The following is a 106,094-nucleotide window of genomic DNA, read 5'->3' on the forward strand; positions in this document are numbered from 1 at the left end:
TCTTCTTTCCGTTCCCCATAATTTTCGTGCGTGTGTGTGATTTTGGATTTTATCATTATCTAAAAGTACACAATTTCCCCTTTTCGTCGAATCGCTAAACCTTTTCCATCACTTCTCCGCACACGCTCGTCATATGTTTCGTTGTTTGTGTTCTAATCTCATGTTTTAATGTTTTCTTTCTCATTTTCCATCATGCATTATGCTATTTTCTCTTTTGTTTATTTGTTTTGGATTTTTTTCCGTTTCCTGTTTTTCGTATGTCCGCTGGCATGGAACCGCAAATGGTGGCGCTTTTGTTTACTTACCTGTTCAGTTATTACTTATGTTAAAAAGCCTCAAACCGTACCCACCGAGGACCCGTCGCCCCCCTCACCTACAACACTACCACCATCAGCATCAACCGCAGGAACAGCAGCATCACCAGCAAGTGCCGCTGGAACCGACGCAACGAACGCTGGTCCGACCGGCACGGTCCCTCATACCCGTACGCCGAGCGTCGGAGGTCCAGCGGCACCAGCGGGGCTCGATGGTGGAAATGGAAGTGTACCGGAAGCTGGTACGATCGTAGGAGGAAGTGTTGGTCAAGGAGGAGGTGGAGGAGGAGGAGGAGCAGGAGAAGGAGGAGGTATGAACACACTCGCGCAGTGAACGAATTCCGATCGCGTTCGTTCGTACTGTTTTTCTTTTAACTGCTACTTCCGCTGGGGTTGGCTGCGCAACTGGACCGCATTTTCCCTAGTTTTCCCCCGTTTCTTTTCAGGGAAAACATCCGTACACGTGGGTGAAACCATTTCCTCGCGTGCACAGCAGCAACCAAACACATCCGTTTGTAATAATATGTGCGTTTTTATTGTTCTCTTTTCAAAATCAAAACAACCTTCCCTCGAATGTCGACAGTTACTGGAGAATCATCGACTGCTGGCGGATCCCAGATCGAACCAGGAGAATATGAAAACCTTCCGTTCCATGGATTGCAAACGCCGCCAAAGAAGGTACGTTTAAAAGTGATCTAATTTGTTGTTATTGTAGGACTATTTGTCTACTTGCTTGTTTATTTTTTAAATATGCCATTCGGAATACTTTCAAAGAGTTGAATTATTTAATTGAAGTTTGAGTTCAGAGTTGTGCAGCTTACTTTGACTTCTTGCTTAAGAGTAACTTTAAGACTTTCAATATGAGCGTCATGAGTTTAAAACAAAACAAAACTTGACCTCAAACTTAAATCATAATTGAACTCATAGAAAAATGTCTTTAGTAGATGAGTATCAAGAAAGATGACCGAATTTCGGTTCCATTTCGAGTAGAAACCTTTGGAGCTAGATTTTCAAAAAAGTCAAAGAAATTCTAGACATACGCTCGCGCAGTTCATTTGAAGGTTAATTAGTTTGTAAACAAATGCTTGCTACCATTTCCCTTTCGTTTTGATGTGCTGCCATTCGCTAACCTAACCTATAATTAATCGTTTGTTTGTGTTTGCGTATTTGTGTGTGTGCTCGTTTGTGTCTGCGTGACCCATTCCATGCTGCAGGCCATGCTGTGCAAAACTAACCTCGGTCCCTCGCTGAAGCATCATAACAAAACGCTCACGCCGTCCTGCTTCCCGACGCATCCGTACAACTACATCAACTACCAGAAGGACAGCCAGAAGGGGTCGGGTCTGCAGGCACCACTCCACCCAGCCCTCCAGCACCCACCCGGCCTGCACCCACCGTCGGCCGGGGACGATTCGAGCAAGAGCGCCGAGCGGAAGCTAGCGGCATCGCTGGTGGACAACAGCGACGACACGCTGTCCTCGCACAGCTTCACCATCGGCAACACGGGTAGTGGCCGCTCGATGAAGCAGCGTGCGTCGGCCGACAAGAACCACCTGATCGACCTGGACACGGTGACGCCGCTGTATGAGAACCTAACCGATTCGATCCAGATCCACGAGGCAACGCCGGAGACGGTACACTCGGCCACGATTGGACCGGGTGGTTTGCTCCCCGGGAAGCCACTGATTCTCGAGGGCCCACACCAAGAGCGGTACCGTATCAGCTTGAAAAAGCCGGGCAGAAAAAGCCATAGTGGTAACGCTAGTCGCTCGAACAGCGCTGTCTCGAACAGCTACTACGACTGCATTAAGCCGATACCGGCACCGCGCCATCGGAAGTACGCCTCGACTAACTCGCTCGTCTCGAAAGCGATGAGCAGTGGCAGTAGCAGTGGCAGCGGTAGTGGCAACGGGGCGCTGTCACATCACCATCAGCAACATGGCGCTCTACAGCCGTACGGTAGCGGTCGGCTGGATCCGATCTATATGAACCTTCCGCTGGGAAAAGGGCTCGAATCGTCCTCGCTTAGACTTCAACATTCGGACTCGGACGGGGGTGGGGGCTCGGTGGGACATGCGAGACGCATTGAAGAGGTGAGTGGCGTGTCTATTCCTTTGATAACAGCTATACTAACAAACGAAACGCCAAATTCTCCTTGTATCATGTCTTTGGAGTTCAGACTTCGGAGTTCTGGAGGAGGCTATAAGAAAAGAATTGGGATAAGCTAAGGCTATTGTGAAATCATGGCTCATGGAGCTATTTGACGCTTTTTAAATCTATTCCACTCATTTTTATTTTAAATTTAGTGATAAGAGCTAACTCTACGTTTAATAATATTAGGATAAGCTCAAAAAGTTTGTCAGTTCCTATGTAGCATTCCCGCCACCTGCTGCTCCTGTTGGGGCTTCAAAATTGTTGGAACAGATCCTGCGTTTGTCGATTTTTTTACGATTTGTAGTAACTGAGAGGCATTAGGAGGAGAGGCGGGGATGGTAATATTAAGGTTTTTTAGCACTTTTTAGGATGAAATCTGATAAAGTTAAGCATTTCCGGAAGGCACTGCGTGCTATCGCTATTCTCCATACGTCCCAAGTCTTCATGAAAAGAGTAGGCATTTGGTATTTGGCATTCCCTTCTTAGGGACAATGGGAATTCAGGGTCTCCAACACCTTTGATGTTTTTTGTAGCATGTAGTAATTCCCAGCCTTTTTACCAATCTTTGCCAACTAGTTGCAAAAAAACTTTTCTCAAGTTTTCACTGGAGCTTCGAGAAATTTTTTTGAGCGATTGCCTCGACTGGTTCTTCGGTACACCAATGTCCAACTGTTTAAAGGATATCTGAACTATCTAGTTGAAGCCATTTTGCCTTCTGATAGTCGCTTCGATTTTTTGCACTATGGCTTAAAAGTGAATTCTTAACCTTTCTTCAAAAGTGACACAATGCTAAAAAAAATTCACATAAGCCGGGTTTAGTGGCCACGAAGCGTTGTTTGTTCCGCGTAAAAAACTGGAAGTTCGAACAAATAAAAAGGTATAAGATAAGAAAAGAACAAATAGGATTGAAAGAGATAGTGTTTTTCTTTAATACATGAAAAATCGGTTAAAATGTGTTCGTTAAAGTTACCTCCGGATATTGATTAATTCAATTTGGGATCGAGCAGACATATGAGTTGGTATATCAGAGAATAATTGAACATTTACCAAAGCGCGTGATGCAAAGAATGGAGAATTGTTTTCGTTTGCTTGAATGAACCACTAAATAAACTAACACACGTGTCTATGTCTAACCCTCACCAACGCTTCCGCTTCAAATAACAATGCAGTACCCGACAATGCCGCACGACAACCACTATCTGGAGATAACACAGCACCAGACCCGGATAGTCATCCCACGGGAGCTGTTTCCGGTGGACAGCCGCGAGCAGCAGGCCAAGCTGAGCCAGCTACTGCGCAAGAGCGTCGCCCCGCCCGTCCCCCCGCACCCCAACCATCACCCGTCGTCCTCGTCATCCTCGTCCATCAACAGCGGCACCACCAGCAACAACACCAGCAGCGGCAGCCGGCGTCACATCAAGCTGCCTTTACAGAAACATCATAGCTTTAATTTCCAGTCGTCGCAGACGGTCGAGGCGACGGTGCGCGATCTCAAGATCAAATCGCACTCGATCAGCTCGAAAACGTTACGCGACTACCGAGGCAACCACAGCAACAGCAACCCGCACCGTAGTTCCCACCATCACGCGTCCCACGGCACGAGCGGCATGCTTCAGGAGCACGACGACAGCGAGAACGAGTACTACCAAGACCAAGAACAGCAGCAGCAACAACAGCATCAACATCAGCAGGAGCCACAGCAGCGCCACCATCGGGCGGCGGCACACTTTCCGTACGACACTAGCACCGTAGCCTTTAAACCCATAACTCCCGTGCCAACGAGTACTACAGCAATAATAACTACTACTAACAGAAAGTCGGTTAATATGTGTAATAATAATGACAAATTTGCAATCAAATAAAAAACACAACAAACCATCACCATCTTCTGACTTCAAAAATTGCCCTTTCCGCTTCTGACTTTGTGTGTTTTGCGTTACTTTTTATTGTACTAAGATTTACTAGTTTACTACTTACGACTAAAGTTACTAACAAACTTACCATCATTAACCGAAACTAAACTAAATAACTAAAATAATACATCGAAAAGGTAAGTTACAACTAAGCTGAGAACAATACAGTGCTTGTCACAAAAATTGACCCGATTTTCGGTAAGATGATTTTTTTTTTAATTTTTCTTATGCATTTTTGTCTGTAGCTCGATTTTACGATTTTCGTTTATTCGCTCGTTAAATACCTCATCTGCAAAAACCATTGGCGTACTAACACGGGACACCAATTAATGCAAAGGCTTCCATGAGACAGCCCAAACACTACACATCCACCTACCCCCACCCACCACAAACATGCTTCCCACGATAGCTCTCTCGTTATCGACATTGCAGAATAAAAATTGTAATTTTTTCCCCAAACGCGATTTGATTGTACAAAATCTCCGCAACACCGCAACAAACAATCAACAGCCATTTTGAAAATAAAATATCAAAACCTTCTTCTGGAACAAATTACTAAAACCTTGTCGCATCTGTCCTCTCTTTCCGTTTTAGGCGAACGATACGATCACAGCCAAAAGCAATACATACATTTTTTGAAACCCGTACGGTAGCGCACTGACGCGATGCCGAAAATTACCTAAACGTTCTTTTTTTCTAATTTATTAAGCTAGCTAATTGAAACCAAAGATGTGTTAAGGCCAAGGCTAAAAGTGAAGGAGAAAACAAAGTCAGGCCTGTTAGGGCTTTTTTATGTTTTTGTGGCTGGCTGGCGCACAGCGCCGAAGGAAACGAAAATCCGAACGCGAGTTCTGCATTCGACCACACCGTTGTTTCATTTTTGTTGTGCACTGTACCGTGCTGCGTTAGTGAGGGATAAGGTTGACAATTTTTATTTTGCAATACGTGAAGCAGATAGAAGAAAATATTACAATAAAATAAGACGAAAAGATTTATGTGTTTCCTTGTTTGTTTTTAATAATTTGTGGCTAAATCGGGAGGTGCACCGGAGTGTTGGCAAAGGTAGGTATGTTTTCTATTCGCTGTTGGCCACTGTGTATTTGTGAGTAGAATATGTAACTGAAAATACCTACCTGGTGTCACTCATATGCTGCCTGAACTAACCGAATGCTAAGTGTTGTTGGAGAAGGGAATATCGGTAGGAAAATTTCCGTGCAGGGGTGGGGTGGTGAAAATTGGTACAGAAATTAAGAAGCAAAAACCAACAAACCTTTACCGTCCACAGGATGGGATCGCCTATCCGGAAGACGTGATATATGCCGACCTGGAGGAGAACAACTACGGACCGATCAACTATAAGGCTGCCTCGATCTACAACATGATGAAGTTTAAGCGAAACAACGAGTAACGACAACGATCAGCGCGTGTGCGCACTCACACAAACGCCTTTGGCCTACCATTTCTACCAAAGTCTACCAACTGCCTTTTGCTACTTGCTACTGCTGCCTGCCTGTAATCAAAAAAGTGTATCTATTTTACATTTAAGTTGTAAACTGGTTTTCATTTTTGTCTGTTCCACACAATCAATAAACATGTTGAGCACTTTCTTATCTGTATCTGTTTTGCTGTTTAATGTATCCTTTTTTCTTTTTGATGATTTAGCCTTTGTTAAATATTCTGTTTGGTTTTATGTTTTTATTTTGGTTTTCCTTGCATCTAAATTTCGTGCAAGAATAATCTATTTTGCATCATCCATATAGTTTTTGTTTTTCGAACTTTTATTTCAAAAACAAGTCTATAGGGATGGCCTGGACCTGCTCCTACCTATGTTTATGTTGTCGGGATATTACAATGGAGTTCCCCTAGTACTCCACCTGATGTAAACCATATGGCCAATGAACGTGTTTTGCTTCTGCCTTCGCTCGATGATAATTCAATTTACCCTAATGACTTCTAATGCACTGCACGCGGACACACACACCACTTTTGGCCACTCTCGCCAAGCTCTTATACCCTCTGAATGGGATGGAGGTGGCACTTGTTCAATTATTTTCCCACTTTCCGCACGGGTGTTTCCGCGGCTAAGGGGAACGGAGAACAGATACGATCAATCTCGACCACCCTCGGGTTCCGGGGGTTGGGAAAGAAGTGTCCCGTTATTCCCCCGGGAGAAAGTCCTGACTCCAGAGCCGACAAATAGTGCCGCCGGGAGAAAAAGGACGCACGGGGGAAAAAGTAAGGCACATCGAGAAGCAACATTACCACAATTGCAGATTTGTTGTGCTTAAGTGTCGTTGGCACGAGCAAATCCGAGGAGGGTAGTCATGAAAATGGTACAGTGTTGATAACCAGCCCACTTGTTTGATTATCTCGATGTGTCCATTAGTCGTGTTAGGTAGAAGAATCTGTTTTGAAGGTAACAAGATTATTAAACTTGAAGCAACCGCACTTACGGTAAATTAGCTTCAACTCGAATTATGGTTAAAGCTAGAATGATTTTTAATTAATAATGTTACATGCAAATCTTATTTATGGATTAATAACCGCAGTTTCGATTGTATTTAGTTTTTAGTGTTTTAAACATTTGTTTCTATAGCAAAGACTTTACCTAGCTTTCATTGTTAAACGCTTAACTTTCCTTCTTTATTTTGTCAATTATTTGATATTTATTGCATTTACCTATCTGTTTCGTTGATTTGTTGCTTTGATACATTGGAACGTCTTTACTTCGAAATAATTAATTCATAATTTTTTCTAGAATGCACTCCTTAAGCCTTAAGTTATCGTGGTTTTGAGATGTTTCAATACTTCTAGATACTTGTTATAATTTTCCATTCGTTTTATCTATCAGTTATTTGGATTCCATAATTTTTTATACTTTAACACTTACAGTTACACTTCTTACAGTTTCAGTTCACTAACTTTATAATTAAATAGATAATGATTTATTTTATTGCCTTCTCGTATTATTTGTAGGTTTGTTTTGAACTTGTTCTCCTTTTCGTAGATCGCTACTAAAATTCTTCTCGTAGATTGTTTGTGTTTTATACTGAAGCCACTTTGCCAGGAAATCGAATTCTCTGCTGCAAAACGGCACAAAAATTGACTAATGTTTGCTGAAGCCCTTGGTTTTCCCGACTTTTCCGCAGAGCGCGAAACCGACGTGAAACATCCAATTGCTAGCGGGTGTTTGAGCCGGACCGGGCGCCGCTGCGTCCTTTTTATACCGCTTTTCCTTGAGTGAACCCCTGGCGCACCGAAGTGACATTTGCGTTTTCCCGGGCCCGGCCTTCCCATTTTCTCGACACGGCTCGGTGGCAACATTTTTATCAACGCATTCCCTCCTGGGAGTTGGCTGGGAAAAGAGCATTTTCTTATTATGCACCATATGTCCATGTTTCTTCCGTTGGCCGTGCTCGTCCAACCCCGGGGAGGAGCCGGAAAGTGTAATGGCACTTTGTGCTTGCCTGGCGTGGCGGTGTTCAAGCCAGTTCCGTCCGAGATCGGGAAATCATTGAACTGCTTGAAAATATTCCACTTGACAGTAGCGTGGACCAGGGAAAATGCTTGGGAGTGAAGGGAAGCGCAGTTTGTGATCGAACGCCACCAAATTCGGCTCAATAATGGATGGTCAATTTATTAACCCCTTGCTTATTTTTATGTTCGGTATGGGAGGAGGTTTTAGGACAAGAGAGGGCAGCTTAGAAACGCTTTGATTTTTATTGGAAGCAATCGTAAATCTTAGATGATCAACCGTATCGAATAGCTGTCCAGTGAAGGATATTTAGTTAGTTTCAAATTCAGTACATTTTGTACATGTGTGCTTAAAAGGCTTTGGTCGTAGGAGATGAGAAATATATTTTGTATTTGATTTAAACTTATTCCTATGACAAGAAGTAAACAACATAGAATGAAATGAAAATGTTTTAAAATATTTAAAAAAAATAAATCTCAATGACACCAGCAAAGCTCTTCAAAAACTGTGACAAATTGAGTCACCGAGTCGAATGTAAGACTACGATGTTGTCGAATTAGCAGCTTCAGCCATGATAATAAATGTGTCCTATCATGCCGAAATAATTGGAATGGAATTGTACCCGTATTAACAATGGGAACTGGTTTGTAACAACCCCAAGCAGAGCAAAATATTTTCCGGAAGTCAGAGTATTACAAAAAAGAAAGAAATATAAATCCCTCATTCTTTGAGCACTCAATCCGGCTCGGCTCGAGGTCATGGATAATGTTTTGATCCCCGGGACAGAAACGTCAAACAGAGCCGGCCCTCTCGATGTGCGGGATGTCCCGAATCCCGAAGTGCTAAGTCCATTAATCTTCGACGACGCAGCGACTCCTGGAGTCCCGGGGTTTCCGCCACCACTCACGCGGGCCAACACCGGCACGCGGACTTCCTATGGTAAAGTTAATGCAGAATTATTCACGGCCCACACACACACACACGCACGCACGCCATGCCGGAAAACGCAACGCGGCATAACGTCGGACAAGGGAAATGTTTTGCCCGGCACGTGCCGGTACGGCGGCCTTCTCGCTGTTCGAAGGCTTTCCGGGTGCACATGAGGTTGAGGTTATGGTGTCAAAGATCGTTCGGAAGGCGATCCGGATCCGGGGTGGAGATGGGAAGAGTATTGATGGGGTCATGGTTTCCGGTTTGGCGCGGTGCAAATGTTAACCGACCACATCCGACCGATGCTGCATGACGTTAGAGGTTCTTTCTTGTATAAACCCTTAAGCATCCGATGATATGAAGTAAAATTAGTTTAATAAAATAATAAGCTACATTAGAGTACATGAAATTCAAAACAATTCAATGAAAAAATTACAATAACAATCCACAATTTCAAAGGAAACCAAAATACAATGGTACATTCAAGGGTTAACCAGGAAAGCCGAATGCCGCAACCATCCTCTGTTGACGTTTTATTTTTTTTGTAATGCTCGCCCGCATAGCCCTTATGCTTCCCTCGTGTATGCTGCAGCATCCGGCAGCATTAACTCCGCCCACTTTGCTGGCAGGCATCTTTCTTTTCCTTTCTCTCGCTTCTGTTTTGATTCACGATAGTATTTTCTTGCTTCGCCTTTGGTTCGCTTCGTTGCGCATCATTGGTATCCCTTCCAGTACTTCGTAAGTGGATCGTATGGCAAGATTTTACGTTTATTGGCTCAATAGGCGTAATGAGAAGATTATATTTATTTTAAATTGTGCTTAAGGAGAATTTTGAAGTTCATTTGCCAAATTTTGTAACAAGCAAGTCGGTTGCAAACTTAACTTTCTTTGCCTTAACTTCTCTTTGTTTCTTTTTGTCTGAGTTTGGGTTTAGTTCTTAAGTCCCGGTTTTTATGTTCTAATTTTAAGTTTTGATTAGCCCTTAGGTGGCAGACAAAATAAATTAAATAAATTAAAATAAAATTAAAATAAATTTTTCAAAATCTAGAAAAACACTGAACATTTAAAACTCCAAAATGCTAAATTACATTCAAAATTATAAGTAAACAACGTAAGAATTGTGTTTATGTTTAATCAACTTTAGATTGAGTATAACACATTTTATTGAGTAACGTTGATTTAATGGTGCTCCTAATGAGGAATTGTTATCTTATCTGTAACAATTATCCAATTAATGTCGCTCGACCATCGTAACTGTATTATCTTTAGAATTTGTGGTATTTATTAACAGTGTTTAACGCTAATTTATGCCACGCTCTACACTCCCGCGATATCGCACAACCGAGCCAACAAAAAGGAACGTGACAATCCCGTAAAACAACCTCCGATCTTGTGTATAGGTGTGCTGCGAGACGTTGTAATTGGATACACATTCATCTCCACGATGCTGACACAGGCCGGGTGCCGGCTTTGAATCTCCGAATCTTTGCCAGTTTCGGTCGGGGACCGGTTGAGTTCGGCGTCTCGATTAGTAAAAGTTGAGGCAGTTCAGGTTGGCGCGGTGACCTTGTCCGACTCGAGATCCGAGCACGTTCCGAGAGTGATTCCAATTCTCCTTCCCTCGCTCAGCAGTTGTCGGTTTATCTATTTGTCGCCCCGGTGTGTTTGGAGTCCGCGCGCAAACCTGTTCCAGTAGAATGTGTTGTATAATAAAATCAAAGTGTAGAAGCCTGAGGACTGCAGCAGCGCGGACCTCTGGTTAGTCTTGATTAAGCTCTACCTTCGGTCGGAAGGTGCTGGTTGAAGTGAAGTTCCAAACGTCAAAGTGCGTTTCCGGTAGGTGCTGGCCGAGATGCAGGAAGATGGCAGTGCAGATGCGGCGGCCCTGGAGGCGATCGAGAAGTTGGGTCCGCGGGAGAAGTGGCGCATCGTGAAGAACATCGCCGTGCTGGGGTTCGCCTTTATGATCCACTTTACCGCGTTCCACGGCACGTCCAATCTGCAGAGTTCGCTCCACAACGATGGTTCGCTGGGAGCGTACACACTGGCCTCGATCTACGGCTCCCTGATCGTCTCCAATCTGTTCCTGCCGGTGTTGGTAATAAGGTGATTGATCCGACTCAAAAGTCTTCCGGCCAAAATCTCGCCAAAATCTTGAACTAATTGTCATCCCAACTTTTGAGATCCCCAGACTCCTCGGCTGCAAGTGGACCATCGTGGTTTCGTTCGTCGCCTACATGCCGTACATCGCGGCCCAGTTCTACCCCTCGTTCGCCACCCTCATCCCGAGCGGGTTGGCCGTCGGGTTCGGCGGGGGGCCGCTGTGGTGCGCCAAGTGTACCTACCTTTCGATCATCGCGGAAGCGTTCAGCATCGCCACCAGGCGCAAGGTTAAGACGGACTACCTGATCGTAAAGTTCTTCAGCCTGTTTTTCGTGTTCTACCAGCTCGCGCAGGTGCTCGGCAATCTCATCTCGTTCACCGGTCAGTTCTCCGCGTGTCATTGATTACTTCGGCGTGATTGCGATATGTTAATCTCAACCGTGGTTTCCGTTTGTTTTTTGTGGCTATTTTTATGTCGCCTTCCCATGACTGCAGTCCTCTCGTACGGAGAGTCCGGTGAGTCAGGCAATGAAACGCAGGCTGCAACAGCGACGGTGAACGTGTCGACGACATGCGGTGCAAACTATCTCGCTCCGATCCATCAGGAGGGACAGGGTGCAGGGATCGACCTTAAGCGCCCGGAGCCGGAGCAGTTGAACATTCTAACGGGGATCTTTTTGGGGTGCATGGTGGCGGCCAGCGCGTCCGTGGCGGTTGGAGTTGATTCACTGAAGCGGTATGTATTAGTGTGGTGCCATATGCATCTTTAAACGAGATTCATTCATATAAGTCTTTCATCTAAGATTCATTTTGATTTCTTGTAATTAAGTAATCATATTTATTCTAAATACTTCGGGGTGACTGGTTGCTCAACAACTAACTATAGTATTCGAGGTGTGCTTCTTTTATTTGCATCTATCTAGACTATTTCGATGTCAAGATTGATTCATGAATCTTTTGGGACTCGAATCTTGTGGCATTCATGAATTTTTCGAAACCTTAACGGAAAAAGGGGTTTTCCAATTCTTTGGGCTTCACTTTTCCGTTCTTTTAACATTAATAAATCTCCAAAACGAATCAAAGAGACATTCGAATTCATGAGGTTTTCAATCCCCAACAGTAGGAGTGACCTCGTACATTTAAATTGAATGTTTTAAATAAGTTTTCAACTAAGTTTTTAAGATGTATTTTTAATTTATTTATTTCTATATCCTCAAACAAGTAGACTAAACAAAAACTTAAGAATACCTAGGAGGATTTATTTCTAGTTTTAATTATAACTGATGACAACAATTATCGTTGGTTGGACCTAAAAAATGTTTCCCATATCGTCGTTAGCAATGAATATTCGACTTCATATTTTTTATTTCATTCTATAATAGTGTTCTACTCTGCATTAACCGCTGCTGACTGATTTAGTTTTCGTTCAACCATTTAATTTGATGCTCTGTAGAGCTGGTTGCAGTTTTCATTCAAGCAACATTGATTTATATTAATTTCTTGATAAAACTTTTATTTTTTTCACAGCTGTTTTTCTATATTTCTAACAACTTTTCTATATTTCCTGCTTGAAAGTGAATAGATCTTTTTTTTAATATGTTCCACTCATTTTCCAGGTATCGTATGATTCGCGCTGGCTCGGCCAATCAGGTTTCGGGACTTAGAATGCTGGCCATCACCTTGCGCCAGCTCGGAAACAAATATCAGCTACTTCTGCTGCCCATAACGGCCTTTATTGGTGTTGAGCAAGCGTTTATCGCTGTTGACTTCACAAAGGTGAGCTTAAACATTTACAGAAAAAAATTCTCAAAATTGATCTACCACCATTTTATATTTGGTGTGTTCTTTCCCAGTCATTCGTTGCCTGCGGACTCGGTATCAGCTACATCGGGTACGCGATGATCAGTTTCGGGCTGGCAAACACCGTCGCGGCCGCCTTCACGCCTTATATCACCAAACATCTCGGCCGAAAGGTGCTCATCCCGCTGACGGCGCTTTTCCACACTGCCCTTATCGTGTTCATGTTGCTCTGGAAGCCAACGGATGAGTATTACAAGTACTCCATCATCGTAGCCTGCTGGGGTTTAGCTGACGGCGTTTGGCTCATTCAGATCAATTGTAAGTAATTTGTGGCTACATCAGACGAAAAGATTGAGTTTTAGCGAGGAAAATTTCGTAACTTTACGAAAAACGCTCACGAAAGAGATTAGAACCGTTTTTCCCATTTAAATTCAAGTTTTTGTGTTGACGGTTAGCACTCGCGCGCCATCTATATGTGAAAACGATCACGTACGCAGCCAAAACGGGTTTCAGAAAAAACCTTGTTAATCGATGTTTCTTTTCATTTAATTCGCGGTTTTTGTCTTTGTCGGTTTGTTCTTGCAACAATTCCAGCCCTAAGTGGAATCCTTTTTCCGGGCAACGAGGAGGCGGCGTTCAGCAACTTTCGTCTGTGGGAAGCATCCGGGTCGGTGCTAATGTACGCAACCAGCCCATTCCTGTCCACCTTCCAGAAGCTGCTGTTTGTGCTCGCGATCATGATTGTCGGCACGATCGGGTAAGCAAATGCTCCAAAGGATGGTATTGGGTTTTCTTTCGCTTTAGATTTTTACCTTTCATGTTTTTATTTTAGATACGGACTTATCGAGTTGATGGAATACCGGATAAAACGTGCCGAGATTGGAAAACGGTTCGAGCCCGTCAGTCAGGAACTGAATGAAAATTAATTCAAAGGACTTCTCCGTTGAATTGAATTGATAAAAAAGTGATTTTACTATGTCGTGTAATCTAAATTGAAATAGGTTATTGTTAAATGAAAAAGAAAGCTCTTTTTCATAAACTGCGGAGGCAAAAAGTTACAAAATTGTTTCGGTATTAAATTTATATTTAGGGATTCATAGCTTAATATAGATAACACACTGTGACCGATTTACAAAATACTGCATTGCAAAATTTATTTTTCATAATTGTTTGTTTTACTCCTGCTCTCGTGCAGGTTCATACAGCTTAAGTTATAACGCCTCCGACTTGATATGACGACTCCAGTGACTGCCTCTCCTCGTTGTCTTTATTGACATCTTGGCGACAAATGATGCTTCTCCTTTTCCTATTTCCGTCACGTATACGGGATTGAGTAATTTTTTCACATTTGACAATTCTTTCTTTTGTCCTAATATTCGTGTCTTCAACTATCACCTCAATGTTCCTATGGATTTCGGTAGTTTTATTCTCTCCTTTCTGTGTCCTATAATTTTGCGTCATTTCCTTTATATTGCACGTGCGTATGTGTTCAATCATATTCTGTTTTGTTTTCGTGTTTTCTTTTGTCGTATTGTTTGCTCCATTCGTATACAAGATTTATTTCGCATGAGGAATTTTAAGTATTATGAATGTTTCAATCCAGAAAATAACCAGAAAATAACACAAAAGTTAAGAATCCCCCTGCTCTACAGAAACAAAAGACACGCATAGTAATTTTCGTTCATTCTATTTTCTCTTCTTGATTAATTTGGACTGTTTTGTTTTATACACAATTATTACACTCATGGCTATGGATAAATATCTTTTGCACAGGTTTAGTTTACTTTATGTTACAACTGTTGTTTATCCTTCTCTTCAACTGTCTTATTAGCTGTGTATGTAGTTTTTGCAAAATTTTACTTTTCATTAGTTCAATTTTTGTTTGTTTCTCGGTCAATTCGGGTGTGGTTTATCGATTCCTCTTCCCGTTTTGCTGCACAATATCATGGGCGATTGTTTGAGTGATTTTGTGTGTGTGTCTGTGCGTCGGAGGAAAGTGTTTCGTGAGAGTTGGCGTGTGTGTCTTATTATAAAGATTAGGAACTTTGGTTTCACGACTTTCACACAGGCTGTGAAGCAATCGTTTGAATGAATGAAACATTTAACACCGAATCGTTTTGGAAATACTGTTTTCGTGCTAGGAAGGACGTTACACACAAAGAAGAGAAAACAAAGTGTTCTGACGAATGATTTCAAAACGAGAAAATAAGAGCTTCTTTTAGGTTTGTAATGTACGTTGTGAGAGGCAGAAAAATAGAAACCAAGGTTTGGTAATAACAGTTTTACTTTATTTTTGTCACCCTTAAAGATGGCTGCTAGAGTGAAACACAAATGGGTTTTCTCATATTTAACAGGAAAGGACACGAAAGAAAATAAAAATCAATCGGATCGTCTCGTAACTGCGCGAAAATGTCGCTCTTTTTATCGTATTACACCTTACTAAATCGTTCCTATGTCCTACATAAGTGTACATAATATTCAATATCGGAATGGCACCTTATTTTATATGGCTACGGTTCGCGATTAAAGTTTCTTTCCTCTCCGCAGTGCTCCGTCAAACGTTTGGAGGCTTCTCGTCCCACTTCATTCTCTTCGTCGTTCCTTTTGACACATTTGTTTGCCTCTTGCCTCTTCCGGTCGACGTCATCTTTAAGTATTTTCCATTTTGAAGCTCTTGGACATCATCCGGACGGTGTTCTTGAGTGCCTGGCGCTTGTTGCAGAACCAGATGCGTATCACTTCCCGCTCGTACCCGAGCTGGTGTGCGAGGCCGGTGATTTCGGTGCCTGTTTCGAGGGAAAATAAAAACGATTAATTCACCGGAGAACAAGCGATATGCAACAGGTAGAGTTCACCTACCGGAAGGATGGGTGTTCCGCTCAAAGTGTCCGTTGAGCAGCTCGAGTGCTTGCGGCGTGAAGGAGGTCCTTCGTTTTCGCTTCTTCGACGGCTCGACGCCGATAAAGTCTGGCACGTGGTTTTGGCCCGATTTGTACCTGGATGAATGACTGAACGGGATTAAGAGCGGGAAGAGAGCGACCGGTGAGTGTTGTGAAAGCGTGTCGAACGAAAACGGATTTTGATAAAAACAAAGAGTAAGAAAATCGTGCACTTCAACCAACATCAAGTGTAAGCAAGAACTAGAACTGGAACAATCCATAGTCCCCACTCTATCCTACCGGGTGCCTTACCTTTCCTCAGCCTCCTTCATCCAGCGCTCGAGCACTGGTTTGATTTTTTGTGCACTTTTGGGAGTAATGTCTAACTTTTCAAACCTTCGGATCGGACGGTAACAGGGTGATGTTTTGATAGTGGTGGTGATGGTTGTGGTACCGGTGACGGCATTAAGAGGAGAAGAAACGGATAAAAAGAAACGAACCGAATCAGTCAAAAACGAGTAACGAAATGGGAAAAATCAGCAGAAAAAACCAAAAACGGAAAATAATGAACAGCAGGTGAACGAACACACCGCCAGCGTTAGCCAAAAAGTAAAGTAAGGTTTTCTAAGAGTACACCGCTACGGTTGCCTTGCCATCGAATAGAAAAAAGTACTCTAGTAATGTTTTGCCAGGACATTGTAGGAATTTATGTTTTTTTCAAATTGTCTCATAGATGAAAACAAAGTACGGACAAATACATGAAGAACAAACCAATGCAAACTGATGATGGGAACGATAAACGGAAAAGAAAACCAACTTGCAATGACCTGGCCAATTGGGAAAGGGAAAGAATTTATAACAAAGTAATACAAAACATTTGAAACAAACAAGCACAAAAAAGGCAATAAAAAAGGAAAATAAAAAATATTACAATATAAAAACTTAATGTAAAACTATTAATGGAGTCTATGAAGACTGAAGAGAAACGAACTTAGCTTACCTGTGACGAGAAAAAGTGATCAATAATCAAAACTAAAAATTCATTAGCAAACAACTGCATAGCTCTATTTTTATGACATACAACGTAGGGAAGTTTTGATTGCAATTAATGATAAATTGAATGAAATCTGCATCGGACCCTCGAGCGATACAATATTCGAACCGAGAATGGTGACTAAATGTAGTCCATGACTTCAGAGCCATTACCATTATGAGTATTTTGGTTTCTTGTACATTCAATTGACCGACGGTTACGTTCCCATGCTCACACATTTACGAAATCACTATCAACCTTCTTACCGTTGAACGGTACCATTTTTCGTGCAAACAAATATTAAAAATTAGGCCGACAAGAGTAAACAACTAGATTAAACTACGGAGAGTGCAACTACTATGGTATAACAAACAGAAAACAAATAGGTTGAGCAAAACCAAATAACTATAATGTCAAACCGAACAGAAACTAGCAGAAAGATATCAATTCATACATACATTTGTTGCTGCTGCGATGAAAGTTGCGCTGCACAATACATCTGAGCGGCTAGGGCGCTGGTTGTTGTGCGCAGTGGGTGTGTGTATTGTTTGTTTTTTCAATGCATTTGTGTGTGTGTGTTTTGGTAATGGTATATCCACGTGACGACGGAAGCGGTAGCGTTGTGGGCACAATTAGAAATCGGGAAGAGCAACAACACGAGAGTTTTGGCAACCAACCGAAAAAAGGAAACAAGAAAGAAAGAAGAACATAGAAAATAATACATAAGTTAACGTAAGTAGAAAAATATTGCGTTTTTTTTTTGTTATGTTCATATTATCATCACGTTGCCAAACAAGTAGAATTTTCTTTTTGAAATATTGGGCTTAGATGAGGTTCCAACAGGTAACCGATGGAAGCGCAATGTCCTGGCAACGTTTCGTCCTCTCTCAGAAGTTTGTTGAATTAGTTTAGGAATGTTGATACACATTCTTTGTGTTGCTTATTTATGTAGATTTTTGTTATTTTTTCTTCGACCAGCGATAGAATAAACTATTTTAAATTTTAAGGTCAAAGCTTTTATTTTACTATTCTCTTTTGGTGAATTCATATTTGAAATCGATTTGACTTGAACTTCTTTTGAAAGAACTTTAATTTTAGCTGATTGAAGTTGATATTGGTATCTCTTTTCAAAGCTTCGTATTTTTAGATGGGTCTAACAATTTTTCTATGTCATTTGTGTTCGGTAATATAAGTTCGGTCAAATTACCTGCATATGGCGCTTTGACTGTACGCCGGCCCCTCGGTGACGGAGAGCGCCTGACCGACCTGTGTCTGCGTGAGGCCGAGCGAGAGACGCCGCAGCTTGAACGCCTTCGCGAACTCCTTGATGTCGTCCAGATCGATACCGTCCACCACGTTGCAATTAGTTTGATTGATTGTTAATTCATCTGCTCGCGATGACGTCGGTCGGCCAGCGTGGGGAGGAAAATGGAAAGAAAGAGAGGAAGAGATAGAGGCATGAAGGAGGGAAATTAAAGCGACTGCGACCGCGGAGAAGCCGGGCACGAATGGGTTTTATTATTGAACTCGCGGTTATTGGCAATGAAGAGAAATTGTGTTCAAGTAAGTATGTCCGATACCCTTCGCCGCGAGATTGTTCTGGTTCTCGCCTCTCTGGGGGGGTCGTGGTGCGTCAGGGAGGGGGAGGCAAAATGTTCTACAATCATGTATAATGCTGCGCGCCGTTCTGTCGCTGTCAAGACGGTGGCAGGGCGTACCACGAAAGTACCACGGAACGCGACTAATAAAGCACATTAAGGGAAATGTTTAGCGTAAATTAAGCGTTAATAAAGAATGTCAAATTAATTGACTCGAGAATTGTCGGCCGGCGCGGGGCCACATTATGGGGGAATTGAAGACATACACGAACGCACATACATCTTCTGTGGTCGGTTCCCCAAACCCTTCTGCTTGAGAAAAAAGACATGGTGCGACACAAATTCGAGCGGAACGCGATTCGACCGTCACCAGCATTAAATATGCTGGTAATGGGCAGAAGGGAAACAAAACCCCGATCGCAATGTGGTGATCGAGATTGATGATCGAAAAAAAAAAAAATTACAGCACGCACACACGCGCCCGCTTGCTTAACGCAAAACGAGGAAGAAGTCATTGATTGATGGAGTTCTAATAAATGCTTATTAACGAACTTAACTGCACAATCGAATGCCGAAGACAGTTGGAACGATACTTTTCTCTTCCGTTCCAGTAAGCACAAAATCTAGTTAGGGTATTTTGTTCTTTATAAAAATGTTTGCTACGTTTAATATTTTAGGGAAAATTTTTAAGAACTCTATGTTTTGAAGAAAAGAATAGGATTTTTTTGTAATATATTGGCATGAAGTTTTGGAGGAAACTGACTTTGTTTTTGTAGACATATTCATCTTATATCACATTTAGTCCATAAAACAGTTTTAGGCACAAAGCCTTAATTTTAAGACCTTAAACTAGCTTATTATGGTTTATTCCATACGAGTCAAGCCCACTCAAAGTTTATCTATTCGTGCTAGTAACTATTGAAGGATAAGGTCTATTTTTGATAACTGTGGTTTGCTAAACATTTAACTTCACCATTCTTAATGTTTTCGTTTGAAACGATTCTGATTCTTGGATGGTTCTCAACACCATAGCAATAGTTTAAACACCTGTTTCATTAATGGGTTTTAATCTACATATGATTTAAGCAAAATAGAAAATTGTGTTAGCGAAATAATGCAATCAATTCTGTTTCTTTTGGTGATTCCTGTTTATCAAGTTTAAGATAAATTATTGAACCTTTTGCAAAGTGGGACGACTCATATCGTTTCATGGGGTTTATCTTAAGTATGAACATTTCAACTGCTTTCATTATAGACGATGGGGTTGAAAGAAAAGGGTATGCATTGAACATAGTGCTAAAATCAGAAGAACTAAACCTTTGGCTTACTTGGATGCTCTTCCAGAAACTCCTGGTTGGAGGCGCCATCGTCGTCGTCGTCATCGTCGTCGCTGTTGTGCTGGGACAGACGACCGCCGACGGCGGAACCGGCCGGACTCAGCTTCGGCGGTGGCGTACTGCTGGACGTGGCCGAATGGAGCGGTCGCTTCTGAAGCTGCTGGAGCTGAGACGCGCTGCCGCCGGCGGACGAGGGCTTCTCGAGCTCCAACTCGTCGGCTGAGGCGCGATGCTGGTGTTGGTGCTCTATCAGCTCCAGGTCGCAGGATGCTGGCCGGCCGCTCGAGCTTGACCCGGACGGGCCGGACGAGGAGTGGTGGTGCAGGGGCGAGGCAGGCGCATGGTGGTGATGATGGTGGTGGTGGTGGTGGTGCAGGGCCGACGATTGCTGCTGGTGGTGGTGCAGATCCTTGGACAGCTGGATCCCCGAGCCGGACGAGCCCGCCGGCGATGGTTTCGACTTGGACGCGATCAGTTCACCTCCACCGCTCGGAAAACTTGACCCGAGTCTGCGAAGGGAGAGGAAAACCCGAATTCAGTATGGATTTTAACGTTTTGCCGCGTAGTCAAGTTGTTCGAATTAAGGGATGTAAAACTCAAAAACATAAGAAGGATATGTGGAAAACCCCCTCTGCCGGTTCACTCTTTTTAAAAAGAGGTTGAGATTGATATCTTTTCTAACTTAATGCAATTTCAAGGTTTGACATTTGTTTACATTTTGTTTGCGATACAATGTTAATTTTAATTTAACGTACTGAAATTTCTGAATGTTTAGTTATTACACCTGTACATAGATCACACACTTTCTAAAAACTGCATGATATGGAACGAAATGTAACGTATTGCATACAACTCCTTTGATTCCCAAACAAAGCCTTCATGTTCAATGACATGATCATTTTGAACATCATCTAAACATTATCGAAACAGATCCTCATCCTGGAAATGATTGGTAAGATTATGTTTTCTTAGTAGATTATGTTTTCTTTTGCCTTGATTCAGTCTAACCTTTCCGTTTGAAGTGTTTATTCAATTGAAAAAGTTTGTATTGTTACTCATGCAAATTATGTTTCTCATTGCAGTCAAAATTAATCACAGGATTTGATAATTGGAGTGCGATTTCAAATGTATTGCGAGACCATGAAGGATCAAAAGATCGATGGTAGTTATTTGTACTTTACATAACATATCCTCTATTTACAAAAATACAAGTTTGAATACGTTAAAAGCAGAAAAGAATGAAATCATCGGAGAAAACTATTTAAAAAATTGTTTCCAATATAAAAATATTGTGTGAGCTGGGTTTAGGTTTTGGAGACCGTATCGAGCAGCAAGATACGGATAGTGAGGTAGAAGGTTTTACTTGTTTAGATTTCTGAGATGAAAGTTCGAAAGTTTCAAAGTTATATATAAACAACAAACAAATAGTGGATAAGGAAAAGTGAATAATATCATATTGTTTATGTATTCATAGAAATAATTGAAAATCGAATTTGAAGAGAAATCTGATCGGAAATTATAAAACAAATCAAAGCGGATTCAAACTATAGCACTATCTTAAATTCTTCCAATAATATTTCCCATGTAGATCAATTAACAATCGTTGTAAACATTTTATCCAAAAAACAACCGAATCCTTCTTAATTTTTTATACTTGATTATAAATATAAGAAGCTATACAACTATACCGTCAGATATTACTACGACTCACCGATTGATTGCACTATCTGATGGTGATCGCGGGCTGGCGGCACCGAGGGCGCCCGAGACGTTCACCTGCAGGTGCCCATTGCTTGTGAGGCCGATGCCGGACGAGGTGCAGGTGCTTGTAGCCGGTGGCGAGAGCGTCCGCTTTAGAGTTGGGAGTGACTTCTCGTACGAGGACGACGAGCAGGAGGTATAGCTGGCGGGTCGGCTAAGCGTCGCCGAGACGGGTGGTGACGAGGTGGCCAACGAGATCCGCTTCGGGGACTCACCAGCGGCCATCTTGACTCGGGAGTGCGCGTCGGGCGTTAGGCGGCCAGCGACGGCAGCGGGAATGTGCGAAAGGGAACCAGAACTGGAGCTGGGAGGTTGGTGCGACTGCCGGTGAGGGTCGTGCATCCGGACATCGGCACATCCAGCGCTGGACGTGGTAGAGGACGCTCCGGAGCCGGCCTTAAACTTGCCATCCGCGTGTTGGTGGTGATGGTGATGGTGGTTGGCGTAGTGGAGCCCTTTGGGGGAGTGTTGTTGTTGCTGGGATTGTTGCAACGCATGTCCCACGGGACCGCCGGCAGCTCCGAGCAGTTGCGTAGAGAGTAGGCCAGGTCCCGGAGTTCCTGCGGCGTCCCGAGGAGTGGCAAACAGTCCCCCACTGGCGGCTGCGGCTGCGGCTGCGGCAGCTGCTTGAGCGGCCTGAGAACTCAGCGAGTCACTTAGGTTGTTGTTGAAGTTCAGCGATTGCAGCAAGGTTTCACTGCTCATGCTGGATATCACCTGCTGTCCTACCGGGATTGTGAGGATCGTCTGGGTTGCAATTCCTGTTCGGGAAGACCCGGAAGTTGTCAGCTGTAATGAGTCCTAGACCCTATTTCCCTGTAGTGTAACGTACCTTGAGAAGTTGGTATAAGAAGTTGGGCCCCCTGTATCCCTTGCATTATCTGACCCGATGCCAGCAATAGCTGGGGCATCTGAGGGGTCGCGGCCACCAGTGGAGCTGCCGGTCCTAAACCGAGCATCTGCGGATTGTGGCTCTGACTCGAGAGGCTCAAATTGAGTGGCGAGTTCCCGAGCAGCGGTGACGTCGGTAGTCCCAGACTCGGCGCCAACACACTCGCTCCCGTCAGCTGCGCTAAACTCTGCAGCTTCTGCAGGTTCAACATGTCTTGCACTGGAAGAAGGAATAGGCAACCCAACGGATTGGCGCAGTGTTAGTCCTACCGGGGAACCTTCCGAGGGTTTGTCGGCTTGTTGTTTTCGATATGTACTCACTAGTTCCATTGAGATGCACTTGGGCCGCGGCGACGGCTGCAGCCGCGGCAGCCGCCGTCGTCGATGTGGCACTTGGCCCGGTCGGCATCGAAAGCGGTGACATCTTCCCGTGCGAGTTCCGCTGGTGAAGTGCCGCCGACGACTGCTTGCCTCCGCTGCTGCTGCTTGGGCGCCCGTCTAGCTCGGTTGGGGCCGGATTCAGGAAGGGACTGTTCGACCGGCTACAGTTCTCGCTTCGACGTCTATTCTGCAAAGGTAAAAAAAAGTGTGTCAGGAATTAGAAGATGTCCGCTGGGAGGAATTGACTTTACTTGAAAACATTTTTGATCCCAGTAGAACGTTATTTGGAACATGAAAAGCAGCAGTATTCAGAGACAGCTTTATTAGTAGGTCTCGATCATATGTTGAAACATATATTCAACATAATTGTTAAACAGATTACCGACCCACGTTGGAAAAGAAACGAAGGTTAAATATCATTGAAAAGAAATCCAAACATTTGTTCTTGTGCGAATTAGAAAACATGAATACGAAATCGTTCCTTTATGCTACAAAAAGTGTCCTCCACTATATGGCTGCCATATTCTAAACATGTTGCCAGTTAAATATGCACGTATGCACATAAATATGTTTTTTTCAGTCAGCTATTTCCTTTCTTTGCTCATCTTCATTTTTTAGCCTATCGTACAATTGCACATAATGTATCCTAATAACTGCCGACGGGGAAATGCCGTGCCTCCCGGGCACTTGACCATTTGCTCACTTCGCACTCTCGTTCTCTTTCGCGGGACTCGTCCTGAAACATCCCAAGTGGTATGATTTCCGTTCCGGATGGAAGGCGTGACTTCATATTTTTCGTCTCTCGCCGGCGCGTAGCGACTTCGTCGGTCCCGGGGACGAACCCCAGGGAAGCGGAAGACGAAAAGCGCACAGTAAAAAAAAAGGAAGGCGAATAATTCGCGCTCACTGCATAGATGATAATGTTTTTCCAAGCGCAAAACAATATGCGAATGCGCACAAGTTCAGTCAAAAGTAGCAAATCGCCGAGGCCTTGGGATGGATGTATGTAATATAAAATATTACTTCAAAATTAATGACGATCAGTAGATATTAAGATACCGATTAAATTTCATGTAAGAAAAACATAAAAGAATGTTAGAATGACAATTAATTTAAAATAAAAAAAATTAAAAAAAAAACTAATAAGGAAAAATGATAAAAATATGTTGCAAATCAGTGCAAATTTAAAGGATATTTGTGAAGTAAAAATGATTGGGTGTTTTCACATTACCCTAAATATCATAAAATTGATGCTGATCAAAGTACGTTAAAGCTATAAAAAGGTAAAGAAGAATCTTGTGTGTTGATTAATAGTTGCAATAAAAACTTGTAACTCAATCAAAAAATTTTTTTTTAAACTTTTGGTAACTGTTGCAATCAGTAAAAACCGGCATTCTAACAAAGTATGTTAATAAAAAATTGAAACTCTAATGTAAAAAAGTATTTAGAATGTGAAAAATGCGTGTTTTATTTTTGTAAGGCTTTGCTGCATAAGAAAGGGTGAAAGAATTTTATTCCATATCGTCGTCTGTAATCAAATCATTTTTTAAATAAAGATTTGACACCTGTTGCATTATCATTTCCATGTAGAGAAAAATATGATTGCTTCTCTATTCGATTGTGTAAATGCTACACAATTTTTATATTGATCAAAACTAAACAGTAGAAAGGTCATAAGTTTAGTTGAGCGATAGAATAACCATCTAACCAACATATTTACAATTGACACCCTTTTTGAACAGAAAAAAATTGCTGAAACACGATCTTCACAAACCCAAAATTGATAAATATTACACATTTGGGGTAAACGAAAGAAAACAAAAAAATTGGCAAATAAAATCAAATAAAACTCCCAACCATATTTTCGGTTATAAACCACACACGCATTGAAACAGGGCGCGAGAGTTTGCCCCTGAGGGCAACAACCTTCCGCATCCAGTCAAATTCTACCATCATACGTCAAACTGGTCAAACACTTATCGGTTCGCTTGCAGGTTCCATCGAGGGACGGAAAATTTGGGAAAAACGCCCGACGCCCGGTTCGAAGCGATAATATTATTGACACTTTCCTCACTCGCTGTCATTTCCACTGGAAGGGAGAAAAAAAACTACACCACAAACATCCTCCGGAGTCGTGATGGCGATTGGGGGGTGATTTTTAACATTCGGTAGCCCAACCTCGAAGGGCCAAAAATTTTGTTTCACACATAGACAACGGCACACACACACACTCTCACACATCCCCCGTTCGAATGGTCGTCTACATGTGATGGTCCAATCTATTTTAATTATTTCACCAAATTAATGAACGAACTGGACCTGGACCGTGAGCACTGGAGAGGAGATTCCCCATCGTCCAGCATTATTAAGTCTCTTTCCGTCCCCCTTTCCTCGGTACCCTCTCCGCAAAAAAAACCCTCCGATCTGGGTGCCCATCTTCGTTCGCCTCGAGCTCGGTGAGGTGGAAAATGGATCCTCACGCTTCCTTTCCGATGCCCGATTTCTGTATGCCTGATTCCTCATTTCAAGTAGTCGATTTTTTCCCCATTTGCCACAAGCGCCGTAATCAACGTAACCCAATGAGCGGGAAGGATTGCTTTGGGGGGAGCAGGTGAGCAGCTGTAAGGACGAGAAGCCACGCCGAGAAGGCCGGCACCCGATGGCTTTCCGTGCTGGTGTTGGTGATCTCATCAAAGCGAAAAGGGAGGAAAAAATGGGGGAAAAACCAAACCAGATCGTCCCCTTCCGATGCTGGTGGTGTGGAGATGCATCGTACGGATTGCAAAACATCGATAAGGATGTCGATGGACCGGGAAGAAAGGGGTGCGATTATGGGAGACGTGTCTACTTCGTGTGTGAGTGTTTGTATAATATATTTTCGAACCAACGGCGCCTGAAGAGAAATATGATTATCGTTGGGCGAGAAATTCAAATACCAGCATCGAGGAGGGTGGCGTGGATTTTTTCCAGGCGTCCTGGGTTTTTTTTTCAAACCCTCCATCCCCGACTTCGGAGTCATGATTATGTCCAATGCGATCTCGAGTCGGGTTTGTGCTTCGCCTACGAACTCCATCGTCCATATAGGACGGACGACTAACCCGACCGGTATTGATGAACGATGAGGGGACGCGATTTTTCACTCCCAACCGGACGCACACACCAGCCTTGGGGTGCATATGCGTTAAGGGTGGGCGGAAAAGGTGTGCCGCGGGGAGAAAAAAGTCAAAACAGAAAGTCGCCAGGACGAGCATTGAAAAGACGAGCGCCATAAAAGATATGACCGGTGGCTTGGGGAGCCGCTTTTTTTTATTTTTAAACTCACTTGTAAAACAAAGCGGGAAAGGATTGAGGGACGATGATCAATCCCTCCCTCACCCCTTACTTCTTTCTACCCACCACCACCCTCTCTATGCACCCAACCATCGCACATTATAATCGCCATAATGATATAAGGCGTGGGTGTTTTAAATTCAGTTACCATCCTCGTCCGACCTCGCTGGACGTGTGTAGATGTTTCTATTTCTTTTTCCTTTTCTTTTTTCGCCCCTTCTCTGTCCTTTTCACTCCTTGGATTAATTCTGATGGTCGCTCGAAGTGGTCGGGTGTGAGGGTTTGGACCGCGAGATGGTTCGAAGTTGATGTTGATTACGATCAACAATAAAGTCCCGTCCCGTCGTCCACATTCTCCACACACATACACACACTTACTACATAGCGTTCGGCACATGGTGGATCGTTATGTGGATGGGAAGACGTCGCGGAAAGCGCGAAATTACGCGCGCCCATCCGAAAGGGGGTAATTGCGATAGAGCAGGCAAAACCCCGACCAGACCGAGAGTCGAATGCGAAAATTATGCGCAACAAAAGAAGGGAAGCAGCAAGGGACAGGGGGGGAAGGGAAAAAATTACATCGGGCAACGAAAAAATCCAATAGAACGGACAAGTGTATGCAGATGGTAGCGAAGTTGGTAGGACGGTACTGTACACTGGCCTGGGTGGGGTGGGAGTGGGAAACGAACGGGTCGGAAATTAACCCTACGGTGAATGGGGTTGACTAATTCTTAATTGGCACACTGGCTCATTAGAACCAATATTAGTTTAAGCGTTTTGCCTTATTTTTCAATTTATTTTAATAAGTTTCTCGTATCAATTTCGGGAGAGTAAAGTGTTTTTCAAATTATCCTTCCAACTATCTGCTTGTGAAAGTGCAATTTGTTCGAAACAAAATAGTCTGAAATTTTACATGTGTATGTTTTTAATTGTAGGGTACAAGTTTTCTCCTATTACATTTTGTTGACAAAGCTCTTCGAGAAGCCTTCTTCAATGCGAAAAAAGGTATAAGCCAATTTTTAACGTGATCACATAACCCCATTTTTTCGAATTTTTGTTTATAAGTATTTGAAAACTGGAAACTAAACACTAGATCTTTTGCTTTTCGGTGTTTTACTCCCGATCGGAAACAACTTTCATTTAGCAGCAATCAATTTATTGAACATCAAATCAAATCACCAAGAAGAATCACCAATCAAAAATCAAGAGAAAAAGTATAAAAATTGTAAGTTCTTTTCATAAAACTAATTTCATACTTCAAGTATAGTAGCTAGTGTTGTGCCTTATGAATCTTTTGGCGAGATTCATTCATATGAATTTGTCACCTAAGAATCATTCAGATGGATTTATGAATCTTTTGGGATTAGAATCATCAAACGTTAATGAATCTTTCGAAACCTTAATGTATCTTTCATGGATCTTTTACGAATCTCCATGCTTCTTTCATTGGCTATTTTTCGCTCATAAGTTTTCATCTGTTGATGCACCTGTGGAATTCATGAATCTCTAAAACGCAACGAATCATTCAGATACATGAAACTTAATCTGAACTACACCACTCCAGTAGTTTCACATTTGTATAATCAGCTTCTTTAAGAACTTTCCAAAGAAAAAAGTGGGGTCAAGAAATACGGCTTCTAATGATGCGAATTAGGAAGTAATTGTGATTGTTAGAACTAGATAGTTTCCTTTCAGTTAGAGAATATTTTTAAATCCTCTAAAAAATCCTCTATTTGAAAATGAATAAATTTACGAATGTTCTAAATGAAATCTAATTTAAATAGATACGAAAACTGTTTTTCTTTTTACCTACATTTACTGTTTCAAAAAATGTTGAAAATGAATTAAGTAGTTTTTGAAAATAAAATTTAAAATTGTGGTACCAGTTCAAATCTGCGGAAAATTGGATTTGCAAGCGTCTTATTTAAGATAAAATGTATTTTGGGAGGTATGAAATCGAAAGAGAAACATTAAAATCAAATTAAAAACTTTGCCCTCCTTCAATTGGAAGGTAAAACCGGTTGTCGAAAATGAAATGCTTCATTCTGGCCGAATCAATCACACCGAAGGGTTAAGGAGAAAAAACAAAAAAGGCACACCCCACGGTCTATCGGCTGGCCAGCCGGACCTGCTCAGCTCGACGGACGCGAGTTTTCCTTTCTCACACCCCTCAACCCCATCCCCCTTCCCACAACGGGTTCGATGGTTTCGACGGCGACGATGACGACGACGTGGCCAACGCCGGACGACCAGATGTCCATCGCGGATCGCCGGTGTCGTCGTCGCGAAATGATTCCCCGCCTCCCTTCTGCCGCAGTACCCTCTCCCACCCGAAGCGGGGGGAAATTTCTATCGAATGTGTGTTTCCCCAAGAGGGTAGAGGCTAAAAACAAAAAAAAAGAGCGTACCTAACGTTGACAGGACACGTTCGACGAGTTCGAACGAGCCGGGAAGGGGTGTGGCTTGGCATCGGGCGAGTGAATTTGACTTTTTCATTCCAACACCCTCCGCCCTGGGTGCCACCCTCACACCCTTCCCGGCATTCCCTTGATGTTTATAATGTGTGCAATGCTAATGCTTTATTACGTTGCCTATTTTTCTTTTCCCCCGTTTTCGCTCGCCGTGAAATATTTGTCCCCGTCTCTTTCGAGCACCGACACATATTCACCATTTTTTTATAACTACCACACGTACTCATTCTTCTAGTTTCAGGCAGGACTTCGTCACCGCGACGGACCGGACCCCAACCGGGGCTGGACAGTTTAAAAAAGACATATTGGAAGAACGGTGTATTTTGCGCGAACTTTGCCGCGCGCGACAAACGCTTGGCGCAGGGAAAATATGGATGCATGGCACACGTGAAATGCAATAAAGAAAAAATGGCAAACACACACAGAAACACACAGATAATCGTGCATGCAGGCGAATTAAAAGAAGGATAAAAAGGGAAATAATAAAAAATAAACGGTGGGTGCGCCCCGAAAAGTCCGAGGGAGTTTGGGATGCAACTTGTGATGACAAATGTTGGCGTCAGGCACAGGGGTGGAAAGGGGGGGTAAACGGGGTAGATTAAGAGTTAGAGCGGGAGAGTGAGAGGGTGGGTGCTCGATGGGGTACCGGGGGTGAGTTTGCAAATAAAAACTAGAAAGAATAATATCATCAGTCTCTTATGCTTGTCCCCATTCCGCGCATCGATTCCTTCGCCCGTCTCTCTTTCTCTCACTCTCCCTCCCTCCGATTCTCTCTTATGTGGACAATCAACCCTCGTGCCTCATCTCCCGCTCCCTCCCGGGGCACATACTTGGAATGTAAATTCCACCAAACAACGTAGACCGTGCTCGTGGACTCTCGATGGGCTTCCTTTCGCGCAAAGAGTTATGCACGATGGTGTTTTAATTTATCTTGCTTTTCCACCGTTACCATTTTTTTCTTCCCCATTCCCCCCGAGTGTGCAATTTTTCCCCCGAACCGATGGAAAGTGTGGAAAAAATCGGTACACTTGGGCGCGGGATATATGTGTGCATGGATCGTAATTTCATTTTTTTCCTCCGGCCGAGAATGTTGCTTTCCTTTTTGGTTTGGGCTTTTCCCTGCCGTTGGCGCGGGGGTTTGTGCACCTTGCGCAGGAAAATGCGAAACTGGGCCCACGGTTCGCTGATGCCTTCATTCGATTTCCCCCCCCATCCCGCGAAGGATGTTTGGCGCGTGTTTTTCTGTTTCTTTTCCCGCGCCGTCCATATTTCACGCGCCTGGACGAAGGTGCGATTCGGGACAAAATATTGCAACCGTTATCAAATTTCCCCCTCCTAACACGTACTACGTGCGTGTGTGTGTTGTGTCGCACTGGTGTTTAGATGTCCGTTTTTCGCGGTGTGTCCGCGAATATTGATGGCAGCTTAGATGTTGCGCGTGGTGCAGAATGTTCCAACACCAACCGAGGACGATGCGTTCGCGGAAGGGACCACTTTTTCAAATTTCTTTTTGGCTTTGGTTTTGTTGTACTGTGGATGCTCTTTTCCGTGTTTGATTGCATTGGGCTGGGGCGTCCTTTTGGGAGATTTTAAATTTTTTGTTTAGTTTTTCCTAGCTGCGCTTTGCATGAATTAATATTGCCACCGCCAAAATTGCGTCCGTAAAATGTAATAACGTTTGCGTCTGATATCCCGACCGATATTGTTAGAAGAGTTTCAGAAAAGCTCTTTGTTATTTAGTTTTACTACATGTATGCATGGTTGAACGAGGATGAGGTACCACGAAAATATGTTTCTAGTGTATTGTAAAATTTCTATGATATATTGTTATTTTGTGCTGTTATAAAAGGTATTTTAGTAAACATTTCTCAGTAGTAACTTGATTGACGACGCCACCGACTTACTTTAATAATAACCTTTTTCTAGTGATCATTATTAATTTATGATTAAAATTAATGTTTCGTCATTAATTTTATGAAGCCGATATTACAATTTCTCACACAATTAATGCATTGATCTTCTACATTTTCTGCGTTTCACGCTAATTATTGTTATATTAATCATTCTAGAAAATTTTCTGTAAGAATCAAGGTTGCTCCTACGATTGAGTCATGTAGAACAATTTAAGAGATAGACATTGGAATTAATAATAGCCAAAACAAACATTAGTAATGAACGTTGGAATTCTATAACCAAAAAAAAAAAAACAGTTGAATCAGGATGTAAAACACATTTAGATAGATCATCTGCTACCAACCATATAACCATTTTGATTGGAATTTTAAGAAATACTTTTATTTATGTAGTTACATCAACCAGCGATTCTAACCTCACAATTAGTTCATTTTTATAATAAGTTCCTTTAAGGTAAAGAGACATGAAAATCTGTTATGGTTCAACTTTTAGTTCCAGTAATCTTGATTAAGATAGGAAAAAATAGCAAGTAGTCAATAACTTATTGAAAATCAAAGTCAACCATGACTAGTTTCTTTCAAGTATTTCATTAAAGCAATGTAAACCCCTCAAATCGTTTAACCGCAAAGAATATTCTTCTCAAAAGTATCAGTAAAACAGTTCAAAAAGAGCATTCAGTAAAACTTTTACAAAAGTGCAATAATTACGAAATCGAACTGTGAATGTTCTATTGAACAATAGTTGGCTTAGTGCTCATTAATTTAATCCTGGATATTATATTTTAAAATGTTTAAAACATCTATCCACAAATTCAAACGTTAGTTAAATAAAATCTATTATTACATATTTTCACATTACACTTTATGGTATGCCTATCTAAAAAACTAGTCTTACTAAAACTGTTTCACTCTTGTCTCGTCGTTTTGAAAATATCTGTTTTGTCCACTGATAAATAATGTATTGTCTTATTTTCGATCGTTGTCGGTCAATCTAGCTGAGCCAAAATGGAGGCGCCTTCAGGCGATGTCCATGTCGTCAATATCCGTCCCGGTTGGTCATTTCGGAATCCAATTGATTTTTCTACGACAACCAGAAACCACCCGGCGAAAGAAAAAAAATAATAAAACACCCGAACTTTATTAAAATAAGCCATGTGCAATAAGAAAAACTACCTGAAACGATCCTCTCGCTCGGGGATGTTCGTTAAAAGTTGGGAAATATATAAATCTATGGAAAACCGGCCCCAAGTATCACAACCTTCCTCTCGAAAGCGCCCGGTTTGCCATCGGTCGAGAAAGAAAAAACGACCTCCTCGAAGTCGCGCGAAATGAAAATTCGCAAATTTCACATTTCGCTAGGCGCGCCAACCAATTGCGCCTATATAACAACCCGGGCCCCCTCCAGGCACCCTTTCTACCCTTCCTGTACACACACACATATGAGCACTCTTTTGACATTGCGCGTGTTCGACTTAAGTGCAGTTTTCCATCGGGCAAAAAGGAACGAAGGAAGGACGATGGCAAAAAGTGAGTAAATTTGGTCGTAAATAAAAACAGTATCGCTTTTTTCAACCATGCTGCGAGGGAAAAAAATCCCTCCCATCCGTTTTATGCCAGTCTACCGGGGAAGGAACAACAAAACTCGCATCCCTACACGCACCCGAAGCGCAGCGCACACACTAGCGCCCTCTATGTTGTTGGCGTACGCCAGAGGGAAGTCAATAGTTGCAAGGGAAACATCGGGTACGTTCTCAGATGGTTCCGCGTTTCGGTTTCGCGCAAAGAAAAAGGAAAACTAAATCCCATCTCATCGTAGCGAGGGTTTCCCGCTTCGTCCCCTTCTTTTCCTATCCTTTTTCCCGACTTCGGTGATGCATGTCCAACGTCCAATCCGCCCCGTCCTCCTCCCCGCTGTTTCCGTATGTATGCATACGTTTGTGCGTACATGTCCAGCTATGATCGATAAAAAAAGTGTTCCACATTACGTGTTGGTGTGTGTGTTTGTGTGTGGGTCGCAACTGATCGAAAGGCTTTTTTTCCTGCCAAAAGAAAACAAAGCTGCTGCACAAAACGAAGGAAACGGCAACCGAACGAACGTTCCGGAAACGAGCCGGAGAAAATCAACTAAAAACAATCTGAATGCGCAAACTGACCGAACTGACCATACATGGAAAAGGGGAGAGGAGGAGGTTTGAGAAAAAGGAAAAACAAAATACTCAAGCGACTCGCGATATGTCCATCCTCTGGCGTGGACATAATGCAGGCGAGCGGGAAAAAAAACCCCAAACTCCCTCCAAAAGAAGAACGTCGCATCGAAAAACCCCGCGAGTAGAACACCCCCTTGGTGCACACAAGAAGAAAAACAAAATTTCCACCGTTGATATATTTTCATTCCACGCGTTTGTTATGTATTTTCTCGACCCGTTCCCTTCGCTCGCGACCCGGCGCGTTCATCTTGTGGGACATTCAAAATAATAGAAATGAACTGGGAGTGTACCGAAAGGGAAGAAAAAGGAAAAAACATGGAGCTCGCGAAAAACCGGACACGGGACATCCACGGGTTTTGGAAAATTCGCCAACCATTCGCACGGGAGGTCCTTCGCTAGTTTTTGGGTGTCGAGGTGGTTGAGCGTTAGAATTGGTGTGTGAGTGTGTGTGAGTTTTTTTTAATGCTGTTTCAAACCAATAAGAGGATTGCACTGCACCTTCCCCCCGCTTTCGCCGTCCCACCAAACTGTTCCCGTTTTAGGAAATATTTTTTCATCTCTCTCCCTACAATAGAGGGGGGGTCGATAAAAAATGAATCGAGTTCGCGAGACGATGAAAAGATGACCAATGAGTTTGACCGAAGAGTGAGAGAAAAAGCGAGATGGATAAAGAGGGCATACGAAAGCGATAGAGACGAATGAAGTGTGCATATTTTCCTGTCTGGAAATGTACAACCCACCCCACCCCAAACCACCAACTCACTAATGTGACTCTCGTTCGCCTAGCTGTGGTCATTTTCCGGCTCCCGAGGAAGGGCGCTTTTCGCGAAAGCGAATTTCGACGGCTTCATATGTGTTTTGAGTCTCCGTGGTGCCCACCTCCTCCCCCCCACCCTTAATATGTGTGTGTGTGTGTGTGTCGTTTCACATGTACCAAAGTCACCCGGCCAGCCAGTAGATAATTTTCTCCATTTTCCTTTTTTCGATCACCGCGAAATATAAATTAAACCGGAATAGGAGAACGGCATAGAAAGAAAAAAAAAATGTTGACCGGTAGCATGGGTGGGGCTGGTGTGCACCAACGGCACCCAACCCACCCGGTGGAAACATAGAGCACAGCCCAAATGGACCTCGCACCCCCACGAGGGGAATGGGGAGAACAGTTGAAGAAAATAAAGCAAAAGGTTGGTAGCGAAATGAAGGAAAATCGTGCGGATGGTGCGGAGAAGAAAATAAAAGGAGCAAACAAAAATACAACAAAAAGGCAGAAAAAAATGGACGCGAAATCCACTATAACGCAGGACACCCATTCGGACACTACTAACAGCTCCGATTGCTTTTAACTCCTTCCCTTCCTCGCCTTCCACCCGCCTTATTCGCGATTGGATATCCTGCGTGGTGTTAGGGAACCTAAGGGAGAGGATTGACTAGAGCGTCATCATCTAGTGCAGGCAGCGTATGTGTGCATGTATGTGTGTGTTTGCAATATATCGGCCAAAGCGCGAAACACTCTCCTTCTCCAGCCAGCGCTGGTTTTTTACTCCGTTGGTCAATTTTTGTTCCGTTGATTTTCTATGGCTGACAGCTACCTCCCTTTGGCTTTCCACAACCCCTCCCTAGAGGGTGTGCTTTTTTCCCACCCAGCCCTGGGTGGACTGCACCATTTGAGCACACACACACATGCATACGAGGATGTCGCGATCTTTGTTTTAGCCGATTTTTCATCAACCCAAGGGCGGGAGGGGGTTTTAATTTTTCCACCCTGCCCCCGCGCAGCTTCTTGTTTGGTTTGGTTCTTTCGATTCGCAGCAGCAAGCACAAGTGCCCGCTTCGGGGAGGCTTTTCCCAAATTTTCCAAACGCCATGACGACCATGCGTGCATGCACCCGAACCAGTGGCATTAGACTCAATTTTTCGTGCTCAGCACAAGTGTTTTTGTTTTTGGTTTTTTTTTGTACGCGCGTTCGGTATTTTTGTATGTGCGTTCAATTATGTACGTGTGGACGGGCCGCAGGAGCGAATGACCACTAAAAATGGTTTGCCTTGTGCTTGGATTTTTTGTTTGTAGTTATTTCAAACTATCCACCTTCACCCTAGCGGACGCCGCTCGTCGACGCACGGTGGGCTATGTATCTTCTAGGCGGAGGACAAACACACACAAAAAAAAAACAAGTTCGAAAAAATATATTTCTGACTCACAAACCCCTTTACTCGCGGGTTGGCTTCCCGAACATGCCCCGTTTTGTTTTTTCTTTATCTATTTCAAGTAGTGGAAAACGAACCCACGAAAACTCCGCACAATAATGGAAAGCAATTCCGTGGCTGCGCCCGGTTTTCATCGCCGTTGTCGGTAGGGGGGCCGTAAAAGATCCAGCATTTGAGGGGTGCTTGGGAGGAAAGGAAAAGCGATAAAATAAAAATTTAGAAAAGTATGAGGACGAAAAAAAGCAACCTCAAACTGCTCGCAAATGGAATTTCGTCTAGAAATGGACCCGATTTGCGCGGTGCACGGTGTGTGTGTATGGCTACCGAGCGAGCGATATGGGAAAAGCGCATTTATATTTAAATATATTTTCATATCGAAGACCTTACCACACAGCATCGCAAACGTTCTGGACAGCGAATGGCCGAACGATGTACTCTGGTCTCCTCTTGGAAAAAGAGGAAAAACTGCTAACAACGCCACCACGGCTCGGAGTATCGAGTTGCGAGAAATTGAGCTTAGGGAAGGGAGGGCACCATTTTTTTTATTCCCAGATAGCAATACATGCATGGAGAGAGTTGCACACATTTTCCTATTGGCCGCAAGAGTGTTCTGGCAGTGGGAGAAAAAAAACGGCAAGACCAAAATAATTCGAAAAATAACGGACAAACGGCCATTTAGGTGACCAGATTTTTTGTTGCTTTTATCAGTAAATTTTCATTTTCCGATTGCACATATTTTTTCCAACCTGGTACGCGGTGAACCTGGAGGAGATACACTCCAATGCATTGGAATTCTTTCGACCACCAGCTATCGAAATGGACACGCCGGAGAAAATAGAAGCTCGGGAAGGAGGTAAAAAAAAACACTCCCACCAATTGAAGCTAACGCGTTAGTACACTACGGGCACGAGGCAATTGGTATTGGTCAGCAAAAGGGGTGAAGGTTGATAAAAAAGAAAATAGTAAAATATGGACCATCCTGACCGGTGCGGGTATGGCGCTCGTAGCCTAAGTATGATGGGTAGTAGCTTAATTCTTTTTTATTTGACGTTTTTCGTATCCGGCGCGGATTGCTTTTTCGCAACGGCCATCCTTGCTTCATTCTGTTTCCTTTCGATATCGTGCGGGAGGCACACCTGCGTTAGAGGAGAAACATTCCCCCCTTTTTACTGGCCCGGGGAACACTGTGTTGTAATTGCAGTGTTTGTGTGTAATTTTATATTTTTACCTCCTTTTTTCACCACTTCGTTTGCCCATAGTGCGGAGAAATAAATACAGTTTGATTTAGCTGCAAAAATAAGGCCCACGGGGGCACGTTTCCATGATCGTTCCGTTCGCGTTCGGTTGTTGTTTTGGCTGCAGAAAGGGAGCGAGAAAAAGGGAGTTTTTCCCGACAAAAAGCACAACATTTACATTCGCGAATGTGTTTTTCGCGGATTTCGCGGAGTAGATCGTGCTGCGTCATACGAGTGGACACTGGGGTGTTTTTTTTTACTCGTCTTTGTAGAGTCGTTTGCCACCCACACCCCACCAGAAGACTGAGGCCTTTTCCTCGGCGCGTCCTTCCGGGAATGTTTCCTTTCGAAGGGTGGATTTTATAGCTTTTTTTTATTTTGTAATGCTCGTTCTACATACTCTGGCGTTGTGTGCACCGACCCAGCCCGTGTAGGAATGTCATTTTGCGTACACCGGGTGACGGTTGGTCACCTCTCAACCGAACGCCAACGGAAAACCCGTGCCGCATCCTATTGCGGAGCGATTTTTTTTCGGATGACAACGAATGCTGCTTCGATTAATCTTCGTGGGGATGGGGAGGGGGCCCAAAAATCCCTCTCCACCAAGTGAAATATACATTTGCGCGTTAGTTTTTCCCGTTTTTTTCCAACAACCCGGGCCCAGTGCAAAGTCCAATAAGTGCTACATCGTTCGCGATACGTTATTCATTTTGTTTGCCGCTGCCTTTGTGCCGTTTCCCTCCCGTTTTGGTTTAGTTTGTGATGGGTTTTGTTGTTTTGTTTCTTTCGAGCTGCCCCTGCATTGTAAATAGCGATTTTGGGTGTTTTTTTAAATTTCTCATCGCGAACTCCCATCGATGAGCTTGCATCGGTCAACGGAGAACCGAAGGAACACAGGGCCTCTTCCTCTTCCTCTCGAAAAAAGAAGTAATCGCGAAATAAAACAACGGATGGAGGGAAAACCCAACGAGCAGGGGACTTGGCTCGCGAAAATAGATGGCACCCGAAATGGAGTTTTCTGCACACGTTTTGGATTTAATTTTAATTACTAGCCATCGCGAATTGTACTTTTTCTTCTATTATTGGCTCTGTGTGTGGGTGAAATACCCCTTCATTGCAAGCCTTGGCGTTCTTTTTATCCCCGCCACGGCCTTTTCCGATGGCACTTTCGGTGAATAGATAGTCGAGAGTATAATTCTTTCCCGGAAGGGTGAGCTAAAAACCCAGCATCCAATGGAGAAAAACAAAAAGAAAATATTGCCAAATTTTCCACCCTCGGGAGCCAGGGTGGATTTTTGTGAAATTTTTATTCGCCGTATTGGCCCGCGGTTCCGTTCCGGTGGAGTCGAATTTTTACGCGAGACGTGAAACGCAGCCGTTTGGACAATGGAACGAGTTTAGCGAAACGAACACAACCGGACGCTTCATTGTGCAGCATTTATGAGCGTTTAGATAACGATCGATGTCCCTTTTTTTTCGCGTTCGGTTTGGTTTTTAATTTCCATTCTGCTTTTATCCCGGTTTGAATCATATAACTTATCGTGAATTGTGTATTTTATCCCTTCGAGAGAGGATAGCGAACAGGATCGAACAAAAAAAAATACATAAAGCTGCTGCAAGATGGAACAAATATGGAAAAGGACTATTTGCCGTAGAATTGAACGCTAATAAGAGGATAGAAAGTGAAAAAAAACTAGAACAACTCTGACAATCCATAGCGAATTATTTGGACAGGAAAAAATAACTTCATTTGAGTGCGATAAAAGATTTATACGGAAAGAGCGGTGTGAGTCCATCGGCACCGTTGTTCGGCTTTCAATATTTGCAATCGATGATTTATGTTGCTCCGAAAAGCTGGTAAAAGCATTGAGTTACGAATAAATAGCCAGTTTTAGATCAGTTTCACACCAGGGAACGAAATTGAAACGAAACAGAAAAGTCATGTAGCCATACCACACTTATTGGACTGATCACGAAGTGGCTCAAATAGAAAAGGAATACATCAATTAAAAACCTAATAACTGCGGATCTATAAACATCGATTTGAGTGCAAAAAGGTTTTAGAAGTTTTTCAAGTTTGTTTCAAATAAAACCAATACGTCACAAATTACAGGCACGTATAAAAATTAAACGCAAAATTGTTTGAAAAAATATAAAAATAGTTTTAAAGCATACAAAAATAATAATGTTTATTGTTCTTGGAGTTTTACAATGTATCAAAACCACAATTACTTTGTTTATTCGCTAGTTTTCGGCGTGAGACAAACCCAGATGCGTTAGAGACAAAGTTAGATGAGTTACAGACAGAATGAGATGAGTCAGAGGCAACACTCGATGAACTATTTCAATACCAGATGCTTTAGAGACAACAGTTGATGAGTTATTTTAAAAAAAAAAGCGTTAGAGACAAAATCAAATCAAAAAAGAAAAACAAAAACACTGTAAATTATCTTTCCTAACAAAGTTTGATCGCAATACAGGAAAAATATATTTTATATCGTCTTCAAAACAAACAGGAATATTTTAATATGTAACTGTGTTTAACAAAGTTTTACTTTGTGAAACTATTATTTTCCACACTCGAGCCGTATATGTAATCAACATCTATAAATTGGAATCCATTCTTGCGCAACTGTGCTAGGAAAACCGCAAAACATACCGACACACGAGGGAGGAAAATAAATACCCAAACAAATAGTTAACAAGTAGCGCTTTTCCCCGGTGCGGTCGTGGAAAAACCGCAGAAAAATATGTACGAAATTAATATTCCCATCCTTCGTCGGCGGCAAGCGGGAAAACAAGAAAATCCCAGCCCGCGCCACATTCCCGAAAGCACACGTACGGGAAGAGGAGACGCGAAAGTTAAGTAAGCAATTCATTAGTGACCACCTACTTCCGCAGCATTCGGGTCAACGACGGCCAGTGAAACTCGTTCGAGTGGTAGGATTTCACCTCCTCCAAATCGCAGTGGGGAGTTTCGTTGTTTTTTTTTGTGTAAATCATGTGCTTTTGCGAAAGAATAACGAACATGCGAACCCGTCGTAGCAAGTGCTTTGGTAAGAAAAAATGGGCAAAGGATACCCACACTCGATCCGTACACATACGCACAAAGCATCACACGTGGACTTACTTGATCCATGGGAGAAAAACGGGAGAGAGAGAGTGAGCGAGAAGGAAAGAGAGAACAATCCGAAGGAAAAAGTCGGGGAAAAAATCACCAACCCGAATGCCGGGGAAAACTTTATCCATCGCAACGTCGGGACGCCGTGCGTTTCTGGGAGCGGGAAAGGCTGAATTTTCCTCCCCTTTCCGTGGTGGTGGAAAACTAAATATGAAGCCGCGCTTGGGATGACAAATCATATCGAAGGATCTCGCCCGGAGAAGCCGTCACCGTTTGGCGGGTAAGCGACTCCGGTGGAAAGCAGCAACAGTGTGTTTGTCTTGCTTTTTTTTGTAGTAGTAGTCCACAAAAATCTACATCGTACGGCGCATGCATACATAGAAACCGCGTGCACTTTTCCTTCGGACCCCCGTCGGAATTCGCGACTGGTTTTCTCTTTCGCTCGCGCGAGCTTTTGACATGTGTGTGCTTGCGGGGAGGCTGGGGGGAGGTTTGTTTGTTTTTCTTTTTCCTTGTTCCCGGCTGCCGTTTTAATTTTTCTCCTCCATCTCGGGGCGCTTGAGGACGTTTTTCTTTTGCCCATCCAGCACGCCGTTATGTGCGGCGGTTGGAACATGTGCTCGCGATTTTTTTCATCTCAAACATGCGCGCTCGGGCGAGCGAGCGAGCGAGAAAGTGAGAGAGAGCGAGAAAGAGAGAGGGAGGGAAAAAAATAAGACAAACGTTGGGTAAATAAAGCGCAATCCCGCGAGGATGCCGTCGCATACATGGAAAAGCTGACTGACGGTGGTGGGCGCGAAATCGGAAAAGCGAACCACGAAAATGCAAACTGAAACTGACGAATCCAAGCGCCACACGGACCACGCGCGACCGAGAGAAAAAAAGGGAGCAAGCAACCGAGCGAAACGCGAGTTCGCTGATAAAAAAGACTTCAACGCACGGCTAAGCGAGGAAACCGCATTTTTTCGGGAATTGGATTTTTTTTACGCGATGCGCTCTGGAGGAGGTAGACTTAGGCCGGGGTTGTTGTTTTGTGCCGCTTAGTTATAATTGCACCTGTATGGATGCGCATTTTTCCTCCACGGTCGGTGTTGGATGGTATAAGAGGAAGTTTGCGAAACGTTGCAAAGCTTTTTTCTTGTTCATCCTATGATTCACTAGATCCCTGCCTCCCGAAGGTTGGGTTTGAATTTTAATTTAAAAGTTTATAAAACTCCACTGCAGGAATTCTGCACTGAATGAAGTGGCTGTGAGACGGAAAGTGTTCATAAATAACAAATCAACTGCTTAATTAAGCAACGTACAGGAAGTTTTGTTAACACTATTTTCCTGCATCGGAAAATTCCTCTAGAAACTCAAATAGCGGCTCTTATTCAACTATGAACTACATGCATATGTACCTAATCTAGGCATGTTATATTTGTTACATGAAAATGAGAATAGGCTGGAGAAATTGCTTTCGCCATTTTCTCGTGAAACGAAAAACCATCTTCTTAAAGACTTTAAGGAAAAGTAAAAATAAAAAATTTGGACTACTGATGCCCGGAGCTGTTTTGTCAAATTTACTGGTTTTGATAATTTGTTTCTTATGCAACATTGACAATTGATAAAGTATCGTCTAAAACATGTTTTATTCTCGATTTTCCGAGTTCCAGATCTTTCAGCTCGTATAGTTTGAATATTGCAATTCAAACATGTTTTCATGTTCATGTTTAAAGAGAGAGTTTATGTTAAAAAATTCCAAGTCAATAAAAAGTTTGAAGAAAGCTTCTTGGAACAATGTAACTCAGCACTTTTCATAAACTTCCTTGTCTTGCGTTGATTTGAGCGATGATTTTGGTGCGTTGAACATTTTGCACTAAGAAAATTATTTCTCATGTTTGTTTGTTGTTTCTCACTGGAAAGGTTATTATCTTAAGTATCAGAAAATAACCAGGGAGCAGAAAACGTGATGATGTCGAAATAAAAGAGCAATTCATCAGCCACAGTCATTTTATTTCACCCAGGAGCAAGAGTAAAGGAGCTTGTTTAGCTGGTCAATGTGTTGGAAAGATCAGTACACAGGGTTTTTATATGGATATACCAAACTTAAACTTGTTAAGTGAAAGCTTAAGTTTAAAGAAAATCGTTAATCCTGACTAGGATTTAGTTTAGTTCGTCAAGGCATCGTTAAACTTCGATATCGATTCGATAAACACCGATAGGATATTTTTGAACATCATCGGTGCATTATTAGATTAAAGATCGGTTTGTTTTGCTTTTTCATGGATGCAGATCTCATAAAAAACAAAACATAACGGCCATTGGTCTGACAATTTTCTAATGACGTTTAAAGATACTCCACCGATACTCGATCGATATTATGGATTTTTTTCCCGAAGTTAAATACCCTCATACATTTAACGGCACTTTAAAGAGGTTTAACGAGTTGTTTTCAACGTTCAAAGATGCGCTTGACACGTATGGGCTTGCAATATTCATAAAAAAACTAATATCTACGTATTAAGCTTAAAATATACTTTATTTTTCATCCTGTGCTAGATAAAAGAACGGTGGCTGACTGAAGCATCTCTTAGGTCAACATTGGTACGTTTTGTAATATTTGGATAAATTCTTCTACTTCTCTTAGTGATCTTTCCATTGCTGTCGAATTTATCCGAATATATATTCACGCAAACAAGAGAAAAAAATTACTTCAAAAATGCGTCACGTACTCGGTAATTAATTTTTGAAAACAAAAACTGCATTAACAAATATTGATCTACGAAAGTGACAAAATGAAACATAAATGATTTTTTTAAATTCATAAGTAGTAACGAACTATTTTTAATGATTTTGATCGCAATATAACCAATGCCAAATTAGGAATATTAGATTTTGGTAAAGTTTAGTTGAAAGCACAGAAAAACTGTTCATTAGTTTAATATGCAAAATAAACATTGTAATGAATAAATTTACACCTTTCCTAATCAATCAAAAGCCTGTACGAAAAAGCAAACACGTTTTCACACTTTCTACCGACGCATCGGATGAAAAAAGAAACTATCCGGAATCCCAAAAATATATTTCTACCCGAAAAGCTAGTCCCCAATATCTCCGACCAAACATTCCGGGGGCAAAGAGTTGGCAGCATCTCAACACGATATCGTGGCAGTCCGGTGGCCGCTCATCGAATTGCAGATTCGACAAAGCTTCCAGCAGCCATCACTTCCCGTGTCTACACACACGCACACACAGAAACATACCACCGGTCTTCCTCCGAGAGCTTGGAGACGCGCGCTCCGAACTTCGAAAGTGTATAGTTTTAGACGTTGATATTCGTACTGATTAGTATTGATTTTATATGAGCTGCTTTATTTATATGCACACCAGGTACCGGGTCCTGGTCCACCTGGAACCATTCCTTCCCGCCGCCACCCCCCCGTTTCGCATCCTTCGAGCGTCAGGGAAGGAGGTAAAAGGCCGGATACGGACCTAAGGCCGGCCGTGCATTGTACTTATATATTATAATTTCAAATAACGATGGCGAGAGAAGAACGCCAACAAACTTATTCCAAGTGGCGCAAGAAAAAGAGAGACATTGAGAAAACCAAACCGAAGAGAGAGAGAGAGAGAAAGACGGAGCGCACCAAATGAAATTGGAATATTGAGGAAAAAGGTTAAGTTAATGCATGTGTTTCCCGGGGAAGTTGTTTCGGCCGGGAAGAGCCTTTTCGGAAGCATCTCGATAACCGAGCCGAGCCGAGTCGAACACACCGTCGTGCAAGGGATAAGAAGGCACACACCATCCCCGAAGGCCCGGTGCAACAACTTCCTTGCTGGAAAATGCAGAATTATGTGCGCTCTAATTGTACACGTACGGACACGTTTGGCGCTGGGTTGAGGCTCATTTCCACCCGGCTTTTCCTTTCTTGCACTGTCGATTTATTTTTTTTTTTTGCTCATTTCATTGCTCAATTCGGAGGGGGGAGGAGGAGGAGGTGCCAAGGTGCCTACCGCAGGCGAAGGTGAGGCCTCTCCCGGAAGCCTCCTGCTGGACCTTTCGGAATGAGAGAGTGTCGGTCGTTGTTTATTCATCATTGTTTGTGCAGCCCGAGCGGGCGCTTTTCCGGTGGGAAAGGTGGAATGGATTTTCTAATTCTTACAGTTTGCCACCCAGCTAGCATCGTACCACTCCCCACTCCGCTCAATCCCCGAGCCACAGTCGTCATTGCAAATTATGTACATTTATAATTGCACCCATATCTGCAACACAATGCTAATATCAACTTGATTGCATCTGTGTCCGTGCACAACTTTGTTCGCCTTGCGAAAGCACCTTGTGTTCGTGTGTTCGTGTGTGTGTGTATATCGATGTGTTCTTTAGTAGACCTTTTCCCCCCTCACCGCGGGACGCGGCTGGGCGAAAGGACATCGATGGATAATAATGTGCAAGTGCGATCCGTCTTTTCGGCAAACGGCAAACGCAACGGGGTCGGGGTTGCAATGCGCAATACTTAATTACGGTACGGCGACCGCCTAAGAAAAGTGCATTTTATAATCGGAATAATAATGAAGTGGTTGTGGCCCACCGTTTTTCCGCTTGGGGAGGGGAGGCACGTTCAATGGATTTTCAGTTCTGTGCCATTGCTCATTTGCATATCTTTTATTGGTAAGATATTGGATTGCATTTTAAATTGATAAATATCTCCAATTTGGTAGTTTTTGTCTGTCAACCAAAAAAGAATCGAAAGGTTCAAAAACTATTGCTTCCTTATGTGATCGGCTGAAGAGTACTCAGCATTATCGTAATGGCCATCATTACGAATTTATTATTGCTTGTTTTTTAGTATCGAACCCTTTGCCAATTTTTGTGTTTTCAGCTAAGGTATTTTAATTACTTTGTTTGAATCTGTTTTACAAGTATGTGCAAAACAATAATTACATCATAATAATTACACAAGGGCTTAGACAACCGAGGTTTGTTATTCTATACAATATGCATTGAAAAATTGAAAAGAGGACAGTCAAGCATAGCTAAATATTCACAAAATTCAAGCATAGCTAAATATTCACAAAAATTCAAAATAAATACAGAAATTCACTAAAATACATTTAAAAGTGCGAAGACATGCGTTTTGATTAAGCTATAAGATTTTATTTTGCAATACAATAAAAACTATAAAAAACTAATATAAACATGTAAAAATTGTATGTAAAAACCGTTACATAGTTATTGTGACTAACTTTTCAAAAGGTCGTAAGATTTGAAACTCAAGAATCCTAATGAAAAGCATGACGTAATTGGTTTGAGCTGCTACTATAATGAGTTAGTTTGTGTAAAAAGTTAGAAATGTGTAGTATAAAATTGTCTTTTCATTTGACATTCATCAGCCTTCATTTCCATTTTTATATTAGGATACATTTGTTCAAATCATACAATTTTATACTCAATACGATTGAAAATATATTTTACTACCAGAAATTCACTGAAAAGCAATTGAAAGTGCGAGGATATGCATTTTTGGTCAGAGCCATGAGATTTTGTTTTGTAATACAGCAAAAAATATCCAGAACTTCAATAAGCGTGTAAAAACTGCCTGTAAAAACCGTTACAAAGCTATAGTGATTTTTCAAAAGACCGAAAGAATTGAATCTCGTAATTTGTTTGAGCTGCTGCTTTAATGAGTTGATCTATGTATAAATGTAATATAAAATTAAAGTTGAAATGTGTAATATAAAATTGAAAGTATATTACTACTTCAGCCTCTCTCTAAAATCAGCCTATTATCAATCGAATGTTAGGATACATTTGTTAAAATCATACAATTTTTATGGTCAAGAACTCTAATCCCATTCTGAAGAATGATGCAATTGGTTGGACCTGCTGAAAAATTAGATTGTTAGTAGAAAGTAAGAATTCATATTTCATTTGACATTCATCCGTTTAATCTACCTTATTTCGCACTGAAACGAGTCGAAAAACACTCCCACATATCCAGTCGATCATGAACATTCTAATTTAAAATAGTTTCATTAACTTCCTCCCCGCTCCCGCCGTGCCTGCATTACTCGCCCGCAGCCCGCCGAGATGTGCCGAGATTCAAAAATCAAAATAATGAATCTCTCCTACTCACGTATCATATAAAAACGAGAGGACCTCTTACGGGTCGGCGCCGCATTCGGACTTTCGGCCGAAAGTCAAGGCACTCTTCCGGCACTGTAGCATCATTGATATTGCGTGTGAGTTTGTGGGCATTTGTGTGTGTGTGTGTGTGTGTGTGTGTGTGCAGTTGTTTTCCTCTGACCTCCCCGACCAACCTCGCTTCGAAGACGCAAAATGCATCTCGGCTCGCTTCGAAGGGAAAAGGAGTTTTATGCTAATTTCCAACAATACATCCTACACTTTCGATGCAGCTGCGGGACGGTGGGTGGGTGTCAGCTCCCTTCCACCTCAAACGCCCAACTTTTACCCCCTTTTTCCACCGATTTCCCATCGATTCGGTCATGCCTGTGGCCAAAGATATATTTTGCATGAAAAACGAGCAGAGTTCGATCTTTCCACAGGCTTACGCACACACTCGCCTGCTTGCCCCTAGTCCGCTTGAGGGGGCTTGCTATCTCTTTCACACGGCAAAGAAATTCGCTACGAGTCAGCAAAAAGGACGACGACTCCGACTACGAAACGAAACGAACGTTTTTCGAACGAGCTTCGAGAGTGCAAGGGTTGTTGTTGTGGCGATATGCGTATTGTGCGATTGTATTCTATTCCACTGCACACACGTGCACGCGCCCTCTCCACAGGCCAGTACGTGCAGCTAGCATCCTTCCACCCCCGCGCCAGGATTGGCCCCCACCGCACACCCTATACCGCCACTTCCTCACGATGGCACGAATTGGCTCGGTTCCCTTTTTCGGAAATGGAAACGCAAGGCTCCGGCCAACCGGCGACCGTCCACAAGAGTCCAGGCGTTCTGTCTTGCATGCATGGATAGAGAGGCACACACACACACACATATTCGACAACCCTTGCGGAAGGGGTTGAAGTTCGGCGCGGGGAGTACATCGTCGTAGATATAATATTGAACAAGTTTAATAAGCTTGTTTTCTAAACATAATTAATGCATTATAATTTATATCGTATTCTGCAACATGCACATGGGGCGTCGAAAGGGGTCGTTGTGGTATGGTGCGAACCACTAGAACCGACCACATATACATACGTACATAGCGCAGGCAGACTGTGGGAGTTTGCCAGGATGAGCCGAAGGAGTCGCGCTGGAAGAAGTGCCGGAAGAAAATTGAAAACTCACCAAAAATGTTGAGCCACACACCGTCACCGGGGATTGTTCGTCGACAGTGGGAAGGGGTTGGGAAAGCGGTGCGAGGAGCGGGGTAATAGTTTAGGAATGGATAGTGTTTGAAGAATGCGAAGGCAAAGGCGTTCGGCTGCGGGAGGTTTTTGTCGAAGGTGAGTTAAAAGTGAAAAGCAAGAAAAGCATGAAGCAAAAACCAAGTGACCGGAACTGGCAGAGACGGTTGATACACCGATGTGCGCGGGTGTGTGTCCGTGTGTATGTGTTTGTGATGGAAAGAGAGAGGAAAACTGTTGGGAAAACCGAGAGGAAGTGATCGCTTATGGCTGCAGTTTTCCTGCAGCGGGTGGGCGACGGTGGACAACCGTGTGCATTTCCAGACGACTGTATTTCTTGTGTGCGCCCGATGAATCGATGTTCACCACCGGGTGCGGGTTGAAGTCCTATCGGTAGACTATGGGGGGTTGGTTGTGCGGAAGTGTGGAAGAACTTTGTGCATCGAACATCGAATGTCGGCTCGCATGCAGGGTTGATGGGTGGGTGGGGGTTTTTGGGAATATCCCCCCGAGGGAAACTATGACGAACGTGAACGACGACAACTTGGACTTGGCGGGCTGACCGATGGAAATGAGTATTTATTCGGCAGGTTGCCGGGTTTTTCTAATTGAAACGAAAGAACCATCTTCAAATTATGGCCAGGTGGGAATTGTGGAGGGAATTATAAGTAGAATTAAGTACTGTCAAATCGGAACAGAGCGCTTTTAATGTTAAGAAAAATTGATAACTTATGCAATTCAACAATATATTCAAAATATGAAAAGAGATAACAGAATATGATTGATTTTGATATGTGTTTAACTATGCTCAAGTAGAATATACCAATTTAATCTAAGAAGATTTAAAAACGTTCCACAATATCAGTAAAACACTAATAAAAATCTTGTTTGGTAAAAAATATGAAAAAATTAAAATAGCTTTTTGTTGTTCTGGCATTTGAAAGAGGCAAACCTATACAACTGTATGAAAAACTTTAAATATTTTAAAAACCACAAAGTGTAAGTGAAGGTGACAGTAAGACTTTTTACCAAAAGTAAGAGATGCAAATCAAAACAAAAATTAAGAAAATCTGTAAAATTTATCGAAAATAACCTATGCAAGGATTGTGTATGCCATGAATGTGAAAAACGTATGGAAAACAAATCGAATAAAGCCTAATTTGAAGAGTAGTAGAAAGGATGTTACACTTAATATGCTCGAATTAGTTTTTCTAAAATAAGAAAATAATGGAGAGATCAAGAAAAAGTGAGTATTATTATTAAAGTTCCGGAACTTTTGGACATCAACTAAAGTGTATTCAGTTTTCAAATAATTAAAATCGTTACACAAAGTGATCATTATTCATCAAATGACCATTTTAATCAAAATATAGGTCAAACTGAAAAACAAATAAAGTAAATGAACAACGAAGCTCTTGTCTGTCACTGTACCGATCGCTGCGCAAGCCAAAATTACACCCAACATCAATTTCTGCACACGGTCAGGCACATCGGAACTATAATCCCTTCGCACAAAACCCCTTTTCGGCTCTTATGTCCTCTCCCTCCCCCGGCTTCAACTGCAACACCACAAACGGCGTGGAAAAGCACGCGCCATCGGCACCAACCAGCCACCTTCGCCCCCGACGGTCCAACCTTCCAAGTGTCCATTTTCCCATTTTCTTACGACACAAATACACAAATACACGGGACACACCGGCGGCATTGCAACATATTAAAATGCCTATCAAAAATGACCGGTCAGGCGATGCAGGAAGGGGTAGCGGGGGTGGATGGACTGAGTGAGGTATGGAGATGTTGCAAAGAGTGAGTGAGAGGGGAGGAGGGGGAAGGTGAGAGTGGGGAGGATGCACAGGGAATTGCTTAAACCGTGGTGGTCATCGTAGAAAGTGGAATTTGAAGAAGTGCATCCAGCTCGCAGGATGGCAGTGAGTGTGTGTGTGTATGTGTACGTGTTGGGAGTGGGAGTCCGATGGGTGTTGGGATAATAATAATGAGTTGCAAGCCTACCCGTAGGACACTGCACTTCCGAGGGATAAGGTAAGGCGGGGAGGTTCGTCAAGGAAAAACGGCAAGCATGGAAGAGATGCGTCACACGAACACAAGGGTGTGTGTGTGTCCTAATGGGAAGAAGGCGATGAAGCCGAACGAATGCCAACGTTCAGTGTTCTTCAACCCTCAACCACCCTCCCAACATCACTCCTTCCCGGTTCCGGTTGCACCATAAAATAATTTTGTGTTTAATTTTAAAATCGTAAGTAGTAATGTCCAGCGTTCGACCGTCATGGGGGAAGGGGTGGGGGTTGGAGGGTGCAAATGAAATTATAGCGCCGATGTATGTCTGTGTACGGGTTTGAGTAGGGGGAGGTCGTTGGAGTACCGGAAAGGGTCTGGAATGGGCTGTCGGCCGGTTTTTAAATGCAACACCCTGCAACTCACACGGCACTCACCTAGTTCACCCACTAATAAGACCGCTTCTGAGCGGCGGTGGGTTGGGAAGGGGGGTGTGGAGTGCATGAAAATACATAACACTCCAAACAGACATACACACACACACACACACCCACACGGTAAGTCCACCTCTCGGCCCGACGGAAGAAGATACTCCTGGCGAGACTCCGGACACGTTCCGTTCGGGCGACTCCTGTCACGAGAGGGAGGCAGGGGAGGGAGGGGACTATGGGGCGTCCTTTTCGAATCGGCAATCGGCGAAAGGATACCGTGCCGAAGGATGGCCGATGGAGCCGTTCGAAGCACACGTACCGGTGGTTGGTGTGTGCATACATACAAGGAAGCCGGCGTGTATGTGACCGCCTGTTCTTGCCTCTTGCCGGGTTGGACTAAGGACTCCGAGACTTTGGGCTTCGCAGCCAACCGCAAGGGAAGCAAGGGGACAAGAGTAAAGAGTGAGATAGAGCTAGCGTGTGTATGTGTACATACAATAACGACGAGGGCACGAGAAAACACAGAACCCTCGCCGGGGCTGCACACATCGAGGCGAGGTAGCATTAATATTTCGAAATGAAGCTCATTTGCATTTAAATAAGGTGGCGAGGGTTCGTATGCCGATGCCGGCCAGCTCGAGCTCCGGAGGAGCCTCAAAGTCGTCGCCGTACGCTGGAGTCGGCCGAAGCGGGACCGGAGGGGGGGAATGGTGCAGAGGGCAGCACCGAGGGCACGTGTGGTGGTAGACTAATTACTGTAACAGTATGAAATTTAGGGTAAAGATGGTAAAAGATGTGTTGTGTGTGCTGGTCGTCGACATTGGCTATAAGTAGAATCGATCCGGCTGCAAGGAAGGTGGACGTCCGTTGGAGGACTAGAACGGGGAGGGGACGGGGAGCTGGAGATGGTCGAGGTTGAGGTCTGGGTGAGTTTTTCGCATAACAACATAAACCATGCATCGATTGCCCGCCACCCTCTAACGAACCCCCAGGCCGTGCCTCATCTTCCTGCATAGACTAATGTCTAATCGATTGGGAAAAGTCGGACATCCGCCAGGAGTGGGAGGGAAGGAGCGAGTGGGACGAGTTCGAAAGGGAGAGACGGAGAGGGAACCAAGGGAACCGGAGCGCGATAGGGATAATGAAAGCCGTTGGAAGAAATTAACAGACCCGACTACACGAGCCTGACCTCCTCGTGCCATGTAGGCTTTCTTTGGTTAGGGTGTTGCAGCTTTTCTTCCCGGGATTGGGATCCACCGCATGCACATGCAACTCTCGCCCAGTTGCACTTAGTAATCTTCCCCCGAAAACCTTTACCCTCCTTCCAGAGGATTTGCTTTGTTTTTCCAACGCCTAGCCTACGGTTACTGGCAAGTCCACCTGGGATTTCGTGGAACATGGAGATGGGAGGCTCTCGGGATTTTTAACCCGGCCACACGGACAGCCGGGCGCTATACTAATTAAAAAGTTGTACTTTCTCACCACGATGACACGTGGAAAGGAAGGACTAACGAACTTGGTAGTAATGGAAGTAAGATATTAGTGTCATACTATCGGTGACCGCTAGGGTTGAACTATGGGAAGGACAGTTTTGACATAAGGCAAACTACAGCAGGGAACTAAACAACCAAGCCGTACGTCAGACATCACCTTGCATCGCCTTCCCGACATTGGAATGAGGAAGCTCCGGAACTCGTTTTTCGCCGAGTACTCCAAGCGTTTACCAGGAATACATTAAACTCCCCCGTTGCGGGAGTTCTCGATATTTGTCCCCATCGATTGCACGAACTCCAGGGATGTTCTCATCAGTCGCTTTCTCTGCCTGCCATCGTCAATGCGCGACAATATGTAAAGGGCGCCAATGAAAGAAGAAAAAATAATCGCGGAGGAAGCCACACCAAACCCCCTGGCAAGAGAGTGTTACAACTGTGGCACGTCAGGAATCAACAATCGCAAAGTTTCGAGCGCTTCACCGCGAGTCCTCCGGATATCGGGAGAACTCCCGAGCTCCGCCGCTTTCCCACCGGTAGATTATTTCGATGCGACTGTTCGCGTTTGCCTCTGTTTGACCTCTTGTGCCAATCCCTGGATGAAGCCCGATGGAGGTTGGGGCTGCTTTTCCTCACCTTTTCCCCCCCTTCCCACAAATAATTTCCGCTGTTGGTTTTGCTTCATTCTGTTTCGTCCTCTTAGTGGCATCGTTTTAACATTCAAATGAGAACCAAAACACAAACCGGCCGGCTTCTGGTAGTTGTCTCCGGGCGAACGGCGAACCGGAAGGCACTCCGTGTGGGCATGGGATGCTGGAAGCAGCAAAAAATCAAACAAACTTTTATTCAATTCCCTCCCATTCATTCTTCATTATGTTTGAGGAAGAATAATCAATTTTATTGAATTTTAAATGAACTAATTAAAATTTTAAAAGTTGCTGCTGTGGCGGTGGTGGTGACTCCTCACTCCATCCAGAATGTGTTTAGTGCATGTCTTTATTTTCCTCCATCATCGGCCTCATCGTCCCAGTTCCACGCCGGTGACGGAAACTATGTCCGTCCGATTATCTTCTGCTCCGGGATACGATGTCGCGCGCGCTCGCGCTATAAATCGTTTACCAGCGTCAAACTCTGGCGCAATGGTTTCGAGTTGGTTTTTCATGTTTTTCTTCCTCCGCCAGGACCGATCAGACAGCCGGAGAACCGAACCAACGCCGTGGAACGCTTCCAGGATGGAGATTTGATCGCTTCCCGGTTGGGTCACGGGTTCTCGAAGTTCGCGCGGGTCCCTCCGTCGAGACTTTGCTCGAAATCACTCCAATCTCCAGCGCTCGGCTTCACTCATTCTGCATTCAGGAATCAATTTAAATTAAATCAACCATTGACAAAACAGTCCAACCGAGCAAGCCAGCCAGTCATGCCACTTCACGATAATGCTTCATCTGTAAGCGTATGCGGCAATAAATTACCCCGGCTTTACCCGCGCAGGCGATGGTGGCGTAAAAGTTTTGTGCCCCGGGCTCCGAGGGAGAAGATGGAACAGGGAGCAATGGACCATCTCCAGCTCACGTGTACACCCATTTTAGTTCCTTTAGTTTTTAAGGAGTTTAAGAAGGTAGAACGAACGGCATTGGATGGCAAGTTTCTTGCGAAAGTGTTACTTTGTACGGAACGGAGGTAACTCTCCGAACATTCTGGAGGGGTGTTGAGTACATATCAAGCTGAAGACATCTGATTTCCTTCCTTTGCATTGACCAGCCGGGGAAGCCAATCACCTATGCGCCACCCAGCGCCATTGTTAGAACCCAATTCAGCTTGTTTTCCACATTTCCCTGACGTCCCATGACCTGATCCTTCAATGCTGAGCAAAACTTTAAACCTCACTGCTTACCTCGAAATGGATTGCCTTAGTCAGAGATTCTCAATGTTGCTTTAATGCACACACATTCTCTTTAAAAGTTCCCTTATGTTATTTTAATGTTTTGCACCTTAGAAAGACAAATATCAAGATAAGGAAGAACCAAATTTTAAATGCAACATGTTTCTTTTGAAATATTCACAGTAAATCACGCACCTATCTTTCTTCAAATCGCCATCTTTCTTCGTTTGGTAACTTTTAACCATCTTTTCTCTCCAGGGGTCTCCAAACTACGGTCCGAGACCCTTCCCTCCTTGGGTAAATGTGGCCTAACGCTACGGTTATTCCACCCAATGCGGCCCACGGTAAAAAAAAGTTTGGAGAACCCTGCTCTAGACGGAAATTTTTTTTTGTTTCTTGACATACAGATGTTAATTTTCTGAAGCGAAATAAAATCATACTTTTCTTATCTCGCTTCAACTCAACTCAAAGGCATTAGAATTTAAAAAAAAATAATTTGATATGTCATTACTCAAAGCCACAAGAATATAAATATTTTTTACAAGACGTAGAAATAAGTAAAGTTGCAGAACTATACAATAATTAACCAACCAGGGATGTTACACGTTAAGCCTAGTTGCATCAACACTACAATTGCCATAAATTGGATGCCTGCAACTCTACCATAACTAGTCGAAATGACTGGCGTTTATCGTAAATTATTTCTAAAAGCTGGTCCTAACGAATTTCTAAGAGCTGAGACAATATCTCAGCAATAAAATCATAATCCATAAATGGATTTATGACATTTCGTTTAGTTTGACGAAGTGAAAATCCACCAAGGTATTCATTGAAGGCGGATGACAGGTACCCGGTAGGTAGGTCAGTCAAAATATCTGGTATGGTACTTCATAGTGCCAGGATATAAAAGCTTTAGGCAACTACCGGAAACCGAAAGTTGCAATTGTTGCAATCGGATTTAATGGCATTTATTGCTTTGCTGATTATCTTCCTTGATATCTTTGAACACATAGTTTTGAAAGGGTTGATATCTGGAAAGTCTGTCAAATTATGCAACGTCAAAAAAACGCCCAAGATTATTTTTTGGTTCATGGTATAAACAACGAAATAGAAAAAGGAGGAGCATTTACAATGTAATCCCCAAATTGGAGCTTGGTAGTGTTACTCAAATTTATACAAATAATACATTAACAACTGATCATCTACAATATGGCCATTCTGTGCAGTTGAATATACATTGATACGCTATTTTGTCCATCTCTACCAATTCACCACGTTGTAGAAAAGTCTGAGAATCTCTGACCTTACTTCAGCTGTCTTTCACTCTGGTCAACGGTTTTCAACAAAGACGGACCACCCTGTCAGGCACAACCAACCTTTCCTCTGTCCTCTGCTCGACCACCCGGTGATGGGTATGTATGACTATAAATTTATACGAAAATCAAATTATACAAAACATAAGAAAAGGAAATTTTAGGGGACCGGGGGATTAGTATTTCTCATTAATGCAAAACTATGGCTTAATTGGAAGCCGTACACACGGTGTTTTCGAAGGCTTCATCGTCCATGGGGGGGCCACAGTCAAACCCCCACTCACACACACTCATCCAACTCATCTCATTGTACGTGTGTCTTGACTGTTCCTCGACGACTTCTTTCCCCCTCCCCTACGAGCCGTTCTTCGTTTATCCAACGTGAGGGAAGCTATGTATTATCGTTATCATTATTTTCATTATTTCCTATGTGCCGTCCAGTGTTCGAGATAGCCACGAATGGGCCCGGATCCTCGGTCCGTTTGCCACCCGTCGGGTGGAAGATTCTCACACCAGGACGGACAACGACGACGACGACGACGATTCGGCTTTCTATTGCCGCTTCCTGTTTTGGCCAGATCCTTGCGATTCGAGATCATCTTCCGGGTGAGGACGCGGAGGTCGTGGGGGTCCGAAAAACGGTTCCCTCCTTCCCTCAAGTAGAGATGGTCTTCCTCACTTCACCCAACCTTAGGCGTCTTCCCGAAAAACTGGTTCGCAAAGTTTTCCATCCTCCCCTTTCGCCAACAACGATTGGGATGGGACTATGTTTCGATCGAATCTCGCCAGGAGTTGAAGGAAGCTCTCCGTGTGCGTGCGTGTGTGTATGTGACTCCCTAGTTTAACTCCAAGGTACCAGCATTCCAAACGAATCTCCCCTCGCAGCCACCAGTACCCCCAAGTCCTGCAGTGGTCAGAAAACGAACTAACTCTCGCCTTGCGTTTCGGTAGATTTCCCACCTTTTCAGGCGGCTGTAGAGAGTACACAGGCGCCGGGACATTGTCCGGCTAAACATTCTTACTGCTCCATTGCTCGTTTCCCCTCCACCCTGCAACTCCAGTACCCTGTTCCTTCCAGTAGCGGCGGACATAACTTCTGGCGAGATGAACGATTCCGCCTCAAGGAAATGCCACCGGCAGCGCCACCTTTCGCTCGAGTGCTTTCGTCGTCTTCGACCCTGTGCACAAGTATGTGTGTGTGTGTGTGGGGGGGGGGGGGGGGGGTGGGATGGGGTGTTTCACAGGCGACGAAAGCGGCGTACGCTGGCAGTGGGAAGGGCTGGAAGGGACATTATCTAATTTCCAGATTTGCTTTCGCTCTACAATAATAATATGTAAATCTGTTTATGGGTGCTCCACCCCCCTCCCCACCTCCATCCACCCAGTGCTTCTGAGAGGGCGAAGGGGAGGAAAGAATGTGAGGGAAAAGGGAAGGACATGATGCTTGGGCATTTGCGAAAGCTCTGCGGTCGTCACTGGAGAAGACGGTTCATATCATCGTCGTGCGGAGAAGATTTGGTTTCGGGGTGCTCAAGGTGAAAGAAGGATCGTCTTGGTCGTCCCCCTTCCCCCCACTCCCTCGGTAAGGGGTTGGACACAGGGAAAGAAAAGGAAGACCGAGAAATAAATCGAGATAGAGAAGGACCAACCGCCTCGGGGGGTGATGCTGGTAAAGATTCTCTGATAACACCACACCAGCCGGTATGGCAAAACGAACGCCGCCGGACGGATACAGACGGCTCTAAAACCGACGGGCCAGAACCACCCCGGCACTCGCTGACTCGCCGGAGAGCGGAAGTGTGCATGTGTATTTTCATCTTCATCAGGTTTTTGCCGAAAGCAGGAGGGAGCGGAACTAGGGGTTGAAGAAAGCGCGCGCCGTAGAGTGAAAACGGTAGAAATGGTTGCGAATGTTTTAAACCTCGAGACAACGTAATTGTATCACTGATTAGTAATTTAAGGAGGAAGCTCCCAAGCATACACATACGTATATGCCTACACACAGCCACAGACACAACCAGGGTATCCTTGAGCGTAGTTTGATAGTTTTATTCACAACGGGTGTCCTTCCGGTCGCATTGTTAGCGTTATTCAAGTTTCACAATAAAAAGCATAGTCTATTGGACTTTTTTACACGATGATGTGGATTTTTTCGAAAGTAAATTGGTATGAGATTATGTCAATGGTGGCATTTTTTATTTAAAAAATTATTAATAAAAAAGCAAAACTAAAAGTAACAGAACAAATTAATAGAGAAAACGCTAATAAAATATAAAACGTAACATAAAATGGCAATCAAGTGGGCTAAATTAGAAACAGAAACTAAATAGAGTAATTGCAAAAGGAATAACAATGAGTTTGAAAAATGTTTGTTTTATGCTTATAAGAAAGATACAGTTTTCAACTTGAAAGGTTTTGATTGTAACTTGACGATAACCGCAGGTAACTATAATAAACCATTAAAAAGTAATGTAATGCTTCAAATAAATTCGACGATACATTAAATAAAACTACACAAGTATTTTTAAACCTTAATAAATTTCAATAAAAAAAAATCTTTCAAATGAAAAGGCAAAATAATCATCCACCGAAGGAATGAAAAAAAAATACTATCCTGGTAATAATATGTTGCGATACAAATCCATCAAATCTATGATTGAACACCATCCTTGGAAAGACAAATATGCCAAAACATTCAGCAACATATGCAAGCGGTTAAAACTGTTGTGTTTCTCATTGCCATGTTTGTCTTCATCTAATCCGTATTATTCTGTCCAGAACTGTGTCAACTTTATCCAAGTAGGTTAAGCTGCTGAATGAATCGCTCGCCTGCTTTTTGAATTTCGCGCCCAAAGGCAACGCAGCGTAGAAAAACAAGAAAGTTAAATTTGAAGCTCACTCAGATTCACATGATTAGCTTACAAAAATAAAATAATAGAAATAAAATGAGGCCGATAGAAACGCCACAGCATAAGAACGAATAACGAATCCGCACCAGACAGGGATCTGCAAAACGACCCAAAAACGGAAAACGAGACGATTTGATCGGCAGACCGCGAGTTAGTCGCGAATGAAAAAATCGGAACACGTGAATCGAGTGAGGTTGCATGCAAAGCCAATGAGAAAAAAAACAGCAAACCGAATGGTTTCAAGATTCTTCCCTTCCCGCCATGCCCTCTCCGGTGCGAAGCCCTCATTTCGGTTGCGTTAATAAAAAAACAAAAAAGGCCCATGCCGTGCTTCTTGATTTCGTCGTTTTTGTCCTTCGAAACTCGACCGAATTAAAAAAAACAGAAAAGGAAAGAGAGAGGGAGAGAGAGGGTGAGAGACAGAGAATAATCCAAAAGCTAATGCTCCAAATGGTACGAATGCTGGGCTTGGCTGCATCGGCATGCTCAACAAGCATTTGTAAGACATGCATATGTGCACCTACTTTATGTGTGTATGTAGCCGTACGTGCGACGTGTATGTGTTCGCTAAATAATTAAAGCACCCACTTACATTCCATCGATGATTTGCGCATATAAATGCATTACATGCTTACTGCCCCGGACACCCCTCCTGATGCACCCCCTCCCCCTTCCCGTTCGATCCCAAAGTCCCAGCCGTCACAGGTATGTTAAATACAAAAGAAATAAAATCGAAATTATCATACTACCACCCTTGCCACCCGTTTCCTTTTGGGGGCACCCTTGCCCCCCTTACTGCATCTTGCATTAAATGTGCATAGTACGCGTGCATACTTTTCTTCTCGGTGCCACAAGACTATCCCAGTTTCAACCATTTTTCTTTTTCTTCATTTTGCTTTTTGCAGCCACCACTCCTTCGTGCATATTTGTCCTCCACGAACAGCTCGCGTGAATGAAAACGCAGCAAACACACGAAACGAAAACAAAACAAACCGAATGGGCGCGCGAAGGGCGAGTGGAATAAGTAAATAGCGGAAAATCCAAAACGAAAAAAAAAATGTCCAGACACACACACATATATGTAAGGGTTAATAAGAAAACCCCTTGAGCAGAACGAAACAAACGCGCGAAATAAAATCAAACCGAAACCGCACGGCCGATGCGAAACGGGAACGATCCGCGAAACGCGAACATATTAAATAATTAATTTTCTAGAGAGCAATAAATAATTTGAAAAATTCGCCTGTCAAAGCTCGCTGGCCAGTGTACGCATCGGGAGGGACGTATCGGAGTGCCCCGCCCCGGCTGGGTGTCAGAATCGCGATGTCCAGAAGGGGTGTTTGGACGCGTGAGTGAAGGAATGGAAAATAATGCAAGGCGGTTCGGAAGGGATGGATGAAGGAGGGGACAAATGGGAGAACGCCACAAACCCACAAGACACAAAACATTAAATCATCTACGCAACAGTGTGTCCGTTCGGCTCGCCCCGTCCGGCGACGACGACGACGACGATGATGATGGTGAGCTTATTTAATTAATGCTTATAAAAGTTCACCTATAATAATTACTAATTATATTAAGCTGCCTTCTGAGAAATGGGCACCAAGAAGGAACTGGATTGCAGTGCACGAAGCAGAACCATGCAAGAGGGAACAGCGAACGAATCCGAGAGAATCGATCAAACGAGTTGGTAAGAGATGAAGAAAAGAAAAGATTACGATTGCATTTTTAATCGTTTATCTCTGAGATAAGAAGACTAAAATTTTGAAAAAACATAAAAGAAGGTAGTAGGATGGTATCGCAAATGAACATACAAAATCCTGATCTTAATTTCAAACGGCATTCGAAAGCTACACTCGTGTTCTCATTCGTGTCCATATTGTTTCTTCGTATTAAATGCGCAAACCGAATAATCAAATCGCGAATTACTTTTATTCGGTTAAAAAATAAGAGAATTGTTCTTAAAAATTATCATCTGATCTTGAGTTCAATATATTGGAAAACAGATGAAGAGCAAACTTTTTAAATCAAAATCAAATAAAAGAATGAAAAATTCATAAAAGATCAATTAAGGTTCATTAATATTTGTAATTGTTTCGGAAGATTCATCAATGCTTTTAGACCCGTATCGCCAAAGATTCATGAATCAATTCTAATGAAACTGGGTCAAAAGATGCATATGCATGAATCTTCTAAAAAGATTGTTTTTTTTGTTATTTATCAAACCAATTTAAAATATTTGTTATCAAACAAATTTAAAATAAAAACTACCAAGCGTTGTTGATTGTCAATACAATAATTTTAAAAGGAGGTATTAAACATAAAAATTATAATATAAATTTGACAATGAAGAAGTTCAAAAACTTCTTAGAACAACAAACAGTCACAATTATAAACAAGATAGCAATACGAAAAAATCAACATCCATTTGAACACGTTTGACAAAAAAAACTTGAAACCTTCAATATTACCTTTCACTCTTCGTGCTTTGATTGTTTTTATCTTTATCAACGTATTGGAAACAATTCATCCCGTTCACGTTCGTTACATTTAGGTAGCTCGGTTTGCTCGGTGTGCAAACAATGCGAAAATTACTCATCAGTCAATCATCGTTCAGCCGACCGTCGTCGTCGAATGGGTTTCGATACAAAAGAACAGAACCACTGAATGCAACATAATCACCGAAATCGGCATCATCATCACCGCCGTCGTCGTTGTCGTTGGCGTCGCGAGTTTGCATTCCCGATGCACCGGACTGACGCACGGTAGAGCCAAGCTAATAAAAGTCGCCAGCAGACGCACAAACGAGACGCATTGTGCATTGTGCAGCAAGCCCCCCGCTCGCCGGCGACAATCAAACAAAGCAAACACGGAAACAAAACTAACAGAAACCGACTTGAAGGAAAAGAAACAGGAGTAAAAAACTTAAAACAAATTACATGATCGCGCAAACGGGGGTTGTTGGAGAAAAAAAGTATAATCAAAATCAAAAACAATACATGCAAAAATAGAACACCATCAGCCCACACAGTTCCAAAACAAATAGCAGCAGTATATAATCTACCACAGTCGCGCATTTTCCATTTCTGGTTCGTTCGGGTAAAGGTTTTTCCACACGTAACGGCCACAGGCCGGCGATATTTCCTCCAACCCCTCCTCGACAGTTATAGAAAATATATTTTATGCACCGCACAGTGGTACCCGTGGGCCTGCCTCGAGGGCATCCTTCTGTGTTGGATGGGTATACGAAAGTTTTCTCTTCGTTTTCCCGTTGAAAGCCGTGATATTTGCTTGATGCTGGAGAAAGAAGGCAGGGACGGGGGAATTGATTGATTTTTATGGCAAATATAGAAAATTTGCACGCGGAGCGTGTGGGAGAATCAAAAATTCCTATGCTGAAAACCTATTTACCACTTTTTCGTTTCTAGCTATTTTTTCGAACCATATTTTTTCTCCTTTCTAAGAGTTTGATCAAATAAATCTCTCCCTTCCTTTAATGCCTAATGGGAATGGTATATTGTTATAAAAATCGTAAAACCGGCAGGAAAAAATAGCCGGTACACATAAACTTCACATCGCGAAACGAGAAACAACAAAACACCAGCCAGGGAAAAGGAAAATGTAAAAATTCTACTGAGCCAAAGGAGAACGTGAAAAGGGAGGATTTTTCCCTCCCGATCATGTGTGTGTTTGTGCGAGTATGCCACCGTGGCACTTCGAAATGTCTGCAACGGAAAAGTCTCCGAATCGAAGTGTGAAAAATGATGCAGGCGAAAAGGGAACCGGAGTGAAAATGATATTGTATGAGGATGCAGTTGACTCGCCTGGTCGACCAAAGTCGATCGAGTTGCAGTCGCAACCGGTCAACGGAGGAGGTAAAAATAATCTACCTTCGTTTTTGCACCGATGCCAATTGCATCCAGCATTTCGTTTTTTTTTGTGTCCAGGAAAATGGGGTTTTCCATTTTGAAGAAGGACGATACTCGCTCGAACATAAAAAATAAAAAACATTGCCCTGTTTATAATACAGCAGTACGTAATAGAAGATCGTAGCGATGCGTTGGGAAACAGAGAAGGAAGCTTACGACTTTTATCCCACATCGATTCCATATGGTAAGAGAATAGCAAGCTGTTAAAATTATATTTAAAAAGCAAAGTAAAACAAAACCCTCCAGCTTGACAAAAACTGCAGAGAACGCGAAACCCGCACGTAAATTCGTCGCAAAGTGGCGAAAATAAAAGGCCACGTTAGGATACGGTTTTGTTTTCAAACTTCATCGTTTGGGATGTAAATTTGGCGTTGGTGGGTTCGGTAAAGCCAATGTTTTCGGCTTTGACGGTAGATTTGTATCCATTTCAGTCGCTTTGTCTTTCCGGCGTTCCTATTGTTGGCTTTTCTATCATCGCCATCGGTCTCTCGTTGTTACGAAATTAAGTTTGTATAATGTTTAATTTGGTCGTATTGCACAATTGATCGAGTCTATTTCTTTTTTGTTTATGTTTGACACTAGTTTCAGAAGCTTTTGGATATCTTTTCATGAATTTCGATACTTTCTGGTGACTTTTTCAAGTTCGTATTAATTCAATTTGTTGAAAAAATAATATACTATCATACCTCTTTCATCAAAGTTTTTTAGCATGAATGTTTTGATTTATATTACATCAAACAAAAGAACGTTTGAAAAAGTTTTTTTCCGTAATTTGAATAATATTTATCATACTTTATTGGTGTATATAGTCAATTTAAAAATTATAATAAATTCAAACTAATTATGCGTTTTTCACAACACTTATTTAAAACCATTTTCATGCCATTTTCAACGTTAGATGTTGCCATAGTAAATGTTGCATTACTTGATCAGCAGACAGACATTTAAACAGCTACAAAATTTGAATAGGAATCGCTCACGATAATAGCACTGGCGATGAACGAAACACATCGATTTTGCTTCGAAACGCGCGCCCTAGTCAATCAGCATTTTCTCCAGGAAAAACCGGACAGAAGCTGCTCCCAAACTCACCCAGAACACTCCTGGATGGACGTAAAACAAAGCAGATTTAAACCCACACACACACACACACGCAGACGCCCACCAGCGCAGTAAATCAACTGGACTGTCCGGCGGATGTGCATGTTGTTGCAGTGCCAAAAAGAAAGCAGATGAACCGGACCAGACTGAAGGGTAGGAAAATAAAGAAAGAAAACTCACGACGTGCCGAACAAGGGGTTGCGAAGGGTGTGTGTGTGCGGGATGCCTCTCTGCCAACCCGTTTTTTTTTATTGATAATGAGAAGCACAGGAGGCACATACACACATAGCAGCATCCGAAATGACCACCCGGTAGGTACAGGTTTTCCAGCAAACCGTGAAGGAACAACAAAAAGAAGGGCTTCGCGTCGTCCTCGCGAAAAATGCCGAATCGAATATCGACTGGCATTGATGAAGAAAATAATAAAGGGAACCATGAAAAAACGCCAACGAAGGAAACAAAAACTCGCCATTTCCCAATCGATGCCCGACGGTCAGCACTCGGTGGGGGGGGGGGGGAGGAAAAATGGGAAAAGAAAACTGCATCTCGATTTGGGTGTTTTTTCGCGAATTGTGGAGTTCTGTGCGAGATGCGTTCCCGTGAAAGAGGGAGAACAGAACCAGAAGAAAAGAAAAAAACCTCCCCCAAAGGCGGAACACCAGGAAACAGCGGAACAAGGGGGAGGGGGATGAAAAGTGGGAAAATTTTATCGTCCCCACTCGACGCACGGAATTTGTCCTCTTTTTCGCGCGAAAACCGCCTTCCCTGCACACCCCCCGGGGTATGCTTTCCGTTTCGCAAACGGGAAAAGCGACTCCGTGACTTGTCGGGCCCTCGACAATTTTCACTTTACAAAGCAAACACATACACACACACAAACATACACGCAGGCGATCGTAAGGGAATCATTGTTGAGATACCCATCGACCAAATGCACCACTGGGGATGGGAGGCAACAAAAAGATGCACGGAAAATCCGGCGCAATGTGGTGTGTGGCCGAAAGCACAATACATAAATTCCTAGCTCGGGAAAACAAATGCAAACCCCTAAGCAGGCCGCGCGCGTGGGCCGCGGGAAAACATAAAACAAAGCAAAACACCAACACGGGAAGGACCAATTGGACCGAAATGTTCGACCAGCCCCGAATATATGCGTGTTCCTCCGCATCGTCCTCCTCCTCAAGTGCCTTTCGACGCTGCTTCTCCATCAAATTTTAACAAATACAAAGGAAAATCGGAGGAACGGGAGTGGAAACTCACTGGGCAGCACATATATTTTCTACTGCCAGGAAAAAACAGCGGTACACACATCCACACGCAAAAGGAAAGGTAGGAAATTTCGGTAATCAGCCGGGGTTGATTTTTCTCTTTTTCTTAGCCTTTCGGTTTGGTTATGTTTTTTCGCGAACTGAATTGGAAAATGCCTTTTTATTTGTCGTCCCTGCCGGCCGGTTCGCGATGCTCGCAATCTATTTCGCGAACGTTTCACGCGACGCGGTGGAAATTGTGCACCCTTTCTCCGGAGCTGGTTGGCGGCGAGTGTGTGTGTGTGTGTGTGTGTGAAAAAAAATTAACCAGAGAAACACTCGGGAAAGTCAACTCCCGAGCCAGGGAATTTCGGTGTGTTTCTGTTTTAGCAGCGCACCCGCCCCGTTCCGTTTCACCCGATTCCAACGGTTCGTCGCTTTGCCGGTCAGTGTGTAATTTGGAAGAGCACACACGTCGCCTGGAAAATTCACCTCCACCAAACCTGGAAACCTTGGTGACGCTCTTCGGCTGCGCAGCGGGGTGGTAAGATTGGGAAAGCAGATGGCAGCTCGATGTTGGGCTCAGCAAGGAAATTGAGTTACGTTGCGTTAAGCGGGGAGGAAAGGTTCGGAAAAGGGAGTTTTCCACCTTCCCTACGTCGAGGCATTTGGAGGTGGAAATGAAATCGAAAAATTGTGCATGAATTCGCGAAGAAAAGAAAAAGAGGCAAAAAAAGTGAGGAACCATTTCCGAGGTTATGCAAAATCGCCAAACGCATCAACCCACACACAGACACATGGGGGAAGGGAGATCGGAGGGAAGAGGGCTGGTTTTTATCCCTTTTCCCTCCGATATGGCGATTGTGCATTTTAAGGAGTAGAGAATTTTTCGCGAGGGTCCATTTTTTTCACTCCCTCCCACTTTCAAAAGGGGGTTTCCCTCAACCTCGTCTCGTTCGGTGCTGCGATGCTGGACGGTGGTCCGGTGCGATGACCATCAACAGTGGGTGGTGCGGGCGTTCGCTCATTCGCGGTGATTTTAATGCTAGATAAACATTTACTAGGGAACGCGAGAAATTTTATTTTCAATTTTTTTGCATTTCCTCTACCATCCAGGAAATGGGTTTTACTTCGTCCACAATGTGGAAAACAGCATTGGGGAGGGATCGGAAAAAAAGGACACATACAGCGCGCCAAACCCCGTTATTATGCCGCGCGATGGTGCAATTAAATCTATCATTATAAATAATGTTTAGGAGCGCGAAGCCGGACCGGTGGAAAAACCTGGTGCCGACAGCTTCTCGCCACGGGACGACCGTATGTCGCCAGCTTTGTAGTCGTCGTGTAGGAATATATATATTTTTTCAAAACACACGTTTCAAGGCGGGTCGTTTCCGTCCCGGAGGGCGCGTTGGGGCGGCAACATATTCGCTTGGGTGTAATCATGTAAAAATTTTGAATTTTAATATATTTTCCGAGTGTTTGGTTTTTTTCTACCAATTACGATGGTGTCATATTTGGGTGAGCGTTGGGCCGACAAGTTTTCACTGCCCAACGGCATTTTCCTAACCGATACATTTCTAATGAAATAATGAAGTACGCTTAATTTACTCGTATACGTTTGAATGGTTAACATATCGTCGTGCATATCGGATGTAACAGAATAGAATTTTTTTTAAATCTCTTAAAATAAATAAAGATATTCCAGGTTCAGATAGATAAAAATACCGTTGACCAAATGCCATTTATTGAACACGTTTTTGATAAATCTAATCGTTGTTAGATCCAAATGGCTTTTGGGAAAAAGAGTTAAATTTTGAGAAGATATTGACAACATTTACTTCAAACGCTTATCACATTCACTCAATAGAAAGTATTGTTCAGTCTCTCAAGTTACCAATTAAAATAAACAGAACATTCATTTTATTTTTTGAAAGTAGTCTTAACTGCCATTTAAAACAAAATCTAAACCAAATATGTACAAACATAGGTAGGAAAATCCTTCAAAAAAAGTCTTTGAACCTTAAAGAATTTTCGACAATATAGAAGAGAAATATAGTCATTCATAACATTCTGTTAAACACAGGCAACATGAGTTGCTGCTACCGCTAAATGTAGACTTCAATTACCCGACTTTTCGTTCGTAGTCCATTATAATTGACCCTTAGATACTATGCTTCTATGTGAAATTAAGAGTTCATTTGGAACTAATTTTGAAAGTTCTCAGAATGATTTATTAATGTGATGTAGTATTTAGTTTAACGTCATTTTAGATATCCTCATCACAAGTCTAACAACTTTCCTTTCCATCGAAAATTAATTTCATATAACATCTTTGAAAAATTAAACAACTTCCTTCGGTTGTCTTTTCCAGTAGATAAATTGCAAACGGTGTGTTTTATTATTGATAAACGTTTGAAACTGTTCCAATCGAAAGAATGCAATAATCCTGCTTTGCCAATTAATTTATAACATCCTGCCTTCAGGCAAAAGCCAAGAAAACTGATTTAGAGGCAGACAAAAAATTTACACCTCCACATTCTGCCCATCACGAGGCAGTACCTACACTGCTTTTCATTTCAAGCACATTTTTCAGTCACCTCAACGTTTTACATGCTAATATAAAATATTCCAATTCCACAGACCGACGGAAGACGAGGGAACCGAGGTGGCAGGCCAGTCAAGAATTATCCTGTCAACATTGGAACCCCCATCAGAGATACCAAGTGCAGCAGAAAGTGCAGCCTTCAAGTGTGTGTATGTGTGTGTGCCAAAAAGTGTGTGCGTCTTGTCCGAATCGATCGATCGCGAGGTACCGGACTGGCCACTTGCACTATCGCCATCACTGTACGAAAATGGCGCGTCTACCAAAGAGTAGAGAGAGAGAGAGGGATAGAGCGATTGTGCAAGCGAGCAAGCGAGTGCGCTTAATTATGAGTAAATTAGAAGAACAGTATGTGCCAGTAATGCTGTGCTGGTGAGTACCGGGAATTGTGCGCACACGTACCAGCCCGCTACCCCTGCTCCCTGCAGACCCCTCGGACCCCTCAAGCCACCTCCGATAGAGCCTCGTGCATATCTAATATTGAAACTAGTTCTAGCTCCTAAGCTTGGAGGAATTGACCAACGCAACGATGGAGACGATGGCCGAAAGACATAAGATAGATAATATGCAGATAACTCGACTCTCGGCCATATTTCTTCTAGCCCCCATCTAGGCACATACACTCGCACATACGGACGCACACACGCCTGGAGATATCGTCCTGCTCCGTGCCTCCGAGAGGGTGGGGGGTTAGAGGGGGTGAGACCGAGCGGATAAAATGATATGATTCGAAAGATTGTACGCTGGCCACCGCCATGTGCATGTGTATGTGAGCGGTGGTGTGCCTGCGGAGCGGGTGTGTGTCTGTATGTGCATGTTTGTAATGTTGTTAAGCTTATTTAAATTTTAAATTAAACCCAACGTCGTCATCGTCATCACCGCGCGTCTTCACAGCCCCCTGTCCCCTGTTTCCCGTGAGCCGTTGGCGTTGGAGTTTCCTTCGGCTTTTGCGGCACAATATCTAACGTCCCAGGCCGCCTTCGCTCCGAGCGAGCCGACGATCAGCGAGCAGCCTGCCGACCTTAGAAAAAGCGTTTAGAACAACTTTGTGATCTTATTATCATCGTACGGAATCGGCTTCACCAACGAGTTATTAGTGCCCGAGCGACGGATTCTATTTCTTTCTTGTTGGGGCTTTTTTCTCCACCCATTTTAAGTGTTTCAACCATTGATGCACTACAATTACGTAGTAAAAGTTAGGACGCATGGTAGTGGAACAATCGACGCCAAACTGTACTTTTAATTATTGCAAGATGGGACATGTTTTAGCCCAGTTGACATATTTAAAATAATGTTGTTCCTTATTTGGCGAGTTGGGTAAAGTTTTTACTTCATAGAAGTGAAGAATTTAATTAGGAATCGAGCCATTAAATAGCACCTCCCCTAACTCAAAGTACACTAACAATTTATTCAACAACCAAACCATAAATAACTCACAAAGTTTCAACTCATCTCGCTGTTGTTTCTATAAACTTTTTAAATATGAATATATCGAAGCAGCATGCACTACGTTACGTTTGGCTGTGAAGTTAACCATTGATGCATCGACAGAAGAGGAAAGACTGTTGGTTTAAAAAAAATGTAGCGGATCATCTTAAAGAAATATATTTCTACAAGATTTTCATAGTAAGTATTACTTTGGGTTGAATCAACTACAAATATTAAACACCTGTCTCATTTTGTGAACAATCGAAAAAGTTGTGAGTTTGGAAGGTTTGAAATTTAGAACATTTTTGCATCTCCAGCAAAGGTCACTCTTTTTTTGTCCCAAATTTATGATAGAAGGAATATAGTTTTCTTTTCACCTCCTTGGTGTTTGTTTCATTTCATGTTAAATATTTAAAATGCTTATACGATTTGTTACATCTCATTAAAATGCTGTGAACGTAACAAAACCAAACTGTTTCTCTAAAGCAGAGGTTTCGATTTAATGTTTTTAAAGTAATACTTAACCCTTTTGAATAGTGTAGCAACTTTTTAAATACTAAAGTTACATTAAAAAGAGGGGGACGATAAAATATAAGAAATTCAATTACTAAACATATTTTTAAACATTTTCACCCTTCTTTTCGTTGAACTTTGATCGTTTTTAACCAAAATGTATTGGTTCGTTGTATTGTTGAATAATTTCTTGAATTGTGCTTGAAATTTATTCTCTACTCAAATTATTTCAAAATATTTTGGCATAGCTGGCGTTCTCTTAGTAGTGAAAATTACTCAGCTACGAAAAATTTTCAATGCTGCGAGCCTTATTTTATATCGTAATGGGTATACAACCAATATTCCTTGAAGGTTACTATTTTGGGTGCAACGTAAACGAGTGAGTCTCGAAACTAGTTAAATTTAGAACGATCAATAATGCAAGTACGTTAGAAAAAGTCTAACAACAAGTATACCACCTGATATTGAACACTTCGTTCAACAATTTTAAACTTCATCAATCTGATATCGTGAACGAATCCGATAAAAATTGAGACTAACTAGACACTAACATTTTCTTAGGGACCGGACTTTGCCGACCCCTGTTATAGAGTGCCGTGTTATTTGCTCGTGTAGTATTGAAACATTGATAAAAATCGTTGTGCTATGACATGAATAATTATTTTTATTGCAAAGAATGTTAATTTGTTCAATAACGTAGGAGAAAAACGGTTCACCTCGCTGGTGAACTTTGCAAAAGTGATACATTATTTTATTTTCATTATCATTTCATGGGTTCAGCTTCAACTAACTGATTCGCATAATTGTCCACCGTCTTACCACCTGTTTCCGGCAGCATGTGCAGTTAATCAAAGGTTACTAAAATAAACACCACGTTCGTGCATACAATTTCGTTTATCGCAGGATCAAAAAATGTGTGCAAAACGAAAATGGAATAAATTATTCAATGCTCCCGAGCTCCCCGAAAATCTCCAGTTATTTTTTTCGCTTACGACACACATAAATACCTTCGCAGCCAAATCTCTCCCATGGCCGGGGAGCAGGAAGGGCGGAGTGGCGAGCGAGTGCCTGTTTAGAATAAGAAAATCCTCAACCACTGCTCCTCCCATTTCCAACGCACCCGGGGCGACCCAAATACCGCATCGTCGACCCCGAACCTGGCCGGTATAGTTTCTACGGTTTCCAAGGTGTGCCAAGTGTTCCAACGCAAATGCTATCTCCATCGAGAACGCAGCCTTGGGCTGGGAAGAGACGAGAGTGAGGGGCGGGGGAGGGGCATTTGCTGCCGTCTCCGGAGACGCGAGCTTGTACTTATTTGCCATTCTGCACTCACGAGGTGCCGATTGGCCATTCATTTTACGCTGTCCTTCTTATGCCCGTTTGCCATCCATTTTTTCTTCCCCGTCACCATTCCCTCCCCCCCCCCCTGGACGTTTAACGCGACTCATTTCAACAATCGATGCCGGAGTAATAATTCGTTGACATCGAGAAAGGGCACACACACACACACCCATGTGGGAATGGAAGGCTTGGCGGGTGGTTAAACAATCATCCCAAGGAGCCCGAGAATATCCTTCCCCGGTGGAATGCAACACGACAATGTGTATAATTCTAAAACGATTCCATGTGCCATTTAATTCATTACTCATTGCCCGTGCGGGGTTTTCACATTGTTTTCTCGTTTCATTATTAATTATTAATCATTTTCTTTTCTCCTTCTCGTTCCGTGTGTACAATTTTCGCATCACCGATCGTTTTGTTTTATTAGTTTCGCGATCGTCGCGCTCGATCAACGTTTCCGAGATTTAGCGATTGCAGACACACACACACACACACACACGCGCATAATCTCGCCGGAATGAAATGGGACGTTGGTGTGGAAGGTGGTTATTAACTTGAGCACGGCCGCGTTTCATTACATTTCTGTCGTTGAAAGTAATATGGCAACATATAAATTAGCAATCGCGCCCGTTCGGTTTCTTTCGCTAGGCTGGATTAAATGAGGAAAACCGAGCGGTGTAATAAACCTTCGCGCGGATCGGTAGGACATCGCCGCACACATCCAGACGGCGAACTGTAGCCGGATCCCTTTTTTAAGCCGGGAAGGAAAATGCCCGAACGAAGGGAAAGGAAACTGTTTTGCGAAATTGTGCAGTGACCGACCGAAAAGGGAGAGGGAGAAAAAAAATTATGATATAACTCAATGAGAAGAGCTTGTTAAGGGGAACGGCACGGGAAGTTGTAGAAGGGCACAAATAAAAACCAAAAAATAAACGCACAACGACAGCCCCCCACAAACACTCGGCGGCAGAAGAAATGACAGAAAAGCAAATGCAGAACACGGCCGCAAACCGGCGCAAGGAAAGCATAAAAATTATTTAGTGGATGAATTAAAATTATATACATACTCACTTCTGTTCGCAGAAGGTCTCGCCAAACCCTCCCTCCCCCGACGAGGCATGCTTTCCTTGTTCCATGTTTTTTTATTTGCGCCACTCGATCGAGGGCCCGGAGAAGGCAAAACCGTGCCACACTCAAAGCGCGTTTGCGACGGAAAGAGAAAGACAAAAGGGGCCAAGGGGGCGAGTGTGGGAGTGGAAATCCGGCGGGGTGGTAGGTGGGTGGATGGATAAAGGAGTCGTGGCCGTATGTTGCAGTTATAAAAATTTATTGAAGAAACGTAGGCGTGTGTAATTTGTAATTAATTATTAATGAGATGCATATGACGTCTGAAGACGGAGTGAAAGAGGAACGGCCGCCAAGCGAGCGAGCGAGAAGAAGAGAGAAAAAGGACGGACCGGGCTAAAACATTGGGTCCGGGGACGCAAACAACATCGTGGCCAGCCGTGGCACACACTCACGTCTCGGGTCTCGGCGTGTTCCAGAGCGAGGCCCCGGTCCAGATCCGAATACAAACTTGCGTATTAAATTATATCTTTCGATGTTACCGGCCCCTCTCCCGCTCCCCACTGCTCCTGTGACCATGTTTCTCTTCGCCTTCTATCTTTCTTTAATTGTCCTCCTCGCTTCCCCAACCCAACCCCCTCACCCATCAAACGGTCAGCGCAACGTGCGCGACACATACGCGAAGCATGAGTCAGTCGGCGTTAGATATTCATTATGCGACTTCAAAACCCGCCTCGAAACATTTTGCGCCACCCCGCCCGTTCCACGTGGGCACCTTCCTTGCGAGCCGACGACGTTAGATTGATTAAACCAGAGAGAGATGGCGAACGCGAGCGAGAGGGAGTGTATTAATTTGTCATTTGACACGATTATCGGAGATACATCGCGTGGTACGCAAACAGCGCAAAACAGGCGATCGTTTGATCGTCGATCGATCCTTCGATCGACTTCGAATAATTGATCGATCGGGTTTTTTTCTCCGAGCGTTCGGAGCAGCTAAGGTTGGGCTTTCATTTGTGAGCATTTTTCATGTCTCTCAAATATTGCAAAAATGGTGGAAACATTGCAGATTAAAGAAACATTGACAGCTTCGACTGGAAATTACCAATGAATGCTAAATAATTATAAGTTAAGAAAGATTTATGAGATTGAAATGTACTTTATGTTGCGTGCATGAGATACAATAAAAAATGAAACAAAAATACACAAACAAATAAACATTTCAATGAAAAAGGCTCTCGAATGAACAAACAATGAAATTGCTGATAAATTTATAATTAAACATATTTATTGTACAAGGAACAAACAAATAAGAGTATGGGCAAACAGCTTTTAATTGAAATTATTTTAAGCCTATTTATTTAAAAACTCTCACACTCCTATAACAAATATCAGATTTTACTTTCAGGCAGCGGATATCGTGATTACAATAAAACAATTGATAAAATAAGCATAAACTACAATATAATAAAGCTAGTTTTGACATGATTTATTTAACTTCAACCGTGCTGGACTCTCATAAAAAAATCAAAGGATTAAAATGGTCCGAGCTTAATTTAGACATTTTAAAAGAAATTCCTACATTTTTCATGTTTAAAAATAATAATAGCTCATATTGGTATGCTTGTTGTGCGCTCATTCTGTAAAAGATGATTATTAAAATAAATATGTTTGTTTTCCAAAAAATATCATTCTGTAAAAAGATGCTATGGTCTAAACAATATTACCAAAAGCCAAAAATTTAAATTTAAAATGTTAAGCTATTTTAATTCTTTTAAAACATGAGTAAAATGATCCTTTATGTTATGTGAGGATCTATTCAAGTTAATCCAAAACTAACATTTAACACTTTGTTTTGATGTTTAGTATGTCTAATAGACTACTAGATCAGGGGTCGGCAAAGTCCCGCCCGCCAGCTGATTTTCTTCTGCCTGATAAGAAAATTTTGGTGCTTTATACAAAACACCAATCTCAATTTTTATCGGATTGGTTTACGATGTCAGAATTTTTTTCTTTCCAAAAATGAAGACTCAAATTATCTACAAATTAAAAAAAAATCGTAATTTAACGAAAATAAGTATGAAAAAGTTTAACAATAAAATTTCAAGTATATTATCTTTAACCACTTCTTATGTAACTTTTCTAATTAGAAAGGTATCCAGCCCGCGCTTTCGGTTTCCTTTGAATCATTTGGCCCTTTTAGAAAAGGCATGCCGACCCCTGCACTAGATGGTTAAAAGCATACACTGAAACACATGATCTCAATGGCAAGAATAAACCCTTGAATCACACCTCCTTACTGAAACTCGCTGAAAGGTGTTAATAAAGGGTTTGATGGTACTTTTGTGCTAACTATAAATCTCTTGGAAGGAAACTGAAAGTCTTACTTAAAACACTTCAATGAGTTTGAACTATGTTATGAAATCTTTAATTTTCCAGGAAAGCTTTCTGAACCAAAGTCTTTCAATTCAATTTCTTGTTTGAAAAGAAAAATGTTTTCTCAAAGCAGGTTCCTGCAGCCCTGAAGGCCGAAGGCGGACGAAATGTTGTTTAAAACTTTGTGCACAAGGCTAAACTAGGCAAATGAAGGCTACACACTCGGAGCACAAAAGGCTCACACACTTACACCTAGACACATACGGATATAAATTCTTTACGAAATCCTCCGACGCTAGGCGCCCAACCGTTAGCATTTTCCTTTGCTGCCATCGTTAAATTCCCGATGCTCTCCGGGAGTCCTGAATATTATCTATTATCTATGGGCGCCTGCCCCATCCACCCCCTCCTTTCTTAAATGCTCTTCCCCATCCCATTTCTTCTCCGGTTGCTTGCTTTATGCCCTGCACACTTAGTAATGTTTCTTCTGATATTGATTTGCGAAAGTTTTTGCGATACACATAGAAACATACAGACACACACACACACCGTACACACATATGGAGCAGGCATTGGCCATGCGGCCGAGCGGAGAGATAGGTTATCTTTCGAAATTGCAAAGTATAGTATAACATTTGCTGTTTTAATTATAAATCAATTGCATTTTGCTCTTTCGCTTTACATGCACAACAACCCTGCCTTTGCTCTATGTATAGGTAGGCGTGTGGATGTGTGTATCCTTGAAGAAACATATTTTCCGTTTTGCAAAGTTGCCACAAGTTTATATAGATACACACTCCTCCCCTTTTCGCCCCAACCTTCGCCCTCGCCCAACCGTCGGCGCCTTTCGATACAAAGTCGATACGTTCGTTTGCCCAATGCGCTTTCCAACACACTCGGGCCAAAGTGTGCTCACACAATAGGTTTTTCACTGCAAGTTCCTGCAGTTCACGTTTTCCCTTCCCCTTTTCCTGGGGCGCGGGCGGGGCGTGTGGCACATTGGCGATGGCGATGGCGATGATGATGATGATTTGCTCCCGCTGCCGTCGCCGCCCGTTCTGTGCATTGACCGAACTCGAACGGGAAAATTATTCACTTTTTCCCGGCCTCGGAAAACGGTGGGCGGCGAACGGGGAGAAAGGATGTGGGCCCGGTTTCTTGGGACTTCTACCTCCTGCCGTTTGCTGCTCTAATTTTGTGGTTATTTCATTTTTAATGAAGACATTTACTCCGACCGGTTGTTTGGATGCAAGGAAAAGGCATCAACTTTCCAGTGGACCGCTTTGTTTGTGAGCTTGAGGAGGTAAAGCAAAAAAGCAATTTCACAAACGAAGGTAATTCCACTTTTATTGACAAAAACAACTGTACTAGCTTAAAAGAATAAAAGAAATTGTAGTACAAACAACAAACCCTCCCAACGGCGTATAAAATACGTGGTTTAGTTATTAAAATTGTCCCACCAAGTTGATTTGATAACTTTCAGCTAAAATTGGAACTTTTTTGTTTTATCAACAACAAAACATTTTCGTTTTTATTTTTATCAATTCGCTTCATAGTAATTTTCATAAAGCCAACTTCTGTTTAAAAAAACATAAACCTAGAGAAAAAAAAACCCAACACATCGAAACCACAACGGAAGCAACTATGCGCGGAATGTCCATCCAAACACCTACCTCTATCTTGTAGCTAATGACGCGATCGCTCTTCTCCGACGGCGCGCCGTAGTGAGCCGCGATCGCGTTCGCGTACTCCAGCTCCTTCCGGACGGTGCTGAAGTCATGTCCTGCTCCTTCGCATGGCATGCTGATTCCTAACATTCCACAGTGGCTACTATTGTTGTTCTCGGGGTCCGTTCCACCGTCCTCCATATTCCATCGTTTCGACTCAGCCAAGCATCGCTCAAAGTGGGTGCATCGTCGTGGCCCGGGCTAGAGAGGGGAAGAGGGTAAAGAAGAAAGTGTAGAAAAACGAAGAATTTTCAGAGCAAGTGTTTCAAGTCATGGTAAATAAATCTCGCTTAGATTTCTTATTTATTAGAGTACAGTTGTAAAAAAGTCTTATGAAATTTTCTAATTGCAATGTTTCAGTCGGTTTCAGTCTTCTCTCTTAGTATCTTAGTCTTCTTCTTCTTCTTCTTCTTGGCGTAACGACCTTGTTGGTCATGCTTGCCCTGGAAAGGGATTACGAGACTTTTTAACCTATGTGTACGTGGATAGTCAGTCCTCTCGTACAGGGCAGGGTCCGGTCTCGGTTGGGATTCGAACCCACGCCGTCAAGGTGGTGAGCCCCGGCGCTCATGGGCCGATTTTCTAACCAACGCTACCGCTCGACTGTCGCGGATCCCCAGTATCTTAGTCTACTTAGATTGAATACATTCGATTCTATATAAATGAGGTAAAATTGGATTCAAAAATATATAATTTCCCCAACAACGCGATTGCCGCGAGTACATTGCCATTTTGCCTGGACAGATGTAGGGGAAAGTGTGGCAAGATGCCCCGATGGGATTAAATACATTAGTTTACCTGAATTGACTTATTAGGTGTAAAATAAAGCAATAAAAGTGTTCATTTTGGTATCTTTTTCTTCTTATGAGAATTTCAAGGTTCCACAGTAAGATTTAACAACGAAAACAGGTTAAAGATTATTATCATGTCAGATTTTGCTACGATATTTTAAGCTATAAAAAATGTTAAAATAATATATTACAATCAAACCGATATTCATCAAGTACCTTAACGAATATTGGACCCAAATGGATTTATAATCCATACAATCTGGTTGAGGAGACAACAAAAATAAAAACATCCTCATCGTGGGGCACCGGTTTATGTGAGGCAGAATGCACTGCTGTTTATGTTAGCAAAACAATTAAAATTTCAAACTTATTCGAAATGACACTTTCCGAACTAAATTAGCTCAAAATTATAACTATAAAATGCATTGTCACAAAACACATTTTAATTTTTATAACTCAAATTCTTGACATATTCTACCTTGAATTGCTGATACTGAAAAAACAAGTCAAGTTATTTATCAAAGCTCAAGTTAAATCATTATTCACGGGAATTGTTCTGCCATTTTGCCCTACCATTTTTGACGCATGAAAAAGAGTGCTCATATAAATCTTCGTTTCGATAACAATTTGTGAATTTTGATGTAGTTTTATTATGTTTTACCAGCAGAGGTACCAAATATTTGAAAATTTTGGGTATTTTTATTGAATGGACTGCAAGATATATTCCAATTAATATTGTTGCTTAGTGCACCCAACATTTTGCCTCACATCACCTTACTGGAGAGCTGTTGAGCTGCTCACTAGAACCACCAAAAGGCAGAAAGTTCACACAAAAGTGAAAAATACAAGAAATAAAAACCAAACAAACCCGTGTTTCCACTCGTGGCAAAGCAAATCAAACCACCACCGGTAACGCGAAGCACGAGGACTAAAGGAAAAATAAAACGAAATAACAACTCCGGCCAGCGAGAACTCAGTTTTAAAATTAAATCACATTAACGGTTACAGACACGCTCGCACGCGGTCAGTTTCGCGTTTTGCGCGTGGGCGCTCCTGGTTCGCCGGGGCCGTCCGGAATGAATTAAGAATATGTGCGATCCATGATCCAGTATGTGGTGAGTGTGTGTGTGTGTATGTTCGAATGTGAGTTTTGTCCTTCTTTTTCTACACCACACAGCTGCTTCAGCTTCGCGTGCTAGACGGCGAAGCTAGTGGTTGGTAACGATTCGAACAACTTACAATTACTCGATGGGGAGCAAAAAAAAGGAGAGAAACCCAAGAATGCCACTGCGACGATACAACGGGAATTGTTGTGCGACGAAATAAAGGAACAAATTAAATTAAGAAACTTTATTCTTTCACTTGTCAACAGTGGATTCAAATCATGCAAAACAGTGGAAAAAAGCCATAAATGTATCCACAAATCAGTTAAAATGTTATAAAACTGTATAGACATGATCTTTTAGTTGGTACATAAAATAAATCCATCAACGTTTTTGAACAAATCAAGCAAACAAACTGAACAATAGATCTTTTGAAATAAAAAATCAAACTTTAGGATAGTTTATTATACATCTAACTAACGACAAACAAAAAAGTAAGTTACCAAAATCGCAAAATAGTAAGGATATTTCTAAACTAAAACAGTCGTTTACATCGTTTAGTTTTGATTCTTATAAAATCTTCTACATGTAAACGAAAATAAAATGGTCAAGGTGATATAATTTGTTGATTAAAATGTGTCGCCAGTTATCGCTTAGTTCTAGGTATAAATTCCACCCTCCCATCAATAAATCAACAGCTAATCACATGGAAACAATGTGCAAAACCGGCATTCCGAAACCGGTAAAGATATCGCCTGTTCTCGTCGTTGTTGTTGTTGTCGCAGTCGTCGTCGATGTTGACGACGGACAGGAATGTGCAGCTGTGATGCATTCGTTTGCCGGAGAGGGCAAATGTCTGGGTGTCTGTGTGCTCCCGGGGTTGGTGTGAGCTTGCGTCAAATGCATCGCTTAATTACGCACCGTCCCGTCACGTCCCGTCCCGTCAAACACAAAACAAAAAAAACACACAAACTGTAATGAGCTTCGATGTAAGTGATTAATATTGTTTCCGCCCGAGACGCGCCCCAGGTTCTAGAAAGCCCTCGCGTCCATGCAGGACCCCGATGGTGGCAACTAGCAACCATCGCCTGGAAAACGAGGAAGGAAAAATGCACGCACACACACGCACACGTACCTACACTCTCACAAAGTGAAACAAGGGTTCGCCAGCGGCTTGATGTTTGCCGCCGCGTTAAGGATTCCCGATTCTTTGCATACATTGCGAGGGGTGAAAAACCGTCCGAAATAGCCAGCCTTCGGGACGGTGGACGGTTTCGGCGCAGCGAGAAAGGGATTTTTTTGATTTTTGAGTCCTACCCTCTTCGAATCGAGCGTGTTTTCGGGCGAATATTTGATTAATTATTCGGCTGATAATTCATTTTGCTTCGCAATCGATCGAAACGCGTAGCTCGAGGATTCTTTTTACGAAAAGGTAAAACATGTTGGTGCGAACTGAAGGTTTTTGATACGGGAATTTTATCGGTAAACGAAATGTACCAATTTTAATGAACCAATTTTGAAACCCAGAAAATATTCATAACCATTTCAAAGAGATAATTTTTATGCGAACATTGTTGAGCACAATTTTAAATGGACGAACCAAATAACTAAAATAAAGGATTTTGTAAAAGTTATAATTTTAAAAGTAAATAACTGAAGAGTTTGTAAAAGAAGTTCAAGCCAATTTGAATAAAATGAAATTAGCATTTAAAGGTAGTGGAAAAGAACAACATTTTTACCAATGTTACTAATAAAACCCTACTTCTTCAGCGTATGGGAATGCTATTTATCTTTATGACACACGAAGTGACAGCTAACAGCTTCAAGTGACACTTTTAATAAAGTGTAGTTAGTTTCTTGTGAAAAAAAGGTAAAAGAATGTTCCACAACCGAAACGATGATAGAACAGAAGATGAACACTGAAACATGTTTTAACACCAACTAGCGCTGTTAATCGATTCAACAGCAGCAGCAGAAATAAAGATTGACAGTTCGACTTCATACCACCCAGCCTGGCACTAATGGCGTTCCACTGTTCTAGTCTTCTTTCTTTTCATATGTTCATATGCGGCCCTCGGAAGGGGTCAACGGTTCTCGACCGGCTACCGCCGGCTGAGGAGCGCTTATCGTGCTGGAAAACGGAGCACACAGAATGTTTCATTTCCACACCGAAAAGCGACCCATTAGCCGATAAGGATCCTTCGAGAAAGAAACAAGAGTGCTACCAGTTGTTTGGAGTTTGCTCGTGGTTTTATTTTCCCGGCAAGATATGGAAAACAATTGAGACAACAATCAAACCGGTTGTGGGAAAGGAGTGTCTAAGGGTGGGCAAATAAATCTGCACGCACGTGTCCGATGCTGTCCAACCAAAAAAAAACAACCAACCCTTACCGGCCCTTTCCTATCGCACTCGGTTCGTTTTGCTTGTTACGACCCCCTTTTGATAAGCTCGGATCACGGGATACGGGAATGTGAGGTTAATTTTCTGCGTTCGTCCACCTTCCTACCACCTCCCATGGCGTACACAAAAACACACACACACACACACACAGCCGAGGGCGAGGAATATTTTCGGACTATCTAATCGGTGCGAGATTCGGCAAACACCAGCGTCCAACATCCACCGGCGATTGTGTGGTCCAGCAACGCCTTTCCCTGTGCCCTACGCATACCTAACGTGGGTGTGCGTGTGTGTGTATGCTTATGTTCCGGTACAACATATCAACATCAGTAGCAGCAGTAGTAACGGGAGCAGCACCAGGCATTAATTTCAATTCCATGTTTCGGTAGACAAAGCGGTCATCGGGGTTATCCAAATCTTAAAGGCGTACCAACTGCACTTAATCGGATGCACATGCACACGAGCCGGAGTGGTCCAGTGAGCGAGCGAAAGAGAGAGAGAGAGCGAGAGAGATTCCTTCGGTGTGTGGCGGAAACCAGGCCAGGATGCAGGAATTCGTCCATTCGGACTCGAAAAACTACTCGCGCTCGAAGAAGAGCAGAAAGAAAACAAATGGTGAAGGGTGCATAATGCATCGATGGGCCGTTCTGGAGTGAAAACAATCACTCACACACACACACACGCACACCACTGGCTCCTTTAAATAATCATCGATTATCGGTGGACGCACAAATCTTGCGGTATCTTGATTTAAATTAATTATGTTTAAGCAGACCTGTATGTAAAACAACCGAAAATAGCGTCTGTTGCTACAGAAAGGGAAGAAGCGATCGGATGTTTCACGGCAAAACAGAATTTTATTGCGCAAAATATAATAATTACCTGATTTGGAAGAACTTGAATTAAGTTGCAAAACTATTGAAAAATGTTTACCATATTGAACTTTAACTGCAAATAAATTTTATTTTAAATGCTTGACTAAAATAATAAAAAACTATTAAAAATGGGCTAAATTATGGCACATGAATACGCCACGTTCTACATACCATAGGAAATTAATTAAAGATTGTTTAACATAACATTCATCGTTTGCAGCACAAACGCTGGCGATAATTTTGCCGATTAGCCTCCTCGAGTCCGTTCTTATACATTAACAATGCACGCGCAGTACGAACTCATTCTCTCTTCTGCCATTATTTCTGTGAAATATTATACCCCAATGCAAATCTATAATTGTAACGCATTGGAACTGAACAAAACACGAACCTCCGATGGAAATGTCTAATAGCAGCCCGATAGCAAACCGATACAGTGTGCGAAATTGTTTCACATACACACATACACAATTCAGTAATGCCACACCTCGGCATATAATAACCATTAGAAAAGGTGGTACGTGTTCTATGTTGCCAAGGGTACTGCCGGGTTCCACTGGCACCAAACGAAGGCACCTCATTTTAGGAGGCAGGCCGGCAGAATGGTTGGCCAGCATAAATTATCCCATTCACTCCTTTTCTCACACCGAGCGAAGGTTTACAATTTGGGAAAGTATCACATTTGGTGGCCTGTCTGCTTGGCAGATCGGCATTATTGGGTCGAGGGCATTGAAGGCAGAGTTGTGTACGGGACGGGAGAAACAGTTGCCAAGAATAGTGATGAGGACTGCAAAAGCTTTTTTTCAGTAAAACTATGTTTAAATGCCATTCTCATATCATTCAAAGGGAAGTTCGATAGCCAATACGCAATTATTTTTGCTAGGATTAGAATAAAAGAGCGTCAAACTTCTTCACATTTGAGTGTGTTTCGAAAATTCAAATTTTAAACAGTTATATTTTTTTATATCCCAACTTTCAAACAATTTGTATAGGAGAACTATGCTAGAAGAATGTCACTTAAAACCTTCAACAAACTTTTAGACACAAAAACATTATTTCAGTTTTATATGTTGCCTTCATTATAAATCGTTTGAACTGATCAATGCCGTTCAAAAATAGGAACAGTTTGTTTGGACATAACATGATTAAAATGTCGTCAGAAGTACTTCATAAAACAACATTTTCCTTGAACTCAATCTAAAAAAAGTCTGAAGTACAACATAAATATGTTAATGTCTTCCTACAAACTCTTCATTATGAAAAATCACTGGTTCATATATTTAGCAATCATGTCATTTTAACCCCGTCTGGTATGTTGCACAAAATAAATTTACAAAAAAATTTGAAGAAATCATCAAACTTAAGAAGCAAAGGCACAAGTCAACAAAACGTTTAACACTGCAAAAGAAATCATCGTTTTACTTTCACTTCAAATAAATATAAAAAAAATTATTCTATTCCATTTTTGCAACTACAAACAATTTCGTGACTTGTGAACTCTATTCCATTTTAGGGTAGTTTTTGTTAAACTTTCTGGTATTTTGGGTAAATTGTTGTAAATTTCTAATATTTATTAAATTTATGTATTTCGTTCCTCTTTAATTTTAACTAATCCCAATTCAAGTTATCCAGATATTATTACCTAACTTTTATTCCAAATAGAAATAGAAACATCCACAGACCACACCATTCCGTTTTCAATGTATCCATTTGCCTTGTAATCACCGAACTTTAATCCCCTAACCCAGTCTGCGCCACATACGATCACGCCGTTTGCGTTGAAGTTTTAATCAATCTGGTAATAGATCCATTTTATTAAATTAAAGTAATATTGTTTTTTAATAATATTAAAGTTGCTTAACAGTATGGACCTGAGCAAATTTCTACCGCTTGGCTGTGTTTGCCTTGCTGATGAGATCGTTAAAAATTATGTTAAAGAAGAGTTAACATATCAACGAACACATAATCAATCACATAATTTATCAAAAAGTAAAAAAATGAAATACTTTTCAGTAAACATTTTATGAAAAACTCAAAATTTTTAAGTGGGCAATTTATCTTGTTACTATTTTTTTCAATGCATATTTTTGTTAGTTATTCTTCATCCATAGAGGATTTTTTTAAAAGGATTCACTACATTTTCTTGTTTTATAAAAAAGATTCTCCTCTTTTCTCAGATGCTGGTCAATGATATTGAGCATGCAAACCAAAAATGTTTAAAATTGATAACTTTGCTTCAGATGAAAAAAAATTGCTCGTGAGTATCGAGCAGTATGGATACCGAACAGTTGATAAATTTAAGGTTCAACATTCCTTCTTCTTTCTTAAGCCGTGCGGTATGTATTTTAACATTATCATTTCGTTGGTGCATTATTTTCCGCTTTCACTGTGGTTTCCCTACATTTCGCTACACTTTTGCACCAAAAATCGCTTCCTTTCGGGAGGGGCTGAGGTGAAAAGTTTTCCCGCGTTTCCCGCGTAAAACAAGCGAAAAGCGGCAGCAGCTGTTGCGTTCACGTGGTCGTAGTCGCGCGCGCGAGCCCGATAGCCTCGTGTCGGCCTCGTCGGTCGGTCCGTATCATATTATCTGTCAGGTGGCGCACGTACGTACGTGTGTGCAGCAGCCAGTCGCGCAAAACTCCGGCGAGACGAAACGAAAATGCGAACGAAAAAGCCGAACGAAGGCGAAAAACTTCTGTGTGCTACCATCCCCCCCAAAAACTTGATGGGGTTGGGTTTTGGGGTGAGCGAAGGAAAAACGCGCTGTTTTTATATACTTCCACACGACGGGGACCGCGTGGCACGTGCTGCACGTGTGAGCCGAACCATCCGTCCGCCCGTCCGTCCGTCCGTATCCACTGCCAGATCCTTATGTAGTGTGTGAGTCACAGCGGGTCACATTTATTATTCACACAAACGTCAAATATTTTCGGTACATAAATATATTTTTGTCCGCCGAAACCGAGGAAAAGCAACAAGCTCCCGGTGCCGAGCCAGTGCCGGCTTCTGCACGTCAACGGCAAACTCGGCTCGGTGGCACACCAGAACCAGCTGATGGTACATAAAAGCATAACTAAAAACCGTGCTGGCTGATGCACCTTTTCCCCTACGGAGGATGAAACTAAGTGATAGATTGTGGTTTGCTAAACGAAACCGAACCGCTTTCATTTCAGTTTCTCACTTGTGAAACTTTTACGATCACAAAACTTCACCCAACTCACCTTAAAATACCTGTAGATTTGAATCGTTTCGGTGGACAACAGTGTACGGTAGCCAACACACTAAACTTTGCTAGCCGAATAATAGTTTCTTTTCCGCACTTGCCACTATTTGATCACTATTTGTCACTTGTGCACTCAAATCTGAAAGTCGATTTGTTGGTTAATTTGATTGCACTTCTTTAAATCGACCTTGTTTCGCTTTTGAATGAACGGTTTATTTCCGCGTGGCACGTTATCTAGATTCACACTTTTATCGTACGTTTGAACTGACATCCATTTGACTTATTTTGCAACGTTTTCAATGGATCGATGAACAGCTTTAATTTATCGGTTTGACAATCAGTTGCACAAGCCACGACACCAAAGTTGGCGCTGGTTTTAAATTTCTTCATACGCACCGAGCACCACCAGACGACACTTGTGTAAACGGTTTTCCAAACAGGTCGTTTCTTTTTCTCTGAATATTTTCCTACTTTTACCTTTTGGGCATGCTGCAACAGATTTGGTTGTTTTAAATTTTCTCGGAATCGGATGTTTAATCAATTGTGCATGGCGAGTGCTATTCCGTTGCGAAGCAAAACTGGAACACCTTTGTTCGGCCAGCAGCCAGCGACAAACTATGCGAACACGCTAATTAGCACGGGCCCTTTTAGTTGACGTTTGACCGGTCGACGACGGTGAACAGATGTTTTGCGAACCGGACGTGTGACGTGTGTTCCATTGTTTCCGAACTATTTCAATAAGGTGACGATGGTGCGGTCCAACATTGTGATGGTGTGGTTTTCGGATCAAATCTCAATAACCTCTAGCAGTTTTGCAGTCGTTTACTATTTTGCATTTTTCTCGTTACCGTTTCTTCCTAACAAACACTTGTTTTCACACACATCTACACACGTACTTTTTCACTGCTTGTGGTCTGTTTGATGTTGTTTGTTTGCTCACAGTTGGCGAAACAATTGCTTACTAATCACGCGTGGATTTCTTTAATTGTGCACTTCTCTCCATCCAATTATTCAACGCTTCCTTTCCTACTCTGTGGTTGCGACACCAGCAACAGGACAACACACTGATGCCACCCGTTCGAAAAATCCTTTCCACAGGACTTGTTAGTCACCTCGGTCCACCAAGGGACGGTTTTGTGTAATGAGCTCGCGACACGCAACACGTTTAGGGTGGCCACACCGTCCGCTTCACCCTCGCACACCAGCGCAAACAGCGCGTAAAACCCGCGTAACGCTCGCCGAAAGGAGTAACGCCACCGTGTCAGCTCGAGCCTAACGTCGGCAACTAACTAACGACAGGCCCCGTTAAGGAGTGTTATTATGCTCCGCTCAGCTGCTGCTGCTGCTGCTGCTGCTGCTTGTGCTGAACCGAACGTCTGTGTCTCGGCTTCCCAACTGACTGCTTTTAATTTTGCCTGCCCTTCGGTGCCGTCCCTGCCGCGCTCGTTTTGTTTTGTTTTGCTGCTGTTGACTTGCTGCCTGTTGTTGCTGCTGCTGCTGATGCTGATGTCAGCGGAAGTGGGTACGCAACGGGGCGACCGGCCATCCCATGTGTCTTTATTATTCCATCAACATCATCACAATAACACACTCTCGTCAACATTATTGAGTGTATGCGGCAGCCGCCACCGCTCTCCGGTAGTAATGGGCGCGTGTATTAGTCATTTTATAATTATAATACATAATAAAATACGAATAAAATAGCCCGCTTGATGGTGTGCGAGTCGGGACCGTACCTCACGCATATGCATTCTACACACAGCGAGCGCTCGACAGGATTGTGTTGTTTTTTCCTATTTCTTATTTTTTAATAAGTGTATGTAATCAACTCTCCGGAAAGCCGAAGAGACCTCGCGCGCTCCGTGTGGTGTTTCCGAGAACCGCCGAACGATGCACACAAACGCACACTTCCTCACTCACCCCGATATGTATCTACACAACACAAACCCTCCCCCCGAGGCCGCCGTCCCCGGCACACCTCTCGCTAGCATGACGACGACGACGGGTGCGTGCATTAATGCAACTGCTTACTCATTCATACAAATTCGATGCACAATTTAATTTCCTCATCCCCTTCCCACCCGAGCCCCTTTCGATAAGAACACGCGCTCTCGGGGCCTCTCTGTTGACTTCTCTCGCTCTTACCTTCCCTTTTTTTTTTTCTCTCTCTCTCTCTCTCTCTAAACATTGCTCCGGTTTATTTCACTCTTGCTAGCGATGCACGATGCAAATTGCAATTTGAGATGCACTTTCGCATGGAGGCGGTTGCGTTCGGTTTCCAGTACAAGTGGTTGCATGCGGCAGTTGTTTCATTCGTGTTTTAATGTGTCATGTCTTCTGTTTTTATTTCCTCTCGGGTGTTTTTATATTATTTTATTTCCTTGTACGCTGGCAAGAAATTTTCCTTATTGAGTGCGTGTTGTTGCTTTCACCGTCTGAATTTTTTTTCATTTCACACTTCCTTTTGTTATTCCACTGTCTGTTTGTTTGTTTGTTCATTTCCCACTTTTTTATTGTTGGTTTATATTTATATTTTGTTTTTATTACTGTTACTTTTCTTCATTTACAACTTTTGGGTTATGTTGGTCACTTATAAATTTTATTTATCAATTGAAGAATAACAATTAACCATTTTAATATAGCTCACAACACTTTTCTTCCTCTTCTCTTCAATCTTTCTGCACTCAAAATTTAATTTCAATTTCTTTTGATTTATTTAAAATAAAAACTCCACAACAACAGTGCTGTAGGATGTGTTTCGTTTCCTTAAAACTGACCGCACCTCTCGGTCTCGCACGCAGAGCCTTTTTTTAAGAAGGTACATACTTAAAAACCCAGTACACACGCATGCACACGCGTCCTGTATGGTTGTGATTATGGAAGAATAAAAACAAAAACCTTCAAAAAAAGGGGACCATATTATTTATCCTTTCCCTAACCCAGGCGTCTGCAGACATGTAGGCTCGGGCTCGTTGCTATAAGCCTTATAAACTGGCCTCGCCACACGTACGTCCCGTTTTCCGGATGCGATTATACTTGTGTCCCGGCGGCGACGGCGACAACGTCGACTGCGGTGGTGTAGGCTTTTCCGAAGTAATTTTTCCATCCCACTCGCGCGCTCCATTCGCTGGCTCTTTCTTGCAACGCACACCAGCAAAAACGAATTGTCGCTCTCCTGTCATTGAATGGTGGTGGTTTTCATTCAGAAAAAGGAAAATACAACCGGCGAAATTTGACCAGCATAAAACTACCCCTTTACTTTTGCCTCGTGGAGTCACGACACACATACACAAGCATAAAGGATTCTCTCGAATGACCAATTTCTCTCCTCTCATCCCTCTGTGTTTCTCTTTCCACCCTGTATTCTCCATCTCTTTCTAATCATGATCTTGGACCAGCACATGTCATAATGCTTTGCCTTTACCGAAGAATGATGTTTAATTGCAGCTCGTTCTCGTTTCCTCCCAAAGGGACCTCGCTGTCTCTTTCGCACCCCGCATACTACTTTATGAGGCCCACGTACACACACACACACATGCTGGTAGCATCGCTCACGTGGTGGAGGCGCGCGAAATGCTCCGGCTGCTTAGAACCACGCCGCTGGAGGAAGCGATCACCGTCGGCTTCGGAAAAGCGGGCGAAAATGGGTTGCGTGGTGAGGAATGTCGAATGTCGTGTAGGTTTTTTCTTCCTTTACAGTTCTCTTTTTACCCTCCAAGACGAGCATGCGCGGCAACATTTGTAAACACGACCACGGCGACGGCCGGCAGCGAGAAACGCAGCAAATTAAGAACGAAAACATAAATTCAAATTACCGAATTACCGAGTTTCCACCGGTCGGCGAAGACGGTAAGCCTGCCCCTGCTCGGGAGGCCTTTTCGAGGGTCCTAGAGCCACCGACAGCAAGCAACTAACAATTAATTGGCACGAATCAGACCCGACGCTTCTTGGCGTGTACACACACGGTGCATTATCGGCACGGCATTATTATTAATAGCTACTTACTCCCCAGTTGGGAAGGATGTCGACTGCCAGTTGGAAAAGGGGAATGGAAATTTACGTCTAATTTTCGCATGCAGATCCTGCCGGTGCACGGTTTTGTGCAATATGCAAATGCGCCCCTTGGAAAGCGGGGCGCACAACGGACGGCAAGCTCGGATTATGATTAAGATTCGAATCGACAAAGGGAAGATTTATTCCAAATGTTGTGCCATTGCTGAATCCTATCCTTACTGAGAGTGGAAAGCCTAGTTGGAATGTTATTTCCATGTATCTACATCATAATAACCTTAATTGAGACAATCTAGCTTGTCTTTTGTATTATCCTAATTAGAAAGAAAATTATAGGAAACGTGCAGCAGGATGACCACTCCAAAACTTAATTTTAGGTAAGACTACGAAAATAGATTTAATTTATCCTATTGATAAGTTGTCCTTAAGTATGTGCCGCATTCTCTCGAAAACAAACAAATCAATGAGTATACATTTTTGGTTCAAAGCATTTGAATGTTGATTTTTTATGTACAAAAAACTGTTTTATAAAAACTGAATTTCGAGTGTTCTATTTTTTGGTAAACTACTCTTTTCCGTAAACAGCTCGCTTTTCAAGTATGATACATGGAGTACTTGCTTCTTGTCCTTGAAATATAAGTATGTTTTTACCAACTTTCAAAATGCTGAAATTCTATTCATTCACTTCATAGATTTAAAACATTGTACAACTTCTGACATACATATTGATAACATTAACATTCAGATGTTTATTTGCGAAACTTGCCTTACCTTTACATGCCTACCCGAAAATATTTGGTTTGTATCTATTACATATTTTAGCTGTATGGAGCTTTGTGTTCAATACAGAACCGTTGATTCTGAAACTTTACACACATTAAATTTAAGCACTGAAAAAGTTGTTGAAGATTTGTTTGATCACTATTTTTAACAACCTGATAAGCCTTATTCTTGGACTTTTGGAAATTATTTAGTTACTCTTCAATTATAATTTGTTGAATTAAAATCAGTTGACGATAACCTCGAAGATTGTCTATATACTTGAATCTTTAAAAGATTCTGATATTCTTTAATTTTCATTTGAGAATCCTGTTTTGAATTAACCAAATAATTAATATAGGCTGACCCATGTTCTAATCGTGTTACGAACTGCTTTCTGTTTTGTTCTACTAAAACACATTTTGGTTCTCTTCCAGAAAATGCCACAAAATTTCCACACAATAACTATATGTCTAAATTAATTACTTAAAATGTTTGAAAAGCCTTACTATGTCAAGAAAAAAATATCTCCTCCTAACAAAGTACATCTAACTGAAGGCTTACGTGACATGTTCCATTGTCGAATCGATGAGCAGAGCAAGCATTGTCAACATGGAACCGGGGGGCTGAGTGAAATGGTTAATTCATAAATGCAAAAGTTCGTACACCGAGTCGGAATGCGGGCTCTCGAAGTTACTCGATTACTTACCCAACCCTTCCTGCCGGCGAATCCTTCACGAGTCATCCCATCGTGATCCGGTTGCATACATTTTTGCATTTAGTTAGGTACTAGTTAGTGCACACCGAGCACTTTCCTCCCTGTCCCGGGCGGGTGAGTGAGGTGTTATTTTTTCCGCTTCCCTCTAATTGAGAAAGTACCTTTCCGTGCCGTCCGTAAGTGATCGCTGATGAAACTAATGCCGTTGTGCATTATAATTGAGAGCCTTTTGCGAAAGATTCTCATCATCGCCATCATCACCACCAACCGTGTCGGTGTGTGTGTGTCGTGTGAGTGTGTCGTGTGGAGTCTCAACGTCGTCCGGTGCGTCCGGTAAAAAGGATGTTTCAATCGCTATCGTACCGGAGCATCGTATCGCCATCGTATGATCGTTCGCAGGGAAAAACACCGAGAGTGCCATATGAAAGTTATCGACACAGGATCCGTTGTCCTACCGTGGACCACACAAAAGGACCCGGTGTGATCCATAAAGGCCAATGTCCGAAACGATACATCCCTCTCGTTCAGTGTGAAAGGTTGGAAAATCCGAGAAAAAATAGCTTGTACCGGACGCAACGATATGGACCTCTAATATACGCTCGCTTGAGTGTCCCCTTGGCGGAAGCGGGGAAGTTACACGAGTGTTATAATAACTGAATTTGAATTATACGAAATGAAAATCTCTGACAGTTTCCCGGGGCACAAGGGAAACACCATCTTCGGGTTCGCGCACGCCTCTCTCTTTCCGGGAAGCATTTTCCAGCGCTCGAGCAAGCAGCCTCTTTTGCCGTCGGAAACGCAGGCACGATCGTCCGATTCAATCCTTCCCTTATCCAACCTAGAAAAGAGTTGGGAAGTAGGGAGTTGGTGGTTTGGAAAAACTGATTTCCCATCCACCGCTCCGTCCACCGGCTCCGAAAACCCTCACGAACCGAGGCTGAAGGTTTCTAGCCCATGGAAAAGCCTGCAGGAGTTAATCCCACACCTCCACCATGGGATGGGTGGTATTCACTTCCGGGGATATCCCTACACTCCCGACGACGACGACGGCGACGGCGACGACGACAAGCGGACCAGATCTTTTCCCCGTTCCCGAGCGGAGCCGTTGTTTGGTTGGACTTCGTCAATATCAGGCCAACCAACCCCGCTTCCGTCGGCTCTTAACGGCAGGTTGGACGGCCGGAGGACAATGGTACCACGGCGTCACGGCCCCCTAAAAACACCCTCAAAATTCTATTAAACTGTACACCACATTAGCATATTCTAATTTTGTACTCTTCTGAATTTGAATATAATTAATTAATTAAAATAGATTTACAATTCTGTGGCCGGAGAGTCTGTCTGCCCGTGTTGTCTGGTGCGCCAACCAGGGCACCAACTGCTCTATATACTTGCACACACACACACACATACACGTACGCACATGGCAAAACCCTTTCGCTTGTATGTGTACCGGTGCACACATACATTGGCTTTGCCGAGTGAAATCGGTCGTCCGTTCGCAAGGATCCTGCGGGATCATCAGAACTTACTTGGACGCACGGTTATCGGGAGAGGACTGGGATGTCCTTCAGAAGGCGCTAGATGCCCCGAAGAATTCGTCCAGTAGCTCCAACCTTTTCTCACCACCAAACACTTGCCTTTCACTCTGGCCGCCGCGCGTTCCAAGCCATGGTTCCTTTTCGATGAGTTCGAAAGTCCTTCCGAGGGTCCAGCTTCGCCGTCTTCACCGACGAGATCGCCACCTCCCGGAACGGTCCGGTCACCTTGTCCGGCGCCCCCAACTCCCAAAAATTTTCCATCTTCAAACCAAAGTCGAACGAAAGTGCAAACTTCACCAGCGGGAAAGGGATTCTTCTCGGAATGGGGTGTGTGTGTGTATGTGTGTGTCAGTGTGTGTATTCTGGTGGTCAGAGGGTGGGAGGCTATCCCCATTTTGACATGTACTCGTTTCCATCCACCTCGCCCCCCCTTCCCCGTCCCATTTCTCCGAACGAAGCTTGTTTAAATCGTATCCTGACGCAAAGCCCCAACTCCTGGAGGAGGGGGCTGAAGGACGTCCAACGGGTACCTTGCCGGGGGTGGATCTGATTCTTGCCCATCGCAGGTCGGACGGAACATTGAATTTAAACTTCGAGACCGGGACTTCGAGTCGGGCCCGTAAGATGTTCTTCCGGCCTGGCATGTTGGCCTGCCAAAGGACGACGGGATGGGGCGGGGCCGGGAGGCCGGGGAGGAACCGGAAAACCCGAAGCAGGATGGAAGAAATTATAAACAAAAACATCACCATCACCGAGCAACAATGGACGACCGGGTCGAAGAATTTCCTTCCCCCCACCCACTCCCAGCCCGAACCCTTCGCCCGAGTTTAATGATAATGATGATGGTCCCGATCCGGCTTCCCTACACACGTCACAACCCCAACCCCCTCTTTTGGGAAGTTGAGCTGATCGTGTGAGAAAGGGTGCATGGGGCCTTTCAAATCAACCCCCGCCCATCGGGATGCTTTCCCTTTCCCCCTTACCTTTTGGTTAGTGGCTCCGAAAGTTTGCTTCTTCTTGGTGCAAATTATGTGTCCATCGCTCGAGCTACAAACAAAACAGCCATCACAATACAAACACACACACATACACTCTCACACACACACACTCTCACATACACGTGCACTCCGACGGGCGGGAATATGCAAACGATGGTGCGTTTCCTGCTTCCGGAAACTGTTTTTGAGACGATCTTCGGCCTTGCGATGACCAGCTGTAAGATTACAATAATTTCTTGCGCCCGTGTGTCGATGTCGAGGTGGACAAATTCCGAGAATTATTGTTGGTGGTGGTGGGAAGGGAGGTGAAGGAGAACACCCGTTTCATTAGGCAAGTATGCAAAATGTGTTATTAGCATAAAATACTGGGCATCCGGAAAGTGTTGCAGTGTGTCCGAATGCGCCTCCGGTTGGTCGGTTTGCTCATTACGTGCCTGGTTTTGGCGTTATTTTTGACACACTGGGCTCAGAGCGGGTTAGTGAAGATGTGGTTGTTGGAACCAAAGTGAATGAAAAGTAAGACACGATATGTAACACAGAAACAGAATGTACAATCACTCAAACACATTAGAAGTAATAAAAACAAAACCCATTGTCTAACAGAAATACATAACGAATTACATTAATAACATAAGAGAACAGAATTTTTAACACATAGAACCGAATAGCGATCGTTTTGACCGTTGCACAATTTTTGCTTTAAATATTTTTAAAACAGCTAAATATTTTTTCAAAAGAAAAAGATCTAAGATAAAATTTCAAATTTTTCTGTTCATCCAGTTCTGAGAACCAAATTAGGAAACAATTGACCAACCCCAGGTTTTTTAGTGGTCATTGCAACCCTGTTTTTTGCGCACACTTTTTCTGAATTTATAAAAAGAATTCTGAATTTCAAAAAGTAAAAGATGGAAAGAATTTACACTGAGCTGACGGAGTTTCGAAGAAGTACAACAAACAAACAAAAAATCGAAAAAGATAGTCAACAATTTTAGTAGTTCATTACAGATTTGTAAAATATTCTAAAATGACGAAGTTATAGCATTTGTAAAAGAGAAATTAAACATATTGGGGCAAGATTGCAAATCTGCGTAGGGGTAAGTAGTGGGGCTTATCACGATAATCATTTGATTTCAAAGGTTTGAAAAGATGCATTGAATATTGTTGATAACCCGAATGCGCAGAATATTAACCCAGCCAGATAAACAAGAGTGAGTTGAAAAAGATTGTTGAAAATTGATAAAATCTAAATGTAAACATTCTTTGAAAATGAGATAATGTTCCATCATGGAATGTCACTTAAATTTTGTTAAATGTGTGATGATGTGTGAAAACTGGCTGATTAATGATTATATTTTAATCTAAATTGCAATGCAAAACAAAGAAAATACAAATTGAAAAACTTTCATTTCACTTATTTCTGGCCGATTGAAATTTTGTTGCAATATTTCAATGCATTCCATAAAAACATGAAATTACTTCCCATCACTTGCACTGCTGGCTCATTATGTTGCCTTATCAGAAAATGCAATCGTAGCGAGCATTAGCGCAAGAAAAACAAACACTGATGACCAGCACTCATCATTATTGCAATCACACTCGCCGTTTACGACTCAACCGGGGACTCACATTCGCTTAATTGAAATTAGCATCACAATAAATCAACGCTCAACCGTTGGTTTTTCCAATTTCATAGCGATTCAGTTATTGGCAACAGAAACAAGCAACCAACAACGACGGCAAAAAATCTCGGCAAACTGGAAATCCCGGCGCGTGGGACGAAAGCTGCAAAAAAACAATTAATGAACACCAATCGCCATACAACGCGGACGATAATAGCTATCATAGGCGACATAATGGGCACAATAGTAATAACTCATTTGCAACGAGGGCCTGTCCACGCACGGGGTGCGTTAATCAATTGATAAGTTTACATATGTTTTCCCACCTTCCTGTGGATCCGCAGTGAATGGAGCCCGGCGCGTTCAAAACAGTTAAACAGGAGTTGCGAAAAAGCAGGAAGTGGTAAATAGCAAATAACAACTGAAGCTTTAACTTTCAACTGGGAATCCTGTTTCGTTCATCATTTTCTGAATGAGCACATGTACGTTTTCTGGTTTTTATTTCGATTCGTCATTGTTGCCCCATTGATTCGTAGCGCATTTACAAGCAAACACGTGGTAGCATGTTGTTTAAACTGCTGTTAAGTTATGTTACTTAAAAAAATCTCCTACAGGTCATTGACAAATCAATCCGTGATTTAAACAACCATTGCTCTATTTATATTAGCTAGGGACGCAAATGGGAAGCAACAGTCATGCACTCCGACGCTTCCAGGACGCCGCCATTGTCCCTAGCAACCCCTTTTCCTTTGTCCGCAACGATGCCCTGCCATCTGCCGTCGAAATAAATGTAGTTTAATTACAAATTAAACTCACTTTCCACGAAACGGTCTCGACGGTGGCCGATTCTACGAACCGGTTTCCATCAAACCTCACCCCCTCCCCGTGCAAACGAGCCGCCTTATTAACCGTCAAGCGGCATTTTCACCACCACCACCATGGAGGCAACATGGTGGGGTTTTCTTAATCAGTCCAATCACACGGACAGCGGATTCCCCTCGCCGCGCCCCTCTTTTCACCCTCTTCTAATCCGCTTTATCGCATTGCAATCGTCAAAGCCGGGCTGATTATGCTTAAGTAGGGATTCGTCTGTCGCGTTCCGTTCCGTTCGCTTCGTTCGTTCTCTCTTCTGTTCTTCTGTTCTTCTTCAACATACTAACCCTTCATCAAATTGTGAGTTATAAAACAGCAAAAAGCCAATTTTATAGAAGGACAAAAATATATGTGTTAAATACGTATCAGAGTACGAAGAAAAGCCAATTCAAAGCATTTAAAAGATATGATAAACCATTGAATAAACAAGAGTATTAAAAGGACAAGAAATAATAGAATGGTGGTTAGTATATTACCGGAAAGCGAGACAAATAAACGAATGATAGTTAAGTGAAAAGTGCAAGACGATAAATGAAACTGTAAAGAAAACAACCAAATCTAAAGTCAGATTCAAAAGTAGTGAAAATGAGTAAACAAAACTATTAAAAATGTATTTTAAAAACAGAGTATATTTGAGTGCATACAAAGACAGGGCAGATAAAACACTAAAATAAATGACATGCGAAATTGTGTGCTTCAAAATTTGTTTAAAGGTACACTTTACGTAAAACTATGACAAGACTGTAAGAAAGAAAACATTGAAGAAAACAAAGCAAGATAAATTTCCAAATAAATTCAAATTGCCCGCAAGCGTTAAATCGCCCCCCTTTGCCGATTCGCGTCGTCACCTGTATTGGTAAATGAGCAGCAAGGAGCATAACATAATTTAGTCGCCCGCATGGCGCACTGTTCGCCGAGACCGAACGCCCAATGCATATAAGGCGCTAGTCTCGACCGTGGATGGACCACGGAAGGTGTCAATGGTGATGTAGTGCTGTAGTGGATGGAGGTGGAGGCAGGGCCAGCGGTGTTGGTGACGCCACTCGCTAGCCACTAGGCTGCGCCGTAATAATTCAATAATAATTATAATTTCTTCTTCCATTTCTCATTTCTCATTAATAATAATTCGTTCGCTTAAATGTTCCTCCCCGCTTGGTTCTGTTGGCGGAAGGTACGGTGGGAGGGGAAGCCATAGGACAGGGAGGGCCTGACAGCAGGATAGTTGCCGAGCATTGGCTGGCCCAAATGAGGCAACGAGGGTAAAGCGACTTGACGCCTCGAACGCACCGGGGAAAGTTACAAATGAAACGGATACAGTGAGGGACGAGTTTTAGTCGCAGGTCAGAGTAAATAGAGGCCATTGTTTTAAATGGAAAAGATAAAACCATATGGAATTCAAATGTCGACAAATTTGTTCTTCCAACACAGCTTTAATTTTTTTTTAATACGTTTCGTATCAAAATTTACGGACGAGTTTTGCATCTGTTTTACAAACAAAGTTTCACAAACAAAGAAGGACGTTAAAGAGGAGGTACAAAAAAGCAACTAATAATTCAGGTGTAGCTATCAAAATTATCCATTAATCACCTATGTCTAATTTAACCATATCTTATACAGAAAAAAACATTATGGAGCATTAAAAAATCTTTGTTTAACCAGAATAATTTTCAAAATCAAATTTTATTGATATCTGTTTTACAACGAAGTGCAAAACACCAATTGCCATAAAAATAGATACTAATCTTGCGAAGCAATTTTTTAAACGAAAATAGTGTATAGAATGACATTTTTAACACGTTGACTGTAAAGTCACCTATATTGTGGGTGACAGCAGTAATCGTCATCAGCCTGTTTCGCTGATGTAGAGGTGGACTTTTATTGATGTAATTTTTGGGAAACCTGAAAACTGTTGATTTAAAAAAAATTGTAACAAAATTTAATAAAATTGCTTGTATAAAAATCTGTATTAAACCAGTGTGGCAATCAACGTGTTAAAATTTCTTTGAAAACCAATTTTTGTCATTTAAGTTGGTGAACAAAACACTATATTTTCACTACAAAACACTAGAGCAATTATAGTTCTGCAGAAACATAATTGGTAAGGCTTATTAGAGATTCTTCAGTTTCACAGATATATGTGTGTTTCTTAACCTTATACGACTGTTTTCCGAGTTTACTTTTCATACCATCCTTTCAGTGAATACAGAACGTGATCAGCACTGTAGTCGAAATGAAGAGAACAAAATTAAAACGCACCCAACGTTTGCACCTTCGGTAGTAGCGCATGGCCCTTTTTTGCATAGAACATTCGTGTTCTATTTTATTCTTTTTTTCTCTCTTCCACCCCCTACTCACCCGCTTATGCACGGCCACATTTTCTACAGAAAGGGCTTCACCTGGACCATCCATTCGCGGCGCCCACTAACCCCATTCCAGGAGGGGCTCCAGCGGTGGTCGTGTGTTTCTTTGCTTCTTCGTCTTACCGAGAGCCCCCGAGCGCGCGGGTGGATGTAGGCGTCCGTTTGGGGTGGCATAATATTTTTCTCCTATATTTAATTTATTTATTTCGATTCCTTTCAAATGTTATAGTCACGTAATTAGGTGATTAAAACCGACGGCCGGGTGCCACCGACCGGGCGAGCCGTTTTCCCGGGGCCCGCCGCGCTCAGAAACTCAATTAGCAATTAAACGTGGCATTTTTCTTAATTACACGATACTTTTTCACTAATTAATAGGAAGGAGCACCATCGGCTCCCGATTCGTGCCGGCTTTTCCTGGTTGCCCACGCGCGTGTGTGTGTGTGTGTTTTTATTTCTCCGCCCTTTTCGCCTCACATTAAATGAGGTCCTCCTTAGCTGGAGCCACCCAGCGCCACCCTTCCAAATGAGTTTCGATTCGATGACTTATGTATGTATTTTAGTTGGCTTTCGTTTTTCTTTCCTCCCGTCGACCGATATGCTGGTCGATAGTCGTTTTCGTATCGTTTTCCGATACGTTTCGCCGGGACGATGTGTGCACGTGGGGGTCATCAGCTCCCCCTCGACCCCCTAGACCTACTCTCCATTCGATGTTCCGTCCCTTTCTTGGCCAATTCCGCATGGCGGAAAAGGGGTTTTGCATACATTATGAGCCGAACCGGGAGATGCTTACATACGCGAGCTGATTTGCACTTCGCCAAAAGGAACCCAGTTGGTGTGTTTTATATCCGCTTCCGTCGCTCCCAACCCTCCCTCTTCTTCGTCTTCGAGGAGAAAGGTAGAAATAAAAGGTCGTTTCGAGTTGTTTGCTGTAATGTGCTAATTTCGCGAGTCACTGGAGCCACTCGAGCTGCCGCCCTTGCTCACCGTCGGCCTTTTACGGATCGGGATGCAAGTGAAAAGTGCAACCCGGGAAACCGGGGACCACCGCGCACTGCTTGCTGAATGGCATTTGGTGACGGTATTTATCAGCTAATCAGGCTCTAGTGGTAGCACAAAAGGAGCAACGGATCGCAAAACTGCTGCTCAAAGTGTAGGGCAGAAAGGAAAATAATCCAAACGGAATTGACTGTGAGACACTCGTATGTGTGAATCCGTTACTCCAGAAATTTGGTTGATTCAGGACAATATACTGCAGTGGAAAACCGATCGCACTGCCTAATTTACGTAATAAATATATTTTTATTGAGAAGTTTTATACTTTGAATTTCACTTTCTCATAAATTACATTTATAATACTGAATTTAAAACTAATATAACTGTATTGATTAAACATTTCAGTTCAAATTAATTAGTTTTCCGAATTTTCTGTACAGATGGGTTTGATTTGATTGGACAATACATTTATGTTTTATTTACCGCATCTATCAGTTGGAATATGAAGTTATCTGACTCTTCCTTACAATGTTTCATGTTTGCTTTTTCGGAGTCACAAACACTCATATGTACTTTTGTTACATTACAAAAAATGTTTAAACTTTTACAAAATTTACATTAAAAATAAAATGGAAATTTATAACAGTTTTTATAGAATATCAAACAACAACTAATGTGTAAAAAAATGAATGATTAAAACTCTTTATGATTTGGTTTTTTACAATTTATGAAAATGATAAATTAAATTGTGAAAAAGCTAAAAAAAGTCTGTATATTGAACATTAAACATAAACACTTGACATGTTTAAGATGCAAAAAGAACCAAACAAATATTGAGCAAAATAATGGAAAAAGATAGATGACACTTGTTCGCCATTTTAAACCACCAAGACTTTAAAACTGAAATATTTTTTTTGAGAAGGAAATGGTAACTTCGATGAAAATTGCATTTATCAAGACTTTCAAAGAACAAAAGATACTTTCCGTTGCTAAGTAGGAAGTATCGTATTCTTTTGTGCTGGTTGTTTTGTTTGCAAAGATCAATGAAACTAGCACTACCCGCAACCGGAAGCGGGAAAGTTACTGTAAGGCCTGTAAGTAACAGGACACGACGCCTCAAAAACAATAAAACACCGACCCTTCGTTTCTTCCGTGTCTCACGTGAACCCTTTTTTCCCCGAGAAGTCGTATGGAAATCTGCTCCAGGTGTTTTCCAGCGTATGCATCTTTGCCGGGGCTAACCTGTTTTTAACCAGTTTTATTTTTTCTTTCGATGACTCTCCTTTCCATCGCACCGCTGTTTGTGTAGTACTTGCACCTGACGTCAGGACATGCGGAATGTGTGCTTGTGATTCTTTTTCCCCTTCGTCCGGGAACCTTCTTGCAGGCGCCAACAGGAAGCCATCTCGAGCGCGCCATCGAAGCGTCGAAAGTTTGCGAAGCCTTTTACGGTGCCGGGCAGAGCACTCCAAATCTTATTATAACTCCCGGTATGTGCTTCAGATGTGCTTTGCTGCCTTTCTTGTCCAGGAATTTTGTTGTTTTTTTTTTGTATGTTCTCCCCTCTCCCATCCTTCCTGTTCATTCCATCGAATGCAGCACCGTAGCAAAACAATAGATGAAGCCAAGTGTTCGTTTTTGTTTCTTCGCCGCAGGCACGTGTGAGGATACGTCTTGCGAAGCACCGCCACACGATGCGCACAATAAAAGGCTCAACAACGCACTCTCCGAAGCAGTCACACTTGGCACACACAAACGCACACACATGTGAGTGCTAAGGAAAAGAATGCGGGGAAAAATCAACACCAAGAAAAGGGGTAAAAAGTCACCTCCTTTTCGAAAATAAAAAACAAACAAATGCGGATGCTCTTAACCGAGGGCGGTGCTGTCCTTCGGTTTGGTCAACATAAAAATTACGAAAAAAGGATATCAAAACCAAAACGTTAGAGGAGAAGACATGCAGATCGACCTGCTCGGGATCTCTTTGCAACGGAGGAGGATGAAAACAGTTCGTTCCCGTGTTTTCCCGTGTTTTTTTTTTCGATCAGAAAAGGCCATTGGCTTGCCCGGAAAAACTGTCCCCGCTATCACCCGCATTTCCGTCCGCCCACCGTTGACGCACGGAAGATGGTCGCCTTTTTGATTGAAGTGCAATTGCCTTTGTTAATTTTATTTCTTGCGGCGTCGGCCCATCCGTCCGCTGTGCTTCTAATTGTGTTTAAATAATGGAGCAAGTGCTGGCACCCAAGAAAGGACACACTTGGAATGGAGCGGTCCACACAAAGCACAGGAAAACTTGAGGGAAAAAAGAAAAGTTTTGCGTATCTGCCGATATGTGAACCTCCCTTCCTTCGCACGGTGAGACTTTTCATTGCTTCGGGTGGCGCATCTCCCAGGTCACCCGGGAACAATGTGTCGGTGATTGTTGTTGTTTTGTGGCGCACAAACACCCACCCTAACTCAGGACACGGTTTTCTTGCCGCAGGAATCAGCAGGAAGTCAGCTTCTCAGGATACAATTGTTATGGTCCGTGTCGTGCGAACGGAAACAAAGAATGTTGTTTGCGATTGCTTGCGGCGATGCAACGGTGTCGTTGCTTTGCAATCCATAATGCATACGGGTGAGAATAATGACAGGCTGTAATGAGCCGTGTTTGACACGCTTGTGACACACATGTGAATAAAACACATATGGTTTTCAACAACTTTTTGTTTTCAAACCGTGTATTATTTGCATCTAATTTTCATTAGTCGCTTTTTGTTGTTTGCTTCAAAAATTCAATAGCTGTGAGTTTTACTCATCTGTTGTAATGTCGCCCACATTTTTCTCTACCTTATCGATGTACTTCTAGATAAAATTAATTTCGAATTAACGTTCAAAAGCCGCCGGAAATGGAACAGTTGCAATTTTTAAGTTCCCTTTTTTTAAAGATATTTTACATAAAATTGAATCTGGCACTTTTCGTTTATTTGTTTATTTACCGGCAGTGTAAATAGGAACAAAACAAAGTCCTTGTTCTTGCACATTTATGTCCTCTCATTCTAAAAGCCGTATCTGTCATTGATTAAAAATATGTTTGAAAACATTTCTGCACGCTTTTGATGTTTTTTTTTGTTTCTAGATTTTTTAGTTTGTCTTAAGGATACGGAATGCAAAGTATTAAGACAACAACTAAGGAAAAATAAATTATACAATTACGAAACAAATATTATCGTGGATTATACAATTGAATTAGAATTTCTATAAGCATGTTTATTTATTGTTGAGTAGCTGAACGTTTATGTCGCAAAATGAGACTCATGATAGCGAAGTAAACCGGTTCTAGTACATAACATTTTATGTGAAATTCCTGTGTTTGCTACGTTTATAATTCCTGTTCCTAACTTAATACAAAAAAAAAAGTCTTTTTAAATATCATTTGCACTTCAGCAGCAGATATGACGGAGTACTTCAAACGAAAACAAAGTTTGAGTGATTTGCCATCAAATCAATGGCCATAAATCATTTTATCAATCATATTACTTCCTTGGTTTCCTCGGAACAAAGCACATTCACCATTAACTCGCTACCAACAGTTTGTCAAACGACGTAAACCAGGGCTAACCTGTATTAGATTTCCCTACTGGATTAAAAAAAGAAGATAAATGAATTGTTCACTGTTGCATTGGAATTGAAAGAACACAGGAACACAAGACCAGTAGGAAACATTGCGATTGAAACTATTGTACTTATCATTTCACATGATTGAACTTAATGTCCGTAATTTATTCATCATTACAAAAAAGTTACAGCTGTTTCTAATTAAAAGCCCTGATTGGTATGTTGCTATTTCAAATCGTCTGTCAACATACGGTCAATCCACGAAAATTATTCCGGTTCATGCTTTTCCCAGTTGCATACCTCTTCAAAACGGATACCCACTGCAGTTGAGTTGCATAATTTTCCATCGCCCGATTCGAACGGTTACTTGACTTTCGAGATGCGGTTGCGGACGGAACAGACGTCGATACCAATGCTTCCCATCGACGACGGAACGGAAATGAATACACGGGACAATAATGATTGCGGCGTGGCGGGAAAGCGGAAAATTAAAAGCTCGTAATAAGCGAAGAAAGCGAACGCGAAACCGTCGAAATGTATGCAAAATTGGCATTTCCATAATTCACTCGAGAACCGTGGCCGCGGCTTCAGTCACCGCATTTCTTCGGGGCGTCGTTTTTGCGTTTTTGTCATTCCTATTTAATTGTGACTGGACAGAATCCCTTCCTCAGATGATGCACCGTGTCTCTTCGAAACGCCAGCGGCCACTGACCAGAAGAAGACAAATAAAATTAAAAGCAACAAAAAAAAATAATACATCCCTACACACAATCCTTTTCCGGTTCCGGAGCCGTGTGGCCGACCGGTGGCCGCATAAAATTTGAATACGATTAAAACTCGTTTTAATTATATTTAAAGGAGTAAAAGCTGTAAATACTCTAACCGGGCACCGGGCATAGAATGTAATTTTATAATTAAACCTCAATTAAGTTTGTATGCAAATCATTTCCATATTTCATGATTTTTAGACCCCGCACCCCACCGTCCCAAAAACCACCGGAACCGACGTTTTCCCCATGGTTGTTTCCCTCGTGGAAGGAGAGTGAAGGAAACAAAAGCGCTTCACCTTTTTTTCCGGTTAGGAATCACGTCGGTCCGCCTCGATGCTGTTCCGTTGGACGGTGGATACTTTGTTCTTTGAGTTCGTGTGACGTTTTGACGGGTTTCTGATCTCGCACAGCTTCACCGGATGACCAGGAAGGAAGGATGTCTTTTTCATTTCGTTCTCTGCCCAGTGGAAACCACAAATAAAATCCTTCAAACGAACGGATGGTGTAACGGTGCAAGGCGTTTCATTATTTTATTTTATCCCACTCCACGTTTTTATTTCGAACCTTCATCGGAATGAATCCTTTTCAAATCACCACTCTGACTTACAAACACTTTTTTTTCTATCGTAAGTACTTTAGTACCAGATGAACTGAGTTTCCTGCGAACCCTTTTGGCGCATAATTAAGTGTCGAGGGATGTTTACATTTTTATTGGCTCAATAAATATCAAAGAAAGAAAATTAGGTGATGCATTGAAGCCCATTACCGGAGGGAAAAAAAACAAAAGAATTAAGTTAATGTTTGAGAGTGGTGAACAAAAACGAACCTCCGTTCGGCAGCTGATAAAACATAATTTATGGATTTCACTGCTCTGAAGAGGGGAACATTTATGCTGCTTCTAAAAGAATGCACTTTATCCTTCTCCCTAATGCCGATGGCGGTCGGTTTTAGAACCCAATACCCAACAGGCTTTTTTCGTGCGCGTACTTCGATGAAAACGGTGCTTCATAAGTTAATTTGAAAATATTGAATGCAATTTTTTAATTTATGTCCATAATAATGGAATATACGATGAGTGCAGTTCCCCGTACGGGGAAAGTCGGAGGAAAAACTAGAAACAAAACAAAAATAGTACGACTCCCATTCCGGGGCCATTTTGGATGACCGCATATGGCCGGCTGACGTGGAAAAATGCGTCGCCAGCACACAAGTGGCAAAATGGCGAGTGGCCATTTCATATTTCTAATTGAGATTTTGATTTTTAACTCAAACGTTCGCCCCGGATGGAGCCTTTTCGGGACCCCGTTTTTCGTTTTTTGTTGTTCAGTTTGCTTGTTTTTGTTGTTCCACCCGGGGTGGCTGGAAAAGACGGATAAGGTTTCTGTGAAAAACGAAAAGAAATAGGTGGTTGGGGTGGGGGGGGGGGGACAAAAAGGCCCACCGTCCACCGGGACTTATTGCACCCACATGCACATCGACGCCCCACCGGGTAGGCAATTTCTTTTCCCACTGTTTGTTTTTTTGACGTCGTTGCTGTTGCTTTGTTTGCATGTCGCATGATGGGTGGTTTTTCTTTTTTGCCTACTTCGGTTTCCCTATGTCCGAGGCACCTCCCTCCAGCTGCAACGCAATGGCCGTGTGTGTACGGTGAAAAGAAATTAAAAAGAAGCCCATAACGCACCTAGCAAAACCAAAAGTAACAAGGGAAACGTTCGGCCGGCGAGTAAAGATAAAAACAAAAATCGAATGCAATAGAAAACCGGTGAGTGGGCGGATGGGGGTATCGGTTTCCCGCTGGATACAGTGCGAATGAAACAGTGCAAGCAGGCACACGCGAAAGGAGATGGCTACAAGTTCCGGCCCTGCTCGTCGAAGCAACTCGTCCTTCTCTATTACACACTTACCCAATAGCATCATGAAACGCACTCACGAAAAAAGCTCCTTTCGCGAACCAACACAAGCACGCATAGCTAGGGAAAGGAGAAAATAAAAAGAAAGCTCAAACACCACCCGGATGCCGTGGGGCAAGGCGCGGTATCGCGAAGGAAAATGTACAGCCTCCCTCGGAAAAGCGGGGTACAATAAAAGGCGTGTTGTGCGTTGGGCCCGTATCGTCGCCAACCGTTATGCTAGCCTCCGCCCGCGTAAAGGCAGAACGGCACAACACGACGAGAAGACGAGAAAAACTACGGTTAACATACGAAAAAAGGAATAGCCCCAAACCGTACGCAATTACCATTCTGACTCGAAACGAACCGAAATGAATTGTGAAAACATCGAAGACAACGGGCTGCTAGAAACACGTTTTCCTATAAAGTGCCGTTCAGTTTGCAAAGTTATAAAAAAAAACAATATAAATAGATAGATAAAAATAAAACGAGCAAACAATACAAAAAACTGGAAACTTGAATATAGAGTCTAGTAGAACAAAAAGTTTCAAAAAAAGCATAAAAAAGATAAAATGCATTAAAAACTGAAAGAGATAATCATGGTATTAAAATAAATCAAGAAAAGTGTCCGAAAGAAACCAAATTCACCAGAACATAGACAATATAACAATATACCGACTCCCAAGTGCTCGTCGTTGGTACAAAAGAAAAGGAAAAGAAAAGTAGAAAAAAAACAGGTTCACCAAACAGTGGAAAAAGCCACCCCTGGAAAAACCCGCTGCACGCGGCCCTGGAGCAAACACGAACGAAGTAAGTGAACTGGACACAGTGTACAATAGGAACAAAACAACGCCTTTCCACTGTCCCGCTCCAGGATGCGCTTTGTGTGTTCGGATCAGCACAGCTGTATGTATGTGTGTGAGGGTCAGTGTAGTGGTCAATCGCAAACGATTGCATATCGTGCGTGTACGCATATCCTGGCCATCGGTTAGTGAAAGTGGAAGAGAGTGTGGGAAGGCAATGAAACTGAAAAGAAAAGCCTCGCCAACGAAACGCTTGTTTCGATCGTTTTTCTTCGGAAGCACTTGAACAACTCGCCCCATTCTTCGGACGATTCGTGCCTATTGCCTTCCCGCTTGGACTGTTCCCAGTTTTTTTACAAAAAAAAGCGACAAGGACTCCGAAAAAAAAAATCGTACCATAGGGGGAGTGGGAAGGGAGGGAAAAGGAAAATTACGCACACATGCCGAGTGTTGGGAAAGATCGTGACGGCGAGCGTCGAGAGCTTGGTAAATCCGCGGTCCACCCCGGGTGTCCTTTCAGGGGAAAACTCTTTTCATTCTTTCCCCCATCTTTATGTATCTCCCAACACCATCCGTTGTTTCTCTTGACCTCTCCGGTTTGCTTACTCTTTGGAGTTGATTTTACGAGGAATTTCCAGGACTACATATAACTACAAAGCCTCCTCCACTTGGTGCGGACACGTACAGTGGTTTCCATCTCATAAAGTTCAGTATCCAAATCATAAAAATTCATAAGAATGTTTAAATCAAAACAAAACTCCTTAAGCACAATGAAAAATAGTTTGTTGCTCTAAAATTAATATAATCAAACTTAACACGTTGACTTTCATGACTATAGTCATGGGTTCTGAAACATTTTAAAATTAAAAAAAAATTAAATTTGAAAAATAAAATAATTACAAAAATTGATCTTTTTGAAATTTTGGCCTTTTGTCTGGTTTTCAAAAACCATTTATTTAACAATTTTCTAAAATCTAATTCAGTAATAGTAATTAATAATTTTCTTATTTCATGCAGCATTTAGTCAGAATATTTTATTCATTTTAACATTCAAGATACTAAGACCTTTTTATTTGTATAAGAGAAAATATTTTATTGATGTAAAATGTAAGAACATCAACGACAAAACTTTTCCCCTTTGATGGTTCATAGTTTTCTGTTTCGTTTATTTAAAAACAAATAATTTGCGTTTGTCACGCTCGTCCTCAAGTAAATCCAATTTAATTTTCATTTGTCTTAATCACATTTAGTACAATTAAATAGCGGTTATCAAAATTTTACGACATCCTTCGAGCGTAATATTGTTTAAACCTGCTAATAAAATATTTTTGCAGAGCTGGGAGATCCTGTGTGGTTACGGTAATGCCAAATACTGTACACCGTAAAGCCTGGCTGAGGATCAGAGGTGGGAGGTAGTTGATTCACGCTCACTTCTCCTCTCATTCGGTGGATCTGATGAACGATGCGAAAAAGAATTGGCATACACCAGCAGCAGAGGAAAAACCTCGACGTAGAAGATAGGACAGAAAAAAAATCTTATGCTTTTTCTGCTCACGTTGCAGAGCGGAAAGGAAAGGGGGGTGTTGGGCACAACAATGCTCGCGACATGTGCGTCAATAGCGTCGACTTTGGCTCGCGAGCTCTGCCCGCTCCTCATCGACGCCGCACAGTCGTCCTCCCCTGACCACTTGGGGGGACGATGGGGAGCAGGAAAGCCGCTGTCAAAATCAGAAAACAAAAGTATGGAAAATAGTAGCACTCGCACACTTGCACACTCGCACATCAAACGGTCTCTCTTTCACCCCCAATATCTCACAAAAGCTCCAATCTTCCGAGTGGTCAGTGGAGCCGCGTCGCGCAAAAAAGCAAAACCTCGAACCAATCGACGCCCGCGACGCGAAAGAGTTCTTATTTTTTTGCCAATGGAACACACACGCACACAATTTTTCCCGGCTTCGTTCGGAAATTTGAGGATCGGAAGCGCATTGCTGAAGGAAAATGCAGCAAAAACGCCAAAACCTCCCCGCGAGCGCACGGGCGGTGGCAGGAGCAAACGAACTTATGCCCATATTATATTGACCAATCGACATCGGGAGCGGCAGCTAGATGGCAGCATAGAAAAAAAAATCACACACACATACACTACAGGATCCGCCACCGGGGACCAGAGGAAGGAAGAAAAAATCTGTAAATGTGCACTCATATTTGTATTATGTATGTAGCAGGAAGGCAAGCATTTTTGTGCATCTTGCAAGGATGGAAATGGATGGGCTTTCGTGGGGTGCAAGCCATCGGGGGAGCAACGCAGAGTTGGTGTTTCTCACAAGCGTTCATATATTGCCCGAGCGATTCGAAGCATTCATACGTTATTTTTTCATTTTGTAGGGTGAATTTTCCACCCGACGTTGGGAGTGAAAGGATAGTGCCATCGATGAAGTCCTCGTTTTCGAAAGAGCGAGGAATATGGATGCGAAATTATCATCGTGCACAGTGGTGACGTTGATGGCCACAAGACAAGCAGGAAGCAACTTGCACGATGGATATTGTTAATCAAATTGACGGAATAAGTATAAATATTAAATATTACTACTGTTAACAAAGCATCTTTAACAAAACATTAAATATATTATTATGAGGCTCAGGATTTTTTTTAAAATATGATCAGTATGTTTTAAAGATTAAGATTGAAGATTTATTAACACTCTGACGGCCGGCTACATCTATAGATGTAATGGCTCCGTTTCATTTTGCATCCGATCACATCATTTTGGTGTGCTGTCAACGCTGTCACCAGACACGCACCACAGACTACTGAATGTAAACAAATATCAAATGGAAAGTAAACAAACTCCACAGGGTGCGTTGCTCGTTCGTAAAGTGATATCGTAATGAAAAACACGTGTGGTTTCGTTGGCGGTAGAACACAGAATGAATTCATAATGTATTTCAGTATTGACAAATGTGTCAAACTGACACATAGGGTTTATACACAAAGTTT

The 106,094-nt window shown here is 42.5% G+C and overlaps 3 protein-coding genes across 3 annotated transcripts in view; 2 read left to right on the plus strand and 1 right to left on the minus strand.

Annotated features, from left to right (window-relative positions):
• The window catches only part of LOC131260704 (hemicentin-1), a 15,648-nt gene extending 11,318 nt beyond the window's left edge, over positions 1 to 4,330 (plus strand). The window contains exons 16-19 of the mRNA XM_058262537.1: positions 314 to 574; positions 898 to 992; positions 1,529 to 2,407; positions 3,638 to 4,330. Coding sequence (XP_058118520.1) covers positions 314 to 574; positions 898 to 992; positions 1,529 to 2,407; positions 3,638 to 4,330 — 1,928 coding nt within the window. The remainder of the gene's footprint in view (positions 1 to 313; positions 575 to 897; positions 993 to 1,528; positions 2,408 to 3,637) is intronic.
• A 6,308-nt stretch (positions 4,331 to 10,638) lies between these two features.
• LOC131259140 (UNC93-like protein) lies at positions 10,639 to 13,628 on the plus strand. Its single transcript, XM_058260566.1, has 7 exons — positions 10,639 to 10,892; positions 10,978 to 11,270; positions 11,385 to 11,625; positions 12,506 to 12,665; positions 12,743 to 13,007; positions 13,284 to 13,446; positions 13,522 to 13,628. The coding sequence occupies exons 1-7, from the start codon at positions 10,639 to 10,641 to the stop codon at positions 13,613 to 13,615; spliced, it is 1,470 nt and encodes a 489-aa protein (XP_058116549.1). The 3' UTR covers positions 13,616 to 13,628.
• A 233-nt stretch (positions 13,629 to 13,861) lies between these two features.
• LOC131272883 (protein nubbin-like) lies at positions 13,862 to 73,910 on the minus strand. Its single transcript, XM_058274755.1, has 10 exons — positions 73,716 to 73,910; positions 22,510 to 22,756; positions 22,130 to 22,408; positions 21,248 to 22,058; positions 19,528 to 20,045; positions 17,809 to 17,989; positions 17,060 to 17,116; positions 15,881 to 15,964; positions 15,549 to 15,697; positions 13,862 to 15,475 (listed from the first exon to the last, which is right to left on the minus strand). The coding sequence occupies exons 1-10, from the start codon at positions 73,908 to 73,910 to the stop codon at positions 15,339 to 15,341; spliced, it is 2,658 nt and encodes an 885-aa protein (XP_058130738.1). The 3' UTR covers positions 13,862 to 15,338.
• Between the last annotated feature and the right edge of the window lie 32,184 nt (positions 73,911 to 106,094).

The sequence above is a fragment of the Anopheles coustani genome, chromosome 3, assembly GCF_943734705.1.
Source record: "Anopheles coustani chromosome 3, idAnoCousDA_361_x.2, whole genome shotgun sequence".
NCBI lineage: Eukaryota > Metazoa > Arthropoda > Insecta > Diptera > Culicidae > Anopheles > Anopheles coustani.

Excerpts from the sequence above, each read along its gene's own strand:
- LOC131259140 (XM_058260566.1), top strand. The coding sequence starts at position 10,639 with ATGCAGGAAGATGGCAGTGCAGATGCGGCGGCCCTGGAGGCGATCGAG. Across the intron at positions 11,271-11,384 it reads CAATCTCATCTCGTTCACCG|TCCTCTCGTACGGAGAGTCC; the intron begins GTCAGTTCTCCG and ends CCATGACTGCAG. Across the intron at positions 12,666-12,742 it reads TCGCTGTTGACTTCACAAAG|TCATTCGTTGCCTGCGGACT; the intron begins GTGAGCTTAAAC and ends GTTCTTTCCCAG.
- LOC131272883 (XM_058274755.1), bottom strand. The coding sequence starts at position 73,910 with ATGGAGGACGGTGGAACGGACCCCGAGAACAACAATAGTAGCCACTGT. Across the intron at positions 17,117-17,808 it reads AGTCAAAGCGCCATATGCAG|CGCCCTAGCCGCTCAGATGT; the intron begins GTAATTTGACCG and ends CACAACAACCAG. Across the intron at positions 15,476-15,548 it reads GCGGAACACCCATCCTTCCG|GCACCGAAATCACCGGCCTC; the intron begins GTAGGTGAACTC and ends CCCTCGAAACAG.